Source organism: Odocoileus virginianus, unplaced genomic scaffold (assembly GCF_023699985.2).
Source record: "Odocoileus virginianus isolate 20LAN1187 ecotype Illinois unplaced genomic scaffold, Ovbor_1.2 Unplaced_Contig_11, whole genome shotgun sequence".
In the NCBI taxonomy this organism is placed as follows: domain Eukaryota; kingdom Metazoa; phylum Chordata; class Mammalia; order Artiodactyla; family Cervidae; genus Odocoileus; species Odocoileus virginianus.
Window position 1 is genome coordinate 96,146 of NW_027224328.1, and position 144,179 is coordinate 240,324.

The following is a 144,179-nucleotide window of genomic DNA, read 5'->3' on the forward strand; positions in this document are numbered from 1 at the left end:
TCCTTTTTTTGGCAGTGCCGTGCAGCATATGGGGCTCTAGTTCCCCTACCAGGGCTCAATTTCATGTCCACTGCAGTGAAAGCATGGGGTCTTAACCAATGGACAGCCATGGAAGTCCCTCTTTTCTTATTTTTAATATAGGTATTTAAAACTAGGCAATTTCCTCTAAGCAAAGCCTTTGCAGGCTCTCACAATTTTTAATATATTTTCTTTTCTTTATCATTTAATTCAAGATATTTCCTTAAAACGCTTGTGATATATTCTCTACTTTTGGATAATTTTTAAAGTATTTTTAAATTTCCTACTATTTATGGAATTTCTAAGTATGTAATTTTTTAAACTTGTTTTTTATTGATCCAAAATGCAAGAAGTAGCAAGCATTGGTGAGGATGTGGAGAAAGACAACCCTTATACACTGTTGTTGGGATTGTAAATTGGTGCAGCCACTTCGGAAAACAGAATGAAGATTCTTCAGAATTTGCTACACTGTTAGAGTGAAGGAGATGTCTGTTGACCCGGTAACTGAAACCAGCTTCAGTTCAGTTTGGAGACTTCGTTTCCATGGCAAAATACATATACCCTACCCATGGACATCACCAGATGGTCATCATCGAAATTGGATTGATTATATTCTTTGCAGCCAAAGATGGAGAAGCTATATACAGGCAGCAAAAACAAGATCGGGAGCTGACTGTGGCTCAGATCATGAACTCCTTATTGCCAAATTCAGACTTAAACTGAAGAAAGTAGGAAAAACCACTAGACCATTCAGGTATAACCTAAATCAAATCTCTTATGACTATACGGTGGAAGAGAGAAATAGATTTAAGGGACTAGATCTGATAGAGAGCCTGATGAATTATGGACAGATGTTTGTGACATTATACAGGAGACAGGGATCAAGACCATTCCCATGGAAAAGAAATGCAAAAAGGCAAAATGGTTGTCTGAGGAGGCCTTACAAATAGCTGAGAAAAGAAGAGAAGTGAAAAGCAAAGGAGAAAAGGAAAGATATTCCCATTTGAATGCAGAGTTCCAAAGAATAGCAAGGAGAGATAAGAAAGCCTTCCTCAGTGATCAGTGCAAAGAAATAGAGGAAAACAACAGAATGGGAAAGACTAGAGATCTCTTCAAGAAAATTAGAGATACCAAGGGAACATTTCACACAAAGATGGGTTCGATAAAGGACAGAAATGGTATGGACCTAACAGAAGCAGAAGATATTAAGAAAAGGTGGCAAGAATACACAGAAGAACGGTACAAAAAAGATCTTCACGACCCAGATGATCAGGATGCTGTGATCACTCACCTAGATCCAGACATCGTGGAATGTGAAGTCAAGTGGACCTTAGAAAGCATCACTACGAACAAAGCTAGTGGATGTGATGGAATTCCAGTTGAGCTATTTCAAATCCTAAAAGATGATCCTGTGAAAGTAGGGCACTCAATATGCCAGCAAATTTGGAAAACTCAGCAGTGGCCACAGGACTGGAAAAGGTCAGTTTTCATTCCAATCCCAAAGAAAGGCAATCCCAAAGAATGCTCAAACTACCACACAATTGCACTCATCTCACATGCTAGTAAAGTAATGCTCAAAATTCTCCAAGCCAGGCTTCAGCAATACGTGAACTGTGAACTTCCAGATGTTCAAACTGGTTTTAGAAAAGGCAGAGGAACCAGAGATCAAATTGCCAATATCTGCTGGATCATCAAAAAAACAAGAGAGTTCCAGAAACACATCTATTTCTGCTTTATTGACTATACCAAAGCCTTCGACTGTGTGGATGACAATAAACTGTGGAAAATTCTGAATGAGATGGGAATACCACACCACCTGACCTGCCTCTTGAGAAACCTGTATTCAGATCAGGAAGCAACAGTTAGCACTGGACATGGACCAACAGACTGGTTCCAAATAGGAAAAGGAGTATGTCAAGGCTGTATATTGTCACCCTGCTTATTTAACTTATATGCAGAGTACATCATGAGAAACGCTGGGCTGGAAGAAGCAGAAGTTGGAATCAAGATTGCTGGGAGACATATCAATAACCTCAGATATGCAGATGACACCACCCTTATGGCAGAAAGTGAAGAGGAACTAAAAAGCCTCTTGATGAACGTGAAAGAACAGAGTGAAAATGTTGGCTTAAAGCTTAACATTCAGAAAACTAAGATCATGGCATCTGGTCTCATCACCTCATGGGAAGTAGATGGGGAGACAGTGGAAACAGTGTCAGACTTTATTTTGGGGGGCTCCAAAATCACTGCAGATGGGGACTGCAGCCATGAAATTAAAAGATGCTTACTCCTGGGAAGGAAAGTTATGACCAACCTAGATAACATATTAAAAAGCAGAGACATTACTTTGCCAACAAAGGTCCATCTGGTCAAAGCTATGGTTTTTCCAGTGGTCATGTATGGATGTGAGAGTTGGACTGTGAAGAAAGATGAGCACCGAAAAATTGACACTTTTGAATATGGTGTTAGAGAAGACTCTTGAGAGTCCCTTGGACTGCAAGGAGATCCAACCAGTCCATCCTGAAGGAGATCAGTCCTGGGTGTTCACTGGAAGGACTGATGCTGAAGCTGAAACTCCAGTACTTTGGCCACCTCATGCGAAGAGTTGACTCATTGGAAAAGACCCTGATGCTGGGAGGGATTAGGGGCAGGAGGAGAAGGGGACGACAGAGGATGAGATGGCTGGATGTAATCACTGACTTGATGGACATGAGTTTGAGTAAACTCTGGGAGTTGGTGATGGACAGGGAGGCCTGGAGTGCTGCAATTCATAGGGTCGCAAAGAGTCAGACATGACTGAGCGACTGAACTGAACTGAACTGAAATCAATCACACAAATCAATTATCACTGTATGGTTACTCATGATATACCCAACAGTACGAATACACAGATCCAAGAATCAGTGGAAATTAGAATGATTATGCTTTCATTCTCAAGGTCCACATGAGGGATTTGGGCTTCCCATATTCCAAGTTTAGGCTTTATGGACTTAGCTCTGGTTCACAGAAGGAAAAGTGATTTCACCAGGAGACACACAGAGTAAGTGTCACCTTAAACTTTAAGCCATGACTGCTTCCCATTCATCCTAGGATATTCATGGTTTATTATCATCAAGCAAGTAAACAATAAGCTCTTTTCAACACTAGAATACCCTAAGCATTAGAAGGAGAATTGCTGCCTAACAGGTGTAGGCAAAAACCTATCTGAGGGGAGGAGCTAAGATGGCAGAGGAATAGGACAGGGAGACCACTTTCTCCCCTACAAATTCATCGAAAGAACATTTGAACACTGAGCAAACTCCACAAAACAACTTCTGATCACTAGCAGAGGACATCAGGCACCCAGAAAAGCAGGCCATTGTCTTCAAAAGGAGGTAGGACATAATATAAAAGATAAAAAGAGAGACAAAAGAGTTAGGGACGGAGATCCATCCTGGGAAGGGAGTCTTAATAGAGGAAGTTTCCAAACACCAGGAAACCCTCTCAGCGGCGGGTCTGGGGGAAGTTTTCAAATGTCGGAGGGCAACCTAACCAGGAGGAATAATAAATAAAACCCACAGACTACAAGCCTAAAAGCCACTCCCAGCAGAAAAATAACCCAGATGCTTGCATCCACACCAACAAGTGGGGGCTGAACGGAGAGGAGCGGGCACCATTACTTAGGGTAAGGACCGGGCCTGAATGCCCTGACGGCAACCTGAGGGAACTAACGTTGAGATAGCGACTTAAACTGTGGGATAGCAAGAGAGAGAAAATTAACCTGCAAAAAGTCCTAACCTAAGGCACAACTGGCCCATTCGCAGAACAAAGAACTGAGCCAATACCAGAGAAGAGCTAGCTGGCTGTGGACCAGCCCATCCCCCGTGGGAAGCAGGAGGGAGGTGGGCGCCAGGCCAGAAAGGGCAACCTCGGACCCAGAGACGGTGTTCCCTACCAAACTGCAAACAGGCTTCCAGTTTCTAACCAAAGACTTCCTGAGATTCTGGATGGTTGACATCTGCTGGGAGGGTCGCAGCCAGAGATCAGCTCCCCAGAAGAGACACAAGGCACACCGGATGGGGCGTGCCCGGAAACTGAGGCTGGGACAGGGAGGGGAGAAGTCACGCTGCACCTGAAGAGAGTGCGCTCGTCAAGCTCCTGGTTGCCTGAGCTGCTCGGACAGGGGAAGGCACAAAACGCAGGCCCAACTGAGTCTGCGCCTTTGTGGAGTACCCGAGAACCTGAACCTGAGCGGCTTAGGCCTGGGAAGTGCACGCAACTCAGGGCCCGCTCCCTGTAGAGCAACCTGGAGCCTGAGCAGTGTAGACAGGGAAAGCACACACGCCGTGAGCGGGGGCAAACCCAGTGTGGCCGGAACACTGCGAGTGCTCCCCACACAGGCCAGTGATATTTGTCTGCAGCGCCCCTCCCTCCCCACAGCACGACTGAACAAGCGAACCTAAACAAGAGACCACCTCCGCCCGCTTGTGTCAGGGCAGAAATTAGACACTGAAGAGACCAGCAAACAGAAGCCAAATAAACAAAGGGAACCACTTCAGAAGTGACTGGTGCAATAGACTAAAATCCCTGTAGTTAACACCGACTACACCCGAAGGGGCCTATAGATATCCAGAAGTGTAAGCTGGAACAAGGAGCTAACTGAGACTGAACCGAACCCACACTGCCCACAGCACCACCAGAGAAATTCCTAGATATATTTTTACTATTTTTTAATTAAAATTTTTTTTTCTTTTCTTTTTTTCTTTTTTTAAAATTTTTTCTTTTATTTTCTTTTAAAATTCCCTATTACTCCTCTATTACTCCTTAATTTTCATTTTATTTTATTTTATTTTAAAGTCCTCTATTACTCCTCTATTACTCTTTAATTTTTATTTTCATCTATTTTTACTATTTTTCAATTTAAAAATCTTTTTTCCTTTTTTTCTTTTTTTCTTTTATTTTCTTTTAAAGTCCTCTATTACTCCTCTATTACTCCTTAATTTTCATTTTCATTCTCATATATTTTTACTATTTTTTTAATTAAAAATTTTTTTTTCTTTTATTTTCTTTTAAAGTCCTCTATTACTCCTTAATTTTCATTTTCATTTCACTATAACCTTGCAAAAAAAAAAAAAAGACCCTATTTTTAAAGCGAACTTCATATATATTTCTTAAATTTTTTGTGTTTTTGTTTTTAATATTGTATTTTTAAGAGTCTAACCTCTACTCTAGATTTTTAATCTTTGTTTTTCAGTATTTGATATCAATTTTGGACATTTAAGAATCCAATATTCAGTATCCATTTTTACTCAGGAGTATGATGGTTACTCTCTCCCCCTTTTGACTCACCTTTTCCTCCCCCAGATCACCTTTATTTCCTCCCTCCCCCTTCTCTTCTCAATCCAATTCTGTGAATCTCTGTGGGTATTTTGGACTATGGAGAACACTTAGGGAACAGAGTACTGCATAGATCTGTCTCTCTCCACTTGAATCACCCCTTTTCTCCTCCTGTTTATCTCTATCTCCTTCCTCCCTCTCCTCTTCTTCATGTAACTCTGTGAACCTCTCTGGGTGTCCCTCACTGTGGAGAATCTTTTCACCATTAACCTAGAAGTTTTATTATCAGTGCTGTATAGTTGGAGAAGCCTTGAGGCTACTGGAAGAATAAGACTGAAATCCAGAGGCAGGAGACTTAAGCCCAAAACCTGAGAACACCAGAAAACTCCTGACTACAGGGAACATTAAGTAATAAGAGATCATCCAAAAGCCTCCATACCTACACTGAAACCAACCACCACCCAAGAGCCAATAAGTTCCAGAGCAAGACATACCACACAAATTCTCCAGCAACACAGGAACATAGCCCTGAGTGTCAACATACAGGCTGCCCAAAGTCACACCTAACACATAGACCCATCTCAAAACTCACTACTGGACACTCCATTGCACTCCAGAGAGAAGAAATCCAGTTCCACCCACCAGAACACCAACGCAACCTTCCCTAACCAGGAAACTTTGACAAGCCAATCGTCCAACCCACCCACTGGGTGAAACCTCCACATTAAAAAGGAACCACAGACCACCAGAACACAGAAAGCCCACTCCAGATACAGCAACTGAAACAAGATGAAAAGGCAGAGAAATACCCAACAGGTAAAGGAACATGAAAAATGCCCACCAGTCAAACAAAAGAGGAGGAGATAGGGAATCTACCTGAAAAATAATTTAGAATAATGATAATAAAAATGATCCAAAATCTTGAAAACAAAATGGAGTTACAGAAAAATAGTCTGGAGACAAGGATTGAGAAGTTGCAAGAAATGTTTAAGAAGGATCTAGAAGAAATAAAAAAGAGTCAATTAAAGATGAATAATGCAATAAATGAGATTAAAAACACTCTGGAGGGAACAAACAGTAGAGTAACACAGGCAGAAGATAGGATAAGTGAGGTAGAAGATTAAATGGTGGAAATAAATGAAGCAGAAAGGAGAAAAGAAAAAAGAATCAAAAGAAATGAGGACAACCTCAGGGACCTCTGGGACAATGTGAAACACCCCAACCTTCGAATCATAGGAGTCCCAGAAGAAGATGACAAAAATAAAGGCCATGAGAAAATACTTGAGAAGATAATAGCTGAAAACTTCCCCAATACCTGTCAATACCTATCAATAATTACCGTAAATGTAAATGGGTTGAATGCCCCAACCAAAAGACAAAGACTGGCTGAATGGATACAAAAATAAGACCTCTATATATGCTGTCTACAAGAGACCCACCTCAAAACAAGGGACACATACAGACTAAAAGTGAGGGGCTGGAAAAAAATATTTCAAGCAAAGGGAGACACAAGAAAGAAGGAGTAGCAATACTCATATCAGATAAAATAGACTTTAAAATAAAAGGCTGTGAAAAGAGACAAAGAAGGACACTACATAATGATCAAAGGATCAATCCAAGAAGAAGACATAACAATTATAAATATATATGCACCCAACATAGGAGCACCACAATATGTAAGGCAAATGCTAACGAGTATGAAAGAGGAAATTACTAGTAACACAATAAGAGTGGGAGACTTTAATACCCCACTCACACCTATGGATAGATCAACTAAACAGAAAATTAACAAAGAAACACAAACTTTAAATGACACAATGGATCAGATAGACCTAATTGATATCTATAGGACATTTCACCCCAAAACAATCAACTTCACCTTTTTCTCAAGTGCACATGGAACCTTCTCCAGAATAGATCACATCCTTGGCCATAAATCTAGCCTTGGTAAATTCAAAAAAATTGAAATCATTCCAGTCATCTTTTCTGACCACAGTGCAGTAAGATTAGATCTCAATTACAGGAAAAAAATTATTAAAAATTCAAACATATGGAGGCTAAATAACATGCTTCTGAATAACCAACAAATCATAGAAGAAATCAAAACATAAATTAAAATATGCATAGAAATGCATTATTCATTTTTAATTGACTCTTTTTTATTTCTTCTAGATCCTTATTAAACATTTCTTGCAACTTCTCAATCCTTGTCTCCAGACTATTTATCTGTAACTCCATTTTGCTTTCAAGATTTTGGATCATTTTTATTATCATTATTCTAAATTCTTTTTCAGGTAGATTCCCTATCTCCTCCTCTTTTGTTTGACTTGGTGGGCATTTTTCATGTTCCTTTACCTGTTGGGTATTTCTCTGCCTTTTCATCTTGTTTCAATTGCTGTATCTGGAGTGGGCTTTCTGTATTCTGGTGGTCTGTGGTTCCTTTTTAATGTGGAGGTTTCACCCAGTGGGTGGGGTTGGACGATTGGCTTGTCAAGGTTTCCTGGTTAGGGAAGCTTGCGTTGGTGTTCTGGTGGGTGGAACTGGATTTCTTCTCTCTGGAGTGCAATGGAGTGTCCAGTAGTGAGTTTTGAGATGGGTCTATGTGTTAGGTGTGACTTTGGGCAGCCTGTATGTTGACACTCAGGGCTATGTTCCTGTGTTGCTGGAGAATTTGTGTGGTATGTCTTGCTCTGGAACTTATTGGCTCTTGGGTGGTGGTTGGTTTCAGTGTAGGTATGGAGGCTTTTGGATGATCTCTTATTACTTAATGTTCCCTGTAGTCAGGAGTTTTCTGGTGTTCTCAGGTTTTGGGCTTAAGTCTCCTGCCTCTGGATTTCAGTCTTATTCTTCCAGTAGCCTCAAGGCTTCTCCAACTATACAGCACTGATAATAAAACTTCTAGGTTAATGGTGAAAAGATTCTCCACAGTGAGGGACACCCAGAGAGGTTCACAGAGTTACATGAAGAAGAGGAGAGGGAGGAGGGAGATAGAGATGAGCAGGAGGAGAAAAACGGGGACTCAAGAGGAGAGAGACGGATCTACGCAGTTCTCTGTTCCCAAAGTGTTCTCCGTAGCCCAGACACCCACAGAGATTCACAGAATTGGATTGGGAAGAGAGGGGAAGGGAGGAAATAGAGGTGTTTTGAGGTAGAAAACGGAGAGTCAAAAGTGGGAGAGAGTAATCAACACACTCCTGAGTAAAAATGGGTACGGAATATTGGATTCTTAAATGTCCAAAATTGATATCAAATATTGAAAAACAAAGATTAAAAATCTAGAGTAGAGGTTAGACTCTTACAAATACAATATTAAAAACAAAAACACAAAAAAAAATTAGAAATATATGTAAAGTTCGGTTTAAAAATATGGCTTCTCTTTTTTTTTTTTTTTTTTGCAAGGTTATAGTGAAATGAAAATGAAAATTAAGGAGTAATAGAAGAGTAATAGAGGACTTTAAAAGAAAATAAGAGAAAAAATAAAACAAGAAAAAAATTTTTTTCCTCCTTTCGAAGATGATGGGCTGCTTTTCTGGGTGCCTGATGTCTTCTGCTAACGGCCAGAAGTTGTTTTGTGAAGTTTGCTCAGTGTTCAAATGTTCTTTCGATGAATTTGTAGGGGAGAAAGTGGTCTCCCCATCCTATTCCTCTGCCATCTTTCCAATCACTGTAATCTTAAGCAACTGATCCAACCAGTGAATCCTAAAGGAAATCAGTCCTGAATATTCAATGGAAGGACTGATGCTGAAGCTGAAACTCCAATACTTTGGCCACCTGATGCAAAGAACTGACTCACTGGAAAAGACCCTGATGCTGGGAAAGATTGAGGGCAGGAGGAGAAGGGGATGACAAGAGGATAAGATGGTTAGATGGCATCACTGACTCAATGGACATGAGTTTGAGCAAGTTCCAAGAGTTAGTGAAGGACAGAGAAGCCTGGTATGCTGCAGTCCATGGGGTCACAAAGAGTCTGACACGACTTCAGCCATGGACTGAACTGAACTGAATATTAAGCAACTGAATTTCTGTTTGATTCATTTTTCTGTCTGGTTCCTTCTGTTATTCTCTTTGCCTCACTGAAAAGATTGAGGGATCTCAGTTCCTTACTGGGATTGAATCCAGACAACAGCAGTAAATACATCAAATCCTAACCACTAAAGCATCAGCAAACTCCCTGTTTCTAGCTCTGTAAAAAAAAAAAAAAAAAAAAAATCTAAATTTATTCTGCAGAGTAACCCACCCTAGCTCAACAATTACTAGGCCCAAGCTCTAGGATCCGCAAAACACAAATAAGAGGCAACCTGCTCCAACCCCTGAATCCTGGGTGCCTAGAGCCTGTTCTCTACAATAAGAGACACCCATGCATAGAGAAACCTGCTGTCCACAAATAAGAGTAGGGCCTGCTTGCTCCAACTAGAGAAAGCCCATGGGCAGCAACAAAGACCCAGTGCAGCCAAAAATTTAAAACAATAATAATGATGATGAGAAATATTTTTTAATTTTATTTTGTTCATATATTTTCTTCCTGAATTTGTTTAATAGTTTATGTGTGTTTTCTTGGAGTTCACTGAGCTTCTTGGTGTGTATGCTTTATTTCATCATATGTCATTTATTTCATCATTCCCAATGGTGAAGAGCCATGTGAGCTGCCCTGGGAGAAGCCCTGGGTGTCTTCCCATCCCCAAGCACAGCCTAGAACTATGAACCTGCAAGCATGAATGTAGTTTGGAGCCCTGGAAACCTTTCAGAGTCATCAACCAACTAACTGGGTGGGTCCAACTCACAACCAGCCCACCACTCTCAGGTCTTATGTGAGTTCAGCAGCTTCTCCACATGTCCACAATGGAATTGGTGGTGAGGGGTGCAGGGGGAGTGCTGTGTAAACACAATCTTTACTTGGCCACTTCTGCATGACAGCTCTCTCTACCCTGAGGAATCACAGCAGGATCACAATTACATTTTCAATAGTAACCAGATTAAAACAACTTTGAAACAATCTTGAAACATCTGAAAATAGACGTTTTCAAAGAAGCCCATTGGTCTGAAATTCTTCCTCTAAGCGATCAGTTATATCAGACCCCTCCGTCCACATCTCTGAAACATAAATAGCCAACTGTTCCTGATATTTCTATCTACATCCATTCTTCTCATCCCCTCTGCCTAGGTCTCCACTTTCTTGCCCTCTTGTCCCACCTGGATGCAGGGTGTGGTGAGCACCAATTTGCCCTCCATCAACTTAGAAAGATATATGAGCTGATATAATTCACTTAGAAGGAGAGATACTGGAGAGACAAGAAATAGCAGCATCCTGAAGAAATAGTAGGAAGAGATGGAGAGGAAAGGAAGGATTTATAAGGATTGGATAATCAACTAGACATGGGAGAAGAGCAAAGAGGTGTCTGTATCCATGTAAGGAATAAATGAGAGATGAAAAAGGAAGATGTAGCTGTGTACAGTTAGATTTTGAACTGGCCTGTGAACATTTAGGCAGGATAAGGAAAGTTGTATCCATTCTCTCCTGCCAGCCAACCTTCCACTTTGAACCTCAGACCTAGTCTTGTGCCCCAAGAACAGGTTACAAACAGGTGATATGACATCTTAGGGAGAGCATCCAGGAAAGTTCAGAATTGGGTTTTTTTTTCCCATGAGTTCATCTTGTTAGGAAGGAGTGTGTGAATGTAGACCAAGTTTACATCCTTTTCTAAATAAGAGTGACATGGAGCATTTGTGATCCAGGGCAAAATCATGCCCTCATTAGCCTCTAAGACAGGTGATAGAGCAGGTCAGCTCATCCATCTTGTATTTCCTGTAAGGAAAATGGTGTTTGAGGACCAATCTTCTAAAAGCATTTGTCGTGGAACTTGCTATATTACCAACACAGCAAAAAGTTACTTTATTCAGAATATTTCATTTTGAGCAATTTCCATATAACACAATTACAGGTCAGCATTACTCTATTGAAATACAGGCAATTAGAATATCTGAGGCTTCATCTCATATTTAACACAAGATCATGGGAATGTCACTGGGGGTGTTCCCAGGGCACTTAGTTCAACGTCATCATACTCAGGGTCCCCTTTCTTCCCCTGGAACAGCCAGGGACTCTCTTCTTCCCCAGGATCAGCCACCTCTCTGGAGAAGTTCAGAGAAGAGCCTGAAATAGTAAAGAGAAGTTTGATTAGAACTGAGACAAGGGGATGGGACAGAGCCCTATGGTGGAAGGGAACCAAGCAACTGGTGATGACAAAGCATCCCTGGGACCCAGGTGTGGGCAGGGAGGCTCAGGCTATTTCACGTCAGTTACAGTGAGGACGGATCCCAGCTGTCCTCTCAGATCCAGTCCATGTGGTCTCTGGGGCCTCAGCTCATGTGGAAACCCTGCATCGCAGGAGACCTGTGCTCATACAGGAGCTCTGGGAAGACCTGCTTCCAGGCTACACAGTACCAAGGAGATGCCCAACAACAGTACGAATCATAAAAAGGAATTTAAATGTTCTCCTTTCACAGGTGATAGATGCAAAATCACAATAAGAGGTAGTCTGGAGACAGGAACCATCTGAATTCCTCACTCACAAGTTTGCTCTTAGTTGACTTGACCTCTGATCCCAAATGTTCACAAATAGTATCACAGGTGCAGCCACAGATGGCCCCTCCCCAGAGACTACCCAGGCCCTCAAATGGAGAAATATTCTTTTCTAGTGAATGAGTGTCTTCTCCTGGCTACTGAAATAACTGGAGCAAATTAGAGCTTAACTGATCATAAATGCTGAGTCTATGATCCACCACCATGTTATAATGTTCAGGTCACCGTATATCATAGACTTTGTACTTGTTGATGTTAACAAGTAAACAGAGCTCATCTTAAATTATAAAAATGCTTCACCCAATTCAATACTGCAATATATTTTTTTAAAATCTCTATCTTTCATGTATCAGTTCAGTTCAGCCACTGAGTCATGTCTGACTCTTTGCCACTGAATGGACTGCAGCACTCCAGGCTTCCCTATCCATCACCAACTCCTGGAGCTTACTCAAACTCATGTCCATCAAGTCAGTGATGCCATCCAACAATCTCATTATCTGTCAGTGCCTTCTACTCCTTCCCTCAATCTTTCCCAGCATCAGGGTCTTTTCAAATGAGTCAGTTCTTCGCATCAGGTGGCCAAAATATTGGAGTTTCAGCTTCAGCATCAGTCCTTCCAATGAATATTCAGGACTGATTTCCTTTAGGATGGACTGGTTTGATCTCCTTGCAGTCCAACAGACTCTCAAGAGTCTTCTCCAACACCATAGTTCCAAAGCATCAATTCTTTGGCACCTACCTTTCTTTATAAATATGCTCAATTAATCAATAAGTTTCTCTTTTGGCCATGACACAATGCTTGTGGGATCTTAGTTCTTTGACCAGGATTGGACCTGCGCCCTAGCAGTGAAAGTGCAGAGTCCAAACCACTGGACCACCAGGAAATTCCATAATCTATAAATCTTAATGCAAGTATATCACATATAAAATGATAAGTTTATGTCACATTATGGAGACATAAATGCCAAAAGCAGAGTGATTCCTCACTCCTTACAAGGAGTCTAACAGCATTAGAGATGGCATACGGTCAAGATGATGCTATCAAATGTATGAGATTACTTATATTTCAAATATCTAGGGAGGATGGGCTTTGAGGAGCACAAATTCACCCTTCCCAGATAGAAAGATTGCAGGAAATCAGCTGACCCAACTCACCTTTCTGAGAAGACCTCACCCCATCCTCCTTCTCTGGGGGCACTTTCTCCTCTCTCCCCTGAGAGGCAGGAAGAGCCCCAGGCACTGGTACCTCTTCAGCATCATCGTAATTTTCAGCAGGGACATCAGTCCTCTGATCTGGGGGTTCCAAGAACAGACAAGGGGGTCTGATGAAACCACAAGTGGGTTGGTCTGGGAAATATTTAAGATCCCTTATGATCAAGAGATTCTGAGTTGCTAAATAGTCACTTCTTGTTTCAAAAGATTTTTTCTCTAAGACCATGTTTCATTTTGATGTACCCACAAACCAAAACATGATTTTTATATATCCTAACATTTCCTGATGGAAACTACATATCTCAAAGCAATTCTTACACCTTTGAATGTTACTAAAGTACTTTGACAAACTGTGCTTTACAGATGTTATTTTTAAAACATTGTGTTCTGTTGTGATTCTGGACACAGAGAGCCCAGCCCCAAATGTGAGACATCACAGAACAGCCAGAGAAGGAGAAGGCCGAACCCTATCTGGACACAAGGAATGCCTCTGGTCCATCAAAGGAAGACTGTTCCCCTTACATCTTGTCTCTATGAGGGAAACTCTCCTCCCCAAAGCCCAGCCAAGGTGGGTTCACCTCCATTACCTGGTGCAGATCTGTAGTCACTGTACTCCTCACCGTCCCTGGTGTAATATGGCAGCTTATTCACTGAGTCATCTGACAGGAAGCCTAATGTAGAGACAAACATCACACAACACACAGAATGACCCTCCCCATACCCATGGGACCAGTGTTGAGGCTGAGAAGGGACAGGCCTGGCTCCTGCAGTGTAGATGGAGACTGGGGGCTCACAGGGCTCAAGAGGCTATCCCACCATTTTGGAAGAGCTGCTTCTGTGAGCCTGGGGCACATGTGGGGTCTGTGGATGCTGAAAAGACCTACACAGCCAGTGAGTGGTGATGACCAGATGTCCCAGGAAGGCAGGCAGAGACACCCACCTGGGCTACCAAGAAGACCCTCCTTTCGAGTCACAAAGTCATCGAGCTCCTCATACACGGCTTCAGCAAGAGCATCTTCATAGCTGGATAAGGCTGAGAGATCCCCCAGTAGGTCAGAGATGCTACCCAGACACCCCCATCCAGCAGGCTGAGACCCCCAGCAGGTAAGAGATGCCACCCTAGACACCCCGATCCAGCTGGCCCACCCTTATTCTTCCCAATGCTCACACGGGGTTGCCAGGATCTCAGCATCATTTCCTACCCAATGAACTGTGTCAGCACCTTCTCCCCTCATCTGACCTGAACCCACAACTCAGCCCCAACTTGTCTGGTCTCAAAGGAGAGGCCATGACTTATGAGAGTTCACACCCTAGTCCGAAGAACCTCTGTCTATTCAGCCCTTAGAGCACAGCATGGAGCACATGGAGTTCTTCAGACTCAGAACAGAGACCTGGCCCAGGCTCCCCTCCTCACACCTGCCCCATCTCCTGCCTGCACACACGCTCCCTGGTCCCCAGGTATGCCTGCAGCCCACCTCTCCTCTCTGCTCTCCATCTGAGCACCTGAGCCACCAGAATGACAAGGACCAGGAAGAGAAGGGACCCCAGGATGAGGCAGAGGACCCCAGGCAGGGAGAAGATGCCAGGAAGAGGATTTGAGGCTGATCTGGTCCCTAAAGAGAACAAGGGAAGAGGGTTAGAATAGGTCCTGGGCACAGAGAAACCCCTGTACCAGAATTTCCAGGAGCTCCGGATGATGGCGTCCCAGCCTCAGACATTGACCAGCTCCCCAGGGTCTCGTCCTGAGATGAGTTAACTCCACTCCAGCCAGTGTTGCTCCAAGGCAGAGCTGGGGATTGTAGGGAGCTGCCCTGCTGAGCCTCTGACGACCCAGCTCATCCCTTCTCCTTGGGCTTCAGGAGACAGAGCATCAAACAGTTCTGGGATCTGCACCTCACTGATGAGGAGCAACACTGAGGGGCAGGTGGGAGATACTTAGATTCTGCAATATGGAAACCAAACCCACTTGGACCCCCAGGCATGAGAACATTTGACCCTGGGAACCAAGGCAGGGAATTTCCCCAAAGTAATACCCTGGCTCCTCCCCACCAGCCATGGGCTGGTCAGACTCTTTCCTCTCCTGAGTTGTCAGAAGGCCCACAGAACAGGTCCCCAGAATCTGAGTATTCTCCCCTGCCTGTAGATGGAGGCACAGTACCTGCTGTAGTCAGGGGCAATGTTGACCTTGCACCTAAAGAGAAAAACAGGAGTTTGGAGCAGGGTGATTGGCCAGATGCAGGGCATCCCATTTTCCCCTCCTGAGCCTGAAATCACCCCTCAGTCTCCACAATATCAGTCCAGTCCTCCCAGCTTCCCCGTCCTAGATTAGAGCCCCAGCACCAGGATGCTGTCTGGACACAAACTCCCCACCACGCCCGGCCCAGCCCACTGCCGCAGCGCTGCCCCAGCTCACCCAGGGAGGACCCGAGCCCCTCACTCACCAGGGCGGACCCGCACCCCTCACTCACCAGGGCGGACCCGCGCCCCTCACTCACCCAAGGCGGACCCGCGCCCCTCACTCACCCAGGACGGAACCGCGCCCCTCACTCACCCAAGGCGGACCCGCGCCCCTCACTCACCAGGGCGGACCCGCGCCCCTCACTCACCAGGGCGGACCCGCGCCCCTCACTCACCCAGGGCGGACCCGCGCCCCTCACTCACCAGGGCGGACCCGCGCCCCTCACTCACCAGGGCGGACCCGCGCCCCTCACTCACCAGAGCACCTCACCCCGGCGTCCTCCTCGTGCTTGCAGTCGCTCTGCCCCCAGGGCCCCGCGGCACAGTCCCACAGGGAGGACTCCCGGCCCCCGCACCGCACCTCGTCCAGCCAGATGCTCCCGTTTCCAGGGCCAAACGCCGCGGCCCGCACGGCTTCCAGGGCCGGGCCACAGCCCAGCTGCTGACACACCACCTCGGCCTCTGCCAGGCTCCAGGAGTCATCGCACACGGTGCCCCAGGAGCCGCTGTGCCAGACCTCCACCCGCCCTGAGCACTCGCTGTCTCCTCCCCTGAGCCGGAGCTTCTCTCTGTCTGAAAAGGCAGCAGCCCCTCCTGTGACTCCCCTGGTGGGAGGAAGGAGCCCCTGCGGCCCTGGGGAGGGGGCGGGCTGACGTACCTGTGCAGGGGGCAGCAGCTGGGCAGCTCTTGGGTCTTCTTCCTGCAAACAACAAACAAAAGACTGGAAAATATACATAAAAGAATTGAAGCTGACAGAAATAAATACAAATTCAAAACAACAACAACACACACACACACACACACACACACACACACACACACACAAAACCATAAGGGTAAATAGTACCTGTCATAAAGTATCAAAATTTGTATATTCTTTCCAGATCATCCTATCAAACCTCCTACCCACTCTTGGCAGAGAACCTCTGAGAAAATGATGGTGGGACCTTTGTGAGGGTGTTGCTCATTTTCATGGTCAAAGACTTTACCACCTCTCAGTTCACGGGGTTTAATTGTAGGGAAAATATCATCAGTAAAAGGTCTAACAGTTTAATGCCCTCTTTGGTCTTCAAATGGAAAAGACAAAGAGATGAACAAAGACAGGCAAGGAAGGGAGTGAGACTCTGCTTTGAAATATCTCTCGCCACATTCTTACCTGTGGGTTTGTGTATGTGGAGGGGGAGGGAAGGAGAGAAACAGAGAGAGAAATGTGGAAGGAAGTCAGGTGCTATGGTGTGACTATTTGTCACCCTCCTCAACATTTATTTGTTTCATTCAACATTTACTGTCAAAATCTCTATTCCCAATGTAACAGTATTTACTTGTGGAGCCTTCTCAAACTCTTCTGAAAACAGAAGAAAGAAACACTTCCAAATTCACTTTATGAGGCCAACATTATTCTGATACCAAAGCCAGATAAGGAAACCATGAGAAAAGAAAATTATGGACTAATACTCTGATAAACATAAGTGCAAAAATCTTCAACAAAATATTAGAAAACTGAATTTGACAATACGTTAAAAGAATCATACAGCATCATCAAGTGATATTTGTTCCAAGAATGCAAGGATAGTTCAACACTCACAAATTAATCAATGTGATACACCAAATAAGCAAAATGAAGATAAAAATCGTATTCAACAACCATTTATGGTAAAAATTCTTTTACAAAGTACGTATAGAAGGATTGCATATCAGCATAATTAAGGCCATGTGAGAAGTTCACAGCTACCATCATACTTGACTGTAAAAAAAAAAAGCTTTTCCTCTGAAATCAGACACAAGACAAAAATGTCTACTTTCACCACTTTTATTCAACTTAGTTTTTTTAGCCCTATCCAGATCCGTCACGCAATAAAAAGAAAATCAAGACATCCAAGTCTGAAAGGAAGAGGCAAAACTGACACTATTTCCAGATTGAAAAATGAAAGTGTTAGTCACTCATTCATGTCTGTCTCTTTGCTACCCCAAGGACTATAACCCACTAGGCTCCTCTATCCATGGGATTCTCCAGACAAGAATACTGCAGTGGGTTGCCATTTCCTCCTCCAGGGGATCTTTCCGACCCAGGAATTGAACCTGGGTCTCTTGCATTGCAGATGGATTCTTTACCATTCAAGTCATGAGGAAAGAAACTCCCTTACTTGATATTATATGTAGAAAACACTGAAGACTTCACCAAACATATGAGAACTAATATAATCAGTAAAGTTGTAGAATGAAAAATCTATATACAAAAATCAGTTGCATTTCTATACACTAACAACAAACTGCCATAAGGAGAAACTAAGAAAACAATTCCATTTGCATTTGCATGAAAAATGAATAAAAAGCCTAGGAATAAATTTAACCAAGGAGGTGAAAGACCTGTACACTGAAAACTATAAGACATTGATGAAAGAAATTGAAGAAGACACAAATAAATGGAAAGATATTCTGTGCTCATGGATTGGAAAATTAATATTATTAACATGCCCATACTACCCAAACCAATCTACAGATTCACTGCAATCCTTATCAAAATTTCAATGGAAATTTTCACGGATACAGAACAAACAATCCTAAAATTTACATGGAATTACAAAAGATGCTGAACACCAAAGCAATTTTGAGAATGAATAACAAAGCTAGAGGTGTCATGCTTCCTGATTTCAAACAGTATTACAAAACTATATTAATCAAAACAGTATGTTCTTGGTATAAAAATGGACACAGAGATCAATGGAACAGAATAGAGAGCCCATAAATAAACCCACATTTCTATGGCAAATTAACTTCTGACAAGGAAGCCAAGAATATACTGTGGGGAAAGGGCAGTGTTTTCAGTAAATGGCATGGGGAAAACTGGACAGCCACATGCAAAAGCATGAAATTGGACCACTATCTTACACCATTCACAGAAATTTACTCAAAGTAGATTAAAGACTTGATCACAAGTCTTGAAGTCATAAAATTTGTACAGAAAAAAACAGAAAATAAAATCCTTGATGTGATTCTTTGTGATAATTTTTTGGATTTGACACCAAAAGCAAAGGGAATGAGAGTGAAAAAAACCAGTTGTGATGACATAAGGCTAAAAAGCTTCTGCCCAATTAAGGAAACCATCAACAAAATGAAAAAGCAGCCTCTGGGATGGGAGAAAATATTTGCATATTATATTTCTGGTAAGGATTATTATCCAAAGTACACAAGGAACTTAAACAACTCAGTTGCAAAAAAAATCTGATTTTTAAAAAATGGGCAGAGAACCTGAATAGAAATTTTTTAAAGAATACATACAACTTGCCAATAGGTACATGAAAATGGGCTCAACACTACTAATCATCAGAAGATACAAATCAAAACCACAACAAGATATCACCTCATATCCTCTAGAAAGGCTTTTATCAAAAAGAAGAAATAACCGGAGTTGAGAATATGAAGAAACAGGAAAGCTTTTGCACAGTTAGAGGGAATGTAAGTTGATGCAGCCATTATGAAAACAGTTGAGGTACATCAAAAATTAAAAGCAGAACTGCCATATGATTTAATAATTTCAATTTGGGGTATTTATATGAAGGAAACAAAAACCCTAACTTGAAAACCCAATGTTCAGTGCAGCAATGTTCAGTTCAGTTGCTAGGCTGTGTCTGACTCTTTGCAACCCCATGGACTGCAGCACATCAGGTTCCTCTGTCCTTCACTATCTCCCAAAGTTTGCTCAAATTCATGTCCACTGAATTGGTGATGCTATCTAACTATCTCATCACCTGTAGCCACACGGGTGGCTCCTTCTTTTTCCTTCAGTCTTTCCCAGCAGCAAGGTCTTTTCCAATGAGTCAGCTCTTCTCATCAAGTGGCCAAAGTACTGGAGCTTCAGCTTCAGCATCAGTCCTTCCAAAGAATATTCAGGGTTGATTTCCTTTACGGTTGATTGGTTTGATCACCTTGCTGCCCAAAGGACTCTCAATTCAATTGTGGTGTCCAAGCATCACAATTCAAAATCATCAACTCTTTAGCATTCAGCTTCTTTATAGTCCAACTCTCACATCCATACATGACTAATGGAAAAACCATAGCTTTGACTATATGGACCTTTGTCAGCAAAGTGATGTCTCTGCTTTTAAATACTCTGTCTAGGTTTGTCATAACTTTCCTTCCAAGGAACAAGCCTCTTTTAATCTCATAGCTGAAAACAGCATTGGCAGTGATTTTGGAGCCCAAGAAAAGAAAATCTGTCACTGTTTCCACTTTTCCCCCTTTTATTTGCCATGAAGTGATGGGGCCATGATCTTAGTTTTTAGAATGTTGAGTTTTAATCCAGCTTTTTCACTCTCCTCTTTCACCCTCAACAAGAGGCTCTTCAATTCCTCTTCACTTTCTGCCATTAGGATGGTATCATCTGCGTATCTGAGGTTGTAGATATTTCTCACAGCAATCCAGATTCCATCTTGTGATTTTTCCAGCCAGGTATTTCCCATGATGTACTCTGCATATAAGTTAAATAAACAGGGTGACAATATACAGCCTTAATGTACTCCTTTCCCAATTTGGAACCAGTTGGTTGTTTCACGTCCAGTTCTAACTGCTGTTTCTTGACCTGCATCCAGATTTCTCAGGAGGCAGGTAAGGTGGTCTGATATTCTCATCTCTTTAAGAATTTTCCACAGTTCCTTGAGATCCACATGGTCAAAGACTTTAGTGTAGTCAGTGAAGCACATGTTTTCTGGAATTCTCTTGCTTTCTCTATGATCCAACAAATGTTGGCAATTTGACCTCTGGTTCCTCTGCCTTTTCGAAATCCAGCTTGTACATCTGGAAGTTCTCAGTTCACATACTGCTGAAGCCTAGCTTGAAAGATTTTGAGCATAACCTTGCTAGCATGTGAAATGAGCACAATTGTGGGGTAGTTTGAACATGTTTTGGCATTGCCCTTCTTTGAGATTGGGATGAAAACCCCCTCCCGTCCTGTGGCCACTGCTGAATTTTCCAAATTTGCTGACATATTGGCCGTAGCACTTTAACAGCATCATTTTTTAGTATTTTATAGCAATATATACAAGAGCCAAACAATGTAAGTCTTCACTGATGGATAAATGAATAAAGAAAATGTAATGCAGACATATATCCACCCACAAAAAAGAAGAAAATCTTGCCATTTTCAACAACATGGATGGACCTTGAGGGCATTATGCTAAGTGAAACAAATCAGACAGAGAAAGAAAAACAACATATGATCTCATTTATATGTGTAATCTTAAAGCAAAAAGCAAGTTCAGAGATGCTGAGTAGTTTGTGGCTGCCAGAGGTGGGGAATTTGGTGTGGGCAAAGGTAGTCAAAAGGTATAAATGTAAGTTATAAAATTAATAAGTGAAGATAGCATGGTGACCATAGTGAATACTGTATTGTCTATTTGAAAGATGGTGAGAAAATATATCTTAAACATTCTTATCATATAAGAAAAATGTTTAACTACATATATGGTGATGGATATAACTAGACTTACTGCAGTGATCATTTATCAATATACAAAAATACATAACCATTCTGTTGCAATGGCAAACAATATAAAGTTATGTCAATTATATCAAAATTTTTTAATAAAGCAAGTTTGAAACACATGGATCAAATTAGCTCCATCCAAACTTCATTTTATAATCTCAACTTAAACACATCACTTAGATTTTAAAATATCAAATCTCACTAATAACATCCTACAGGGTTTGGACAGACAGAAACAGACATAAGTCACCTGCACATGAGATGTAGGCTTCCTCCTTTGGAGAGCATGAACTGTATTTCCATGGGCCAGAAGGACACTGCCAGAGAGAGGTATCAGTTTTCCGACATTGGATTAAATCTACCCACTGGGGTCTAGAACCTTCCCTGAGACCAACAGAAGTGTTGAGACTTCCACTGTCCCCACAGCCAAGCTGTCTGCAGATGATGGACACGGTGATGTCGTCCATGGGGCTGCGGCAGACACTGCCCCAGGTCCCGTTGTAGAAAACTTCCAGCCACCCAGCACACTGCTGGTCCTCGCTCACCATCCTGAGGGCCAGGAACTCTAAGATCGAAATGGAAAAGACAGGACACAGTGAGCACTGCACTCAGTGCTCTGGGTTTTCCTCTCTCCCCAAAATTGTGAACACTCATCTGTGACCCAGCTGAGGAAGTAAATCCATTAGATGACCAGAGTGAAACTTGTCTCTTTTCTATCCGACTTTGTCCATTTGTGTCTGTCTTTCTAAATATTTCTACCACCATGATGTGGTGGATAAGAACTGGGAGGAAGACCAGCCTGGACACCTGCAGGGAGAGGGAGCTGACTCCTGCTTCCTGACAAAACATCTAAAGAGTGTATGAAAGGGATGTGATGTGGATAATGTGGAGGCAGATAGAATAATGGACCCACATATGTCTACGTGGAACCTATGTCTATGTTTCCTTATCTGGCAAAAGGGACTTTACATATGTGATTAAGGTAAGGACCTTGAGATTCACCTGAAATATGGTGGATTAACCACCTGAGCACAACCTAATCACATTCTCAGCCTCACTATCCTTTAAAGTGGAATACTTTTCCTCATTCTGGCTAGAGGGACATGTGAATATGAATAATGGTTAAAGTGGAGCGTTGCTGGTCTGATGATGAACAGAATGGGGTTTTAAGTGAAGGAAGGCAGGCGGTTTCTAGAAGCTTGAAAAGACACAAAACAGATTCTTTCCCAGAGGCTCAGAAGTGATGTGGCCCTGCTGAAACCTTGATCCCAGTCCAGTGAGATCCCTGCTGGATATCTAAGATACAGAAGTGTAAGGAAATAAATGTGTTGTTTAAAACCATTAACTATGTGGCAATTTGTTACAGAACAAACAAAAACTAGCACCATGGCTTTAAGACTTCTCTATCATATGTACCAGAAGGGTGAGCCCTGATTTCAAGAAAAACTGTGAGGAAAGGCTCTGCCAGGGAACACTATTGAGAAGAAAGGACCAGATCGTCACCTGCTGCAGGAGGAAATGAAAGCACCTCATCTTCTTGTCTGCTGGAGAGATGGGCTCCATGGGAGGAAGCCTCCTTCTCTTGTCCTTTCAGCATCTCTCCCTGGGGTTCAAATCCTCGTCCTCCAGAGTCCCACCCCTCCCCCAGCCTGTGGACAGTGTGCAGCACAGACCTGAGCAGATGACCCCCGCGTCCTCCTTGTGTCTGCAGTCGTGCCGCCCCCAGCCCCGGGAAGGGCACCTCCACACGTGGGACTCATTTCCAGTGCAGTTCAGGTCGTCCAGCCAGATGGGCCCTGATCCTGCCCCGAAGTGAGCAGACCTCGTGGCATTGAGGGCTTCTCCACAGCCCAGCTGCCTGCACACCACGCGGGCATCGTCCAGGTCCCAGCCGTCATCACAGATGGTGCCCCAGGAGCCCTGGTCAAAGATCTCCACTCTCCCGGCGCAGGGACCGCCCCCGTCCACCAGGCGGAGCTGTCTGCTGTCTGAGGAGAGAGAAATGGGACAATGGGGCGGTGACCTGGGGAATGAGAAGGGTCTTCTGTCCTGTGGGACCCTCACCTGAGCAGTAGGGGGCGCTCTCCTCTGAGGCTGCAGACCCTGCTGGTTCAGACACGGAGTCGTTGCACTGGGGCAGCACCTGGGTCTGGTTTCCTGAAGAAACAGCAATGATTAGAGGGTTGGGAAGGTTGAACAACAGGAAACTCAGTTAAACTAAATGATTTTTAGGAGGGGAGGGGAATTTGGGGGGAAATGGATACATGTATATGTATGGCTGTGTCCCTGGCTATTCACCTGAAACTATAGTTAACACTGTTAATCGGCTATACTCCAATACAAAGTAAAAATTTCAAGAGAAAAAAAATAAATGATGACCTAGCGATGGAGCTGTGATGAAAGCTGCAACATACCAGTAAAGTTATCATAATCTTAGTGCTTCCTTTCTCTATGAAGAGCCCTGGTACTGACAAGGCCACAATTCTTGTTTTAAGCCAAGCTTTGCCTTAAGAATGGGTTTAAATAAATTGGTCTGTCCTTAAATCTATGGCTTAAATAGAAGAAGCAAAACAAGATCCTTTCTGAAGGATTTGTACAATTTTTTATCTACAATGTTTGTGTTTTAAAAAATATGTCTGTAAAAGAGATCTCATGGAAAACCAAGAGGAAAAAGAAACATTAAAAAATTTCCCAGGGTATTTAGAGAATATATCTTATTTATTTTTGTTAATTTTTATTTGAGTATAATTGCTTTACAATGTTGTGGTAACTTCTGCTGTACAGCAAATTTAAAAAGTTATACATATACATATGGGCTTCCTAGATGACTCAATGGTAAAGAATCTACCTGCCAAACAGGAGACTGGGGTTCCACCCCTGGGTTGGGAAGATCCCCTGGAGAAAGAAATGGCAAGCCACTCCAGTATTCTTGCCTGGGAAATACTATGGACAAAGGAGCATAGCAGCTGCAGTCCAAGGGGTCACAAAAGAATTGGACACAACTCAGCAACTAAACAACAGCAACCACACACACACACACACACACACACACACACATGTATATCCCCCTCTTTCTTGGATTTACTTCCTATTAAGGTCACCACAGAACACTGAGTAGCGTTCCCTGTGCTATACAATATGTTATTATGTGTGCGTGTATGCTAAGTCACTTCAGTCGTGTCTGACTCTGTGACACTGTGGATTGTAGCCTGTCAGGCTCCATGTCTATGGGATTCTCCAAGCAATATCTATCTTATATTTAGTACCAATAGTGTAGGGTTTTTGAGTCTGGTGGCTCATGTGGTAAAGAATCCGCCTGCAATGCAAGAGACCTGAGTTTGATCCTTGGGTTGGGAAGATCCCCTGGAGAAGGGCATGGCAACCCACTCCAGTATGTTCTTGCCTGGAGAATCCCCATGGACAGAGGAGCCTGGAGGGCTATAGTCCATGGGGTCACAAAGAGTCGGACCTGACTGAGTGACTAAGCACAAAGCATAGCACATCAATAGTATGTATATGTCAATCTCAACGTCCCAATTCATCCCACTCTTCATTTCCCCTCTTAGTGTCCATATATTTGTTATCTTTGTGGCATTTCTATTTCTGCTTTGCATTAGGTTCATCTCTACCATTTTTCTAGATACCACATAGAGGTGATGTTATACAATATTTGTTTTTCTCTTTCTGACTTAACTTCACTCTACATGACAATCTCCAAGGCTATCCATGTCTCTGCAAATGACATAACTTTTTTTCCTTTTTATGGCTGAGTAATATTCCATTTTATATATGTATCACGTCTCCTCTATCCATTCCTCCTGTGAGGGACATTTAGGTTGCTTCTGTGTCCTGACTGTTGTAAATAGTGCTGCAGTGAACATCAGGATGAATGTGTCTTTTTGAATGATGATTTTCTCCAGGAAAATCATTATTATATTATATTATATATATTATATTATATATGGCCAGGAGTGGGATTGCTGAGTCATATGATAGTTTTATTTTTAGTTTTTTGAGGAACCTCCATACTGTTCTCCATAGTAGTTATACCAATTTACATACCCACAGTAGGAGGAGTCCCTTTTCTGCACATTCTCTCCAGCATTTATTGTTTGCAGATTTTTTAATGATAGACATTGACTGGTGTGAAGTAATACCTGACTGTAGTTTTGATTTGCATCTCTCTAATAATTAGTGATGTTGAACACCTTTTCATGCATTTGTTAGCCATCTGTATGTCTGGAAAAATGTCTATTTAGGTCTTTTTCCCATTTTTTCATTGGATTGTTTGGTTTGCCAATATTGAGTTGTTTGTATATTTTGGAGATTAATCCCTTGTCAGTTGCTTCATTTGCAAATATTTTCTCCCATTCTGAGGGTTGTCTTTTTTTTGTTTATGGTTTCCTTTGCTATGCAAAAACTTTTAAGTTTAATTAGGCCCTATTTGTTTATTTTGTTTTTATTTTCCTTACTCTAGGAGGTGGGTCAAAAAAGATCTTACTGCAATTAATGTCAAACAGTGTTCTACCTATGCTTTCCTCTAAGAGTTTTATAGTCTGACAGAGAATTAAAGTTCTCAAAGAATTAATTAACACAATGTGTATCTTGGCAGAGAAATGATAACAAAAACAAATGATAATTCTAGAGCTGTAAAAGTTAATAGCTGAATTAAGAACTAGAGAACGCATGTATCAGCACATTAGATCAACATAAAGTAGAAATAGTCAAATGCAAGATCAGAGGATAGATATTCCTCTATTTAGAAATGCTGGTCATATGGTAAGTGCCTGTTTAATAATACTGTATAACAAATTTTCCCCCAAACTTAGCAGTTGAAGGAATTTTTTTTTTAATTTTGCTCATGATTTCCTGGGTCAGTAATCTGGGAAAGATTCAACTTGGCAGTTCTACCTTTGGGGTTTCTCATGTGGTTACACTTAGATGTCATCTGGAGCCAACAGCTCTAAAAGTTTGACTGAACTGTGGTTATGTAAGGAAATTCCCTGAAGTATTTTGTTGTAGTTGTTGGGAGGGAGGGATAAAGGAGCATCATGTCTGCAACTTAACCCAGAAATATTTTACACACTCAGGGAAAAATGGGGCAGGGGGGACAAAGAAGGAGAGAGAGGGAAAGCTAGAGTGAAAGAGAGAGAGAGAGAGAGAGAAAATTAGAGTGAGGGAGAGAGAGGATAGAAAGAAAGAAGGATTAAAGGAAAATACTAACCTAACATTTGGGGAATCCAGGTAAAGTTCAGAGAGAATTTATTCCTAGAAATCCTTCACTAAAGAAAACACTAATAACATCAATAACATACTAATACTAACTAATACTAACACTAATATCATACTCCCCAGCTCTGTAGCTGCTCAATAGGCTACTGGAGATCAGTGGAGAAATAACTCCAGAAAGAATGAAGAGACGGAGCCAAAGAAAAAAAAAAAAAAAACACCCAGTTGTGGATGTGACTGGTGATGGAAGCAAGGGCTGACGCTATAGAGAACAATATTGCATAGGAATCTGGAATGTTAGGCCCGTGAGTCAGGCAAACTGGGAGCGGTCAAACAGGAGATGGCAAGAGTGAGCAACGACATTTTAGGGATCAGTGAACTAAAATGGACTAGAATGGGTGAATTTAACTCAGATGACCATTATCTACTACTGTGGGAAAGAATCCCTCACGAGAAACAGAGGAGCCATCATAGGCAACAAAAGAGTCTGATATGCAATACTTGGACGCAACTTCAAAAATGACAGAATGATCTCTGTTCATTCCAAGACAAACCATTCAATATCAAGGTATTCCAAGTTGATGCCCCAACCAGTAATGCTGAAGAAGCTGAAGTTGAATGGTTCTAGGAGGCACCTACAAGACTCTCTAGAACTAACACCCGAAAAAGATGTCCTTGTCTTTATAGGGGACTGGAATGCAAAAGTAAGAAGTCAAGAGACACGTGGAATAGTAGGTAAGTTTGGAGTACAACATGGAGTACAAAATGAACCAGGACAAAGGCTAACAGAGTTTTGCCAAGAGAACACACTGGTCATAGCAAACACCCTCTTCCAACAACACAGGTGACATGGACATCACCAGATGGTCAGTACCAAAATCAGATTGATTATATTCTTTGCAACCAAAGATGGAGAAGCTCTATACAGTCAACAAAAACAAGACCAGGAGTGGACTGTGGCTCAGATCATGGACTCCTTATGGCAAATTCAGACTTAAATTGAAGAAAGTAGGCAAAACCACTAGACCATTCAAGTATGACCTAGATCAAATCCTTTTCAATTATACAGTGGACGTGAGAAATAGCTTTAAGGGACTAGATCTGATAGATCTAGTGAGTGCCTGATGAACTATGGGCAGAGGTTCGTGACATTGTAAAGGAGGCAGTGAGAAAGACCATCCCCAAGAAAAAGAAATGCTAAAAAGCAAAATGGCTGTCTCAGGAGGCCTTACAAATAGCTGAGAAGAGAAGTGAAAAGCAAAGGAAAAAGGAAAGATATACCCATTTCAATGCAAGGAGAGATAAGAATAGCAAGGAGAGATAAGAAAGCCTTCCTCAGTGATCAGTGCAAAGAAACAGAGGAAAACAATAGAATGGGAAAGGCTAGAGATCTCTTCAAGAAAATTAGAGCTACCAAGGGAATGTTTCATGCAAAGATGGGCACAATAAAGGACAGAAATGGTATGGACCTAACAGAAGCAGAAGATTTTAAGAAGAGGTGGCAAGAATACCCAGAAGAACGGTACAAAAAAGATCTTCATGACCTAGATAATCTCGATGGTATGATCACTTACCTAGAGCCAGACATCTGGGAATGTGAAGTCAAGTGGGCCTTAGGAAGCATCACTATGAGCAAAGCTAGTGGAGGTGATGGAAGTCCAGTTGAGCTCTTTCAAATCCTAAAAGATGATGCTGTGAAAGTGCTGCACTTAATATGCCATAAATTTTGAAAATTCACCAGTGGCCACAGGACTGGAAAAGGTCAGTTTTCATTCAAAATCCAAAGAAAGGCAATGCCAAAGAATGCTCAGACTACCACACAATTGCACTCATCTCACACGCTAGCAAAGTAATGCTCAAAATTCTCCAAGCCAGGCTTCAACAGTACATGAACCGTGAACTTCCAGATGTTCAAGCTGCATTTAGAAAAGGCAGAGGAACCAGAGATCAAATTGGCAACATCCATTGCATTATCAAAAAAGCAAGAGAGTTCCAGAAACATGTCTATTTCTGCTTTACTGATTATGCCAAAGCCTTTGACTGTTTGGATCACAACAAACTATAGAAAATTCTTCAAGAGATGGAAATACCAGACCACCTGACCTGCCTCTTGAGAAATCTGTATGCAGGTCAGGAAGTAACAGTTAGAACTGGACATGGAACAACAGGCTGGTTCCAAATAGGAAAAGGAGTACATCAAGGCTGTGTTTTCTCACCATGCTTATTTAACTTATATGCAGAGTACATCATGCAAAATGCTGGGCTGGATGAAGCACAAGCTAGAATCAAGACTGCCAGGAGAAATATCAATAACCTCAGATATGCAGATGACACCACCCTTATGGCAGAAAGTGAAGAAGAACTAAAGAGCCTCTTGATGAAAGTGAAAGAGGAGAGTGAAATGGTTGGCTTAAAGCTCAACATTCAGAAAACTAAGATCATGGAGTCTGGTCCCATCACTTCATGGCAAATAGATGGAGAAACACTGGAAACAGTGTCTGACTTTATTTTGGGGGGCTTCAAAATCATTGCAGATGGTGATTGCAGCCATGAAATTAAAAGACACTTACTCCTTGGATGGAAAGTTATCACCAACTTAGACAGCATATTAAAAAGCAGAGACTTTATTTTGCCAACAAAGGTCCATCTAGTCAAGGTTTTTCCAGTAGATGTGTACGGATGTGAGAGTTGGGCTATAAAGAAAGCTGAGCACCAAAGAATTGATGCTTTTGAACTGTGGTGTTGGAGAAGACTCTTGAAAGATCCTTGGACTGCAAGGAAATCCAACCAGTCAATCCTAAATGAAATCAATCCTGAATATTTTTTGGAAAGACTGATGTTGAAGCTGAAACTCCAATACTTTGGCCACCTGATGCAAAGAACTGACTCATTGGAAAAGACCCTGATGCTGGGAAAGATTGAAGGCGGAGGAGAAGGGGACTACAGAAGACAGGATGGCTGCATGGCATCACTGACTTGATGGACGTGAGTTTGAGAGGACTCCAGGAGTTAGTGATGGACAGGGAGGCCTGGTGTGTTGCAGTCCATGGGGTCGCAAAGAGTCAGACATGATTGATCAACTGAACTGACTGACTGAATAGCATCAAACCCATAAAATGCCTATGAGAAAACCTAGTTAAAGATGTGCAAAACATTTGAGAGGAATTCAAGACCTAACTGAATGAAAGGATATATTTTGCCAATGAATTGGGAAACTCAGTGTTGTCAAAATAAATCATTCTCAAATTTATATACAGATTAAAGCTAACTGCAATCAAATTCCCTTATGCTTTTGTGTGTGTGAAACATGACAAGCTGATTCAAAATTTGTGTTATCATTGTTCAGTCACTCAGTCATGTGCAACTCTTTGCAACCCCATGGACTGCAGCACATCAGGACTCCCTGTCCATCACCAACTCCCAGAGTTTACTCAAACTCATGTTCATTGAGTCAGTGATGCCATCCAACCATCTCATCCTCTGTTGTCCCCTTCTCCTCCCATCTTCAATCTTTCCCAGCATCAGGATCTTTTCAAATGAGTCAGCTCTTCATACCAGGTGGTCAAAGTATTGGAGCAGCTCAAAAATGTATACAACATACAAAACCCAAGAATGACCTAAGCAGCTGGCAAGAGTAGCAACAACATAACTTCTTTAAATTAAAGTTATGGATGGGGAATACATGTAAATCCATGGCTAATTCATTTCAATGTATGACAAAAACTACTGTAATGATGTAAAGCAATTAGCCTCCAACTAATAAAAATAAATGCAAGGAAAAAAAATAAATAAATAAAGTTACCCAGGAATCAACATTGCTAGGAGAAATATCAATAACCTCAGATATGCAGATGACACCACCCTTATGGTAGAAAGCGAAGAAGAACTAAAGAGCCTCTTGATGAAAGTGAAAGAGGAGAGTGAAAAAGTTGGCTTAAAACTCAACATTCAGAAAACTAAGATCATGATATCCAGTCCCATCACTTCATGGCAAATAGATGCAGAAACAATGGAAACAGTGAGAGACTTTATTTTTGGGGGCTCCAAAATCACTGCAGATGGTGACTGCAGCCATGAAATTAAAAGATGCTTACTCCTTGGAAAGAAAAGCTATGACCAACTTAGACAGCATATTAAAAAGCAGAGACATTGCTTTGCCAACAAAAGTCTGTCTAGTCAAAGCTATGGTTTTTCCAGCCTGTAAGGATGTGAGAGTTGGGCTAATCTGAGCACTGAAGAATTGATGCTTTTGAACTGTAGTGTTGGATAAGACTCTTGAGAGTTCCTTGGACTGCAAGGAGATCCAACCAATCAATCCTAAATGAAATCAGCCCTTCATAATCTTTGGAAGGACTGATACTGAAGCTGAAACTATGATACTTTGGCCACCTGATGCAAAGAACTAACTTTTTGGAAAAGACTTTGATGCTGGGAAAGATTGAAGGCAGGAGGAGAAGGGAACAACAGAGGATAAGGTGGTTGGATGCATCACCGACTCAATGGACATGAGTTTGAGTAAACTCCAGGAGTTGGTGATGGACAGCGAGGCCTGGCATGCTGCAGTCCATGGGGTTGCAAAGAATCAAACATGACTGAGCGACTGAACTGAACTGAGACTTACTATGTGTGCTTAGTCACTCAGTCATGTCAAACTCTTTGTGACCAAACAGACTGAAGCCCACCAGGCTCCTCTGTCCATGGGATTTCTCCAGGCAAGAATACTGAAGTGGGTTGCCATGCCCTTCTCCAGGGGATGTTCCCAACCCAGGGATCAAATCCGGGTCTCCCATATTGCAGGCAGATCTTTACCATCAGAGTAACCAGTGAAGGTTCAAGACTTATTCAAGTTACAATAATTAAGAAAATGTGGTACAGGTGCAAGGATAGACAAATGACACAGTGGAACAGAATGGAGAGTCTAAAAGAAGTACTCAGACATATGTGCCCTGTCACTTATCACAAAGATGGCACTGCAGTGGGGAATAGTCTTTTCAGAAAAAAGATTCTGCTTCAACTGGATGCCCGTATGAAAACATGACACTTGACCCTATTCTACACAGATATCAATCCTAGAATCAGTGTACAATTTTATGCAAAAGAAAAATAATTACACTTCTGTGAGATATTCTCAGAGAACATTTTTTGTGATTTTGGAGTAGACAAAGTTCTTTTCAGAAGGGTAAAAAGCTCTGTGGAATGGAACAATGGACTTGTTCAAAACTGAGAAAGGAGTACTGCAAGGCTGTATATTGTCACTCTGCTTATTTAACTTATATGCAGAGTACATCATGTGAAATGCCAGGCTGGATGAAGCACAAGCTGGAATCAAGATTGCCAACAGAAATATCAATAATCTCAGATATGCAGATGACACCACCCTTATGGCAGAAAGTGAAGAGGAATTAAAGAGCTTCTTGATGTAAGTTAAAGAGGTGACTGAAAATGCTGGCTTAAAACTCAACATTCAAAAAAATGAAGAAAATGGCATTTGTTCCCATCACTTTATGGCAAATAGATGGGGAAACAGTGGAAACAGTGAGAGACTTTCTTTTCTTGGACTCCAAAATCACTGCAGATGATGACTGCAACCATGTAATTAAATAGACACTTGCTCCTTGTAAGAAAAGCTATGACCAACCTAGACAGCATATTAAAAAGTAGAGACATTACTTTGCAAACAAAGGTCCAAAAAAGCTTTGGTTTTTCCAGTAGTCATGTATGGATGTGAGAGTTGGATCATAAAGAAAGCTGAGCACCGAAGAACTGATGCTTTTGAACTGTGGTGTTGGAGAAGACTCTTGAGAGTCCCTTGGACTGCAAGGAGATCAAACCAGTCAGTCCTAAAGGAAATCAATCCTGAATATTCATTGGAAAGACTGATGCTGAAGCTGAAGCTCCAGTTCTTTGGCCACATGATAGGAAGAATTGACACTTTGGTAAAGACTCTGATGCTGGGAAAGATTGAAGGCAGGAGAGGAAGGGGGTGACAGAGGATGAGATAATTGGATGTTATCACTGACTCAATAGATATGAGCTTGAGCAAGCTCTGGGAGATGGTGAAGGACAAGGAACCTTGGCGTGCTGCAGTCCATGCGGTCAGAAAGAGTCAGACATGACTGAGTGACTGAACTGAACTGAACTGACTGACTGAAGGAGCACTACATGTACAGAGAAAAAGGTGATAAGTCAAACCTAAGATTAGTAACTTGGCTCATTGAAGTACAGCATACCATTAAGAAAATAAAAATATAAGACCAAGAATTAAACACACAAAAATCATAAAAAATATTTCTGCCAAAAGTCATCATCATGGTAATTTGCACATTTGTATTTGTAATAGTCAAGAACTGGAAATAAATTCAAATCTCTGCCATTACTTGAATGAATCAGTGCATGGTCATGTGATCATTCAAAGGAATACTATACAACAATAAAAATTAATAAAAAACATTGCCATAAACAACATCATGAGTGAATCTCAAACACAGTTTGGAGTCAAAGAAATTAGACTCAAAAGAAAACATACTGTATGGTTTTACATAAAGTTCACAAACTGACAATATATTCTATGGCAGTACAAGTCTTAGGTAAGCAGTCCTCCCAGGAGAGGAGGGGGACACAGCTATTGGGAGGCAATAGTGATTCTGTGATGCTGTGAATGTTCTCTTTGTAGATCTGGGTTGGGGAACATGACCTAGGTGTACACTTATTGTTTGTACTTTGTTCTCTATTACTATCCTTAAATAATAATGTTTCATAAAAAAATATTATTCATCTAGGCATTTCTTTCCCTGACATAGCACTTTTTGGCATTTCTGAGCACTTCTTTCCCATGAAAATATGAGTGAATGATGAGAATGTTATGGAGCAGGACCTTAGGGAGCCTTCTCAGGACAGACTACCCTCATGTCCTACACGTGGCTCTGTTTGTAGAAAAATCTAGCCAAAGAATAAATTTAATCACAGAAATGAAAAAAAAAATCAGAAAAAAAGGAAAATAGTCAAATAGGACAAAATAATAACAGTTTGAATGTGAAAGTGACATCGCTCAGTCGTTTCCAACTCTTTGTGACCCCATGGGCTGCAGCCTATCAGGCTCCTCCGTCCATGGGATTTTCCAGGCAAGAGTACTGGAGTGGGCTGCCATTTCCTTCTCCAGGGGATCTTCCCAACCGAGGGATCGAACCCAGGTCTCCTGCATTGCAGACAGATGCTTTACCATCTGAGCCACCAGCATTTCAGCTTGTGCTTGATCCAACCCTACATTTAGCATGATGTACTCTGTGTATAAGTTAAATAAGCAGGGTGACAATAGACAGCCTTTACATACTCCTTTCCCTATTTGGAAACCATCTGTTGTTCCATGTCCAGCTTTAACTGTTACTTTTTGACCTGTATACGGACTTCTCAAGAGGCTGATAAGGTGGTCTGGTATTCCCATCTCTTGAAGAATTTTCCAGTTTGTTGTGATCCAAACAGTCAAAGGCTTTGGCATAGTCAATAAGCAGAAGTAGATGTTTTTTCTGGAACTCTCTTGCTTTCTTGATGATCGAACGGATGTTGGCAATTTGAGCTCTGGTTCCTCCGCCTTTTCTAAATCCAGCTTGAACATCTGAAATTTCATGGTCCACTTACTGTTGAAGCCTAGCTTGGAGATTTTTGAGCATTACTGTACTAGTGTGTGAGATGAGTACAACTGTGCTGTAGTTTGAGCGTTTCTTTGGGATTGGAATGAAAACAGACATTTTCCAGTCCTGGGGCCACTGGTGAATTTTCAAAATTTGCTGACATATTAAGTGCAGCACTTTCACAGCATCATCTTTTAGGATTTGAAAGAGCTCAACTGGACTTCCATCACCTCCACTAGCTTTGCTCATAGTGATGCTTCCTAAGGCCCACTTGACTTCACATTCTCAGATGTCTGGCTCTAGGTAAGTGATCATACCATCGAGATTATCTAGGTCATGAAGATCTTTTTTGTACAGTTCTTCTGTGTATTCTTGCCACCTCTTCTTAAAATCTTCTGCTTCTGTTAGGTCCATACCATTTCTGTCCTTTATTGTGCCCATCTTTGCATGAAACATTCCCTTGGTAGCTCTAATTGTTCTTGAAGAGATCTCTAGCCTTTCCCATTCTATTGTTTTCCTCTGTTTCTTTGCACTGATCACTGAGGTAGGCTTTCTTATCTCTCCTTGCTATTCTTATCTCTCCTTGCATTGAAATGGGTATATCTTTCCTTTTTCCTTTGCTTTTCACTTCTCTTCTCAGCTATTTGTAAGGCCTCCTGAGACAGCCATTTTGCTTTTTAGCATTTCTTTTTCTTGGGGATGGTCTTTCTCACTGCCTCCTTTACAATGTCACGAACCTCTGCCCATAGTTCATCAGGCACTCACTAGATCTATCAGATCTAGTCCCTTAAAGCTATTTCTCACGTCCACTGTATAATTGAAAAGGATTTGATCTAGGTCATACTTGAATGGTCTAGTGGTTTTGCCTACTTTCTTCAATTTAAGTCTGAATTTGCCATAAGGAGTCCATGATCTGAGCCACAGTCCACTCCTGGTCTTGTTTTTGTTGACTGTATAGAGCTTCTCCATCTTTGGTTGCAAAGAATATAATCAATCTGATTTTGGTACTGACCATCTGGTGATGTCCATGTGTAGAGTCTTCTCTTGTGTTGTTGGAAGAGGGTGTTTGCTATGACCAGTGTGTTCTCTTGGCAAAACTCTGTTAGCCTTTGTCCTGCTTCATTTTGTACTCCATGTTGTACTCCAAACTTACCTACTATTCCACGTGTCTCTTGACTTCTTACTTTTGCATTCCAGTCCCCTATAATGAAAAGGACATCTTTTTTTGTTGTTGTTAGTTCTAGAGGGTCTCATAGGTGTTTCATAGATCCTTTTAACTTCAGTTTCTTCAGCATTACTGGTTGGGGCATCGACTTAGATTACCATGATACTGAATGGTTTGCCTTGGAAACAAACAGAGATCATTCTGTCACTTTTGAGATTGCATCCAAGTACTGTATTTAGGACTCTTTTGTTAACTATGGCTCCTCAGTTTCTTCTAAGGGATTCTTGCCTGCAGTAGTAGATATAATGGTCATCTGAGTTAAATTCACCCATTCCAGTCCATTTTAGTTCACTGATTCCTAAAATGTCGATGTTCACTCTTGCCATCTCCTGTTTGACCACTTCCAATTTACCTTGATTCATGGACCTAACATTCCAGGTTCCTATGCAATATTGCTCTTTACAGCATCAGACTTTACTTCCATCACCAGTCACATCCACAACTGGGTGTTGTTTTTGCTTTGGCTCCATCTCTTCATTCTTTCTGGAGTTATTTCTCCACCAATCTCCAGTAGCATATTGGGCACCTATTGACCTGGGGAGTTCATCTTTCAGTGTCCTATCTTTTTGCCTTTTCATACTGTTCATGGGACTCTCAAGGCAAGAATACTGAAATGGTTTGCGATTCCCTTCTCTAGTGAACCACATTTTGTCAGACCTGACAAAACCTCCACCTGTGCACTCCTGAAATTCCCATTTAAAAACTCTTGCCCCTGATCACCAAGGAGGAGCTGTTTCTTTGGTACATTAATCCTCTGTCTCCCCAGAACTGCTGCTTTCCTCAATAAAGCTGTCTTTAATTTTACCCCACCCTTTTCTCTCAGTATTGGATTCTTGAGTAATGAGCAGCTGAAACCTGAGTTCAGTAACAAGAATAAATATTTCACTACAGAATATCTTCCTTTTCAAGCCTGTTTTCCCTTAGTCTCTGCTCTGGGGACATTTCACTCCAGGAGCATCCTAAGTACAGTAGCCCTTCCCTGTCTTACCTGAGCAGATCACAGAGGCCGTGTTGCCATGGGAACAGTCAGGAACACCCAGGGCAGTCACAGGGCATTGCCACAGGAAGGACTCAGTCCCTGAGCAGTGGAATCGGGCTTTCCAGAGTTGATCACTTCCTTCTGCTCCGTCTGGGGTGGAGATGGCGACGCCACAGCCGAGCTGATGACAGACAACGTTGGCATTGGCCAGACTCCAGTGGGAGGCACAGAGAGCTCTCCATTGTCCAGAAATATTCATCTCCACCTGCCCCTCACACCTAGAGGTGCCGTTTTTCATGAGCCGGATGTCTGTGTACACTGATAGAAAAAGACAGGATTTCAGCAAAGTCTTATTTTTTTTAGCTGAACAGACTGTACATGGAGGTTAAGTCCTGCCACGCATCTCACCTGAACAGACAACCTGAGCAGCTCCACTGTGGTGACACCTGCCCCCTGGACAGGGCACTCTGGGGCAGACCCGGAGCTCAGGCTCCTCCCCCTCACACCTGAACTCTTCAGCCCAGACCCGGCCATCTGACTCTCTGAAGGGCACGTGTCCCAGGACAGACACAGCCTTGCCACATCCCAGCTCTGCACAGATGACCTGGGCAGTGGGGAGTGTGAAGTTCCCATCAGACACTGGGGTCCAGTCTTCTCCAGAATGCACTTCTACTCGCCCTGAGCAGGGTCCATCCCCTCCAGCCAGATGCACAAATCCTAAGAGAAACAAAGGACAAACCCAGTGAGTATTCATGAACCTGGCTTGACAATTGGAAACAACACCTCACAGGCAATCGTGTGAGAGCTTTTCTTTCCAACAATGGAATAAGAGGGGATAAGAAGAGAGAATTTGACTATCATTGTCAAAACGCATTTTCATGAGCAAGTTTCTGAAAAGATATCCAGAAGGATTGCAGGGTCAGTTTGGAATGGCTGAATCCCAAGAATATATATTGGATAGGAATGTTAATTCCTATCTGGGGCCTGGAAACTACAGTGCCCAAAGAAACTGCACAGTGGTAGACATTCAAATGGGTCCAGAGCTGGACTAACTGAGAGTGAAAAAAGACCATGGGATTCAAGAGGTGAGAGGCCTAAGAGCCAGAGAAGTTTAGAAGGTCGTCCTGAGATTTCTGGGGCTAGATTTTGGCTAGTTTTCTCTCGGAGCCAATATTCAAGTCACTGAGGACAGGGAACATCATGCAGTCTGGATCTGAGGGCAGGCACTAGGTCACAGTTAGGTAACCTAATTGTGAAAGAAGTTATTCACAGAAAAGTTTGGAAATGATGAAAGCTCAGAGAGTCATAGGAGAGGGAGGGAATGGTCCTAGCCATCTTTCTTAAAAACCTAGGATTTATGAACACACCTGAGAGAAAGTGAAGTCTCAGTGGGATTATGCAAGACAACTGAGTTAGTTGATTACTTCAGACTAGACATGAGATACTTAGCAAATGTGGAGGAGTAATGATAATTTAGTGTATTCTAACTCTATCTATATGGCGACTGCATATTCCTTTTCTATTTGGATTTCTGAGATAAGAAGCCAGCAAGCTATAAAAAAGGAGAGTGAGAGGAAGAGAGCAGAGAGCAAGCAAGCCATATATATTTTAGTGATTTCTAAATTGCAAAAGACTCAATAGGGATGAAACATAGATTTGGAAACCAAATACTTTACAAGATTTTAACACCTTTTATCCCTGTGCTTCTCACATTTTCCACCTAACACTGCTACCCTTTCCCATTTCCCCCAATGCAGAAATGAAGAAACAATCTTAAGAGCTACAAATAGGTGGAAAGGAGACTCCAAAAGGAAAGAACTTCTGTAGCGAGTGAGGTGGGGTGAGTTAAATGGGGAGTGGATGGAGTATGAAAGAGAGACCAAAAAAAAGACTCATGTTCATGATTTCATCCTTCAGGGACCCTATTTGGATAGAGAAAAGGTACTCCAATGAGAAACAATCCCTGCACATCATAAAGAACAATTTTTTAAATAATTTGCGTGGTTTCTGAGTTTGCTCATGGTTATTTACGTACATGGTGGAATTTCTCCTGGTAAAGGAATCTGGTTGCATAAGTATGTGAACTTTGAAGTCTCAAAAACAATGATGTAACAGAATGAAAATCTACTTTAGAGAGCAGGAGAGAACAGAAAAGACACCACAGAAATTAAAGAATTGAAGGATTAGCTTGACCACTCATACAAGAATGAATGATGAGAGAGAGGATGATCTGCTTGCCTTTTATTATTTATCCATTTCCATCTCCCCAGAGAGGCCCGGGTTAGGACCTCTAGTCTCCTCTGGCTGGGAACTTGGTCACAGGCTACACATTCTAATTAAAGCATTTTTATTTAACTGGTTGTTTTTGTTGCTCAGTCACTCAGTTGTGTCCAACTTTTTGTGACCCCATGGACTGCAGTACACCAGGCTTCCCTGTTCCTTCACTATCTCCCTGAGTTTGCTCAAACTCATGTCCATTGAGTCAATGATGCCATCCAACCATCTCATCCTTTGTTGTCCCCTTCTCCTCTGATCTTCAACATTTCCTAGCCTCAGGGTCTTTTCCAATGAGTCAGTTCTTCTTACCATGTGGCTAAAGTATTGGAGTTTCAGCTTTAGCATCCATTCTTCCAATGAGTTATTCAGGGTTGAGATTTCCTTTAGGATTGACTGATTTGATCTTCTTGCTGTCCAAGGGACTCTCAAGAGTCTTCTCCAGCACCACAGTTCAAAAGCATCAATTCTTCAGCGCTCAGCCCTCTTTATGATCCAACTCTCATGTCCATACATAACTACCAGAAAAAAAAAAACAACTTTGGCTATATGGACCTTTGTCACAAAGGAATGTCTCTGCTTTTTAATATGCTATCTAGGTTTGTCATAGCTTTTCTTCCAAGGAGCAAGCATCTTTTAATTTCATGACTGCAGTCACTGTCCACAGTGATTTTGGAGCCCAAGAAAATAAAGTCTGTCACTGTTTCCATTTTTTCCCCATCTATTTGCCATGAAGTGATTGGACTGGATGCCATGATATTAGTTTTTTGAATGTGGAGTTTCAAGCCAGCTTTTCACTCTTCTCTTTCACTTTCATCAAGGGGCTCTCCTCTGTTCCTCTTTACTTTCAGCCATTAGGTTGGTGTCATCTGCATATCTGAGGTTATTGATATTATTAATTAATTCCCTGAGATTAAAAATTTAGAAAGAACAAGAAAGAAGTATTTCTTGTATTCTGGTTTATATACCCTGATACATGTGAAATATTCAAATATATGCTGAATAATCAATAAAGTCTTATATATATATATATATATATATATATATATCAGGATAGAGACTTCTGAGATATAGTATATCTTTTTTATTTTCTACTTGATTTTAAAATTTACAGGGAAGAATAAGTGTGTGACAATTCCAAGAAAACTAATAAATAGAAGGCTGATGTGAGTAAAGGTATTACATATAATAAAGATATATCCTTGTCTAGTCTCTTGCTGTGTACACACCTGTGTCCTTAGACACACATAGCAACCTCCATACAACACCCAGCCCCTCAGTGCTGCTCAGAGAACCTCACAGTTGCCTTCATCAGCTCCCATTGCCATTCTCCTTCCTCCCAGCTACTATAAAACCTTTTCCACCTTCTTCAAAATTTATATTTGTCCACTTACTCCAAATAAGCCCCCAAACACAATTCTCTTGTATCATTGAAGTCATCAAGTATAAACTATATAATCTTTTATCATAAAATAAAGAAATTCAAATGTTATTACCTCCACCTTTGACTTGTCAGCACATGGCTAACTGTTCCTCCAAAGACTCATTTATACAGATATCTTAAAGGAAAAATTGGAGAGAGAGACTTTTCTAGTAACAATGAAAGAATATATGACTCAGAGCACTTCATTCACAGCTCTCTAGTTCTACCATCAAAGAACTATGAACAGTTACATCTAAATATGCAAAGGAAACTTGAAATCTGGCACAAATCCATAAGAATCTTTGATTTGTTAAATGATATCCTCTTTAGGGATACCCTCTATATAAGTAAATTATATTCTCCTATAGTAGGAGTAGCCTCCACTCATACTAACCTAGTGCAAAATAATGTCCCACACTCTGTATAGAAACAACTCCACCCAGGAAAGTACATCTTCATTTTTGACCCTTTCTCTCATAGCCTTCCTGTGCAAAGGGACTGTGTATGGGGCAGTTAGCAAATGTTTCACTCTTACAGAACGTGAATTGTGAAATAAGTTATGAGGATTTATTTTAACTGGGAGAATAAATAAAGCTATTTTAGTTTCAGGTAAGGCCACTGGAGAAGAAAAGAATAGCAGAGACTTGTAAGAGGAAAGTATATGAAGCTCCTAGCTCACAGCTACAGTGCACTCAGGGAGGATGGGTAGTTGTCTCAGTCCTCTCTAGCCCACGCATCCCATATTGTCCCTCTGATCAGACATCAGCTTTCTTGGAACTTTCCATTCTCCCAGCTGGTGGGCAATGAACTGATCATACCTGAGCAGATGACTCCTGCATCCTGGCTATGATCACAGTAGTGCTTCCCCCAGCCCCAGGAAGGGCATTTCCACACATGGGACTCCTTTCCTGTGCACCTCACGTAATCCAGCCAAATGCGCCCAGATCCTGCCCCAAAGGAGGAAGAGACAGTGGCATCAAGGGCTTCTCCACAGCCCAGCTGCCTGCACACCACGCGGGCATCGTTCAGGTCCCAACGGTAATCACAGATGGTGCCCCAGGAGCCGTGGTCAAGGATCTCCACTCTCCCGGCGCAGGGACCGCCTCCGTCCACCAGGCGGAGCTGTCTGCTACCTGAGGAGAGAGAAATGGGACAATGGGGGCGTTGACCTGGGGAATGAGAAGGGTCTTCTGTCCTGTGGGACCCTCACCCGGGCAGTAAGGGGCGCCCTCCTCTTAGGCTGCAGACCCTGCTGATTCTGAAATGGAGTCATTGCATTGGGGCAGCAGCGGGGTCTGGTTTCTTATAGCAGTGGCAAGAGAATTAATAAGGTTGAAAAATAGAAGGAAAAAAAAAAAAACAGGAAATACTAAGTTGAAAACACTCTAAAGAGTAGCCTGAGACAGAAGGTGTTACAAGGTCATATAAGAGTTAACATTCTGATCTGTAGAGTTCTGCACAGCATCTGAGAAAGATTTACAGGAAATGTTGGTCTCTCTTCCCAGAGCAGTTAAATCAGTTCAGAGTCACAGGAATGAGCTGGCAGCTGGATGGATTCCTTAAAAACCACACACACTTTGATGCCATTTACTTAAGAGTTAAAGGGGTTGATTAAAGGGAGTGGAGTCAGGAACTGGCCTCATCGGATGCCTCAGATAGCAGTCATGAATCATCTACTATTAGAATCCTTTCCTTGGTACAGTCATTCAGAACTGAAAAACAAATTGATTCTGAGATGTCTTGGTTTACCCCAGAATATATCACTTTTGGTTCTAAGCTTCAGACTTCAGATCTGGAAACTCAGCTTCAAAAAATGTGATCTTTTTGAGTGGATTAAACAATTTGTATGAGAGATGATGTCAGGTAACATTGATTGACATTGGCCAGATTCCACTGAGAATCAGAGAATGTTCTTCTTCTCCCCCAAACATACAATCCCTCCTTGGACTTTGGTTCAAGAATCTCTGTTATTCAAATTTTGGAGGTATGTGATCTTGAGGAGGAAATAGTGTATATGTGTGCTTAGTTGCTCCAGTCATGTTCAACTCTTTAAGACTCTATGAACTGTACCTCACCAGGATTCTCCACCCATGGGATTCTCCAGGCAAGAATAGTGGAGTGGGTTGCCATGCCCTCCTCCAGGGGATCTTCCTGACCCAGGGATTGAACCAGTGTCTCCTGCATTGCAGGTGGATTCTTTACCACTGAGCCACTGGTGAAGCCCTTCTGGTTCTATCACTGAGCAGAAATAAGTTATATTGCTGCTCTGAAAGCCCTTGAACTAATAACATTAACAGAATCACTGTATTCTTCTCTCTTTTTATACATAAAAGTGACATAAAGAAAGGTTAAATAATGTCTATCAGTGCTGCACTTTAAGTAAATAATGAAGTAGAGAATTAAACCTAAAATTTTCCACTTCCAGGGAGAATGGAGGAGTTCACAGCAGGCCAATTTGTCTTGCTGGGTCTTGCTGGATACAACATTAAAAGCTTGAAAATGTTTTTTAAAAAACAGTAAATGTATTTGACATTTGCTAACACAACATGGACTAAATATGCTAAAATTCTAAAGAGTGGAGATTATTTCAATGTTAGTCCAGGATCTATAGCTTCTTTTTCTCTGGGAATTTGCCGATTCATTGCATAATTCAATGATTCAGAATCTGGGCTTGGGCAAGCAGAGGACTACAGTTGTGACAGGGAACCAGCATAATTTGGGAGTTACCTGGTGCTGGAGTGACAAAATTAGAGTCTTGAGAGCCTCTCTCACACAGCACGTTTTCTCCTCAAAGATCTGCCCAGTATATAAGCTGTGAAGGGCAGGAAGCTAAAGAACTACATAAAAAGACTTGGAAAGCAGAGTCTTTCTCATTCTCTTGGGTACTGAGCTACCAAAGAATCTAGGCTCTGAACTGAAATCTCTAAAAGTCCATGTCACAGGGATAGAGAAATCAGAAGTGGACTGAGTGTTACCAGAACTGCAACCCACACTTGTTACAGTTCAATTTTAGGTTATATTTAGATGTTTGAATGTCATTTACCCCTTCCCCCTACCTGTCTAGCAAAACAAAGGGTAAATCTTTACAGGCGTTAAAAAATGTATTGGGAATAGCTTACTTCTTCATATATAATTTATAGTACTCAATAAAAAATAACATGACATTTGACAAGCTAAGATAACATGACAAATGATCAAAGTGAAAACAGAAAATAAGAGAATGCAAAGACACACATAATAGAAATGTTGGATTTGGCAGATAAGGATTTTAACTATGATTAATGTATTTAGGGGAAAAGAGAGGCGAGAATAAACATGTAAAAAGATGAAGAAAATACCAAATAATCATTAATAAATAAAAATATCAAAGGAACCATTGCCAACCATAAAAAGTGAATGAATAAGTTAAAAGAATTTTAGATAGAACTCGGAATATAGTGACTTAGAGGAGTCCTAATGTGTTCCCTGGTGGCTCAGATGGTAAAAGCATCTGCCTACAATGCAGGAGACCCGGGTTTGATCCTTGGGTCAGGAAGATCCTCTGGAGAAGGAAATGGCAACCCACTCCAGTACTCTTTACCTGGAAAATCCCATGGATGGAGAAGCCTGGTAGGCTACAATACATGGGTTCACAAAGAGTCAGACAAGACTGAATGACTTCACTTTCACCTCTTTCAGAGGAGTCCTAAAGATGAGCAATGAGAAGCAGAAGAAAGAGGAGGAGGAGAGGGAAAAGAGATCTAGAGACAGAGAGACAGAACTACAGAAGTAATATATGAAGGTATAATGATAGATAATTTAAAAAAAAAATAAATGGAAGAGTATGAAAACCTAGTAAAGCTGCTGAAAGCCAAAAGGAAAAAGGGAAATCTGAAATAATAACAGATTTAAATAATACTAAAGGAAAAAAAAGGAGTGAAAAGGGAACATAAAGCAGGTGGATCAATTAAGAAAACAGAAAAAGAGAAATTAAGGGAGAAATCCATTCACCATTGCAATGAAAAGAATAAAATACTTAGGAATAAATCTACCTAAAGAAACAAAAGACATATATATATATATATATATATATAGTTTTCTCTATATTGAAAACTATAAAACACTGATGAAAGAAATCAAAGATGACACAAATAGATGGAGAAATATACCATGTTCATTGATTGGAAGAATCAATATAGTGAAAATGATATACTACCCAAAGCAATCTATACATTCAATGCAATCCCTATCAAGCTACCAATGGTATTGGTAGAACAAATAATTTCACAGTGTATAATATGGAAATACAAAAAACCTTGAATAGACAAAGCAATCCTCAGAAAGAAGAATGGAACTGGAGGAATCAACCTGCCTGACTTTACTATACCACAAAGCTATGGACAGAGGTTCATGACACTGTACAGGAGACAGGGATCAAGACCATCCCCAAGAAAAAGAAATGGAAAAAAGCAAAATGGCTGTCTGAGAAGGCCTTACAAATAGCTGAGAAAAGAAGAGAAGAAAAAAGCAAAGGAGAAAAGGAAAGATATACCCATTTGAATACAGAGTTCCAAAGAATAGCAAGGAGAGATAAGAAAGCCCTTCCTCAGTGATCAATGCAAAGAAATAGAGGAAAACAACAGAATGGAAAAGACTAGAGATCTCTTCAAGAAAATTAGAGATACTAAGGGAACATTTCATGCAAAGATGGGCTCAATAAAGGACAGAAATGGTATGGACCTAACAGAAGCAGAAGATATTAAGAAGAGGTGGCAAGAATACTCAGAAGAATGGTACAAAAAAAGATCTTCATGACCCAGATAATCACAAATGTGATCACTCACCTAGAGCCAGACATTCTGGAATGTGAAGTCAAGTGGGCCTTAGGAAGCATCACTATGAACAAAGCTAGTGGAGGTGATAGAATTCCAGTTGAGCTATTTCAAATCCTAAAAGATGATGCTGTGAAAGTGCTGCACTCAATATGTCACAAATTTAGAAAACTCAGTAGTGGCCACAGGACTGGAAAGAGTCAGTTTTCATTCCAATCCCAAAGAAAGGCAATGCCAAAGAATGCTCATACTACTGCACAATTGCACTCATTTCACACACTAGTAAAGTAATGCCCAAAATTCTCCAAGCCAGGCTTCAACAGTACATGGACCATGAAATTTCAGATGTTCAAGTTGCATTTAGAAAAGGCAGAGGAACCAGACATCAAATTGCCAACATCTGCTGGATCATTGAAAAAGCAAGAGTTCCAGAAAAACATCTATTTCTGCTTTATTGACTATGCCAAAGCCTTTGAATGTGTGGATCACAATAAACTGTGGAAAATTCTGAAAGAGATGGGAATACCAGACCATCTGACCTGCCTGTTGAGACACCTGTATGCAGGTCAGAAAGCAACAGTTAGAACTGGACATGGTTAGCAAGACTCATTAAGAAACAAAGGGAGAAGAACCAAATTAACAAAATTAGAAACGAAAATGGAGAGATCACAACAGACAACACTGAAATACAAAGGATCATAAGAGACTACTACCAGCAGCTCTATGCCAATAAAATGGACAACTTGGAAGAAATGGACAAGTTCTTAGAGAAGTATAACTTTCCAAAACTGAACCAGGAAGAAATAGAAGATCTTAACAAACCCATCACAAGCAAGGAAATCGAAACTGTAATCAGAAATCTTCCAGCAAACAAAAGCCCAGGACCAGATGGCTTCACAGCTGAATTCTACCAAAAATTTAGAGAAGAGCTAACACCTATCTTACTCAAACTCTTCAGAAAATTGCAGAAGAAGGTAAACTTCCAAACTCATTCTATGAGGCCACCATCACCCTAATTCCAAAACCAGACAAAGATGCCACAAAAAAAGAAAACTACAGGCCAATATCACTGATGAACATAGATGCAAAAATCCTTAACAAAATTCTAGCAAACAGAATCTAACAACATATTAAAAAAATCATACACCATGACCAAGTGGGCTTTATCCCAGGAATGCAAGGATTCTTTAATATCCGCAAATCAATCAATGTAATACACCACATTAACAAATTGAAAGATAAAAACCATATGATTATCTCAATAGATGCAGAAAAAGCCTTTGACAAAATTCAACATCCATTTATGATTAAAACTCTCCAGAAAGCAGGAATAGAAGGAACATACCTCAACATAATAAAAGCTATATATGACAAACCCACAGCAAGCATCACCCTCAATGGTGAAAAATTGAAAGCATTTCCCCTGAAATCAGGAACAAGACAAGGGTGCCCACTCTCACCACTACTATTCAACATAGTTTTGGAAGTGTTGGCCACAGCAATCAGGGCAGAAAAAGAAGTAAAAGGAATCCAGATAGGAAAAGAAGTGAAACTCTCTCTGTTTGCAGATGACATGATCCTCTACATAGAAAACCCTAAAGACTCTACCAGAAAATCACCAGAGCTAATCAATGAATACAGTAAAGTTGCAGGATATAAAATTAACACAGAGAAATCTCTTGCATTCCTATACACTAACAATGAGAAAACAGAAAGAGAAATTAAGGAAACAATACCATTCACCATTGCAACAAAAAGAATAAAAGTACTTAGGAGTATATCTACCTAAAGAAAAAAAAACCTATACATAGAAAACTATAAAACACTGATGAAAGAAATCAAAGAGGACACAAACAGATGGAGAAACATACTGTGTTCATGGATTGGAAGAATCAATATTGTCAAAATGGCTATACTACCCAAAGCAATCTATAGATTCAATGCAATCCCTATCAAACTACCAACGGTATTTTTCACAGAACTAGAACATATAATTTCACAATTTGTATGGAAATACAAAAAACCTCGAATAGCCAAAGTAATCTTGAGAAAGAAGAATGGAACTGGAGGAATCGACCTGCCTGACTTCAGAGTATACTACAAAGCCACAGTCATCAAGACAGTATGGTACTGGCACAAAGACAGAAATATAGATCAATGGAACCGAATAGAAAGCCCAGAGATAAATCCACGAACCTATGGTCACCTTATCTTCGACAAAGGAGGCAAGGATATACAATGGAAAAAAGACAACCTCTTTAACAAGTGGTGCTGGGAAAACTGGTCAACCACCTGTAAAAGAATGAAACTAGAACACTTTCTAACACCATACACAAAAATTAACTCAAAATGGATTAAAGATCTAAATGTAAGACCAGAAACTATAAAACTCCTAGAGGAGAACATAGGCAAAACACTCTCTAACATAGATCACAGCAGGATCCTCTATGACCCACATCCCAGAATTTTAGAAACAAAAGCAAAAATAAATAAATGGGACCTAATGAAACTTAAAAGCTTTTGCACAACAAAGGAAACTATAAGCAAGGTGAAAAGACAGCCCTCAGATTGGGAGAAAATAATAGCAAATGAAGCAATAGACAAAGGATTAATCTCAAAAATATACAAGCAACTCCTCCAGCTCAATTCCAGAAAAATAAATGACCCAATCAAAAAATGGGCCAAAGAACTAAACAGACATTTCTCCAAGGAAGACATACGGATGGCAAAAAGACACATGAAAAGATGCTCAACATCACTCATTATCAGAGAAATGCAAATCAAAACCACAATAAGGTACCATTACATGCCAGTCAGGATGGCTGCTATCCAAAAGTCTATAAGCAATAAATGCTGGAGAGGGTGTGGAGAAAAGGGAACCCTCTTACACTGTTGGTGGGAATGCAAATTAGTACAGCCACTATGGAAAACAGTGTGGAGATTCCTTAAAAAGCTGGAAATAGATCTGCCATATGACCCAGCAATCCCACTTCTAGGCATACACACTGAGGAAACCAGATCCGAAAGAGACACGTGCACCCCAATGTTCATCGTAGCACTGTTTACAATAGCCAGGACATGGAAGCAACCCAGATGCCCATCAGCAGATGAATGGATAAGGAAGCTGTGGTACATATACACCATGGAATATTACTCAGGCATTAAAAAGAATTCATTTGAATCAGTTCTAATGAGATGGATGAAACTGGAGCCCATTATACAGAGCGAAGTAAGCCAGAAAGATAAAGACCATTACAGTATACTAACACATATATATGGAATTTAGAAAGATGGTAACAATAACCCTATATGCAAAACAGAAAAAGAGACTCAGATGTATAGAACAGACTTGTGGACTCTGTGGGAGAAGGCGAGGGTGGGATGTTTCAAGAGAACAGCATCGAAACATGTATATCTAGGGTGAAACAGATCACCAGCCCAGGTTGGATGCATGAGACAAGTGCTTGGGCCTGGTGCACTGGGAAGACCCAGAGGGATGGGGTGGAGAGGGAGGTGGGAGGGGGGACTGGGATGGGGAATACATGTAAATCCATGGCTAATTCATTTCAATGTATGACAAAAACCACTGCAATGCTGTAAAGTAATTAGCCTCCAACTAATAAAAATAAATGGAGAAAAAAAGAAAATATTGTTAGCCATCCCTATTTGGGGAAATTCAGCAACACCCTTCCAAAAAAACACCTGAATCTGGGAATAAATTTACAACTTACAAAATATTGTGAAATAATGATAATAAAGATTGATAATAATGATAATAAACACAAAATAATGATATGATAATAAATTCTCCTAATGAAATCCAAGTAGTCCTTAAGGGAAATTTACACCCAAGATTTAGAGAAAAGGAAAGAGTGAAAAAAATGTAACCTTCCAATTAAGAAACTAGGAGATGAGAAAGTTTAAAGGATGTAGAATGTTGGGGTTAATTTAAAAAGGAATAAAAATTAATGGAAAAGAAGGTAAGCATAAGATAGAAAACATAGAAGAAAGCACTTTAAACATGGCTCATTGAAAATTGATGAACACTGAGCAATACTTAAGAAGAGCAGAGAGAAAATGAAGTTAACAATCCCAAGAATGAAAAGGGACATCACTCTGAATCATACAGATTTTTTGGCCATGGTAAAATAAATTCAAAATAAGGTTTTGAATAGTGTTTAGTGAAACTGCAAAATTATTTGCATGGAATAAAACTTAATTCAATCTTGTTTTGAGATGAAGAATGGCATTTGAAAATATTAATGTACAACAAATAGGATTAGATAAATAAGTTATGATTCAATGACATGGGATAACTGAAATACTGGCAACCATACAAATGGCATAGAAGATATTTTAATGAACAAAAAGAAATTTAAAATATATTATTTTGAAAGTGGATATAAAATGGTATTGGGAAAAAAAGCTATGACCAACCTAGAGAGCATATTAAAATGCAGAGACATTACTTTGCCAACAAAGGTCTGTCTAGTCAAGGCTACGGTTTTTCCAGTAGTCATGTATGGATGTGAGAGTTGGACTATAAACAAAACTGAGCACCAAAGAACTGAGGCTTTTGAACTGTGGTGTTGGAGAAGACTCTTGAGAGTCCCTTGGACTGCAAGGAGATCCAACCAGTCCATCCTAAAGGAAATCAGTCCTGACTATTCATTGGAAGGACTGATGCTGAAGCTGAAGCTCCAGTACTTTGGCCACCTGATGGGAAGAACTGACTCATTGGAAAAGACCCTGATGCTGGGAAAGATTGAAGGTGGGAGGAGAAGGGGATGACAGAGGATGAGATGGTTGGATGGCATCACTGACTCAATGGACATGAGTTTGAGTAAGCTCCGGGAGTTGGTGATGGACAGGGAAGCTTGTGTGCTGCAGTCCATGGGGTCGCAAAGAGTCAGACACGACTGAGTGACTGAACTGAACTGATGATCCAGTCCTGTGTGTATGTGTGTGTGTGTGTGTGTGTGTGTGTGTGTGTGTGTGTAGGGACTGAGATTTAATGCAGAGATTGTATTCCGAAAGAATGTAAAGGGAGCTGGTATATCCTGCCTTGAACTTTAGAGACAAGTGTAAACTCAGAAGATATTTAATGCTCTTTGGAACGATCATACCAAAGTTGAAACTGACAAGTATATGGGGGCAAACTCATGTGAACTGAGTTTCTTAGTACGTGAATATGTGCCTTAATAATATGATTCTACAGAGCATTCTCTCTGAGGAAACATGCTTGTTTGAGTGAACTGTGATTTCTCCTTAGCCTAATGAGAAATTCCTTCATTGTGCTCGTAGCTGGAGAGGCCAAAATGGAATCAGAGAGCCAACTTTATATTTCACTCAGAGAGTCTAACTCTATTCTTAACAGCCTACAAAGCCTGAAAAAATGACAACCACCATTATAATATGTCCCAAACCCAAGGAACCGGAAGTTTTGTTTTGGGGGTTTTTTAAAGATTTTTTTTGACGTGGATCTATTACAATATTCCTGTTCTTATATTCTGGTTTTTGTTTGTTTGTTTGTTTGTTTGTTTGTTGGCTGTGAGGTATGTGAGATCTTAACTCCCCAACTGGGGATCGAACCTGCACTCCTTACATTAGAAGATGAAATCTTAACCCCTGGGATGATGAAATCTTAACACCAGGGATGTCCCCAACTAGAATTTGAAAGAAATATAGCAAGGGAGTGAAGAACAGAACTTCTTGTTCCTTTGGGGAGGAGTGGAGTTTCCCAAGGAAGAGAGACAGAGACTTCTGACAGCACTGGGGGGAGGGGGGTGGCTTGAAATAAAGAGGGAATGTGGGATCAGGAAGGGTTGGAGAGATGGGCTTTACTAAAGCAGCCAGGAGCAAGGGCTAACCTGGAAAAGCTGACTTTCCAGGCATGTGACTAGCTCATTCTAACTTCAGGAACTCAAAGCAGGTGTCTTGGACTCTCCTGATTTAAGGGCACAGTGAAGACCAACATTCATACAGCGTCTGTGGGAACAACAAGTGAGAATATTCACCACAGGGACATTCACAAACACAGAGTTCTTGCTAAATATCTGATCCATTAAGATGTCACAGAACAAGCTTGTGCTCTCCACTGAGACAGGGAAAAATTGACCTGCCTCAGTGGGGAACATCATCAAGTCTCTTAAGACTAAATCCCTCTTCTGCCTTCAATGCATCAGTCCATTGATGGCACCTACATTTGGTGTTAGTTTTTTTCCTTTGCATAGCGGGGTTGGAGGACCACTGATCCAAGAGGTAGGAAGGGAAAATATTACAGGCAGGAAGACAGAGTCCTGCCGAATCCTATGCTTGGGAAAGACTACAGAAAAGCAGAAACATGTCTGAGCTGTGGGTTGTTTGTGGGGAAGAGAAAGAAACTCAGAGTTCGAATGCAAATGCAGGGTTATCCAGAGGTGTGATTACAGTTTCTACTGAGAGGGCTTTACTCATAGAAAGGAAGATTTCCATATTTGCCCTCACCATATATACATACACACATATCATCACCACCATTACCATTGCTACCACTAAATCCAGCAGTCTAGCATAGAGAGTGTGAGTTCTATGGAAAGTGAAGTGAAAGAGTTAGTCATTTAGTCATGTCCAACTCTTTGCGACCCCATGGACTGTAGCCCACCATAGAATTCTCCAGGCAAGAAAATTGGAGTGGGTTGCCATTTCCTACTCCAGGGGATCTTCCCCTCACAGGGATCAAACCCAGGTCTCCTGCACTACAAGCAGATTCTTTACCATCTGAGCCACCAGGGAAGTTCTATAGCCTCCTCTCTAAAAAGTCAACTTCCACTGGGCAGATTTATTTCTGTTCACACATTTAGTCTATAAATACTCTTCCAATTCACCTTTACCCAGTCCCTTATCCCACATATACAGACACACACACATGCACACACATATGTATGTTGTTGTTTAGTCATTAAGTCGTGTCTGACTCTTTGTGACCCCATGAACTATAGCCCACCAGGCTCCTCTGTCCATGGATTTCCCAGGCAAGAACACTGGAGTGAGTAGCCATTCCCTTCTCCAGGGGATCTTCCTGACCCAGGGATCAAACCTGCATCTCCTGCATTGGCAGGCAGATTCTTTATCACTGAGCCACCGGGAAGTCCACACATACGTATGCATACACTCAAAGCATACATACATAAACACACATGTGCACACACACACACATGTCCAGTCTAAAAGATCTGAAATACTGAACTGGTGGGGAGAGGTGTAAGATAAAGTATGAGAAAGACAGATCAGAGACCCAGACAGAGGCAGTCCCTCAGCCATAATCCATTAGAGGAAAACTGAGAAGTGGTCAGACATTTTCTGAGCTGTTAGGTGTACTTGGGGAGGGTTAAAAACACAAAGTTAGGTCTGTGAATAGAATTTATATCTCTGCAGCATATTGCTGCTTAACTTGAAAAACTGAGCCCCGAGGGAGAAAAATCAGCACTCACTGTCACTAAGGATCACATTTGGTCAAAACCGAATGGTCAACAAATAGAAAGGTATTGTCCTTACAGTCCCATGGATCATTCCCCTAGAATCTTATGGCTAATCCAGCAAGTCTGCTGAATTTAAGAACACTTACCTTGAGCACGCGATAGGATGCTAAAGAGCAGACAGACAAGACCCTGGAGAAAGCAGTGGCCGTTCATGGTTCTCTGATCCTCTTGTCTTTGGGTTACAGCTTCAGTTTCCCCAAACTACATGAGGGGTCCTCTTGGCCCTTAATGGAGGCTCTCACAGCAGGAAGGGGTTCATATAATCCCATCCCCTGACACTGCCATCTTCCGAGCCAATAGAAACGCTTCTTAACATCTTCCCTGCCATCAGACGCTATATAAAAGGAAACTTTCTGAAGTTCAAACACCAATTAGATGCTGAATCTTGAATATCTCCTTATATGAGATGCAAGGTTATCTGACGTCAGGTGTCATTCTGTTCGTTAAGGTGATGCAGAAAAGCTATGTTAAAAAAAAAATATATATGTAGCTTTCTTTTTCTCCATGCCAGGTGTCCGGCTCAATGGCTGGTTCAGCTCAGCTGGTGGTATCAGCCAGAAACACGGTTTCTGGGTCAGTTCTACTTCCTCTACCTCCTCAGAACCCTTGGAAAGATGAGTTTTGTTTCATTGGGCGGGAGGTCTGCAGTGTCAAGTGACTGACATATTGTGGCTGCAAAGAAAATAAGTAACTAATGGAGAAAATGAAAGGTCATGTGAGCACAAATTGGGATAAGAAAGGTGAAAAATCTTAAGTAAACAAAAAAAAAAAGTGAGATGAACATGAAGGGGACCAGATTACTGGCTTCATAGGGTGAGTCTTCCCCCACTTCCATTTCTACTTGGTGAATGGAAGCCTCATAAAGATCCAGGTCTCCAGAGACTCCTGAACAGGCCTGCCCTTTTCCTGAAAACCAGTATGCCTTTCCTGTTCTCCATCTAAAGGATAGTCTTCTCTTCTCTGCATTGAATTAGTTGTGACCTCATTTCATCCTAAAGAATCAACTTCAGCCCCCAGTCTCCCCAAAAGGCCTGCTTACAACTATCTTCTTGGAGCCTGGCAAAGCTTGCCCTGCTCCTAAGACAAAATTTCTTCAATAAATGTAGGGTTAATTTTCTTCTTGATTTTGTTTTTATATTTTTTTTAAGAAATTTATCCACTTTATCTAAACTGTTTATTAGTATATAATTGTTCATAGTATATTTTCATTATCATTATAAGGTCTGTTGTATCTGAATGATTATTTTCATTTTTAATTTTGATCTTTTGTTTCCTCTTTAAAAATTATTTTTCCTATGATTTGGTCAATTTTACTAATTTTTGAAAACCCAACTTTTACTTTGCTAATGTTTTCTTTTATTTTTTCTAGACATTTACCTCATTTTTTGTTTCTTTCTACTTCTTTTGGTTTCAGTTTGCTTAACCATGGTGCTGGAGAATACTCTTCAGAGTTCCTTGACTGCAAGATCAAACCAATCAATCCTAAGGGAATAGAATATCACTTACATTGTTCCTGGAGACCCCAGTCCTCAGGAAAGGTTAAAAAGGCTAATGACATCATCAAAAGACATCTGTGCAAATTAATTCAAGAGATGTAGGACAACTGAATTAAAGTCCTACCCATAGCTTTAATGAGGGCTCAAACTGCCCCCCCAAAAAGAGGGACTGTCCCCCTTTGAATATATTTATGAAAGACTTTTCTTACACACAGACAATGTTATAGACCCTGAAGTCTTGGAATTAACTAGTTATGTAACTCAGCTCTCAGCTTTTCAACAGGCATTAACAGAACTCTGGGAGATGACTCCTGACCCAGCCTCTGAGTCAAACAAGCCTCTATTTGAGCCAGGAACCGAGGTCCTCATATAAACATTGGGGTCTGTGGGCCCATCCCTTGAGCCCCTCTGGGAAGGCCGTTACTAGGTTATTCTTTCTTCTCCCATAGCTGTTAAAGTGCCAGGAATTGATTTGTGGGTACATCACACTCGAGTTAAGAGGTGGCACCCTGACCAGAACTAAGTGACTTCATTTTATGTCTTTACTTTCTATGCTCTGACTTTGTACTTTTCAGATGGGCCTGATAATCTATGTGAGCCTACTTCTGCTGACTCCAAAGATCCTGAGTCTGCCATTTGATCCTCAAGACAATGCCTTCCTGTCCTGGGCTCACTCCTACGCTGCATTCCACAATTGGTCTAACTGCTCAGTCTGAGGAACTCTCCCCTCTTCATCAGTAAAAAGATTCCCATGGTGGACATCTCCACTTCAAGAAAAAGACTTTCTCCACGTCTGCGAATACCTTCAACAACAATCATATGTGATGCCTCTTCTTCATCTGATGACATTTAACAACCCTAAAATGGACTGGTGCAAAACTTTGTATCTTACTATGGACATAATGTGACTTTTAATTTTGATTATACATTGTCTTGGTTTAATGACTATTTTGCTACACATAAGAAAATAGGTCTAGATCTGATGGTTTTTTACCTGACATTTATCAAATATGGGATGAGGTCATATGGCTAACTCCTGAAAAAGGACGTCTAATACTGCCCTTATATGCTGGGAACAAACAGAGCCATCCCCAAAAGTTAGCCAACAACTTAATTACAAATATTGGAAACAATTGGGATTTTTGCCTCAGGAAATATGCAACGTAATCATTCCCGTGTTTTCCAACCCCAGTTCAGGTCCTCCCTTTGTCTGGCCAGGCACTGATTGGGACTGGATATCTCAGTCACGCTGGCTTGCTCCAAATGGGACTTATTGGATATGTGGCTCTTACCTATGGGCTTGGCTTCCCCCTGGTTGGATAGGGAGATGCACCCTGGGTCTAGTCTTTACTCACGGCTTTATATTTTCAGAGCTTCCAGAAAAGCCTGCTAATTTACCCCACATTAAAACTCAGTGGACAAGGTCTATATTTCACTGGTATGATTATTTGGCTGCAGTGTTTGTTCCCTCTTTGGGAACTACAGATGTTATGCTATGAGTGGATGCTTTGACTAATTTTACTCAACAGGCATTACAAGATTCTCAAAAAGCTATTTCAGCTCTTAATGCTGAACAAGCACAAATTAGAAAGGTGGTTTTACAAAACAGATTGGCTTTAGATATTCTGACAGCTGCACAAGGAGGAACTTGTGCCATCATTCATACCCAGTGCTATACATATATACCTGATATGAACACTAATGTTACTCATTTTACTAAACACATGAACAAAATGATTGGGACTATAGATACTCCTGAAGCCTCAATTGCCTCACTTTGAGAGATGTTAACTAGCTCCCCATGGTGGAAAACTATCTTAATCATAATAATTCTGATTGTTTTGTTTTTGCTGTTTGCTCCCTGCATCTGTAACTGTGTAACTAGATTTGTTTCTAGTCACATAAAAGCTTTTAAGTTACAAATGGTTGCTCAAACTCTTGCTACTGCTGCAGCTTCTTCCAACTACTACTTGGGGCCCCTAGATCAGAAATCCTCAGTATGAGGGTTAGGAAAATATGTTGCCTCACCAATTTAGGGACAATGCCCCTTGTCAGCTCAGAAGCAGTTATAGAATGAGAATGACACCCCCTTTCCCTAGGCAACATAATTCTCCTAAAAGAAAAGGGGGGAATGAGAGGGTAACAGGCAGGAAGGCCAGGGGTCTCCAAATGGAGGAAATAGGCTGCAAGTGTCAGACATTTTTATCTCTCTTAAGCAGCAGGAGGAAACAAACTAGCGATATTTTTTTCCCTTCTCTATACAAATTTAAAAGGAGGTTTCTCTTAAAATACTGTGTTGCCATAATGACACCTGGTTTCACCTGAAGCTAACTATTCTCAAACCTTGAGTTAACCAATACATTTTTCTTATGGAAATGTTTGTCTTAAGCTATGTTAATGTGCTATGCATTTACCCCAGACTCTGTCTTCAAGTCGGTTCTGCCTAATGGCTCAGAACCTACTTGACAAACCAGTATGTTATACTCAGATATTGTTCCCCTAATCTATGTAAATGAAACTATTTGTATGGTAATCTGCCCTTCTACAAGATTCAAGTCAATCGTTTTATGGCCTGGGATGAATCATCTGGTGCCAAGATTATCCCAAAATGCATCTTATGGATGAGGGGCCTGGTGCCATTCTGAGTTTTAAGACATTCCTTTCTTTTCTTTAACAGACTGCTAGTGGAGAAGGAAATAGCAACCCACTCCAGTGTTCTTGCCTGGAGAATTCCAGGGATGGGGGAGCCTGGTGGGCTGCCATCTATGGGGTCACACAGAGTCGGACACGACTGAAGTGACTTAGCAGTAGCAGCAGCAGTGACTATATAACATCCAGCTGAAGACTAGCAGGGGGGCACTCTTTCTGCCCCCTTCTGATGCCTATGTCAGAAGCTTTCTCTATCTCCTTTATACTTTAATAAAACTTTATTACACAAAAGCTCTGAGCGATCCAGCCTCGTCTCTGGCCCCGGATTGAATTCGTCTCCTCCGGAGGCCAAGAATCCCGGCGTCTTATCGTTCAGCAACAACCTTTCAGAAATCAACCTTGAATATCCATTGGAAGGACTGATGCTGAAGCTGAAACTCCAGTACTTTGGCCACCTGATGCAAAGAGCTGACTCATTGGAAAAGACCCTGATGCTGGGAAAGATTGAAGGCAGAAGGAGAAGGGGTGACAGAGGATGAGATGGTTGGATGGCATCACCAACTCAATGGACATGAGTTTGAGCAAGCTCCGGGAGATGGTGATGGACAGGGAGACCTGGTGTGCTACAGTCCATAGGGTCACAAAGATTCAGACACGACTGAGTGACTGAAGAACAACAGCTTCCTAAAGTTAATCATTAATATTTTAATCTTTTCTTATTTCCTTTTTTGGCCATGCCATGCAGCTTACCGGGTTTTAGTTCCCCTACCAGGGCTCCAATTCATGTCCTCTGCAGTGAAAGCATGGAGTCTTAACCACTGGACAGCCATGGAAGTCCCTCTTTTTTTTTTTAATATAGGTATTTAAAACTAGGCAATTTCCTCTAAGCAAAGCTTTAGCAGGCTCTCACAATTTTTAATATATTTTCTTTTCACTATCATTTAATTCAAGATATTTCCTAAAAATGCTGATATATTCATTACTTTTGGAAAACTTTTTAAACTATTTTTAAATTTCCTACTATTTATGCAATTGCTAAGCATATAATTTTTTAACCTTGTTTTTTATTGACCAAAAATGCAAGTAGCAAGCATTGGTGAGGATGTGGAGAAAAGACAACCCTCATACATTGTTGGTGGGAATGTAAATTAGTGCAGTACTTTGGAAACCAGAATGGAGAGTCTTCAGAATTTGCTGCCCTGTCAGAATGATGGAGATGCCTGTTGACCTGGTAGCTGAAACCAACTTGGACATGATACTCTGCAAAGATGAGACTTCCTTTCCATGGCAAAATACATATACCCTAAATCAATCACACAAGTCAGTTATCATTGTATGGTTACCCATGATATACCCAACAGTAAGAATATACAGATCCAAGAATCAGTGGAAACTGAAATGGTTATGCTTTTATTCTCAAGGTCCACTTGAGAAATTTGCACTTCCCATATTCCAAGTCTAGGCTTTATGGATTTAGCTCTGGTTCACAGAAGGAAAAGTGATTTTACCAAGGGACACAGTAAGTGTCACCTTAAACTTTAAGCCATGACTGCTTCCCAGTCACCCTGAGATTTTCATGGCAAATTACCAACAAGCAAATAAACAATAAACTAGTTTCAAAGCTAGATTACCCTAAATATCAGAAGGAGAATTGCTGCATGACAGGTGTAGGCAAAAACCTATCTGAAACCCAGGCAAACTATTTGGGATCTCTTGGCACTCCATTGCCCCATTCTGATAATAAATATAAGAGTGCATCAGCCACAGCATGGCAAGTGTATAGTGGCCAGGATTTCAGACCTCTCAGGGTGAGGGTGTGGACCACTCTACCAAGTGAGTTGCCTAGACCAGCAGAGGTGCTAATAGATGGTGAAGGAAATCTAGAATGTGGTAAATGAGGGAAATGATGATTTATTGCTATGGACGCAACATCCAACCACAGTGGTGGGATCTGTACCTTGTCTTAACTAACCTTCCTCTTGCAAGTTATCCTGGAAAAAGAAGAAGTATATAAAAATCCAACAAGAATAAACTCTCAGAATTTCATGTAAAATATATACTTAACTTGGGCTTCCCAGGTGGCGCAGTGGTAAAGAATCCACCTGCCAATGCAGGAGATGCAGGAGGTGAAGAGGAAATGACAACCCACTCCAGTATTCTTGCTTGGGAAATCCCATGGACAGAGGAGCCTGGCAGGCTCTGGGGAGTTGCAAAGAGTTAGATACTACTGAGTACACTCACACAACATACTTAAGTTAAATAATGAAGTAAATGAATTAAAGGTACAAAAATGAATGAGCAGTAGGAAAGGATAGATGCTATGGTATGAACCTCTGTCTGGCTGAAGCACTTGCTTCCCAGGAGCTATGAGTGATGGTGGCTATTCTTTTCGTGGGGAGCATCCTCATTCAATGACACTTTAGTACACAGATATATAAATTCCACCCCTTTCCCTCCACTTAGGACAAATATAAAGGACCACTCCAGCTCACCATGGGGTTAACTGAGCCTTTGTGTGAACTGCAGGATAGTTCAACTTCTCCCTCTGTTCAGCCTGCCTCCTTTAGTTTCTGTGTCAGGGCAGAGAGTCCTCCCCAGAGGCCAGCACTTGTTACTGTAAGAAGACAACAAAGGAAAAAAGGATGCTACAGTGAAATGTAGTTGAGAGGTCTGAGCTCTGGCTTGAAACTCTGTACAGGAGAATTAGTTTTGAAAGCTTGGAGGATGAGGTATGTACTGGGTTGAATAGTGGCTCCCCCACCCCCATTCATGTCCAATCAGAACTTTTGAATGTAACATTATTTAGAAATAGTGTCTTTGTAGATGTAATCTCAAAGGAGATCAAGCCAGTCAATCCTAAAGGAAATCAACCCTGAATATTCATTGGAAGGACTGATGCTGAAGCTCCAGTACTTTGACCACCTGATGTGAAGAGCCAACTCATTGGAAAAGACCCTGATGCTGGGAAAGATTGAGGGCAGAAGAGAAGGGGGCAACAGAGGATGAGATGGTTGGATGGCATCACCGACTCAATGGACATGAATTTGAGCAAACTCTGGGAGATGGTGAAAGACAGGGAAGCCTGGTGTGCTGTAGTCCATGGGGTCGCAAAGAGTCCAACACAATTTAGAGACTGAACAACAAGATGAAATCAAGTTCAGATGAGGTTTTACTGGATTAGTGTGGATCTTAACCCAATGACTAACGTGCTTACAATAAAAGGGACATTTAGACACAGACATAGAGAGAAGACACAAAGTGAAAACAAGAAACACAGGAGAAAACTCCATGTGATGATGGAGGCAGAGACTGAAGCATAGCATCTGTGAACCAAGGAATGTCAAGGATTGTTGATAACACCAGAGACTGGAAGAGGCAAGGAAAGAAACCTCCATGAAAAGCTCCAGAAGTAGCAAAACCTTGTTTACACCCTGACTTTGGTTTTCTAGCCTCCAGATTCTCCAGATCTGTGAGAAAATAAATTTCTGTTTAAAGTTATTAATTTCTTACAGTAACTTTAGGAAACAGGGTAACAATGCAAAAAGTCATGGTTTTTTTTATTCTAAGAACTGTTTCAGGAGGTTCTCTGGTGGCTCAGTAGTAAAGAATCCACCTTCCAATGCAGGAGACATGGGTTCAATCCCTGGTCTGGGAAGATCCCACATGCCATGGAGCAGCTAAGCCCATGTGCCACAACTGTTGAGCCTGTGCTCCAGAGTCTGGGAGCTGCAACTACTGAAGCTTGAGCACCTTAGAGCCTGTGCTCTGCAACAACAGAAGCCACCTCAAAGAGAAGCCTGCACACCACAAGGAAGAGTAGACACCACACTCCACAACTAGAGAAATGCCCAAGCAGCAACGTAGACCCAGGACAGCCAAAATAAAAAAAATAAAATTTTTAACTAAGAAGTATTTCTGTGTACTATAAATGTTCTTACACTAGATGGGACTATGGCATGAATTTCTGGGTTTCTCCAGGCACTTTTGGAGGGGTACCTAGAATCTCCAAGGAATATGGGGTGAGGGAGTCAGGGTTCATGCATATCCTGGTGATGTTTGGACATTCTGAGGTTCTTTGACGTCCAGACCATAGGAAAAATTTGCCTTTTATTTTAACAGATACAGTGTTCCATTCCTTCTGTCTTATGTGACAGGAGAGTTAGTCAAGATTCTTTCTGGTGCACACATTTCAGAGGGGACTGAATGTGCCCTGAGGGGACATTCAGAAAGGGATCAGGAGTCTCTGCTCAGGGAAATTTTCCCTCCCTTGGTTTCACTTGGGGCAAAAAGTTGGAGAAAGAGATCCCTAGCCATATATATGGGTGCCTTTCCCTTTGAGGATGTTCTTATCCTGAACAGGGGTGCCCTGAACTTTCTCTCTGCTCTGATGCGGGCAAGCTCTCTCCCTGGAAAGGAACTGGGTGTGATGCTTCTGAACTATGAGTCTGTGGCTGTTGCAAAGCTTCCTGATATCCCTTAGCATTCTCTCATTTTATTCTTTATTGGATATAGTTGCTTTACTCTGCTATACAGCAAAGTGAACCAACCATACATATACATATATCCCCTCCATTCTGGATTCCTTTCCCATTTAGGTCACCAAAGAGAGCTGAATAGTACCGCTGTGCTACACAGTAGGTTCTCATTAGTTATCTGTTTGCCGCACTGTTTACAATAGCCAGGACATGGAAGAAACCTAAATGTCCATCAACAGAGGAATGGATAAAGAAGATGTGGCACATATATACAATGGAATATTACTCAGCCATAAAAAGGAATGAAACTGTGCCATTTGCAGAGACATGGATGGACCTAGAGAGTGTCATACAGAGTTTTGTAAATTGGAAAGAGAAAAATATCATATATCATATAATATATTAATATGTATACATTGAATCTAGAAAAATGGTGCAGATAAACCTATCTGAAGTAGAAATAGAGATCAATATGGAGGACAAACATGAACACCAAGGAGGGAAAGGGGGATGGGATGAATTGGGGGGATTGGAACTGACATCCTTAGTATTCTCTTGTGTAACTCCTCAGAAAAGTATAGGATGGGGCTGAGATCCCCAGAGGACAGAGCCTGAGTCAGTCTCTACCAGGCTCTCACAATCTCCCATTGTGTCTGAAGCTGTGACTTCATCACCCTGAGCACTCAGAAGGTGCCAGTGAGGGGCAGGATTCTCCCATGTCCCTTCCCACCTTGAGAACATGTTTTTTTTAGGGAACCACTCAAGCTCCCACCCTGGCCCTGGGATCTTCTTTGTGACAGGCATCCTTGGCTGTGCCTTGGGACCCTGCATGTTCCTTTTTTTCGTTTTCCTGGCGATTCAAAAGTGCAGACAGAAAATAAAGTGTGAAGGTATACTCTAAAATGGAGACGATGATGAGGAGAGCTTGTGGGCAGTGGGCGAGAAGGGCCACACTGTGATGTGGGATACTGAATCTGCATCTTGTCCTCACTACATTTTCTGGGAAATGATACTTGTGTTTCTCTGGACTCAGCCTCGGTGAACTTCAACTAGGCATGCCAAGGAAGCATGATGTTGTACATCACAGCAGTAAGTTTAGTATCAAGTACAGGGACACAGGTTAGGACTGGGTCAGGAATTCTGAGTATGCCCATAAGACATGAGATTAACGGCTCTGATGAACTGAGTGCAGTCCCAGAGATGTCATAGATAGCACTCTATAAAGGTGTTTCAAGATGTGAGTTTCTGACTCAGAATCTTTATATCAATCTTGTCCTCATGTAAATATTATCTATGGGAGCCTAAGCCTGGGGAGGAAAGACAGATGGAGTCAGGTGGAGAAGTCCCTCGTGTATTCTTCTAGGCATAAACGATGGTTTGGGGTGATTCATAGCATCACCTGTGGCCGCGGCATCCACATACGAGATCCCTGTGTCCCACTTTGGACCTATAGCTCTCTCCCTGCTCTGAAGACACCACCAGTTATCCCCAGTGAATACTGTCTTCTCTCTGGGATGCCTGGGGTTCTGTTCTGACCCCTTATCTAGTTTTTACACACGTGGATTTTTCTTTTCATGTCTTTTCTTGGATTGTTTCTTACCTGTTAGATGATTCTGTGGCAGAGTTGCCCAGGAATGAAAACAAAGTTGATTCTGGACATGTCCTACACAAGGCAGGGCCTTCTGCTCTTGAAAATGGGGATGAGGGTAGGAACGTATTGTGTGGAAGAGATGCTGAAAAGAGTTTTGGGAGATGGAAACCTCAGTTCTCTAGAAGGGAGGGTCTGTCTTCCTGAGGACCATGCTCTGAGGAAAAGAATGACTGTTTCTCCAGCAGGTTTAAACTCATCTTTTTATGACACCTCAGTTACTGTCTCATGACCTCAGAGAGGAAGAAATAGATTGAGTTCTCTGTCTGTATAGATGCTTTAAGAGTTTCCAATATGTTGGGACTTCCCTGGTGGTCCAGTGCTTAAGACTTTGCTTTTCAATGCAGGGAGTATGGTTTCGATTCTTAATTGGGGAGGTAAGATCCCATGTGCCTTGAAGCCAAAAAGCCAAACCATGAAACAGAAGTCATATTGTAACAATTTCATTAAAGGCTTTAAAAATGGCCCACATAAAAAAATCTTTAAAAAAATAATTTCTGATGTGTGGACATGTATGGATAATGTGAATGCATTTCCCAAACCAAGATGTCTGGTTTGATAAAACATCATAAATGTTCAGAGCAAGAGACAATTGAGAAATATTATTGAAAGATGTTACTGAAAGATATTGCATTTGGTGAACATTTTGATGTTTTGTGGGGAAAATGCTAACAGGATTTTGAAGCTGATATATCCACCAATTATCCAGAATGTCTTTAATTGTAGATTCTAGGATTATCTGTTCTTGAAGGGATCATAAGGATTGTATAGTCAAACACTACTCCACAAATATAGTAACAAAGCAGATAGTGTGTGACTTTCTCAAGGTTACATAAGAAGTCACTGTTAGATCCAGGATGACACTATGCTGATTCCTAGGGATGGGATCACTCCACCTACATTTGTTGTTCAGTCACTAAGTCATGTCTAACTCTTTGTGACCCCATGGACTATAGCCTGCTAGGCTCCTCTGTCTTCCAGTGTCTCCTGGAGTTCTGTCAAACTCATGTCCATTGAGTCGGTGATACTATCTCACCATCACATCTTCTGCTGCATGTGTGAGTGCTTAGTTGCTTCAGTCGTGTCTGACTCTTTGAACCACATAGACTGTAGCCCACCAGGCTTCTCTGTCCATGGGATTCTCCCAGGCAAGAATACTGGAGTGGGTTGCCATGCCCTTCTCCAGGGGATCTTCCCAACTCAGGGATCGAACCCAAGTCTCCTACATTGCAGGCAGATTCTTTACCATCTGAGTCACCAGGGAAGTCCCATCATCTGCTCCACCTTTCTTTGCCTTCAATCTTCCCAGCATCAGGGTCTTTTCCAATGAGTCAGCTCTTCACATCAGTTGGCCAAAGTACAGGAGCTTCAGTTTCAGCATCAGTCCTTCCAGTGAATATTCAGGGTTGATTTCCTTTAGAATTGACTGGTTTGATCTCCTTGCAGTCCAAGGGACTCTCAAGACTCCACCTGCATGCTTAAGGACAGAAGAGAAGTGGTCTAAAATTCAATGAGAAAAATAAAGGCTTCTATGCCCGAAATTCTTCCTGAGATCTATTATCTCTTTATGGATGAGATGACCATCCCAGTGTCCACCTTCATGGGAATGTGATCTCTGCAGTGGCACAGGCTGCCACATTAAGAATGAACTTGAACTTGGTTTATCACTTTCCTGTTGCCATCTTGAAATGTTTAATAGTTTTTGTATAAGGAGATCTGCATGTTGGATAATAAGGTCCCCAAAATTCTATATCCCAGAAAATATTCCCTGAGAAGCAAGTAAAAGAGAAGTCTGATCTCTTATAGTTATAGTCTTATTTCCTGGGAAGATGCGTTTGAACCCTTAAAAACCAATCCTTCCTGGAAAGACAAAATTTAAGTGAGCCCATATTTAGTTATTTCTGTGTATTTTTAGGAAGTCTGGAATTAAATCAGATTTCACAGTGGCTACCTTCCTGCAGTTACAACCAGGCATGTATTTTTTTTGATGCTGTGATCTTATTTTCTTAATCACAACAATCTCATAGATTATCAAAATATTTAGGTGGTTAATCCAAGATGTGACAAAGTGAGAAATACAGTTAAAATGGCAAAATGTTGATATTAAGATATATTTTGATACTCTATAGCTGCTAAAATGTCAAGATTACTGTGATACCTGTTTTCGTGGAGGCGGTTTTGGATGAAAGGTGAGAATCCTTTCATCTTTCTTTAAGACCCATGGTAGGACTAATTTCATAATTTTCAGATTCCAATGCAAAATGAAAGTGTGGATTTCCATGTTCAAAAATTATTAAGACATTGAAGTTGGTGACAGTAGAGCTTTAAACCAAGCCCAGGGCCCTTCTGAGCATAGGTTGCTGTTCGTGATTTGCCCAGATCCACAGAATTTCAGAGCTGGAGGGCCCAATAAACTGTCTTTACCACAGCAATGTGAAGGTGGTGGGGTTCCTTGGGAGAAGAAAAACTGTGGAAACTGAAGCAGCTTTAGCCATTGAAGACTTTCAGAAAAGGCTAGGGTTATCCTTGTAGACCCTTGGGAAGTTGGGATCCGGTCCTTAAGTGGTCCTCATGGGGTAGATAATAATGGAGTTGTATCTTCTTCTCACCAGTTCCTCTGATTTAGTACTGAGAAAAGTCGAATGCTCAAAATTCCTTTCTCCAGTTTCAGGTTCCTACCATCTGTATAGACTGAAAGTTAGAGTTCACAGAAGTTTTTAAGTCTCTGTTACAGATACTTCCTGGACATGGTCTGAGATCAACAATCTATATATTTAAAATGCTTTTCCTGATGTGTTTTATATCATGCAGAAATGATCTCGATCTGAGTTACCAAGAATGCTGTGTGTTCACTTTTTCCTCCATTCTGATGCCTCTAGAGGGCTCTGTTTCATCTGAGTCATAAACATAACCAGGCCCTAAATTTGCTATTGCAGGCTGGTTTTCACGTTCCTCAAAGAAAGAAGATCTGGGAGAGGAGAAACTCCTGACCAAAGAGTGTGAGTTTGGAAATGAGGATGCTGCACTTGGAAGCTGTGGAATTCCATTTGAAGAACAAATATGTGTCTATTGAAGCTCCTGTTACATTTTGGTCCAAACTAGAAGTACAGAAAATATCACTTCATATGTCAAAAAAAGGGTAACACTGACTTGTGTCCCATTTTTACATACATTGTCCAACAATAAATACTTTGGTCCTTCCGTATCAGTTATTGGGAAATTTTTGTGAACATCTAGAGACTTTAACACAAACAGCTTTTACAATATTCATCCCCTCACAACTTTCGTCCAAACATATATATTTTCTTCTCTGGAGTTAAGCCCTAGGTGAGTGATCCATGGTCAGACTGAGAGAGATGCTGAATCCAGATCCAGACTCAGGGTTCTTCTTCTCCCAAGATGACCTCATAGTAACAGCACTTGAATATTCCAGAAATGCTCTATCCTAATTACATCATCTCTTCTTACTTAAGTTGGGTCCCCTCCCAGGAAATTGATTTCATGGAGTTAGATATAGGTTTGGCAGAATCTTCTTAGTAAAACTGAATCTAAAAACTTCTCAGAAGCGTAACTGAAATAAGAAAGTACAGAAGTCATTTAGAAGTAGAATGTTTTTATGTTAACTTTGTAATTTTGGTTGTGAAGATTCTTAGGCTTCAGCTTTATTTTTCAAACACAATTTTGTCTTTTTATGATTGAGTTACTAGTTATAGGACATAATGTGTGCTACCTGGTTAATTTAAATGAAGATTATTTCTTTTTTGGCATTTTTAAAATTTATTTTTAATTGGTTAATTGCTATACAAGACAGCATATTAAAAAACAGAGACATTACTTTGTCCACAAAGGTCCATCTAGTCAAGGCTATGGTTTTTCCAGTGGTCATGTACGGATGTGAGAGTTGGACTATAAAGAAAGCTGAGCTCAGAAGAATTGATGCTTTTGAACTGTGGTGTTGGAGAAGACTCTCTTGAGAGTCCCTTGGACTGCAAGGAGATCCAACCAGTCCATCCTAAAGGAGATCAGTCCTGGGTATTCATTGGAAGGACTGATATTGAAGCTGAAGGCCACTTGATATGAAGAACTGACTCATTTGAAAAGACCCTGATGCTAGGAAAGATTGAGGGCAGGAGAAGAAGGGGATGACAGAGGACAAGACAGTTGGATGGCATCACCGACTCAATGGACATGGGTTTGGGTGGACTCCGGGAGTTGGTGATGGACAGGGAGGCCTGGTGTGCTGTGGTTCATGGGGTTGCAAAGAGTCGGACATGACTGAGTGACTGAACTGAACTGAACTGTACAGTGTGTGCTGGCTTCTGTGATACGACAGCGTGAATCAGCTATATGTATACATATATCCCTTCCCTGTCGAGTCTTCCTCCCACCCCTCCAGGTCATCACAGAGCTGAGCTCCCTGTGCTATACATCGGCTTCCCACTATCTATCTATTTTACACATGGTAGTGTATTTATGTCAGTTATACTCTCTCAGTTCGTCCCACTCTCCCCATCCCCTGCTATGTTCACAAGTCCGTCCTGTACATCTGCATTTCTATTCCTGCCCTGAATATTGGTGCCTCTGTACCATGTTTTTTAGATTCCATATGTATGTATTAATAAATTATTTAAATGAAGATTATTTCTCATGTCCTCAAGTATAGTGACTGTTTACAATGTAAATCAATTCAAGTTACCCCATAGTACAGTTAGATTTTAGTTGGGAAAACAACTTTCAGTTCCTTGTTCTCACTTCCTCTAGCTAAAGAAAAAGATCAGAAATGATGAGTCTCTTGGTGGATAAGAAAAGAACTGGGAGCTGGATTACCGTCAGGTTTAGTGATGATTCACTAGGAACTGGACCTTTCTTGTTCCCTCAGCTTGCTAGTCATGGTGAACGTGGATAGTCTTTTCAGCTCTCAGCTCATATCCTAGAAGATACTGGTACATGACACTTTGGGAAATAGTCGTTATAAGCAGCTGTACTCTCTCTATGGGCTTCCCAGGTGGTGCTAGTGGTAAAGAACCCATCTGCCAGTGCAGGAGACATGAGATATGGGTTCAATCCCTGGGTCAGGAAGATTCCCTGGAGGAGGGCCTGGCAACCCATTCCAATATTCTTGCCTGGAGAATCCCAAGGACAGAGGAGACTGGTGGGCTACAGTCCATGGGGTTGCAAAGAGTCGGACACAACTGAATGACTAATATTTTAGATTCAAGCTGTTGTTCAGTCACTCAGTCATGTCTGACTCTTTGCGACCCCATGGACTACAGCACACCAGGCTTCCCTGTCCTTCACCAACTCCCGGAGCTTGCTCAAACTCATGTCCATCAAGTCAGTGATGCCATCCAACCATCTCATCTTCTGTCATCCCCTTCTCCTCCTGCTTTCAATCTTTCCCAGAACCAGGGTCAGCTCTTCTCATCAGGAGGCCTAAGTAATGGAGCTTCAGTCTTAGCATCAGGTCTCAAGCTAGGAGTACAGATAAATCAAAAGATGAGCTCTTACAAGAAAAAAGTACCTGCTTTCATCCCCAAATTCCATTCTAATGTGTACCTGTCAGTGGAAAGTGGAGAGAATAAGGTCCTTAATTTCTCACTTGCTGTAGAATATGTAATCCTATACAGAATAGGGTCAGACTTGCTCATCTTCTGAGCTTCCTGGAAAAATCATTAGAGTTCACACATCTGCTGAGGACAAATATACCATCTACATAAAACACGTTCAAGTTCTCAAGTCCTTTGACTAATAAGAAATAAAGTGGTTTGAATCATTAGCTTTGTATACTGTACTTAATACTTCTTTTTTTTTTTTCTTTTTTTTCCATTTATTTTTATTAGTTGGAGGCTAATTACTTTACAACATTGCAGTGGTTTTTGTCATACATTGAAATGAATTAGCCATGGATTTACATGTATTCCCCATCCTGGTCCCCCCCCCCCCCTCCCACCTCCCACTCCACCCCATCCCTCTGGGTCTTGCCAGTGCACCAGGCCTGAGCACTTGTCTCATGCATCCAACCTGGGCTGGTGATCTGTTTCACCCTAGATATACATGTTTCGATGCTGTTCTCTTGAAACATCCCACCCTCGCCTTCTCCCACAGAGTCCACAAGTCTGTTCTATGCATCTGAGTCTCTTTTTCTTTTTTTGCATATAGGGTTATCATTACCATCTTTCTAAATTCCATATATATGTGTTAGTATACTGTAATAGTCTTTATCTTTCTGGCTTACTTCGCTCTGTATAATGGGCTCCAGTTTCACCCATCTCATTAGAACTGATTCAAATGAATTCTTTTTAATGGCTGAGTAATATTCCATGGTGTATATGTACCACAGCTTCCGAAGCAACAGACAAAGGATTAATCTCAAAAATATACAAGCAACTCCTCCAGCTCAATTCCAGAAAAATAAATGACCCAATCAAAAAATGGGCCAAAGAACTAAACAGACATTTCTCCAAGGAAGACATACGGATGGCAAAAAAAACACATGAAAAGATGCTCAACATCACTCATTATCAGAGAAATGCAAATCAAAACCACAATGAGGTACTTAATACTTCTTTTTTTTTTTTAATTCAGCTCAGAGTTTTGATGAATTTATTGTTCCTAAAGTGTAGCCAGGTAAAAAGTAAATGATATACACCAATGAAGTACATTGTCCTGTTGACTTTTATATAAAAAGATGGCCTGCTGTTTTTGGAGTGATGAAAGAGCACTGTTGGACAAACCAGGAAACATCACAGAAGGTCTCAATTTCTTCCTCAAATTACACTTTCTTATTCCAGGACACAGCTTTCACTCTGTAAAACTTTGTCCCCAAAGGAACTTTAAATCTGTTTTGTGCCTTTTTGGCCTGGCAGTACTCCTTTTCCATCACTTTTCCAAGGACCCACGGTCTTCGAGATGCACCTGAAGCGCCCTCTCCCGGCCTGAGGTCCAGGGCGGGCAGGGACTCCGCGTGCAGGAAGTAGAGGGTGGGGCTCACGGTGAAGAGCACGTAGTTGTCGTGGCGCTCGTCCAGGATGATGAGCACCAGGTCGCCCACCTGGAAATCTCTAATGGCTATCTTCTCAGAATGCCTCGAGGATACGGAAGACATGCTCTGAGACATCAGTCTCTGATTTAACCGCTTGTTTTCTTCTTCTTTCAACTGTAGTGTTCGTTCCAACAGCATTATCCGCTGTCTTTCTTCAGAGAGCACGTGGACGTTTTCTTGGACAGACATCGTGCTAGTCTCCATGGCTGAGTCTGGCCTCCCCTCACCAAGGGTGTCCAGGGCCTCCACCGGGGGCTCAGGAGCACAGGCCCCGTACAACTCTGGGGCTGCGGCCATGCCCGGGGAGGGCACAAAGGCACCGCCCCGCAGCCGGCTAACCTCCTCTTCCAGTCGCTTCTTCTCTTCCAGCAGACGCGCACGGTCCTCAGACAGGGACTCGATCAGATCTTTGTCCCGCTCCTGCTGCTGCATTGTGCTCTTGAGCTTATCACTGAGATCATTGATTATGTTTTCTTTCCTCATTTTCTCTCTTGTTAAAACGGTGTTAAAATTGGTCTGCTGCTCAGCAATCTGCTCAGCGATCAAAGATGTTCTAACATTCTGCATCTCCTCATTCTTCCTTTTCTCCTGCTCTTCAAGTTGTTCTAGAAACTTAGCTTTTTCTTCCTGGAGCTTTTCTTGAAGTTCAGCAACTAGGCTTGAAGAATCTTCTCTGGCAGATTCCATGGCATGACTTTTTGCTAATTGACTCTCAAGATGTTTAACTTTCTCTAACAAGTCTTTCTCAACAGCTTCTCTTTCCAAGTGCATTTCTTTTCTGGCAGTCTCAATAGCAGCTTCTCTTTCACAATTAAGCCTCTGAACTAGCTGATCTCGGTCCCGTTCCTGTCTCATGACAAATTCTTCTTTGTCTTTCTCTAGCTTCTGGATAATAGCTTTGTACATATCCTCTTGCTGGGATACTTAAGTACTTAATACTTCTTAAAAAAAAAAAAAAGAAAGAAAGAAAGAAAACCTTTTTGTACTGGGATATAGCCAATTAACAAATAATGCTGTGATAGTTTCAAGTGAACAGCGAAGGGACACAGCCATACATATGTGTGTATCCATTCTCCCCCAAACTCTCCTCCCACTCAGGCTGCCCCATAACATTGAGCAGAATTCCCCATGCTATACAGCAGGTCCTTGTTGATTATCTATTTTTAAAAAAGCAGTATTGTACTAGTGTTTCTAATAGCACTTGAGTGTTTTGGGGCTATCATACTTCTAACCATGACTTCCTGAAAGTGTTTCTGTTAAAATTTAAATCTTTTTTTTTCTTCTATGCCTCCGATCTTCTCTCTTCCCCGTTTCACCTAATGTGTAGATATTTTGCCTCTTCTTTCTCATCCAAAACATTGGTATGAAGAGCTTATTTTAGAGTTCCCTAGTTGCCTAGATTTTAGGATTCTGGACTTTCACTGCTATGGCCCGGGTTCTATCTCTGGTGGGAAACTGAGATCCTGCAAGTCGTAAAGTGTGGCCAAAACAGGGGGGAAAAAAAAAAAGAAGCTTACTTTATGTGGTCAACATCTACTAAAGCTTAAAGTTAGAGGAGGGAGAGTAGGGGATATAGCCTGGTGCAGAATGTAAATAAATGACAATTTTGAACTAATCTTAACATCCCAGCATTGTTCTCCCCCATTCTCTCTGCTCGAGGGATTTCTCTTGGTTTTTGTTTCTGTTTTTCTTGGGCGCTAATAGTAAAGAACCTGCCTGCCTGCCAGTGCATGAGACATAAAAGACATGGGTTCAGTCTCTGAGTTAGGAAGATCCCCTGGAGGAGGGCATGGCAACCCACTCCAGTATTCTTGCCTGGAGAATTCCATGGACAAAGGCTGGGGGACTACAGTCCAATGGGTGGCAAAGAGCCGGACACTACTGAAGCGACTTAGCTTCTTTACTTATTATGCACTCTCTCTTTTATTGACTTTTCCTAATTTCTTTTTCTTACATGTTTTGAAATGCTTCCCTGAAGTGTTTTGAAAACTGACCCTCCTGCCTCAGGTAAACAGAGGTACTAGAAAAGTTGACCCCAAAAGTCCTCCTTCCAACAAAGACAAAGAAGAATAACTATGTCCTCTTCAGACTGTATAATTGATTCCTGGACAGGAGATCAGAGAATCAGTTTATCCTTTCAGCTGTCACCAGCTGTCACTGTCTGGCCAGCTTTTGGTTCCCTGATTCTCATATTTAAGGTATCTTTGAGCACAGTTTGATTCCACTAAATAGCATTTGCACATTCTGCCTATTTGGAGGTTAGGCCAGCTTTGTGTTTTGGTCTGGCAGGACTGTCTACCTTTCTGTAAAGGAAGCTGGCAGAATTTAATTAATAGCATAGGAACAGATTAGTTAGAAGGTATACCCAGGAACCTTGTCCATGGAGCAGACTTGCTATAAGGAATGTACTTTCAGTTATAGTATGTGGATATTGACACCAATGTACAAATAAATGGATAATAAAATACACACATAGAGTGTTAACTTTTACTATTACCAGGTTGCATAGTGGTAAAGAATTCACCTGCCAATGCAGGAGGTCCAAGAGACACACATTCAATCCCTGAGTTGGAAAGATCCCCTGGAAAAGGAAATGGCTACTCACTCCAGTATTCTTGCCTGGGAAATCTCATGGACAGAAGAGCCTGGCAGGCTACAGTCCCTGGGGTTGCAGAGTCATATGCTACTGAGTTCACATACATACTATTACCCACAACCCACATCCTTCTAAATGCAAAAGCAACTGCTGTTCTTTCTTTTGATACAGCAAACTTTGCTTCCTGTTAAATAACACTGTGGTTATAATCACAAATGGGCTTAATGATGAACAGAAAAACATCCTGCACCTTTAGTAATATCTGATTAACAGCAGTGCGAGAGGCCCTGCTGGTCTCTACTTGGCAGACATGTGTGGTACACTCTCTGTATGTCTTTCATTGCTGTGAAAGAGCTATAGTATCTACAGAATCTGCTAAACTGGCAGCCTTACCATGGATCATTCATAGAGATAAAAGGGTAATTATGATTTTATAAATTTGAACTCTATACCTTACTGATCATATTCCATTTAGTTTGGCTGAAAAAAAGACACATATGTGCCCTGGGTTCTCAAATATTTCTTCTTCAATGGCATCATTTCTTTTATAGGCCACAATGCCCTATTCCTGCCAAAATGTTCAACTAACAGAGGTTGCTAACTTCCAAAATCAACTCTGATTTCCAGAATCAATCCAGGAGAAATGACAGAGACAAAAGGGAAATAAGTATCCAAAGAACTGACCACATAAGGAACTTCCCTGGTGGTCCTATGGTTGAGAATCTGCCTTTCAATCAGGGCACAGAGGTTCAATCCCCTATCAGGGAACTAAGATCCCATAAGCTGTGGAGGTAATTAAGCCTGGTGTGCTGCAACTGCTGAGCCCACGCACCCACGCTGCAACAAAAACTCAGTGTAGCCAAAAAAAAAAAAAAAAAGAATTAACCATCCCCTGTGTACACTGAACTCAGACTGAACTGGTGAGTGGAGAGAGGAGGACCAGGTAGAGGCTGGTGGGTGGCTGCAGTGTGGGAAGAAAGCTGTATGTGGAGACCAGAGGAAAGCTCTGATCTTGCATTTCCCCCAATTCATTTTATCACTTGTTTTATAGCCACAGAAACCTGTGGTAGCAACTGAAGCTACTCACCGTGTCTGTGACGAATATCGGGCTAGCAAAAAAGTGCCACTCAGCTGGGAAGTTAAAAAATACAATTAAGAAATAAGTAGGATGAACCTGGATGAAGAACAAGTGGGTAAGTTGGAATATCAGTTTGAGTGATTTTCCAAGAAGAGAAAGACATAAAGAAGTAGAAAATAAAACTAAAATTGTAAGTGATAACAGAGGACAGGAGAAAAGCATCATCATATAGTTAAGGAGGGCTTCACAGTGGGCACCAGTGGTAAAGAACCTGCCTGCTAATGCAGGAGACACAAGAGACGCAGGTTCAATCCCTGGGTGGGGAAGATTCCCTGGAGGAGGGCATGGCAACCTATTCCAGTATTCTTGCCTGGAGAATCCCATGGACAGAGGGGCCTGGCGGGCTACAGTCCATGGGGCTACAAAGAGTCAGATGTGACTGAAGAGATTTAGCATACATACCTAAGAGGATCCCAGAAAAAAAAATTAAAAAAAAATAAAACTAGAGAGAAGGAATTTGAAAAATCAATAGATATAAATTGTACAGAATTTTTAAAAATAGGTAAAGTCTCATTTTCAAAGTATTTGTAGATTACCAGTGAAATAAGGAAAATATTCACACCCACACTACATAGAAATTTTTTTAAATAGCAAAGTAAAATTTCCAGAAAAAAGCAGTACACCATCTGCTCAGAAGAATCAGATTGACTCTGAAGTTATCGGTAGTAATATCATGTACAAGACAATAAAGCAATATCTTAAAAAGGATAAGAGCATTGAATCAGAAATTGTATGTACAGCTAAAAGTATCATTCCTAAGTAAGAGAAATATGTAAGTCCACAATTGTATCAAACACATACATGTATATAATTCTGCCATTAACACAAGAAGAAAGAGTAAAATTGAATTCTATAATAAATATAATGGAACTGAAATGCTTTTCAAAGATCAGTTTTCTCAACAAAACTTACAGGCTTAGATGGTTTTACTAGCACATTTCATCAAACTCTTAAGCAATAATTCTTATTTAAATTTTAAAATTAGAAGTGGCAGAAAATAGGGGAAAAAAACCCAGCTCCTTTAAAAAGCCTTGAACAATATTAACTTTATCTTTAATGGAGTTAACTTATTGAAAGCAAATTTCACAAATAATAAGTGTACAACTAAAGAACTGATACATAACTATATACCTATACATTGATTTAGTAGATAAAGAATATTTTCTATACCAGGGAAGACACTCTCTTGTCTACTTTCCCTGCACACCACTATACTGACCTCTTATCATCACTGATTTGTTTTTTCTGCAGTGGAGCCATTTGAACAGTGAAAATTTCTTTTGGCCTGCCTTTTTTTGCAAGATAGTATGTCAGTGAAATTCAAGTATGTTACTACATTTAGCAGTATTTTTTAATTGCTAATATTCTAATGCAAGTCTCTACCAGAATTTATTAGTGTTTTCAATACTGAATTATTTCTAGTTTTTGGCTATTATAAGTGAATCTGATGTGAGAATTGTATAATAGAAAGGAAAAAATGAGTTAATCTCTCTATGAAAACATATATATAAGGATATTCATATCAGCCACTATTACTCAAAATTGATGAAAGCTTTCTTCAGGAATATACTCAGAAAAGAAACTGCTGGGTTATACGGTATAGTAGGTGTATATTTTGTAAATCTTAGAAAGTGATTTTTTTAAGTGACTTACAAATTTCTACACCTACTGGCATGCTATTGTTGGGCCATTTATGTTCATTCTATTGGAAATATGTTCTCTTACAAGTGTTCAGCTAATCTTCCACAAGAGTACTATGAACACTCAATTAGGAAGCAATTGTCTGTTCAATAAATGGTGTTGGTGGGACTTCTCTGGTGGTCCAGTGGTTAATGCAGGGGTACAGGTTCAATCCCTGGTCATGGAGCTAAGATCCCACATGCCTCTAGGCAAAAAAAAAAAAAAAAAAAAAACAGAAGCAGCATTGCAATAGATTCAGTAAATATTTTTTAAATGGTCCACATCAAAAAAATCTTTTAAAAATGGTGTTGGTAAAACTTGATATTCACAAGCAAATGAATAGAACAAGAATCCTTTACTATACACCTATGCTAAAATTAACTAAAAATGGATTAAAGGCTCAAATGTATGACCTGAAACTGTAAAAATCCTTGAGAAGAACATGTATAAAATGATCATAGACTTTGGCCTTGACCTGACGCAATAAATAAATGTATTTTAAAAAAACTATATATATATATATATATATATATATATGTATATGTACCAAAGCATCATGTTGTATATCTTAAACTTACACATGCCATATGTTAATTATATCTCAACAAATCTGGGGTGGGGGGGCAGATTTCTGAAGAAAATAAAACAGGAAGATATTTTAGTGAGCCAATTTTTGGTTCTATACTATTTTCCTATACAATTTCAATTTCTTTGTTCCTTTATTGTTCTCCTTTAATTACTTATATTTATATTTTGAATCATTAAATAAAACATCAGATTTAAAAACCCCTGTTTGTAAAAAGGATAAGGCAAATGCTATATTGTTTTTTAAAAAGCCTCCTCATTTATGACAACTTAAATTGTCTTTTTCCTGATTTTTTCCTACATAAGGGGCTATAAACAGACTTTATATGAAAAATGATGAAAAACTACAGAGTTGTGCGTAAGGAAGAAAGAACTTTATTAGGAGGAGAAAGCTGTACTTGAGTCAATGAGTGTTATTTTAGCCTAAATTGTTAATCTTTCTGTGTGAAGATGTCAACACAACACAACCATGTAGACTTTATCCTAGTGCAGTTCTTAGGAATGATGAGAGTGAAAAAACATGAACAAATATTGTTTCAGATTTTAAACATAAATTCTTATCTTGATAAGTTGTTTCTTTTTTAACTTAGGTTGGAGAATTTTAATATCTGATACTCAGCCAAAAATTAAGCCAGTAAAGGCACATAGGCATTTTGGCTTCCTGTTTACATGCCTCAGAATCAGGAAGTCGATTTGATTTTCAATAGATAATTTCCTTTCACTTGTACTTGCTTGTTATTTTTTCTCTCTAATGTTTTGTAAAGTACTCCCTGACTATCATAGTCCATAATGACCCTTGCCTTTTCTGTCTGGGTTTTATTTCCTCAGTTGGATGAGCAGCAGATTTTAGAACTCATTTTTCTTGTCCAATTCAACACTGGCCACACATTTTGGTTTTGTATTCTTAGGTAGTTGATGTCTTTTCTGTTCTGGTTGAGAAATAAAGGTTTTGTGGAGCTTGAGAGAAAATATACATTCATGGCAAATGGAGGTGAGGCATGAAGACTCTTGGAGGTGGTATGTTACAAACAGTCTTGGGAGCTGGCAAAGACTGGAACCACATGAACATCTTGCCAGTGGGTCTCCACTGGTCAGTCACCTTAGAGAAGTCTGAGTTCAGACCAGGAATTGAGATCATTGTGTGTATGGGGGAGCAGTGGTGGGACAATGTTCCCTGTGGCAGGGAAAACCTGTCTTTTATTTGGTCTTTTAACTTAGACATTATTCTGCTGAATAAGACTGGCTCTAGGGCTGCGAAGTCTAAAGAAATCAGTTTCTTCATTTTGTGACTGGATATGTCTCCAATTCTGTGAAAGGCACATTCTGAATATGCATAATGAAAATCTACCTTCTCACCGGTCTAACCTGATCATCTAGTATTTTTGATCCACTGGAGGTGTGATGGAAGTGAAGCTCCCTAAGTTTGCCTGTTTCTTTCTAGCAGCTATGGGATGAGGCTTAGCCAATCCACATCCTTGTCTTCATCTCCCATTGTGCCTAAAGCTGTGATGTCATCATCTTCGTCACCTAGGAGGAGAGAGAGCTGAGGCCCAGGATTCCATGTCCTCAGACCTCGATGGAGGAAGCTGCACACGAGGCCAGTTTATCCCTAAATGGTGTTCCTTGGCTCTATGCCCTGTTTTGTATGCTCTTTATCTTTTTTCTCTTTGTCATGTTTTCTCCCTTTTCACTTGAGATAGACCAACATGTAAAGAAATGTAAGTGCCACAGTGGGCTCTAGGGCACGGGAAAATTATAGTGAGAGAATGTGTGTATGGGGAGAGGAGAAGTTATATATTATAATGTGGGGAACATGAGGGAAAATATTTACTCTTCTCTAATCTCCAAGGCCTCAATGACCCTGGGCTAAAGATCTTAGAATTACAATCTTCTATGTGATAGAAATACTTGCAGAACATGGGTCAGGACCAGGCTAAGCAGTCCATCAGGAATGTGAAAGATGAAGTATCTGGGGCCATGCTTGAGTTTACATAATGCCCAGGTTTAAGGATACAAGGAACCCTGTGGAACTGGGAATATATGAAGGAATTTCCAGATGATGTGGTCTGACCCAGCATGCTTTGTCTTAGTCTTGCTCAAATGCAGGTTTACTCTGCACAATATTGTCCGTAAAGATAAAGAAAATGATGACATGAAGATAGACCACCTAGGAAGACCAGGTAAGAATCCTTTGCCCTTCACCTTTGAGTTCATATGGCCATAGGCTGGCAGTCTAGTTACTTCCGTGGTCCAGGTACTAGACAGCCTAGAACACCAAACTCAAATCTGGCCTCAGTGAGACAGCCGCCTCATGTTCTACTAGCCCAAGACATCTGAGTCCTCTCTGGGGAGAACATTCTTCCACGGATGTCCAGTTCTGAACTCTTGCTAACTTCTCATTAACTTCATAACAAATATAAATTTTTTTTAAGTTTTTTTCTGATGTGGACCATTTTTAAAGTTCTTATTCAATTTGTTACAATATTACTTCTGTTTCACATTTTGGTTTTTTGGCTCTGAGGTATGTGAAATCTTAACTCCCAGACCAGGGATCAAACCCATACCCTCTGCCTTAAAACGTGAAGTCTTAAACTACTGGACCACCAGGGAAGTCCCAAAATAGGCTTATCATTTAGGAGCTCCTGTAGGTGAAAAGATTTCTGTTTTCTTATCGACATTTGGGATGTTCCTCATCTTATCAAGGTTCCCTCTCAAGTGACTCAGTGACTAAGCTACCTTTGTTTGTTTGTTTGTGTTTTATGCTAGACAATGAAAAACAAAGTTCCTCATCTCCAGGCACTTGTTATAAAGTTGTCTTTGTGGTAAAGATAAGTGGTAAGATAGATCATCATATGAACACCCTCGGGAGACTGAAAGTCCATTTTTCTAGGAGACATTCTGACCACCTGTTGACCATAATTCCTGCAGCTTGTGTATGTCATGTGACCTGCCTCTCCAGAAAAGTTTCTGCTTTATGGCTCCCTTGTGACATCATTGAGAGATGACATCCTGGATTCTTGGGTTCCCTGAATCCACCATGTCACTCCCTCAACATTAATGTCACATGTCCTACAGATACTCTGACCAGGTTTCCCTCACACAATATTTAAATGCCTAGTCTGTAAAAGGCTATTGAGTTGCTTTGAGGTAAAATAAAGTAGATCATGGTTTTTAATTGTCAACAACCAGAATGTCTAGCTCAACACTGCCATTATGTAACTTGAGAATATATAATTAATTATTGTAGTTGGACATGTTTGGGCTTCCCAGGTGGCTCAGTGGTAAAGAGTCCACCTGCCAATGCAGGAGACGCAGGAGATGTGGGTTTGATCCCTGGGTTGGGAAGATCCCCTGGAGGAGGAAATGGCAGCTCACTCCAGTACTCTTGCCTGGAAAATTCCATAGACAGATGAGCCTAGCGGGCTACAGTCCATGAGGTCCCAAAGAGTTAGACATGATTGCGCCATACTGAGCACACACACAGTTGGAAAAGTTTAAGTGAATTGCCCCAAACGTCACATGAAGTCACTGTAACACAGTCATCTGTACAAATGTCTCCACTTCCCTAATCCGTGATCCACTTCACCACTGCCACTGTCCTTGAGACCCTTGTCTGCCTTTAGAGTCCAAAGTCAGCACACAAAATTCCCTAAGTGATGTCGAATGAGCAGCTTTGTCTGACATGGTTCCTTTTCCATCTCTGAGTGAAGGAGTGTCTCTCTCATGGAGGGGTACAGGTTTGTCAGCTAAGGCTCTCTAAGGGACTGAGGAAAGTACAGCTATCTTTTCTGATGTTAGAAAATCTGAGTGGGCTTCTATCTCTCTCATACATCAAGTCTGCCCTTTTAAAAACATTTCTGTCATTTCCATGTCCTCATAGAGGCTGGGTAGATCTTGTGTTCTGTGGTTACAACCCCCTTCCGCCTCCATTCTCAGGCACTGATGCATGCATGCTGACCATATTTCTCAGACATGTATGACCATATTTCTCAGACTTGAATATTAGTTCCATGGACTGTCCATCAATTTTTGCATTAATTCTGAATGGAAAATCGGTGTGATGCCACAATATGAACATTTTTGTGACATTTCTTACTTTATGACAACTATTGCCCCTAATATACTAGGTTGACCTCCCTTACAAATATATAGTTTCTTGGATTAGATGGGGAAGAAATTAATGCAGATTTCTTTAGAGGCTCATAGAGCCTTATGAGAAATGAGGTAGCAAATATCAGCTATAATTAGCAGATTATAAATTAATTTATAGCAGATTTTAATTAGCAGATTAGAAAGCACTGGGAAGACCCAGAGGGATCAGGTGGAGAGGGATGTGGGAGGGGGGTCGGGATGTAAATCCATGTCTGATTCATGTCAATGTATGACAAAAACCACTACAGTATTGTAAAGTAATTAGCCTCCAACTAATAAAAATAGATGGGGAAAAAAAAGGAAGTTGTTGCTTTTGCTGTGTAAGGTGAAAATTTGCTAGCCTTCTGGTGAAGACTGACTTTTTATAGCTCACATGGCAACTATTATATAACAATTATTATAAAGTTTGGGATTATCTGCAAATATTCTTTTGGGATATTTAAAGAATTGGGACAAGTCACAAGGAAATGGTCAGTCTGTCACTGAGGAATGACTATGACAGTTTTAGAGTTATGCTTTCCTCTCTCCCATTTCTGGTATATTCACCTTGAGAAATAATCCTTTCTTGTGACAACTTTTCCCCAGACTCTGGGCCAAGAGTCATAAAGTCCTGTCCTGATATTAATTTCTCAATTAAATGCTTTCTTCTCTACAGTCACCCTCTGTGTTTTTTCAGTCTTCTAATTTTATTGAGGGTTTCAATGGCTAAATCAAAGATTTCTCTTGGTAAATGTCACATTGCACTTGAAAATATGTGGGTTATTTTCAAATATCTTTTGATATTGATTTCTAACATAATTCCACAGTGATAAGAGAACAGACTCTGTATGATTTCAATACCTTTAGACCATGAAATTTTTGCACCTTGTTTTATGTCCCTGGATATGTTCCAGTGTCTCCTAGTTTATAGTCTATGGGAACTTGAATAGAATTTACAGCCTTGTGTTGTGTGAAAATTGTATAAATCTTAATTATGTTGAATTGTTCATAGTGCTTCTCAGGTCTACTATATCTTTCTACTTCTCTGTATATTCTTTCTATTAGCTTTTGAGAGTTAGATATTGAAACTCCAACTAAAAAATCTTAATTTATCTACTTAAAGTTATGTCCTGACAGAATGGTTCTGAGTGTTTTGATGTAGAGAAATTTTTACAGTCTGCATCTCTTCCATTGTTCCTGCTCTCTAAAACGGATGTTATCATTCTTCTGGGTCACAGGCATGATCAAGCAATTTTCTTCTTGTTTCAGGCTGTCCCCTGGAGTCACCAAGGACAGAAGTTCTTGGAGGGAAGGAAGATGAGATGAGAGGAGATCCCCCACTGTTTGTGAGGATAGCAAAAGAGCCCAGGGATTCCGAGACTGAGATCTGTTCCCCTGGGCCATCCGTTTGATGAGAGAGGCTAAGGTTGTAAGGAGTCCTGTGACATCATATCCCAGAGGGAGAGGTCTTCAGAGACCCTCATTGCCTGTGTTTATACTGGAAAAAAAAAAGATAATAAATATTGTGAGACTCTCAGAAAAGTTCTGTGCTACCAGGAATTTTTTGTTGAACTTATTCCTTCTTTTTCTCAATCACTTTTATTCAACTTAAATCTCAAGCAAATTTCCTGTTTCCAGGGAAAAATCCTAGGTGGATTACTTATGTTGTCTTATTCTCCTAAAGCAACATATACAGTAATTCTCACAGGGGCAGAAAAGCTCGTGGTCCCTGTGAGACTCAGCAGTCACTTAATCCAGGAGAACAGTTGAGACTTTTCTCTCTCCATCTAAGATAATCACACTGCAAACTTATCTGAACTTTCTGAAATGTTCTGTCCATGTTGCATTTTTTTTCTTGTATCACTGGTATGCTCCTCACCCATCTGAGCATGGAACACAATTTCACTTAGATGCAGAGAAGGAATTTCTATAGATTTTCTTTTTCTACTGGAAGCCTTATGACCCCCAAACATGTCATCATTGTTATCAAGTGAAACTAATTTTTCTCTCTTCTCCCACATTAGGTTTTCTTTTCATGTAAGTTCCTACACATAATTTTCCTCATCTTTACATATCATGTTTACCCCTCTGTTCTTAACCAAATGAAATATGTTTGTTCTAATGAGTCATTAAGGCATCCACTAGGAATCTCTAGTTGGAAAAGCATATAAGGAACTGGAAGAGGGTGGGGACAAGAGGGTTGGAGAGAGACAGAGACAGAGAGACATGGAAGGAGAGAAAGGATGAGGCAGATGTGGACAAAAGGAGGAGGAGGAGGAAGAGATGGAGGAAGGAGACAGAGAAAGAGGGAGGAGTTGAAGGAGGGGAGATTAGAGGAGTGGAAGGGAGAAGAGGAGAGAGATATCTGAACTGAAGACATGGAAAAGGTTGTTTTGAGATTATAGAAACAATAAGTAGAAATATTAACGAAAAATCTGGTGCTGCCTTTCAGAACAGTTAGGTGAGAAATTTCTACATCGAATGGAAAGTTAAAATAGTCTGGAAAAGTACCTTCATTGTCTAATAATTACAATAATTTGTGATAAGGAGTTGCTGAAATCACTATTCACTTTGGTGTTTGTAAAACTGTATGGATGTCTATTAAGATGACATTCAAAATGTCCGTGGGATGTTGGTCTTTTCTGTCTGCATCTGTATTTCGGGTGGTGTGTGTCACTTCCTATGTCTGAATATTCTTTCCCTTCATAGGTGCTTCTGCAGTTTCTGGGAACACATTTCTTCTTTTTTTATTTTCCATTTTATTTTTATTGTTTTCTTTTTAATAAGTTATTTATTAATTTGATTGATTTTTCTTAACAGCTTGTTTTTTAAAGTTTTAAATAATTTTTGTTTGCTTTATCTCTAGGCCTGTGCATGTCTTTTCTAGTTCTGTTTCCAAAGTTTCTGATAATTTCTTAGTATAATTTCTTTTGGGCTTTCCTCACGAGTCAGTGGTAAAGAACCCATCTGCCAATTCAGGAGACATGGGTTCAGTCCCTGGGTTGGGAAGATCCCCTGGAGTAGGAAATGGCAACCCACTCTAGTATTCTTGCCTGGGAAATCCCATGGACAGAAGAGCCTGGTGGGCTACAGTTCATGCAGTCACAAAAGAGTCAGACATGACATATCAACTAAACATTAGGTTAATTTCTTTCTCTCTCTCTTTCTCATTGATCTATAAGCCCAACAAATTCCTTCCAAGTGTTTTATTTTATTCCTTGTTGTTTTATTATTCATGATTCAATATTTTGGAATGAGAGGATACAACTCTAAAACCTGGTTGCCTGCTCCTGAAATGTAATTCTTCTAAGAGTTAAGTGAATTCAAGGAGACCCAAGGTTCTAAAATCAGATAGCCCTGTAAGTATTTAGTGCAGGAAATGGTTACTACAGGAAATCATGTGCTTACAAAATCCTCATCAGGAAGCTTCAAAAAAAAAAACCCAGGAAACCACTTCTAAAGGATGCTGCAACACCAAGGTTAACAATTTTCAGGCAAATGCAAACACTCCTGCAAAACTAAATCTCCCCTAAATGGGAGAATCTATCATCGGTGGAATTTAGCTCAGCTTCCTCCTGTAAGAGATTATGAGAAATGTAGTTCTCAGTCTTCCAGCCCCGGCCATTTAGAGCATCTAAAGAGCCAGAAACCATAACCAACTGATAAGAAGAAATGCAGCTCTGATGCCTGTATAGTGCAAAGGGGAGCTCTCTGCTTACCTTCAGCAGAAAATCTAATCATCACAGCACAGGATTCCTCTGCTGCTGCTGCTGCTGCTGCTATCCTCTAGCTACTCCTATTTGTTTTCTTCACAGGGATTCTTCAGAGTGCTGGGGCAAGAAGGCTAAACACATCACATACTATCCTGAGAGTTCATCCTTTTAGAAGATAATTCCAAGAATGGAAACCAACCTCTTGTCTTTCTAAAACATACTACAATTGCAATAGTTTTCCATGTTTTCTCCAAATCTTGTTTACTTAAAATTCCATATCTTCATGTGTGGGGAACCAACATTCTAAACTTAATTTTATTCCCAGGAAGTTATTGCATTTCAAAGATGCTCCCTGGCAAGGAATATGCCTGATATATTTATTTAAAAATACGCATTTTTACCCAGTCTCTGGGACCTAAATTTCGGGTCCACAATCCGTGCCCTAGATAGTTAAAAACATCAAACATTATGCACAAAGGTAACCCCAGTGGAACCACTTTCTCATGTTATGCACGGGACTTCCCTTTCCTCTCAGCCAAGCCTGAGCCTTCTCTTTGGGAAGCACATTTATCAAGTTTATGGTTCATTCTGAGCTCTCATGAGTTCCTGTAAGCGGAAATGTTTCTCCTTTTTGTCCGTTTCTGTGATGTTCCTCTTTCTACTAAAAGTGCCTTTCAACTGACTCTGATAAAATCTTCATATTACATGCTAAACAGTAAAAGGAAAGGGACAATGAATCTTTTCCAGTCAGTGGTTATGAATTTGATTTTGAAATAGGAATATGGATAAAAGGACCCAAGCATTTGTAGAGAAGAGATAAGCAATACACGTTTAGTAGAAACTGTACTTCCAATTTTGGCTTTTGATTTTTTCCTGGGCTGGTGATATGCTCTCAGTTACTCTTGTGGTGCTGGATAGTGGCAGGAGTGAGACACATCCTCCAGTCAGTCACACCATCACAAAGGTGAACAACCATTCTGCACCCAGCCAATCACTCCAATTTTTTGTTCTCAAGTGCAGCGTTCAGTGAATTATGTGAGATATTCAGCACTATAAAACAGACTTTGGGTTAGATGATTTTGCCGAACTGTAGGCTAATATAAGTGTTCTGTGAACATTTAAAGAAAGCTAGGCTAAACCACCATGTTCAGAGGTTAGGAGTATTAAATGCACTTCTGTTCAGGACAATTTCAATTTACCGATGGGTTTATCAGGAGGTTAAGCCATTGAAGGGCTTCCCAGGTGGCTCAGTGGTACAGAATCCACCTGTGCCAATGCAGGAGATGCAGGAGACAAGGGGCTCGATCCCTGAGTCAGCAAGATCCCCTGGAGAAGGAAATGGCAACCCACTCCAGCATTCTTGCCTGGAAAATCCCATGGACAGAGGAGCCTGGTGGGCTGCAGTCCATGGGTTCACAGAGTCAGACACGACTGAGCAACTGAGCACATGCGCACACACACACACACACACACACACACACACACACACACACACTCAAGGCCATTGAAAGCTGAGGAAGATGTGCCTTTGAAATTGAAAAAAGATACAAGAGAAATGGAAAATGAGCCAAATGTCATGATTTTACAAGATAGTTGCTTTGAAGCCCTAAGTGCTAGAAAAGGGTGCATGCAGTACTCAAATAAAATCAAATTGCATCTAACACTTGGTTATTCAAGTTAATAGACTCTGAACAGCCTTGAATCACTATCAGCTCCGTTCAGTCATTCAGTCATGTCCAACTCTTTGCGACCCCATGGACTGCAGCATGCCAGGCTTCCCTGTCCATCACCAACTTCTGGAGCTTGCTCAAACTCATGTCCATCGAGTCAGTGATGCCATCCAACCATCTTGTCCTCTGTCGTCCCCTTCTCTTCCTGCCTTCAATCTTTCCCAGCATCAGGGTCTTTTCCAATGAGTCAGTTCTTCACATCAGGTGGCCAAAGTATTGGAGCTTCAGCTTCAGCATCAGTCCTTCCAATGAATATTCAGGACTGATTTCCTTTAGGATTGACTGGTTGGATCTCCTTGCAGTCCAAGGGACTCTCAAGAGTCTTCTCCAATACCACAGTTCAAAAGCATCAATTCTAGTCTTTCTTTACATGTTATCCTTTCCTTATGTTAGTATGTTACATGGGCAAGTGATTTTTAGTAAAATATAAACTTTCATTATAAGGTGTATATATATATATATACATATATATGTGTGTGTGGGTGTGTGTATATATATACATATATATATATGTGTGTATGTATGTATATATATATGACATAATTGATGCATTCATTTCAGCTTAGTTATGCTGCCCTAAAAAATGAGATTTTGTACCCCTACCAGGATTTCCTGTGCAATTTTTGTCAGTGACCAGAATTACAGTGACAGAAAGCAATGAAAGAACTCATGAGAGTCATGTGTTGTAAACATAACCATATGTTATTAACAAACCCTTCAATAATCACTCTTTCCTTTCCCTGAAAAGTTTTCCAGGTGGCTCAGTGGTAAAGAATCTGCCTGCAGTGCAGGAGACACAGGAGACATGGGTTCAATCCCTGGGTCAGGAAGATCCCCTGGAGAAGGAAATGGCAACCCACTCCAGTATTCTTGCCTGAAGAATCCCACGGACAGAGAGCCTGGCAGGCTTACAGTCATAGGGTCACAAAGAGTCGGACACAACTAAAGCGATTTAGCACACAGCACAGTAAGAAGAAAATTACTTTTTAAACCAGAAAAAGATATATGTAAATAAGAACACTGTCAGATGAAAAAACATCATATTGTATTTATGAAACTCTAAAGTCAGAAAGCTCATTCAGAAATTCTTAGAATCAAAAATAAGGAGTCAAGACAAATTCAAATCAGCAATATTCTTTTTTTACTTAATACCCTTGAAAATCTTATCTACAACTTTTTAGTCATCACATTCACCAAATTAATTTTTTAAAATTCAGCAGCAGTCTTTTGAATATCAGGAGATAAAGGACTGTATTGTGATCTTCAGTGTTGATCCTTGCTCACTTAACAGTCCAGGTCTTCGTCAAGCTGGCTGAACTAAAGACACAAATAGAATAATGTTACTTTTCTCTTCATATGCACATGCACACATGTAGAAGAATTACATTATCATTTAATATAATGTATTATATTACACCTGTCCCTCTCTCACACACACACACACTCATTTGCTTACTTATTCACGTATATTAAAAAACCATACTACTTTCCCAAACAGAAAACTTAAATGCAATGATCTTCAAACTTCAGTGTGCTTAAGAATTATTTCTACTCCAGAGAACTACAATACAGAAAGGCCATTTTAAAATGCACCCTAGTGTGATTCTGAAGCAGTGACTTAGTAGCGATTACTCTTTAAGGAAAAAGTAGTTTGTTATCTATTATTTATTTATTATTTGTTATTATTTATTTATGAGATAAATATCATTTATCAGAATAATACTCATATGTTTGACATTACTAACCAAAAGTCATTCATAGGCCTCAGTTTACAATCTGTTAGAATTTTTAATTGTTTCTTTACTTGTACACACACGATAGTTTTATAAATGCAAACATTATGTTTAGTTGTACTCAGTAACATGAACACAAAAGTGGAATGATGTTATTAAATTTTGAGCACGATTTTTTCTTTTTTAGCTGGCTGCACCATAATTTTTCCAGCCACTACTACCCCACTGATGCATTCACTTTGTTTCTAGCTCTGGGGCGGTACTAAAGAGGCTGCTAAAGGGAATTCTTGTATATTTGTTCTTATATATTAAAAGCTTTATCTATATGAAAGAAATTTTTAGGGGTAGAATTGTTGGGTCAAAAGATCTGGGAAGCATGTTTTTTTTTCAAATTAATAAAAGTTTCTAAGTTTCTCTCATAAGGCTACTACACCTTTTGTTTCCAACAGCAACATTTGAAATTACATTTTTCTCTGTATTCCCACCAACAAGAAACATTGGTGCTGCTTTAAGTTTTTGTTGGTCTGATTTATATAAAGAATAGCTCATTGTTAATCATACTTTGAATTGCCCAGACATATTGTGAGCATTTTAAAATTATTTAATAGTCATTTAAAATTCACTTTGTGAGAACTGCTTTTATCATACCTTTGCCCAATCATTTATTACATGCTTTGTCTTAACAATTGCTTTTTATATATGCTGCTGCTTAGTTGCTAAGTTGTGTCCGACTCTTGTGACCCCATGGACTGTAGCCTGCCATGCTCCTCTGTCCATGGGATTTCCCAGGCAAGAATACTGGAATGGGTTGCCATTTCCTTCTCCAGGGTATCTTCCCGACCCAGGGATTAACTCGAGTCTCCTGCTTAGCAGGTGGATTCTCTACTACTGAGCCACCTGAGAAGCCTTTTATATACATATATATATTATGATACTATATACATATTGTATACATATATTAACACTTTATCCTGTATACAGTTTATAACAACTCTATGTTTATGTATCTATAAGCATGATATTAACATTTTACATTTACATACTTTTAAGAAGTCTAACTTTTATTCTTAATCTCACTCTGTATTTCTCATATGCCATATAAAATATCTCTATAAAAACCCATACTTCTGCTATATATCATTCCAGAGGAATAGTCCTCCCAAAATTGTTTAACAAGATAGAAAATGTACCCACTAATTCATTTTACCATCTTTTCTTTTTTATGTATAACAACAAATTTCTTGCCTTATTCACTTTTTTCTTTTGTTACATTTTTCTTATGAAAACAAATTATAAAAGCAAATCTGATTATATCTTGCCCAAACTTAATCTTCCAAAGCCCACCACCTCCCCAACAGTCCCTGAAATAAAATATGAATAGGAAACACAACAGATAAGACCATTTGTTATTGGGCTCTATGCAGCCTTTCCTGTCTAGACACTCATCACATCCCTCCCCTGACACGGCCTCTCTGTACACCCACACAGAAACTGTGAGATCTTTCATCAAATAGCCATGTCTTTGTCAATAGTATATTTTATCTCTGCATCTTCAGTGCTCAGGACACCACTTGTCACCAAACGTATTTTCAATGTTTTTGAATGAAAAGCTTACCACTCCCCAAAGGTGTGATTCTCTTCTATGCCACATTTTAAAATTTATTTTTATTGGAGTATAGTTGTTTACAATGTTGTGTTTGTTTCTATCGTACAGTGAATCAGCTTTACATATACACATATCCCCACTTTTTTTTTTTTGATTTCTTTCCCATTTAGGTCACCACAGAGCACTGAGCAGAGTTCCCTGTGCTACACAGTCAGTTCTCATTATCCACTTTATACATGGTATCAATAGTATATATCAGTCAATCCCAATTTCCCAATTCATCCCACCCTCCTTTCCCTGCTCCGCACCCCCATGCCACACTTTGTACATGCCATGTCCTTTCCCTAGAATGGCCCATCTTTCAGTCACCAGATGTTAAACTTGATCATCACATCTTCACAATCTCTCCAAACTCTTGGGCAAGTTTCTATATGCCTATAGTATCTTTTACTATCTTTATCCTAGCATGCATTATACACCTGTAGACACATCTTGTCTCTTTTCTGAAATGACTCCTATAATATTTTTAGAAGAGTTATTCATATTTACTTCCCCAGCTTCTCCTTAGCAACATAATAAACCACTGTTATTGCTTAAGATATAGGTAACTAAGGAACAGACAAGAGTCATTTATAAAAATTTGTTTCAGGGACTTCCGTGGTGGCATAGTGGATAAGAATCCGCCTGCCAATGCAGGGGACATGGGTTCCATCCCTGATCTGGGAAGATCCCACATGCATGGAGCAGCTAAGCCCACAAGTCACAACCACTGATCCCGCATGCTGCAACTAATGAAGCCTGTGCATCCTAGAGCCTGTGCTCTGCAACAAGAGAAACCACCACAGTGAGAAGCTGTGTACTGCAATGAAGAGTAGCCCCCACTTCCGGCAACTAGAGAAAGCCTGAGCAAAGCAACGAAGACTTGGCACAGCCAAAAATAAATGAATAAATAAAATTAATTTCTTAAAAAACTGTTGCATATTCTGAATATACATATAAACATAAACATATATGGACATACATGTGTATATACACTCTTTCTTCTTAATACCAGAGGCATTCTCAAAAGGAATGTAACTATTTTGAACAACGATGAATAAATTCTTCTTACCTCACCAGGTTACAATTCCCTTTTTCTTCTTTCATTGTACGTCAAAGTGATCTTTTTCATCCAAAAATAGAAAGAGATTTAGACACAGAAATTAGTCCAGCAACATTAAAACCATCTTACCCACTAGAATTTTCTGAAAGGAAAAAATAATTACTAGGAAATGTCAGACCTCCCCTCATGTGCCTCGGAAGCCCTTTGAACATTTAAAAACACTGTTCACAATTAGGAAGGCAAACAGTGTCAATTAAGAGGCACAGAAAGTCTTTCCCATGTCTTATATATATTTCTTTGAGTTAGTTTTGGCAAATACCAATTCCTTTGCACTGAAAAAGTGAGGCAGATCGCTCTCAGATGGTAAGGAATATTGAGAAGGCATTGAGTCTTCATAAAGTGGATATTGGGCTTTTGTAAGATGTTTATTATTATTGTATCATATTGTATTGCATTGTAATTTTTAGCCACAGGGCATGCAGGATATTAGTTCTGGGATCCAACGCATGCCCCCTGCTGTGAAAGCACAGAGTCTTAACCACTGGACCACCAGGGAAGTCCTTGGGATATTTTTTGCAACCCAGCATAGTTATGCTTCCTAGAGGCAGAATTGGTGCTCTGGTGCTAAACAGAAGCCAGAGAATAAAGAAAGAAGCTTTATGTAATGGGAAATTAGGCTAGTCCCATGAGTAGGAATGGCTTCTGATGGGATAAAGACATAGAAAACTTAAACTTTCAGAAAAATGTAAGTTAGAGAAAGGAACGTAACAGAAAGTGAAAATGGAAGAAATTATGAAAGAGATATGAAATGTTTCATCTTTCAAAGGTTAGTTTCTGTTTTAATATAAAAATGTGCAAGTCATAATATTCTACAACGAAGATCCTCTGTCAGAAATCATCATGGACCTCTTAGCCAGAGGTCTTCATGATTGCAATTTCTATCAATAATGAATATTTATTCATTATTAAATATTCAGTAATGAATATTTCTAAGAATAATGTTTAGTTCATTCCTGCCTTTCTTCCTTTTGTGCATCACAGGCTTCCTATTATGTTTGAGATTTCTTTCCACTACTACATGAAGTAGAATGCCTCTCAGCCTCAGCTGCAGTTACCAGTCTGAACCCCAGGGCTATGGACCCTCTAGGAACCCACAGACCTGAGGAATTATATAGATTCAGATCATCTGCTTTCAGGCAAGAATTCATCTCCCGGTATTGAATTTCGTGGACAGAGTTCTCTCCTCTTGAGGAAACTGACAAAAGAGGTCATAGGTTAGGAGTCAGGGGGGCATAATAAAATTTTCCCTCCCTATGTGTGCTTTTTCCCAGCAGTGCAAACACACCCAATCATCACCTAAGCCCTTGCCCTGTTTCCATTCTATTCTACTGTCAAGCTTCACCCTCGTGATGCCACAAACACAAATGCAATAGCGATGAAACTAAACCAGTTATCCAACTGCCATCTTATTACAACCCAGTTTCCTCTCCCAAGGCAGCCAGCATTCTTCCATAATTCACTGGAGATTTGTCTAAAATCTTTATAAAACTTATCCTTTCCTGTTCATTCTCACTATAAAGTCTTTTTCATCTTTCATCTCAACTATTTCAAAATCCTATCTTTGTCAATAATGTGGTTCTCTTTCACCCCTCAGATGTCCAAACAGAACTTTCTAAGAGCCTGCCTGAGTACTCTGTCCACTATACCATACTTTAATGACTGTTAATCTTCTTACCGGGCAATACAGAACTTCACTACTTTTTCTTCCCCTTTCTTCAGCCTCATCAGGAACTTCTGTCCTTGAACTCACCTTTTACTTACCCCCACCAAAACACCAAATGTGCCATATTTTAAGCTTCTCTACACTTGTAAATATTTTTTTCTCTCCCTGAAATATACCTCACTAAGTTCTTTGCTCTATATCTTCAAAATTTGTCTCAAAATCTACTAGAAGCCTCAGATACTCCCTTTTCAGTTAATTAATTTATTCTCTGGGCCTCCTTTGTTCTTCATTCATGTTACTATATAATAATACATTGCAATTTATTTGCTTACATATATCTCTCTTTGGCTAGACTGCAAATTACATAAAGATAAGAACATTGGATTATCCATGTCGGAATCATCTTCAGAACCTAGCATGTTGCTTAACAGAACAGTAAATTTAGTAATAAGTATAGAGTAAGAGCAAATAAATGTTTGGGCAATAAAGGATTCATCCAGAACCACACAAGCATACTCATTCTAAACGATCGATTCTATAATGTCCCAATTAAAGATATAGATAGACTATTTGTTGTTGTTTTTAGTTGCTAAGTCGTACCTGACTCTCTTGCAACTCCATGGACTACAGCCTGCTAGGCTCCTCTGTCCATTGAAATTTCCAGGCAAGAATCCTGGAGTGGATTGCTGTTTCCTTCTCCAGGGGGTCTTCCTGACCCAGGGATTGAACCCTCGTCTCCTGCATTGGCAGGCGTATTCTTTACCACTGAGCCACCAGGGAAGCCCATAGTTACATTATAATAATCATCAATACGAGCAGTGCCCCTTTTCTTCTCTGAACTTTTGTTTCTAAATCTCTTCTAGGTTTCCTCTTTCTGGCCATTTGATACTTGAATCTAATTTTTTTATTGTTGTATTATTCCAAGAAACTTCTTATGCCATGAAACATTAGAGACACGATAATTTGGCTCAGACCTGCAAGACGCTGTCTCTGTCTTCGCCTCTGAATCCACAGGAGGGCTGCGATGAGAAAGGCCAACAGAATGACCCCAAGGACTCCAAGTGCAACAGTGGAGGAGTGGCCTGAGCACAGGGAAACATCAAAAGAGGTAATAACATCTTCGCTAAAAGACCTGGGTCCCCAGTTACTATCCCTTTTCTAGGTCAATACAGGATTGCTGAAGTGAATTTCAGCTTCTTAGAGCTTCTGACCCAGAAAATCTTAATAAGAGGGATTCTAAATAATGCAGACAATCGGCCCATGCTCAGAAACCCCTTGATATACCTGCGGCCTTTAGTGATCCTTTGCTCTCTGCAATTTCTGTAGGAGAAAAGAGGAGAGACTCAATTCTGGGAGTTACATACAGAACAGTTGTGTCTGTTTCCTGTCTGGGGATTTAGCCTCTCAACCAAATAAACTACTTCTTCCCACCCAAAACTAGAGACCCCTAGTTTTTCCTCCCTCTGCACACGGATACATGTAAGCTAAATGCTTTTCCTCAGTGAAAGTCGCTCAGGCGTGTCTGACTCTTTGCGAGCCCAGGGACTGTAGACCGCCAGGCTCCTCTGTCCAAGGAATTCTCCAGGCAGGAATACTGGAGTGGGTTGCCCTTCCCAACCCGGGGATCGAATCCAGGTGTCCTACATTGCAGGCGGATTCCTTACCGTCTGAAGACCAGTGTATAACAACACGCACGATTCTTTCCCCACCAGGTCCCTGGGACGGTACTTCCGGTCCTTACACAATGCCCCTCCCTGCCCACCCTCTCCGAGCTGCAGGAGATTCCAGACCCCTTGGGCTCACCTGAGCACTTCACAGAGGCATCCTCCTTGTGCCCACAGTCACTGTGTCCCCAGTTTTTGGCAGGACAATCCCACAGGGAGGACTCATTGCCCTTGCATTTCACTTCATTGAGCCATATGGGCCCGGTTCCCTGGCCGAACGCTGCCTCTTTTCCTGCCTCCAGAGCTAAGCCACATCCCAGCTGGCGACACACCACCTGGGCATCGTTAAGGTCCCAGGAGTCGTCACACACTGTGCCCCAGGAGCCTCCGTGCCAGACCTCCACGCGTCCAGAACAATTAGTGGTTCCTTCCTCAAGCCTTATTTTATCTGAAAAATCAGAGACACCTTGATCATTTCTGAGAAGATAAAAGCTCCTAGAAGGTCACCGGAGAAAAGAAAAATTTGAAACTCTTTTTTAAAAATCTGTTTTAAAACTTTGCTTATTGAATGTGCATTTGGAATTTTACAACATTCATCTTTCATGGAAGTGCATGTCCTTCCAACAAACTGGGTGTATTAAATATTTCATCCTGGACATTAGAACGTTAGTGTGATTTAGTAAATGTCAATGAGATAAAGTTAGCATCGTAAATGTATTAGGTTGGTCAAAAATTTTGTTCCATAATTATAGACAAATGAACTTTTTGGCCAACTCAGTATAAATCCTCTCAAACTACTAGATAAATAGAAATCTTCTTCCAGTTTAAGAAGGTGTAGAACAGGGAAATAATTCAGGATTGATCTTTCTGACTGCTTCTCTCCTTACATTGAGTGTAACAAGATATTATTTGAAAGAAAAATGGAGTAACTCAATAGTCAAATACTGAATTATATATTCTCTGATCCTAATTTGTTCACAGAGAAAGCACAACTGAATAAAACTTTTGAGAAGACCATCAGAGTATGATCATCTTTGAGAAAATAGTCACTGATCCCGAGTATCCAAAGGCCAAATTAAATAAAACCATTTACCTCATCCAGGTAGAATAAGGGTTAACCAAACGTTATTCATTCTCACTGAGTTAGATCAGGAGATGAGAGTGGAACAACAGAATGAGATTGTCATACCGGCCCACGGATACTCACCAGCACATGTGATCCAGGTCTCCTCTGAGGGGCTGGCCAGCCTCCTCTTCCACGGAGATGATGGGCACTGCCATAAGGTTTCAGGTCCCTTAGGACACCGGACGTTGTCCACCCACATGTGCCTTTTCTCCACCTTGTCTGAAGGCGCTGGTCTGATACTCCCTTTGTCCGCACAGCCCAGCTGCCTGCATACCACCCCCACTGTGGTTGCAGACATGTCACTCTTGCCCACGCTGCCCCAAGCTCCGTTGTAAAAAACTTCCAGGCGCCCTGCACAGGTCTCGCTGCTGGTGTCGCTGATGAGTCTGAGAGACATGAACTCTGGAGTGAAATAAATGGCAGTTTTGCATCTTTCCTGAAGATCCAGAGGACTCTCTTCATTTACTTTGATGTGAGCACGTTTTTCAAAATAAGTCAGCCTGCTTCCCTGGTGGCTCAGACGGTAAAGAATCTGCCTGTAGTGCAGGAGACTGGGGTTCGATCCCTGGGTTGGGAAGATCCCCTGGAGAAGGAAATGGCTATCTTTTCCCAGAGAATTCCATGGACAGAGGAGCCTGGCTGGGTACAGTCCATGGGCAAAGAGGTGGGCATTACTGAACAAGTAACACTAACATGATCTAACAGGATATGCCATTATTAGAAATTCTTTGGTAACTTCATGATGATTTGGTAGATTTTCTTAAAATATTTGTTCTATAAATACTTTCTGGGTTTTTTTGGTCTTGGATTTTGTAATTAGGGACCTCTGCTTCCCTTGTAGCTCAGATGGTAAAGCGTCTGCCTACAATGCAGGAGACCCGGGTTCGATCCCTGGGTCAGGAAGATCCACTGGAGAAGGAAATGGCAACCCACTCCAGTACTCTTGCCTGGAAAATCCCATGGACGGAGGAGCCCGGTAGGCTACAGTTCATGGAGTCACAAACACTCGGACACGACAGCGACTTCACTTCAAAATGCCAACAGTGACTCTAAGTTGACATCTAAATCTCAATCAAAAGCTTACTCAGAGCCTTTTATGAACTACACAGTTTGGGTTTTTTCTCTCTAAATTACTGTAATTTTGACTTTGTAACCCTGTTCTGTTCAATTTTGGACAATTGTCCTTGACAGTTAAAATTTAGTGAGATACTCAGACACTAAAACCAATGTTTTGTATACATTACCTTAAAATACAATAGTTCCTTTCTGACACTTCAAAAAGTGAAAGTGAAAGTCACCCAGTTGTGTCTGACTCTGTGTGACCCTAAAGACTATACAGACCAGAATACTGAGGTTAGCCTATCCCTTCTCCAGGGGATCTTCCTGGCCCAGGAATCAAACCGGGGTCTCCTGCACTACAAATGGATTCTTTACCAGCTGAGATCGTTTTGTTTTGTATGTCCTCTACCAGATTTATGTTATTAAATGTGAGAGCAAAATCACATCCTGCATATAGAATTTTTCACTTTGCTAAGTCATAGCACCATTTTTTCCCCCAATACATTACAATTGAGTACATTTTTCTAGTTCACAATGCTTTCTAATATTTAATCGTGTATACAAAACAAGAGCAGTGTTTCATTGTGATTCTTTGTCATGAAAAATTACTTGGGGGCATGGTGGTCTTTTTATCTGTAGAATGTGTTACCAAATGTATTTATTTTTCTCCTTTAAAAAAAAAAAAGGTTTTTTTATTTTTGGCTATCCTGAGTCTTTATTGCTGCACATGGGCTTCATGTAGTTGCAATGAGCTGGGGCTACTCTCTAGTTGCAGTGTGTGAGCTTCTAATTTTGGTGGCTTCTCTTTCTGACGGGCATGGGCTCTAGAGGGTGGGCTCAGTAGTTGTGGTACATGGGCTTAGTTGCCCTGTGGCATGTGGAATCTTCCCAGACCAGAGATCAAACCCGTGTCTCCTGTACTGGCAGGCATATTTTCAACCACTGGACCACCAGGGAAGTCCTTGTCTTATCCTTTTTAATCTACTTCATTAATACAGTGATCATCATGCGGTACACTGAATCCTTAACCAACATCCAGCACCCTTTATGTTTATAAAAGAATTTCTCATTATCACTTTTACTGTCATTTTCATGACATACAACCTCATTTCTGAACTTTCCTCTTTCTGATATCATACTACATACTACCTTGCACATGTGTGTCTGTGTGCTTGGTTACTTGGTCATGTTTGACTCTTTGCGACTCATGGACTGTAGCCCACCAGCCTCCTCTGTCCATGAGATTCTTCAGGCAAGAATATTGGAGTGGGTAGACATTCCCTTCTCCAGGGGAACTTACCCACCCAGGGACCAAACCCAGGTCTCCTGCATCTTTACTCACTGAGCCACCAGCATAGCCCACCTTGCACATGAGGTAGTACTAATGCATCAGATCCACACTTCTGGCAACCTGAATCTCACAAGTGTTCCCTCTGAACCTGTAGTCCAAGGAGTTTACTCACATTAATATTCTCCCTACCCACCACTCCACCTCAGCCATTTCTTCCATAACTGTAACCAGTTGTAATTTTGCAGAACTCACCTGAGCAGATAACTCCTGCATCCTCTTTATGCCTGCAGTTCTGCCGTCCCCAACCATGAGAACGGCACTGAGAAATGCGAGATTCCTTTCCGTTACAGTTCACCTCATCCAGCCAGATGGGCCCTGATCCTTCCCCAAAATGAGCAGAACCCGTGGCATTAATGGCCACACCGCAGCCCAGCTGCCTGCACACCACGTGGGCATCATCCAGGTCCCAGCTGTCATCACAGATGGTGCCCCAGAAGCCCTCATGATAGACCTCTATTCTCCCGGCACAACGCCCACCTCCATTTACCAGGCGGAGCTGTCCACTCCCTGAAAGAGCAAATGAAACAGTGATAAATGCATTTCTGATGATTTGGAGATCATTTTCATAGATCAGTCACTGATTCTCACCTATGCAAGGAACACCATTTTCTTCCAAAACAACAGAGCTTTTCGGATCCAAAGATGTTGAATTGCATGGATATAGTGTCTGACTCCGGTTTCCTGCAAGCACCAAACATTACCCATCACAAGAGATACAAAATGATGGAATGAAGAGAGGAGGTCAGTTGGTGTGCTAGATGGATGAACTCAGGACAAACATAGCTTTAGAGAAAGATGTCTGGGTCAACAAGGCTAAGAATGAATCAGATCCTCTGAGAAAGCACATGTGTGCCTGTGCTAAGTTACTTTAGTCATGACTGACTCTCTGCAACCCCGTGGGTTGTGCCCACTAGGCTCCTCATCCATGGGATTCTCCAGGCAAGAACAGTGGAGTGGATTGCCATGCCTTCCTCCAGGGGATCTTCCTGACCCAGGGAAAACCTGTGTCTCTTATGTCTCCTGCACTGGCATCTGGGTTCTTCACCACTGGCAGCACCTGGGAAGCCTAAATTACATGGTAAGTCCTAAATGGTCTTCCCTGATGGCTCAGATGGTAATGAATCTGCCTGCAAGGCAGGAGACCTGGGTTCAGTCCCTGGGTCAGGAAGGTCCTCTGGAGAATGGAATGGCTACCCACTCCAGTATTCTTGTCTGGAGATTCTCATGGACAAAGGAGCCTGGTGGACAGAGTCCATGGAGTTGCAGAGTCAGACACGACTGAATGACTGACCCACACACATAAGCTTTATTAACTATGAGGTCCATGAAAATCAAGCTTCCTTTCCCACTAAAAAGACAAATGAAGTTAATATTCTGGTACACGTCTCATAATCTCTCAAAGTAGATCATTTCCTTTTACTCCCATTCTTTACTATAGGTACACCCACTCCTTTTTGGAAGTATAGTTGATCAACAATGTTGTTAATTCTTGTTAATTCAGCAAAGTGATTTGGTTATACATATATACATACATATATATATATATATTCTTTTTTTAATATTCTTTTCCATCATGGTTTATCATAGGATATTTTTTATTGGAGCACAATTGTTTTTTAATGTTGTGTTAGTTGTTAGTTTCTGCTGTACAATAACATGAATCAGCTGTAAGTATACATATATCCCCTCCCTCTTGAGTCTCCCTCCCCCACAACCCCCATCCCACCCCTCTAGGTCATCACAGAGCAACGAGCTGAGCTCCCTGTGTTAACCAGTATCTTCCCACTAGCTATCTCTTTTACACATGGTAGTGTATATACATCAATGCTGCTTTCTTAGTTATCCCACTCTCTCCTTCCCCCCCTTATACCCACTCTTAAGGCACACCACCATGGGAGAGGCTCCTCATTGGCTGCCCTTTATTCTCTTACCTGAGCAGATTACAGAGGCCACTTGCCCTTCAGGACACAGTGATGCACCCAGAGCAGTTACAGGACAATCACCTATGTGCTGTTCTGTCCCAGTACAGTGGAACATGTGTCTCCAGGGCTGTCCACTTCCTTTCCCAAAAGGTGCTCTTCCTGGGATAGAAGTAGCAACTCCACATTTAAGCTGCTGGCACAAAACGTGAGCATCTTCCATGTCCCAGTGAGAGTTGCAGAGAGATCCCCAGGTCCCAAGAATCTTGACCTCCACTCTTCCTTCACACAGGGTATTACCACCCACCAAGCGAACTTCTGTGTATCCTGGAAGGAGACAGGGCTTTAACAAGATGTCTGTGACTACCTTACCCTACCCTCTTCACAATATGGGGACAAAATGAACATGTTGTCTGGGTCTCACTTGAGCAGACTACTCCAATGTCCCTGCTGTGGCTACACGTCCCATCTGGGCGGGGTGCAATGGGGCAGAGTGAAAGATGGGACTCGTCGCCCTCACACTGGAATTCTTCAGCCCAGATCTGTCCGTTTCCTTCTCCAAAGTGAGCTCCCCCCAAGATGGAAACAACGGTGCCGCACTTTAATTCCCTGCACAGCACGTTGGCCGATTCCAGAGAGAAGTCAGAATCACAGATGGTGCCCCAAGTGTCGCCATGTTTCACTTCAACACGACCGGAGCAGGGAATGTCCCCTCCGACTAGTCTGGGTTCCCTGTGGGCTGAAAAATAATATTTTGGTGAGAAAGAACACGATTCCAAGATCTTCCCTCCTGATGGGAGTGAGGCAAGGAGTCAAAAGTGAGAAAGGGAAGCCATTCATTCCTCTTGGATTGTCTGCCTGGAGTTGGGCTTAACAATTTCCAGACCTCCCCATCCTTCACTGGATTACCCTGTCAGATAATTCTGGAACTTTGCCTCCTAGAACCCATAATTTCTGGAGCATGATTAATCTATCCTTTCAGTATTTTTCCTGTATTATCCATCACATTGGAGCCCACAGATAATGTGTGTTCATTCTCTCTACAGTTTAGCACTATATGCACCCACTGCAATCTGGAGTCTGCCCCAACCATTTCAAGTGATTCTAGGTAAGGACTATTAATATATCTACTTCTTATTTCCAAAATGAAAAACAGACCTCTTCTTTGATATCTGTCACACTTGATACATGAGATACTCTTTTTCCCCTGTTTTCTCCTCCTTTCTGCCTGACAGTACTTTATCAGAACGTGTCACCTGTTCCCCAATCAAAGTTCTGTCCTCAGCTTTCTCATCTCCTCAGTGGACATTTTCTCTCAGCTGCCAGTAAATATGTTCTCATCTATACATTTCTCTTTAAATTTATACTCATAAGCAGATCTATTTGGACATCTGGAACTTAAGGTGTTCCAAATTGAATGAATTATGCTCTGACAAGACCACCATAGTCTTTATTCAATTAATGGTATGCAGGACCAAATTAGAATCACCTGAAATTGAACCCCTGTGTTTATCTCCTCAGAAATAATGGTAATAATGATAGCAATGAAGACTAAGATTAAGTATTATATATGTATATTTGTATGTGGCATTTTGGGCTTCCCTGGAGGCTCAGTGGTAAAGAAACTGCCTGGAGACCCAGCAGCAGACTCAGGTTCAATCCCTGGGTCGGGGAGGTTCCCTGGAAAAGGAAATGGCAAGCCACTCCAGTATTCTGCCTGGGAAATCCCATGGACAGAGGAGTCTAGCAGGCTACAGTCCATAGGGTCGCAAAGAGTTAGACACAACTTAGCAACTAAACAACAACAACAAATATGGCATCTTAGTATTTATTTAGCAATCGTTATTTCATCCTTATTATTGCCTTAGGGTATAATTATTACAGACAAGGAAACTAAAATGCACAGAAGTGAAGTAATTTGCTAAGGTCACACAGCAGGTTAATGAAGGGACAGGGTTTGAAGCCAGGCAGTATACTATAGAGCCTTTACTCTCGACCCTCACAACACACTGCACATGTGGAAGTCATCTGTACCTGTTGACTGACTCTCCAGCATATTTTTCTCCATACTTACTGCCACTACTTTGATGTAATTTGTCACCATATGTCATGTAGACTTTTGCAATAGCTTCCAAAGTGGTCTCTTTGCTTCTAACTCCTCTTCCTAATAAATTTATGTCATGATGACAAATATTAAATTTCAAATATTTTCACATAATTTCTGTCTTCAAGAGAAGTCAATGTTTCTTTACTATGTATACAATAATTCATCTTTTCAACAAATATTATTAAGCACTTACAATGTTTTAAGCATTTGGATGGGCTAAAAAATCTATCACAGAGTTCAGTCTGTCAGTAAGGGTAGATAATTCTACTACTAATAATAATAATCATAACCATAGTAGCTAACATACATTGATCACTTGCTGTGCAATTCCCATGAAGGAGTAGATATTATTACCACCACTTTTTTTTTTTTTTAAGAAACTGTAGCAGAAAACTTTGGCAGCTTCCCCAATAGCACTCATCTATTCAAATTACGGAGACATAATAAGCATTATTTTAGCATACTGGAAAAAACTCTATGATGTCACTTTAAAAGCCTTAACATCTATTACTCTGCCAATCATACTTGTTACCCCAGCCTAAAGATGCTTTTTCAAACTTCTATGTCTCTGCAGACACATTTTGCTCTACTTATATTTCCCAAATTTATGTTTGGGGGACAAAGTTACTTCTTTTCAAGGATGTTCAATTTTTCACTGATTTCTCTCTCCTTCAAGAACACATAATTTAGTAGAAGATATACATGTTCAATAATGAGTCCAAACCTAGATACATGTTTTAGATACAAAACTAAGGAAGGAGTTATCAGTTCTATTTTGGCCTTTGTAAGAAAACTATAAAGAGTACCATAAATCTGAACTGAGTTTTGAAAAAAAGATGATAAGTTTGCCAAGTAAATGACATGTGATATGGCATTCAAAGAATACAATCATGAGACAGGATGATCTAATTGAAGGATTGTGAATAATTTAGTATGGCTGGATTTTAAAAGGTAAAGAAAAGACACACCAGCTATGAAGCTGAAGAAATGGAGCTCAGGTTTTAAGACCATGCTTCACTAGGTTGAGAGCCAATCATCAAGATAAGTAAGAGCTTCTTTCAACATTTGTTGTTCAGTCGCTAAGTTGTGTCTGACTCTTAGCAACTCAGAGGTAATTCAAGTTACGCAGAAGATACAAAGTATTTCCTTTAATTCATCTTAAAAGAGAGGAAAGAAAGAAGAGGCATATGGAATTGGGCTTCCTAAAAGGCATAAGTCTTTTAGAGATGCCTGCTGTCAAATATGACTAATTCTATTTTTTAATATCACTAATTCTTAAGATCCCCTGACATTACTATCAGCATGACACAGATATACCATCAGCCATCGCCAATTTCCTAAAATGTTCCAGATCTTAGGATATTCTCTATTATAGCAGTATAGAATAACTCAACCGTGCAAAAATGTCACCACTTATCCATTCAATATGTTTGAAGCAAGTTCGATCCAAATTTGAGTTGAATAACACATTGCTTTCTAAACAGAGCTAAGACTTTAGAGCAAATAATGCCTCTACAACACAGTGACTAGAGTTGAGTTTAATCTTGTTGAATCATTAGTTGAGCATGAAATTACTCTAAGATATCATTAACTCGTAATCATATGATGATCCTATTCCACTTTTGAACAGACCTAAATCTTTGGATAAAAGCAGTTTCTTAGATTTTTTTCTGTTAACCTCTTGCTCTCTCTAGACTGATCTCGAGCAAATAAAACACAACCAGTGTAAAACAACTTCCCCCTCAAAAAAGAAAAGCAAATAGATATCCTCTTATTTCCTTTGTCCTAAAATAACTGAGAAAGGCAAAAGAGAAATCCTTCTTCCAGAAATGACTTGGAGACTCCATCCTCAGCTTTATTTCATAAGTCTGCTAGTAACACATTAGTCTATACCACAGAATGGCTTCCAATACCATTTAGTCTGAGTACATGATTAGAATATTGATAATTTACTCCTTTAAGGGATTTTTTTTTCCCTGTTAAGCCTATGACTGCATTTTTTAAAGTTTATTTTTTAACTGGAGTATAATTACTTTACAATGTTGTGTTAGTTTCTGCTGTACACAACATGAATCAGCTACAAATATATATACATAAATATCCCCTCCTTCTTGAAACTTCCTCCCACCCCACCCCCCATCCCACCCCTCCAGGTCATCACAGAGCACTGGGCTGAGCTCCCTGCACTATACAGCAGCTTCCCACTAGCTATCTATTTTACACATGGTAGTATATACATGTTAATGCTACTCTCTCAATTCATCCCACCCTCTCCTTCCCCCCTGTGTCCACAAGTCCATTCTCCACATCTGTGCTATGACTGCATTTTAACATAAAAGCTTTTAACTGAATTTTTGTGCCTGGATTTAGCCCTTTTAACCAATAAATTAAACTTTTCCTGACACCAGTAACTGAATCTATATTTATTTCTTTCTGAAGAAATGAAGAACAAATATAAGAAATAATTAGAGGTATTTCCTTTTGTTTGGTAATAGATACAATACAGTTTAAAGAAGCACTAATGCATTTTCATCATTTATTCCTTTCCAGACTCTGAAAAAGTATAGCTCATTCTAATCTCAAAATTATCTTTCAGATTTTAGTAATATAAAACAAAACTCAAATGAGCCATTTATTACATTCAGAAGTCCTCTACAGCACCTATACAGTCCTCACAAGCAAAATATCTGGGATTCAAACCAATTTTGTGCCCAAAACTCTTAGACTTCTTTGTAGCTAGCTTGTCTAAACTATAAGTCAGGAGTAAACACTTGCTTTGTCTTTCTAGTCTTCCTGCTTTACTGAATTTTTCTGGCCCCCATCAACCACAATGCCTTATGGTTTATAAAAGTCTAAGAATTTAAACAGACTATGGAATTCATAGTTTGAACTTGACAGACAGAGAGATGGTATTTCCATAATTTCTTTCCTGAACATCTTCTGAAAGAATCAAGTAAATCAAGAAATAAAATTACAAACTCTATTTCTAGAAAAACAAGGGCAGAGCTAAAGTCTTGGCCCCAAAATTAGTAGAAGGGTTTCCAAATGCTGCAGAAATATAACAAGAGAGTTTACAAAAGAAAGCAAAGTGCCCATATGGCAGATAGCAAACAAAAATATGATTCTGTAAAGGGAGGGAACCCATGCTAAGTTCCAAATTTATGCTATTTGTGATTTTTATTATATACAGCTAAATAGAACTGGGCTTCCCTGGTGGCTCAGACAGTAAAGAATCTGCCTGCAATGCAGGAGACCTAGGTTTGATCCCTGGATCAGGAAGATCCACTGGAGAAGGAAATGGCAACCCACTCCAATATTCTTGCCTGGGAAAGCCCATGGACAAAGGAGCTTGGCAAGCTACAGTCCATTGAGTCGCAAAAGTCAGACATGACCTAGCAACTAAACCATCATTAGAATCCTATATAACTCAGAATGGGTTATCACAAATAAGGTACTCTGGTAATAAAACCTAAATTTTGGATGTGGTTGGATGAAATTCATGGGTGTAATATGCTAATGATGTAGATATTATAGACTGGAAGGCTAATAAGTATTGTTATCCATGGTAAAGTATCTGGACAAATGCCACACTGAAAAGAAAATCATATGCTCACTAAAGATGAAAAATGGATAACATATTGGGAAAAGTGTAAAAAAGAGAAAATATATTAAAAAAGAAAAAAAATCAGAGGATTGACATGGCATGAATCCTCCTTGCCACTTTTAACATAGAGAGAGATGAGCTCAGACTAGAAGCCAGTAAACTACAAGAAGAAATGGAAGGAAAAATACTAATTCTGTGAGGGAGACATTCTCTGCCTGCAGCTACTGCATGCATGCTAAGTCACATCAGTTGTGTCTGACTCCATAACCCCATGGACCATAATCCTCCAGGCTCCTCTGTCCATGGGATTCTCCAGGCAAGAATACTGGAGATGGTTGCCAAGCCCTCCTCCAGAGGATCTTCTGGACCCAGGGATAGAACCTGAGTTTCCTGCATCTCCTGCATTGCAAGCTGATTATTTACTGCTGAGCCACCAGGAAAGCTGCCTACAGATATTAGATATAGCTAATTGAGAGTCCTATAATTAGAAACTTACAGAATTGGGGGGAAAAAAAACAACCTTAAGTATCCTGTCCCCTAAATCAAGGTGGTGATAAGACTTCAGATTTAGCAGACAATAAGATTGATGTTCTGCATATAAAGACAATGAGCCTACCAGCAAAGACAGGATTTAGGTCTCGCCTTCCCTCTCAAACCCATGGTTTCAAATGACCTTAGGGAAGTAGCTAATAAACTGAGAGGAAGGGTCTGATCACAGGATAGATCAAAACATGTAATTTATTCTTTGATGGTGGTTACTTTCACATGACATTGGGTTAAAGCAAATAGGCTAGAAATCTACTAAGTTTGAAGAGAATATTTTGCTGAATTTGAGGGTGACTGATATCAGTTAATGAATACTTAACCCTAAAGCAACCCAAGGGTCCCTAAATCAGCATCAGCATGTAGTGGGTTGTGAAAGATGTGCAGCCTCTGGGTGGATATACTCTCGAAACTGAACACAGAAGTGATGAAGAGAACAACGCACTAGGAAGTACTGTTCTGAGAAGAGCACCTGGGCACATGAAGCACGGAGCACAGAGGGCAGCGTCTCAGAGGCAGAACCTGGTCCATCAGACGGGCTCACCAACACACTCCCTCACCTGCGGGGCAACTCATCGTTCTTGTCCAGTTGTTGTTTAGTCGTTAAATCATGTCTGATTCCTTGTGACCCCATGGACTGTAGCCATCAGGCTCCTCTGTCCATGGGATTTCCCAGGCAAGAATACCAGAGTGGGTTGCCATTTCCTTCTCCAGGGGATCGTCCCAACCCAGGGATTGAACCTCTGCATCCTGCATTTGTAGGCAGATTCTTTACCTACCACTGAGCCACCAGGAAAGGCCTCTTGTCCAGTAGGATATGATAATTACTTTGGAAGAACAGCTCTAGGTGTTTCTTGGTGAATGCCTTGTTGTTTTTTAGGCATCACTTATCAACAAGTGATTAACATAAAATGCGAGGGATTGTCCACAAGATTAGCCAATCACAGACCACTTTTGAGTTTTTTAAAGAGCTTGCACGAAATACACAAAAATGTTCAGAGGGCACAGCCAAGATGGCAGAGGAGGAAGATCCTGAGTCATCTCTTCATGTGAGCACACCAAAGTAACAGCTGCTTATGAGAAAGACCAAAATCTAGCAGAGAAGATCTTCTACAACTAAAGGTATAAAGAAAGAACCTCAAGACAAGCAGGAGGGGCAGGGCACAGTATAGTCAAGACCCATAGACCCAGGTACACGACCACCAAATAAGAAGATAATTGCAGTTGCATAGGTTCTCCCCAAGGATCAAGGAATTCCCCAACCAGTGGTCCTGCACCAGGAAGATTATCTCCCAGGGCATTTGACTTTGAAAGCCAGCAGGGCTTACTTTTGAGAGAGCCAGAGGGCTGTGGGGAATAGAGACTCCACTCTTAAAAGACACACACAAAATCCCACCCACTCTGGGACCCAGGGCATAAGCAGTCAGTTTGAAAGAGGCCTGGGCCAGACCCACCTGCTTGGAAAGCCTTCTGGAGAGGTGGGATGTGATGGAACTCACCCTGGGGACCCAGATACTGGCAGCAGCCATTTTGGGGAGCTTCTTCTACCATGAGGACACCGGTGTTAGAAAAAGTCATTTTGGAATCCTCCCTTTAGCTTATTAGCACCAAGACCCAGACCTAGTCACCAGCCTGTCAGTACCAGAAGTGGGACACCTGAGGCCAAGAAACTTAACAGGCAGGTACGCACACCCCTACTGCTGTCCCCTATCAGCTGCCTTGAGACTCCCTGAGCCCACAGACACCCTGGGACATGGGCCTGCCCACTAGAGGGCCAGGACTCAGCCCCACATACCAGGAAACTGGCACTAGCACAGGGGCCCCCCGGGACCTACCTGCAGCCAGAGCCCCAGCTTCACCCCCTCCCCATACCCCAGTGAGCTGACACGAGCCTAGGGACACCCTGGGCATTGACCCTGCCCACCAGCTGAACAATTTAAGCTCCAGAACCCTGGGCTCTGCAGCCAGAGATCCCAGGACCCAGCTCTACCCAGCACAGGGCTAGTGCTAGCCCTGGGACAAGTCTTATCCCCCAGAGATCCCAGCCCCAGGACCAATGCAACCCTACAACCAGCATTCCCTGGGCCCTGGCCCTGTCCATCAGCAGGCCAACGCCAGCTCTGGGATTCCTGGGCCGTGCCGCAGGGGACCCCAGGAGCTGACCCTGTCTGCCACTGGACTGGCACTAGCCCCAGGACATGGCTTCACTCACCAGTAGGTGAACACCAACCCTAAGATCCCTTGGGCATTGGCCCTACCAACAAGCAGATGGACACCAACTCGGAGACATGTTGGACCTCTCTGCCAGCTGCCCCAGGAACCAGCTCTGCTCACCAGCAGGCTTTCACTAGATCTGGGAAAACTGGCTCCCCCACACTCACTGTAGAACCTGGTTCAAACCACAAGTAGAACAGCACTAACTCTGAGACACCTCTGGTCTCTGCAACCAGCTACACCATGACCCAGTCCCACAAAGCAGTGACTGGCAGCTTTTGCACAAGGCAGGGTCTAGCAACAACCAGACTAGGGGCCAGTCATGCCTACCAGACCACTGACCATAGTCAGCCAACCACAATAGAAGAACTTGTGCTGTCAACGTATGGGGCAAACTAGAGCATATAGCTATGGTAACCAGAGGGGAGTATACTGCTGGGAGCATAGAACATTTCCCATAGAAGGCAATTTCTCCAAAGTTGGGAAATTTCACCAACCTACCAGCTACATAGAACTGAAAACAGCAAATCAGGCAAAATGAGGCAACAGAGGAACATGTTCCAAACAAGGAACAAGACAAAACCCCAGAATAAGAACTAGTGAAGTGCAGATAGGCAATCTCAGTTCAGTTCAGTTTAGCCACTCAGTCATGTCTGACTCTTTGCAAGCCCATGGACTGCAGCACACCAGGCTTCCCTGTCCATCACCAACTCCTGGAGCTTGCTCAAACTCATGTCCATTCAGTTGGTGATGCCATCCAACCATCTCATCCTCTTCTCCTCCTGCCTTCAATCTTTCCCAGCATCAGGGTCTTTTCAAATGAGTCAGTTCTTTGGCCATCAGGTGGCCAAAATATTGGAGTTTCAGCTTCAGCATCAGTCCTTCCAATGAATATTCAGGACTGATTTGCTTTAGGATGAACTGGTCAGATCTCCTTGCAGTCCAAGGGACTCTCAAGAGTCTTCTCCCAACACCACAGTTGAAAAGTATCAATTCTTCAGTGCTCGGCTTTCTTTATAGTCCAACTCTCACATCCATACATGACTGCTGGAAAAATCATAGCCTTGACTAGACAGACCTTTGTTGGCAAAGTAATGTCTCTGCTTTTTAATATGCTGTCTAGGTTGGTCATGACTTTTCTTCCAAGGAGCAAGTGTCTTTTAATTTAGTGGCTGCAGTCACCATCTGCAATGATTTTGGAGTCCAAGAAATGAAAGTCTCTCACTGTTTCCACTGTTTCCCCATCTATTTGCCATGAAGTGATGGGACCAGATGCCATGATCTTAGTTTTTTGAATGTTGAGTTTTAAGCCAGCCTTTTCACTCTCCTCTTTTCATCAAGAGGCTCTTTAGTTCCTCTTCACTTTCTGCCATAAGGGTGGTATCATCTGCGTATCTGAGGTTATTGATATTTCTCCCAGCAATCTTGATTCCAGCTTGTGCTTCATCCAGTCCAGCATTTTGCATGATGTACTCTGCATATAAGTTAAATAAGCAGGGTGACAATGTACAGCCTTGATGTACTCCTTTCCCAATTCAGAACCAGTCTGTTGTTCCATGTCCAGTTCTAACTGTTGCTTCTTGACCTGCATACAGATTTCTCAGGAGGCAGGTAAGGTGGTCTGGTATTCCCATCTCTTGAAGAATTTTCCAGTTTGTTGTGATCCACACAGTCAAAGGCTTTGGCATAATCAATAAAGCAGAAGTAGATATTTTTCTGGAATTCTCTTGCTTTTTCTATGATTCAACAGATGTTGGCAATTTGATCTCTGGTTCCTCTACCTTTTCTAAATCCAGCTTGAACATCTGGAAGTTCACGGTTCACGTACTGTTGAAGTCTGGCTTGGAGAATTTTGAGCATTACTTTGCTAGTGTGTGAGATGAGTGCAATTGTGTGGTAGTTTGAACATTCTTTAGCATTGCCCTTCTTTGGAATTGAAATGAAAACTGAACTTTTTCCAGTCCTGTGGCCACTGTTGAGTTTTCCAAATTTGCTGGAATATTGAGTGCAGCACTTTCACAGCATCATCTTTTAGGATTTGAAAGAGCTCAACTGGAATTCCATCACCTCCACTAGCTTTGTTTGTAGCGATGCTTCCTAAGGCCCACTTGACTTCACTTTCCAGGATGTTTGGCTCTAGGTGAGCGATCACACCATCAGGGTTAACTGGATCATGAAGATCTTTTTTGTATAGTTTTTCTGTGTATTCTTGCCACCTCTTTTTAATATCTTCTGCTTCTGTTAGGTCTATACCATTTCTGTCTTTATTGTGCCCATCTTTGAAAGAAATATTCCATTGGTATCTCTAGTTTTCTTGAAGAGATCTCTAGTCTTTCCCATTCTATTGCTTATATAGATTTTATAATATCTTTATACATATATATATATATATATGTAGACGTAGATTGTACATAGGCAATTTACCTGATATCATATGCAATGGTGAAAAAGCTGAATGAATTTTCTCTAAGATCAGGAACAAGGCAAGGATGACCACTCTTGCCATTTTTATTTGACATAATATCTAAAGTTCTGTCCACAGCAATTTAGACAAGGGAAAGAAATAGAAGGAATCCAAACTGGAAAGGAAGAAGTAATGCTGTCACTGTTTGCAGTCGAGATGACACTGTGCATAGAAACTCCTAAAGTCACTACCAAAAAATTACTAGAGTTCTTCAGTGAATTTGGTAAAGTTGCAGGATACAAAATGAATATACAGAAATCTGTTGTCTTTCTATACACTAACAATGAGTTATCAGAAAGAGAAATTAAGGAAACAGTTCCATTTACTATCACATCAAAAGGGCTTCCCAGGTGGCGCTAGTCAAAAAGAATCCGCCTGCCAATGCAAGATACACAAGAGGCACAGTTTTGATCTTGGATCAGGAAGATCCCCTGGAGTAGGAAATGGCAACCCACTACAGTATTCTTGCCTGGAAAATTCCATGGACAGAGGAGCCTGGCAGGCTACAGTCCATGGGGCCACAAAGAATCAGACATGACTGAGCAACTGAGCATATACATACATACATACATACATACATACATACATACAAAAAGAATAACATACCTAGGAATAAACCTACCTAAGGAGGCAAGAGCCCTGTACTCTGAAAACTATGACACTGATGAAAGAAATTGAAGATGACTCAAATAGATGGAAAGGTATACTTTGCTCTTAGACTGGAAGAATCAATTCAGTTAAATATGGTTAAAATGACCATACTCCCAAGGCAATCTACAGATTCAATGCAATCTCTATCAAATTACTGATGGCATTTTTTACAGAATTAAGCAATAAATTTTAAATTTGTATGGAAGCACAACAGATCCCAAATTGCCAAAACAAGCTTGAGAAAGAAGAATAGAGCTGGAAGAATTGGGCTGTCTAACTTCAGACTATACTACAAAGCTACAGTAATCAAAACAGCATGGTACTGGCACAAAAGCAGACACAGAGATCAATGGAAGAGGATACAAAGTCCAGAAATAAACCCACACATTTATGGCCAACTAATCTATGACAAAGGAGACAAGAATATACAATGAAGAAAAGATAGTCTCTTAGATAAGTAGTACTGGGAAACTGAACAGCTCTATGTAAAAGAATGAAATTGGAATGCAGCTTCTTTACAGGTTGATTGAAAGTCTTACCTGAGCAAGTAACTTTGGCTTCATCATAGTGTTCACAGCTAAGCCCACCCCATTGCCAGTTCTTGCAGTCCCAGATAGAAGTTTCATTTCCATTGCAGTTGCTTAAAAACAGCCATGTGTTTGTTGCCTGAATTTTGGAATAAACTTGATAGGATGTTTTGAGTGCAGATCCACATCCCAGCTGCTTGCAAACCACATCAGCTTCTTTCAGTCCCCAGCCTCTGTCACACACTTTCCCTATCAGTTTCTGAATTTCCACCTCCACTGTCCCAGCACAGCGGCTACCTCCACCTTTGAGTCTCAGTTCGAGATCTGATCCATCTGCAAAAGAAACATACACTTAGACCATAGCTACATATGGAGGTTAGCTACCATAGGGTATTTTTTCAATCTTGTTCCTTCTCAGATACTGAGACACTATAAATTCTGGCTTACCTACTTCCTGGCTTTTAGAAGAGCAGCATAGACCATGAATTTGGTTAGAAATGGGGCTATAGTTTCAAAACTTGTAGATTTATAATTTGAAGTGTGGTCCCTAATAGCAGTTGAAACAATTTTTATAGAAAATAGAGACAGACAACCCTCCAAACTAGTCAAAAAAAGAATGTGTTAAAGATTCCTCATACCTGAAAAGAATTCCTAACAAGGAAATCATTAGCTAGTTCTCTCTCACCTCTTACATCTATTCTTACTCCTAAAGAACACAGAGCCTTCCTTCTCTGTTTTTCTTGATTTAACTTACCAGAACAGGTCACACCAGCATCTTCATTATGATTGCAGTAATGCTTTCCCCATTCATGATGTCTGCACTGCCAGATAGCAGATTCATGTCCTTGGCAGGAAACACTGTCAAGCCAAATGTTTCCAGTTCCCTCACTGGCATTGACTCTACCGATGGCAGTGACGGCAGTCGGACATCCCAATTGCTGACACGCTACAGCAGCATCATCGCTGTCCCAGCCATCATCACACACTGTCCCCCATTCTCCTTTGAATCTCACTTCTAATCTTCCTGAACACTTGGTGACTCCATCTACCAGTCTCAGGCTCAGGTCAGCTCCCTCTGTAAGAGGGAAACAAAACCAGTCAGTGATAAAGAAACAAGCATGAGGATGCTCCAAACAGCTCTACCTGAGATGAGATAAGGAAAAGGGGGGGGGGCATAAGCAGAGACAGAGAAAATAATGATATATTCCCACTGTAAATCATTAAAGATGGAAGTAGAAGATCAGGCAAGAAGACAGTGTTAGTGGGAACCTTGGGTACAGCACAGGAGCTCAAATCAGTGCTCTATGATGATCTGGAGGGCTGGGATGAAGATGAGGGTGGGAGGGAGGCTGTAGAGGGAGGGGGTATATATACACATACAGCTGATTCACTTTGTTGTGCAGCAGAAACTACACAACATTGTAAAACAATTATACTCCAGTTTAAAAACAAGAAGATAGGATTTTTTATAAATTAGGAGTTTGGGATTAGCAGATGCAAACCATTTTATATCAAATGGATAAATAGCAAGGTCTTATTGTATAGCACAGAGAACTATATTCAGATCATAACAGAAAAAATCAATCAATCAATTAAGAAAAAAGAAGACAGGACTTTTCACTGTGGAGAGCATGCATTACAGGAAGAGTTTCTAACAGGAGGCCAAGGAACTGAAATTTATCTAGAGATCTGCTTGTTTAAACACCATAGATGTTTTTGTTGGATTGTTTCTTTCCCCCTGTTAAATATATACTTGGAGATGCCTAGGTGCTTATATATATATATATATATATTTGCTGCAATACTTAACACTCACTTCTGGCTCTGACTGCATTACCTACCCAGACTATTTGGTTTGTATTACCATGCTTGACCCCTTTCTGATCATGTCCATAGTTTAAAAGCAATGCAAAAAAAATTAAAAATAAAATAAAAACAACGCAAAGAGAGAAGGGACTTCATCATTACTCCTTTCACTTTCCCCCAATCAACACTCCTCAAAGACTAGCACTTGATTCTGAGTAATATCCTATAATAAATAAATTGGGTTTTTCCTCTGTCACTTTTAATTTTTTTTTGTCACAGTGCTGTTTATTTTGATTCCTCAGCACATATCAAACACACTGAGAAGAAACATGCTGATTGGAGACCTGAGTAAAGGAAACCGGAAGGTACATACTGTATTTTCTCTACCCCAAATCACTTTCACTTTCTTCAGCTAACAGAACTCATCTTTTCTGTAGGAATCCCATTCTTTGTGGTTCAGACTGTACATGATCACATTGTTCAACACGGAAAAAGCCAACTTGGGAATTCCCTGGTCGTCCAGTGGTTAGGACTGTGAGCTTCCACTACATGGGGCCTAGGTTTTATCCTTGGTCAGAGAACTAAGATCCCCACAAGACACACAGCATGGTTTAAAAAAAGAAAGAAATTCAAGAAATAAGAGCCAGAACCTTGATGACATTGTTTAAGTGCTGAATCTAGTCATGGATGGAGCCAACGGTACCTCCTGGATTTCCCAGTTTTCTGAGTCAGTATTCCCTTATTTTAAAGCTAGTTTGAACTGAATTCCCTTCATTTGAAAAAAAAAAACTGGTGAATACAAGAACATTTTTACCCTGGTTATAATTTCCTAAATATCCCCTGGGGTTCAAGACTTACTAGGTCTTCAAACGAGGCATTCAATTGAAGAAAGGAGAGTGACATTTTTGTACACACAAAACCATGTCCCAGACCTTAATCAAGGATGGAACGTGAAAGTCCCTAGATAGACACAATGCCTGCTTATGGTATAGTATTAGCATAAATGAGGTTTTAATAGACAACCAGCTTTTTAAATCATTTGATTCTGTGAATTTGAACTAATAGTTTGGGAAAAGGTGGGTCAATGTGGCTAAAGAGGAGGCTTTTATAGGTAGAGAATAATAATAGGGGTAACTTTCTTCTAAAACATCCAGAAAGTAACATTTTCTAGTTAACCTGGTTTCTTTTCCTTTCTTTTTTTGGAGGGGTGAGGGAGTAGACTATTCTCTGAATACTTTCTTCTATCCTCATAACTTGGATCTCAATTTCATGGCTCATCCTTCCTCCCTAAACTATTTATCCTAATTTCAGTGAATGGTAAAAAAAAAAAAAAAAAATTTCTTCACGGGCTTCCCCATGGCTCAGCAGTAAAGAATTTACAGGAGACTCAGGTTCCATCTCTGGGTTTGAAGATCCCCTGGAGAAGAAAATGACAGCCCACTCCAGTATTCTTGCCTGAAGAATTCAATGAACTGAGGAGTCTTGTGGGCTACAGTCCATGGAGGTACAAAAGAGTCGGACACATACACACACAAAAAAGAGTCGGCCACAACTAAGTGACTGAACAATAACAACAACAACAAAAAAAAAAAAAAAAACAAAAACACAAGTATCAGAACTGCATCCTGAAATTGTTATTAATGAGGCAATAAAAGAAGAAGACTTTCCTCATCGTAGTTTTCATTTGCATTTCTCTAATAATTAGTGATATTGAGCATCTTTTCATGTACTTCTTGGTCATCTGTATGTTGTACAGCAGAAATAACACAACATTGTAAAGCAACTATACTCCAATAAAAAAAATTTTTTTTAATAGTGAGAGAAGGAAAAGAAGCACACTTCATTATGTTTTTAAGAGTTCAAGCCTTTGAGACTTTTACCCCCATTTTTGTCCTCTCAGAGAGAACAGAACAAACCCAGAGCAGTCCTTACCTAAGCAAATCACTCCAGCATCTTCAGCATGATCACAGTTGTGCTTTCCCCATCCTTCGTGTCTGCAGTTCCAGAGAGCTGACTCATTTCCATGGCATACCAGATCATCAAACCAGATTGGCCCAGATCCTTCTCCAAAATGAGCTGAGCCAGAGAAACTGATAGCACTTCCACATCCAAGCTGTTTACAAACCACAGAAGCGTGATCCAAATTGAAGTTATCATCACACACTGTTCCCCACTGGCCCTGGAATTTTATCTCTATTCTTCCTGAGCACCGGTTTCCTCCATTCATCAGCCTCATCTCCAAATCAGATCCATCTAGAGAAGAGAAAAGGCCAGAATTCAGAAGTGATATTTATTCTGAAGTGATCTTAGAGAATAGTATTCCTCTGGTCTCTTGAGACTTGCTGCTCTCCTTAAAAATGATGCCTCGTTGTGCATGCTGCTCCCGTTCACATATTGAAAGATTTTAATCTTTGAAAACTAACAAATGATTAGGACTTTCATCTGTATCAACTGACCCCCCAAAAAAATCTTTCATGGATTAGAATTACTTTGTGTTTTTTTTCCCTCTCTTACTAAGACATAGTAAACTTGTCTATGTAGAAATAAAGAAAATAGTAGAAGGACAATGTAAAGAAAAAAAAACAGTCTAGTATCAAAGTCTACCCTCTTTACTATTATGCATGTGATCATAATAGAATTTCCAAGAAGCAGATGCTCTGAGAATTGAGCATTGATCAGGGTGGAGAATCTCAGAAATATGGACTCTGAAATCTTAAAAATATGAACTTGGAAATCTCATGAAACTCGTGAGTCCCTGACTACTCATCCCTTTCTATTATTATGCACCAGTTGAAGCTTTAGGTGTACAAAGTTCAAAAACTAAATTTGATTGACATCATCTTTATATAAAGGATCCTTATGCAAAAGATATGAAAAACAGAACACAGGAGGTTAAAGCACTACACTGAGGTCTTAGCTTAAATAGTCAACACCATCAACAGCAATAATTATAGTAAGATCCTGGCAAGATTTATTATGATTTTTAACTTCACTGTAGATGCTTGATGTAGCTTTTACAATTATTATTTCTTATCTTTCCCTGCAAAATGATTAACAATGAAAGACAACAATAAAAGAAAGAAGAGGAAGGAAGAGGAGGAGAACAGAGAAAGAGAAGGAAGAAGAAAGAGAAATGAGTGTGAGCCATGAGGAAACCAATGCTAATTTTTAGCACCTATGACCTACCTGTCATTGTACCAGTAGCTTTACATGTGTTATATTACTGACTACTCAGAAGCTGAAGTTTAGAAAGATTTACAACTTACTCAAAATAATAGCATTAAGGAGTAGTTGAGAAGTTTTCTAGAAACTAGTTACTCCCATGACACCACAGCGCCTGGGTAAAGATTGTTGTTGTTGTTCAGTCACTAGGTTGTGTCTGACTCTTTATGACCCCATGGACTGTAGCCCCAGACTTCTCTGTCCATGTGATTTCCCAGGCAAGAATACTGTAGTGGGTTGCCATTTCTTTCTCCAGGGGGACTTCCCAAGGGATCAAATCCATGTCTCTTGCATTGGCAGGCAGCTTCTTTACCACTAAGCCACCAGAGAAGCCTGGATAGAGATTAATCCTTTCTGAAATCAGTCCTATGGAGGAGATGGTCTCTAACAGAAAGGCTGGGTGGTGAGAAGATTGCCTAAATTTCAATGACATGAGCAAAGAGAAATTGGAAGCCCAGGAATCTGAACTGGGTCAGAAACATGACCTTGGGTTTTGTCTGCAGAAATGTCTGAGTTATCATAATAGCAAGTGAGATGAAACTTATGAAATATTTTATAAATTAAAACTACCATGCAAATGAAATGAATAGCATTTCACGGTGGAAAAAGCAATTCCACTTTGCAAAATATTCTTCCTCCAACAAAACAGATTAGTGCTAGGAGTATTTACTTCTTGACTTGGTAAATTGATTATCAGTTAATGGGCAAAAGGGTCATGTTTTATGAGCCAATACATGAAAGCAGCATTTTATGGGGTAAGGGGACAAGGAATCAAATTAGATATGATTTAGGAAATGGCAACCCACTCCAGTATTCTTTCCTAGAAAATTCCATGGACAGAGGAGCCTGGCAGGCTGCAGTCCATGAGGTCACAAAGAGTCAGACATGATTAAGCAACTGAGCACAGAATGTTACAGTAGGATTACTTAATATAAAATTGAAGCTAATCTCTTCCTCATTGACTGTAGTATTCAGAATCTCTTTTGATTTTTTTTTTTAACATGGGTCTTGTCATACATTTTCTGGTCTTTAACAATGAATTGGGTCCTTTTCATACCTGAATTATTTTATACCTAGATTACTTAGAGAAAACTGGCCTTTTCATTTTTAACCCATCTATAAGATTTTTTCCCACCAAGCATTCATGTCAAGGTTTGACTTACACAAGTCTTACCTGAGCAGGTGACTCCTACATCCTGTTGGTGAGTACAGTTATGCTTTCCCCACCCCTCATGTTTGCAGTCCCAGAGAGCTGATTCATTGCCTCGACAAGACACATGATCCATCCAAATGCGCCCAGTGCCTGCACTGGAATTGGTCCATCCTGTGGCTTTGATGACAGTCGGACATCCCAGCTGCTTACAAACCACGGAGACAGCAGCCAAGTCCCAGCCGTTGTTGCACACAGTTCCCCACTCTTCCTGGACTTTCACCTCCACTCTCCCAGAACACTTGGTTGTACCAGCCGCCAGCCTCAGCTCCTTGTCTGTTCCCCCTGGAACAACAGGTAAAGGTAGCAATTGGTCAAGATCCCAAAGCAAGTAAAATGATTATTCCTTAGATTACTTATCTATTTTTCAAACCCAGCTTTGAGAAACATTTCTGAACCTATGTATGGTACAGTAGGAGACTGTCATTTCATAGGAATTCAAAATCAAACAGCAGTGTCACAGGTTTCAAAGGAAGCCATGACACAGAAACAGTAAATCTGGGTAATTCAATACTATATGGTGTCTTTATTTTATGGCTGAGATTCTTTATAACATCAATGTATATAAACCTATGGATAGTTTACTATAAAAATATTACAAAATTTTATAGGGATAAGCTATATAAGTTTCTCCAAAATCCTAAGATCAGTGGAAAGAAGGCTAGTAGTGAAAACGAAAGACTGATTTTTGGGAATTCAGTACCTATTTCACACACATATTCAAAAGGCCATGAATTTTTTTTTAATTTTTTAATTTTAACTGGAGGCTAATTATTTTACACTATTGTGGTCATTTTTGCTGTACATCGACATGAATCAGCCACGGGTGTACATGTGTCCCCCATCCTGAACTCCCTCCCACCTCCCTCCCCACCCCATCCCTCTGGGTTGTCCCAGAGCACCGCTTTGAGTGCCCTGCTTCATGCATCAAACTTGCACTGGTCATCTATTTTACATACAGAAATACCATAAATTCTTAAAATGCTAGTTGAAATCTAACTGAACGTAGCTACCCAAATGGAAATTGAAATGGAGATATTTTCCTAGTATCTTCTACCATAAAAAATCCCCTCTCCCCTACTCCTCCCAAGGGTCTTCGCTACTGCCTTGTGATTATTTTAGCTAACATAGGAATCTGTGCTTCCTGATATATACCTGGCTTCCCTGAATACATTTTAAGATAAATTTTGGCATTGGAATTTTCAAAATGTTCCTAAAATTCCCTCATCCTAACAGTTCTGACATTTCTCCTCCTCTGTATTGTTCCCTATTTTTTAGTTAGACATTACTTCAGATCTTTAAGAAATATGCATTTTTCCAGTAAGCATTTATTTTAAAAAAAAAAAAAAGCTATACTAACATTTTGGGCCAGTGGGGTCACATCATTAGGTACTCATTTTGTGCTTTTAATATCCTGATCCTTCAAAACACCATGAAGCTTGCTTTTAGATGCTATTTAGCCTTCAGGAGAATGATTTGCTTGTCAGTGATTCTCAACACAGTGGGCAAAGATTATGAGTAAATTTGACAAAGTACTCACCAAGAGCGTTGGTGACCAAACAGGCATAGAGAACTGAGACCACAGCAAAAGTGAAGGGACCGAAATGAACAGAACACCTTTTAAAGCCTGTGGAAAGAAAAAAAAAGAAGGTAAAAGTATAGTCTTTCCAACCAAATAGGCTTTAGAGCAAGCAGGTGGTTTCAGAGGTTTGAAATTAACAAAAAAGTCAAACCAAGGCAGAAAACCTTTCTCCTAAATGGCAAGGCAGGCAGGCAGGAAAAATTCATATCCAGGATCATACAGGAACAGTGAAGTAGCTTTGAAAATGTCCATGGTTACAGGCAACCTAGAAGTGAGGGATTAGGAGAGTTGGAGATGCAAAAAGAATGGCAAGAGTGAGTCTTAGCACCTGGAAAACAGAAAAGGCGTTGATGAAACTTAGAAGTGGGCACTTCTCCCGTTGGACACAGAACAATATTCAACCCCTGATATTCTCATCTCCAAGCCTACCTGATCCACATTATTCATTGGAAAGTTCCATGAGTAAATAAATTATACCTATAATGTTCATCAGCTTTACCAGTACCTGGCACAGTGCCTGCTAAATTCTAATTGAACACTACACTGGAGGAAACACTGACAAAGATTATATTTGAAAGTCCCCACTATTGGACCTTGTGGGCTTCCCAGGTGATGCAGTTACAAAGGATCTGCCTGCCAATGCAGAAGACACGGGTTTGATCCCTGGATCGGGAAGATCCCCTGGAGAAGGAAATGGCAACCCACTCCAGTATTCCTGCCTGGAAAATCCCATGGACAGAGGAGCCTGGAGGGCTACAGTCCATGGGGTCACAAAGAATCGGATACCGCTGAGCGACCAAGCATGCACACACACACCATTGGAATTTATCTCCAAAAAGAGCCTAAAATGCCCTATCACTCTCACTTCTCCTTCTTACTCTCATCCTACAGTAATTTTAAAGTAAAAATGCTATGACACAGAACTGTGGACTTATTACCCATGCTTTCATGTGGTATGCTTTCAAGTTTAAAAGCTTGAAAAAAAAAAGTAAGAATGCTAAATGAATTTAATGCATCCACATAAATCATGAGGTAGATTTTAACACTCAGGGGTGTCATTCTAAATGCCCTCTAGGGAATCAACTTTTCATCAATATGCATTCCTACTTGTTCTATCCTTTCTAACAACTATTCGTTTTATACTCAATACAATTCAGTTAATTTTAGTTCCTTACGTAGCTGTTCCTCAGTGGTTTTACAGAGTTGATGCCAAATCTAATCCTTATTTCATACCTTAAATTTCGAACCTATGGAAGATACAGGTACTTCTTAATAGGCTTCTTGCTCTTTCCCATAACTTACCCTCCTGATGCCCATCATTATTAAATCAGATCCACTGACTGTCAGAATTTTACTATACTCCATTAGAGAGTAGACAGAACAAATGATAAGCTTTACCAGCAGATCCAGAGTTGTCATGTAGCACCATTCTGAGTTTGTCCATTCCAAAGTTTTATGATGCTTAAATCTTCTTGTATTATTCCCTTGGAATGGTCCCTTGAAGAAGAGGACCACTACAAATTCTAAAAATCATTTCACTTCCACACACACACACGCAAAAGAAGGATTTCATAATGGAGGTGGAGTCAACCAGAAAAGGGAAGTAATTAAAAGAGAGAGGTTCCTTTTTGTCCTCAAGTTTTCTTCCATTTGGGACATGAAACAAAGAAAACTGAGAAATATTCACTACAGATTTACAAAAATTAAAGGGGAAATATTAACTCAAATATGGTTGTCTTTGAACACAAAATTTCTACACTCTGTTTTGGATGACTACATTAGAAACAAAAATAATAATTGTTATGAGATGAAATTATGTCAAAAAAAAACTAAGGTAAGGGACTTCCCTGGTGGCCCAGTGGTTAAGAGTCCACCTGCCAATGCAGGGGTCGTAGGTTCAATCCCTGGTCAGGGAAGACACCACATGCCTCGGAGCAACGAAGCCTGTGCACCCCAACTACTGAGCCTGAGCTCGAGAGCCCACGAGCCATAACTACTGAAGCCTGTGCTCCACAACAAGAGAAGCCACCATAATGAGAAGCCGGCTCATCACAACAGAGTAGCCTCCTCTTGCCGCAACTAGAGAAAGCCCACACACAGCAATGAAGACCCAGCGCAGTCAAAAATAAATAAATAAATAAGAATAAAACACTTAGAAATGAATTTTTTTTAAAAAAAAAAAAAAAGTAAAATGGGCAAAACATAGTTAAATCACTAAAGCTTGATTGTATAGTCACTTTTATTATTTCTATAATCAAAGGTGTCTCATGAATAATTATGTGCAGATTATCCATAGACAGCACTTGAATTTCTTTTCTTTTTTAAAAAGTTTTATTGGAGTACAGATTTATAATGTTATGTTAATTTCTTCTGTATAGCAAAGTGAATCAGTTATACACACATATTTATATATATGCCCACTCTTTTTTGGATTCTTTTCTCATGTAAGTCATTGGAGAGTAGTGAGATGAGTTCCCTGTGCTATACAGCAGGTCCTCATTATTATCTGTTCTGTATATAGTAGGGTGTATAGTCAACACAAATTTACCAATTTATCTCTCCCTGCACCTCCTCTTTCTAACCATAAGTTAGTTTTCTACATCTGGAACTCTATTTCTGTTTTGTAAAGAAGTTCATTTGTACCAGTTTTTTTAGAGTTCACATATAAGTGATATCATGTATTTGTCTTTCTGTGTCTGACTTAACTTCACTCAGTATGACAGTATATATGCATTAAACTTCCTAAAAATCTTTCCACAATGAATATTCCAAGCCCCATTGGCTTCACTGTTAAATTCTAACAAATAGTTTAAGGGAAAAAAAGTAATACCAATTCTAAACAAACATTTCCAGAAAACAAAGAGTAGTGACTACTTTCCAACATGTTCTATGAAGCCAATATAACTTCATATCAAAACCAGAAAAAGACATTATAAGGAAGGAAAATTACATATGAATATCTCTCACAAACATGTGCAAAACTCTGGACAAAATATTAGCAAATAAATCTAGCAATATATAAAATAATAATATATCATGACCAAGCAGGGTTCATCCCAAAGATATAAGGATAGTTTAACATTCAAAAATTAAAATTGTATATAACTCATTATATAAGAGTCTTAACAGAAAAATCATTCAATCAACTTGATAGATGTAAAAAAGCCTTTCACAAAATGTAACACCAGTTCCCAGTAAAAACTTAGTGAACTAGGTGTGTAAAGGGCACCCATGAAGAGCCTACAGCTAAAATCATATTTAATACTCAAAGACTGAATGCCTTCTCCTTAAGATCAAAAGACCAAAATGTTAATTTTAATCATTTCTATTTGACATGGTACTGGAGATACTATCCAGGACAATCAGGCAAGATTAAGAAATAAAAAACATTCATGTTGAAAAGAAAGTAAAACAGTCTTTTTTTTTTAACAGATGACATTGTCATCTGTGTAGGACGTATAATAAAATCTACAAAAAACTACTAGAACTAATAATTGAGTTAAGCAAGTTTGCAGGATACATGATCAATATACAAAAATCACACAACAAAAAAAATCAGAAGTTAAAATTTAAAAGTAAATTCCATTTGTAGTAGTATCAATATTATACAAAATATTGAGTAAATTTGACCAAAAATGTGAAAATCCTATATACTCCAAACTACACAATATTCTTGAAAGAAATTAAAGAAGATTTAAATAATTGGGTTGATTTAAATAATTCTTGGGTTAGAAGACTTTATTGTTAAGATTTCAGTGCTTCACAATTTGAATTCCAAGTTCAGCATAACCAAAATCAATATCCTAGTGGGCATTTTTTCATAAAAACTGGCAAATTGATTTTAAATTTTATTTAGAAATGCAAAGAGTCTAAAATAGACATAACAAATTTGGAAGTGATGAATATGTTGGAAGACTAACAGTAGCCTATTTCAAGATTTTTTTTTTATAAAACTGCCATAATGAAAACGGTGTTGTATTAACATAATCAACACATATATGAATGATTGATTTTTGACAAATTGTGATATTTTCAACAAATATGCTGAACAGTTAGCTATTCATATTGCAGCTAGATGAATTTCAATCCTTACACCATATACAAAAAGGGATCATAGACATAAATATAAAACCTAAAATTTTTTAAATATTAAACACCTCAAAGGTTTTAGTTAAGATAAGAGAACTGGTAACACATGTTCATTTAGTGATTTGTACATGAATGTTTAAGTGAGTTTTATTTGTAAGGGACAAAAACTAGAAACAAAAAAATGTCCTTCAACTGGTAAATGGGAAAACAAGCAGTGGAATTAATACTCAGCATCACAAAGGAATGAATTGTTGACACATGTGACAACAGGAATCAGTCTTCTACTTTGTGAACTCATTTAGAATTCTGGGAAATGCAAACTAACCTTTTGTGACTGAAGGAGTGGTTTGCTCAAGTCGTTTTTATACTGGGGGTAAAACTTTTGAGGGATAATTGATATGTTCATTGTCTTGATTGCTTTGATGGTTTCACAGGTACACACCTGTTTATCAAAACTAAAAAACTGAACACTTTAAGTATGTGAGCTTAGTATCTATCAATTATACCTCAATAAAACTGTTTAGAAAATCTTGATGAACACTTTTTGCTGTAAGATAAAGAAAAGAAAAAACTCTGACATTAGCCCATCTTTCAGGTTTACAACAATACATGGTGCAAGGCGAATCCTTGATAGGAACCAGGTTTGAGGAAAACTGAAGATGTGAAAAAACTTTGAATGGACCTGAAAGGTAGAAGATAATTTCATAGGAAAACTTTGATATTTTATATGAGCTTCTGCATGGCAAACAGAAGAAGGAAGAGGAATAGAAACAGAAGTAGTACCTGTTAGAACCACCTAGTGTTTCTATAACTAAATAAACTTCTGTATTGCTCTTTTAAAAATTCTCTACATATAAATGCGGATAGTATTATTATATAAGTCATGGAACAAACCCATGCTTTACTCAGCCTTTACCACCCAACTGTTGAGAATATCTGTGTTCTCTTCCTAATTTGCCTGAGTTACAGTTTCTTTGCAATGCTGAGCAAGGTCAACTTTTTCTTATGTTCTACCAATCAGTGAATAAACAGTCCATTGATTATCTAGTCTTTGTTTGCAGTTCATGGTGAATGATTATCCAGACCTAATTATCCTTTGTGATAGAGTGACAGGACTCTCTTGGTTTCGAACTCTTCAACTGCTATTTTTCAGTTTTTCTGAAAAGTTCTTTGTCCCACATATCTGATTTTTTCCTCAAAACCCCAGACCATAATGTCTTCTGACTTCTTTGTGTTCTGTATCTTAATTAACTCAATATTGTCCTTTATCTCAGATTGCTTTTCTTAATATTCTAGCATGTTGAGTACAAATTTAAGCTTCAAGCTAGCAAACTCATCATTTACATTAAACATATAAAATATGGCTGTTGGCATAATGTGATACTTGCTGTGTACAAATAATAGCTCATTGCAGGCTGCATATTGACCAACAGTTGGCTTTGATTCCATCATACTCTGATATTTTTTTCCCTAAATTTAGTCATTGGACTTCTGCTTTTGTTTGTGCCTTGTGAAAGATTTTGTCTTGCACCAATTCCAGTAATTTGTACCAGATGACCCACTTATGCTTCACTTTATATCTTGGCTTCTTCTCCAAATCACGAAGTGCTTCAGGACTGGGGGTCCTGTCTTTTAACAGATATTTCTGAGATGGAAGCAAGATGTTGTCTTTATACCATTTGATCACCAGCCAGAGACTGGATATCTTTCTTTTTACTTCATCCAAAAATTGCTATGGCTAACCTACATAACTGGAGAAGGAAATGGCTACCCACTCCAGTATTCTTGCCTGGAGAATCCCATGGATGGAGTAGCCTAGCGGGCTACAGTCCATGGGACCGCAAGAGGCAGATATGACTTAGCGATTAAACCACCACCACAACCTACATAAAATCACAATTTTATGGCTTAAAACTGGCCTAGATTACTCCCATATTGAATATAAATTATTTTCCTCTACCAAGTAACATTATGAATGCCTGTACATTTTATGGTCCCCCTGAAAATTATCATTTGTTTAGCCTTTCATTTGCTCTTTTTAAGCTAGTCAGCACAACTACACTCTTTGTACACAGATACTGAATACAATACGGATAACTCAACACTAATCTTTCTTCTTGTTCTCAGTCTTTTCTTTCTCTTTCTCAAAATTTCCTATAATATAAGCTCTTTGCTTTAACTCTAGACTCTAATCTATTCCTGGTAGCCGAGATTTCACGTTAGTGCTTGACATCCTCAACATTTGATATTTGAGTTTCCTGATATTTTTCAGCAAAGACTTGTAATTCCAGTTTTTTCCTATTAAAAGTTCTTTGTGAGAATGCAGTTTTTGTCCACAATTTGCTTTTCCTTTCACTCAACTAAACTCAATACAATATGGTTTCCACTCCATATTTTATATTTTTGCACTTAATAAGTAAATATATTTAAATGTCTACTTGTATTAAATATTCTGTTAGTTTCTTGGGATACATTAGGAGTTAATTCACTCCAGGCATCTAATTTCATTGAACATATAGTCTAGGAGGGATAATAGACATAAACATAAGCAAATGAAGTGTTCTATGCGATATAGAGGGCAAGAACAGAGCAAGTGGACATAATCTCTTACAACCAAGTCTAGAGGGTTTGTATTACATCCAGGCAGAAGTGTCCTATGAACTGAGCTCTGAAGGATAAGTTAGCTAGCTATGGTAAGAGAGTCGAAGATGCCCCAGGCAGAAGGGAAAGTGTGTTTCTAGTTCATCAGGTATGAAATAGAGTGTGGCACTGAAAAAGTCACAAATCCAGTATGATTGTAACACAGAAACTGAAGATGAAATTGGCATTTGATGAGCTTAGAGGCAGGGCAGGAAGAGATCTCACAGACCAAAGCCATGATAAAATTTTTTTCTTAAGGGCGTATAGAAGATCCTGAGTGGTAGCCAACAAGACAGTAAAATAGTAAAATTTCTCTTTTCAACAGTTACTCTATTGTTATTCATTCACTAAGCCATGTCCAAATCTTTGCCACCCATTGGACTGCAGCACTCCAGCCTCCTCTGTTCTTCACTGTCTTCCAGTGGATGCATGTTAAGTCACTTCAGTTGTGTCTGACTCTTTGCAACCTCATGGACCATAGCCCCAGGCTCCTCTGTCCATGAGATTCTCCAGGCAAAAATACTGGAGTGAGTTGCCATGTCCTCTTCCAGGGGATCTTCCTGATCCAGGGATCAAACCCACATCTCTTTTGTCTCCTGCATTGGCAAGCAGGTTCTTTTACCACCAGCACCACCTGGGATGCCCCTTCGCTATCTCCTAGAGTTTGCTCAAACTTATGTCCATTGAGTCAGTGATGTTGTCTAACCATCTCATCCTCTGCCACCGGCTTCTCTTTTGCCTACAAAAGCTTTCCCAGCATCAGAGTCTTTTCCAATGAGTCAGCTCTTCGCATCAGGTGGCCAAAGTATTGGAGCTTCAACTTCAGCATCAGTCCTTCCAATGAGTATTCAGGGTTGACTTCCTTTAGGATTGACTGGCTTGATCTCCCTGCAGTCCAAGGGACTCTCAAAAATCATCACCAGCACCACAACTCGAAAGCATCAATTCCTCAACTCTCAGCCTTCTTTATGGTCCAACTCTCATATCTGTACATGACTACTGGGAAAACCATAGCTTATTCTGGCTACATTATAAAAAAAAGACTAGCAAAAGGCCAAAAGCAGATGTAATAATGCAAGATAGGAGACTTTATTGGAGCTCAGTAATATATGACATATGGTATGGGTGTTGGGATGTAGTGGTGGATTCAACCATGTTTATTTATTTCTAGAAGTAAACACCTGACTAAATAAGATGTGCACATGCACCAATAATGACAATGTGCCATGGCAAAAGGATAACAGTGATTCTTTTATGTCTGCTGAGATCCAAGAATAGAGGAAGAAAAAAAAACAAGTGGATATGGGCAAAATGCATTCTAGTAGCCTAGAATATAAACTTCAAGACTGATGGTGAAAAAAAAAAAAAAAGACTGATGGTGAGAGGATGAAAGAATTCAAGACTAGATTTGAACAACTGATAAGGTTATCATTAGCTATGATAAAGACACTAAATGAAGAAAAGGCAGATTTGGAATGAAAGGTAGTAAGTTCAAAATAAGCCACATGACATTTAAAATCTCTTTGAAACATCCAAGAGGATGCAATGAGCAAAAAATACATATGCAATTAAGAATCATGAAAGAGAAATCTTGACTGGAGATGTAAGTTTGGGAGAATGCAGGTGGAATTTGAAGACACAGAAATCAAAGAGATTACTTACCACTGGTAATGACACACATCTGAGAAACCCTATGGAGTGTTTAAATAAATAAAACAGAAAAAGTTCTCCAAAAAAGAGAGAGGAGAAATGCTCAGACATACATGAAAAAGTCCTAGAAAATGACACATAATAGTCAAGAAAACAAAGCATTAGGAACAAACAAACAAAAAGATAATAATCCATGTGTCAAATAATGTTGGCATATCAAATAAGATGAGGACTGGCAAGAGTTTTTTGACTTGTGATGTAGATCCAGGTTAAAATGAATTTAGTGAAACCTCCCTGTCTGAGTCTTATTTTAGGGGCCAGAATACCTGTGAAGAGGGTGCTGAATGCCCCAGAAGAAACATAAATAACTCTGCCTCAATATGTATCCTATGAAAGTAAGTGAAAGTGAAGTTTCTCAGTCGTGTCCGACTCTTTGCGACCCCATGAACTGCAGCCTACCAGGCTCCTCCGTCCATGGGATTCTCCAGGCAAGAATATTGGAGTGGGTTGCCATTTCCTTCTCCAGGGGATCTTCCCAACCCAGGGATCGAACCCGGTCTCCCGCATTGGAGGCAGACGCTTTAACCTCTGAGCCACATCCTATAGACAATCTATTTTTAGGTAACTATGGTCGTGACCGCAGGTGAGACGAGACCAGGTCTTCCTTCCCTGACCTGATCACCCCAACAATAGCTCATATGAGCAAACACTCTCCTTCCCTCACTTCTTAATTGTAGATCCTTAACCAGGACACTGCATGTGTTTACCATATATGCTTATTTTTGTTAAATAATAAATAACTTTATACCTAGTGGCTTAAAGCAATAAAAATAATAGGCTATGGGGCTGAAAGTAGAGCCCATTGTAGCCACTAGGCAAGAATGCAGAAGGGAGGGTACTTATTTTGGTTTATTAAAATTTGCTGGTGCACAAAACAGCACCAGCAAATGGCACAGGACTGCCAGTGTGAGAAGGTTACAAGCTAAGACATCCAGAAGAGAAAACATATATTTCTTTTCCACAGAATCGTAAGGTCTGGGAAATGGGTATTAACATTGGAAAGAATTAAACCTTTTTTTGGTGTGATGAATTAGGAGATGAGGACTGACATATATACACTAACATGTGTAACATAGTTAGCTAGTAGGAATCTACTATAAAGCCCAGGGAGCTCAGCTGGGTGCTCTGTGATGACCTAGAGGGTGGGATTGGAAGTGAGGATGGGGGTGGGAGGGAGGCTCAAGAGGGAGAGAGGATATATGTATGCATATGGCTGATTCACTTCATTGTACAGCAGAGACTAACACAAGGTTGTAAAGCAATTATACTCCAGTAAAAATAAATAAATAAAATTAAGGATAAGTTACTCTAAAAATCAGATATTGAACATGAGGAAGGGAAATGCCTTCCCAGGGACAAAGTGGAATAGTAAATACTGAATTCTGACATGGAAAGAACAAAGAGAAGGAAACCAAAACTTTTGAGAAAGGCAAGCCAATCTCATCTCCTAAAAATTGCAGATGACTCATTCCTTCAGTTCAGTTCAGTTCAGTCGCTCAGTCATATCCAGCTCTTTGCGACCCCATGGACTGCAACACGCCAGGCTTACCTGTCCTTCACCAACTCCCGGAGCTTGCTCAAACTCATGTTCATTGAGTCAGTGATGCCATTCAACCATCTCATCCTCTGTCGCCCCCTTTTCCTCCTGCCTTCAATCTTTCCCAGCATCAGGGTCTTTTCAAATGAGTCAGTTCTTCACATCAGGTGGCCATCAAGCTAGCTGGAGCTTCAGCTTCAGCATCAGTCCTTTCAGTGAATATTCAGGGTTGATTTCCTTTAGAATTGACTGGTTTGATCTCCTTGCTGGAGACTCAAGAGTCTTCTCCAACACCGCAGTTCAAAAGAGTCAGTTCTTTGGTGCTCAGCTTTCTTTATGGTCCAACTCTCACATCCATACATGACTACTGGAAAAATCATAGCCTTGACTAGACAGACTTTTGTTGGCAAAGTAATGTCTCTGCTTTTTAATATGCTGTTTATGTTGGTCATAACTTTTCTTCCAAGGAGCAAATGTCTTTTAATGGCTGCAATCACCATCTGCAGTGATTTTGGAGCTCAAGAAAATAAAAGTCTCTCACGGTTTCCACTGTTTCCCCATCTGTTTGCCAAGAAGTGATGGGACAAGATGCCATGATCTCAGTTTCCTGAATGTTGAGCTTTAAGCCAACTTTTTCACTCTCCTCTTTCACTTTCATCAACAGGCTCTTTAGTTTCTCTTCTCTTTCTGCCATAAGGATGGTGTCATCTGCATATCTGAGATTATTGATATTTCTCCCGGCAATCTTGATTCCAGCTTGTGCTTCATCTAGCCCAGCATTTTGCATGATGTACTCTGCATATAAGTTAAATAAGCAGGGTGACAATATACAGCCTTGACGTACTCCTTTCCCAATTTGGAACCAGTCTGTTGTTCCATGTCAGTTCTAACTGTTACTTCTTGACCTGCATACAGATTTCTCAGGAGGCAGGTAAAGTGGTCTGGTATTCCTGTCTCTTTAAGAATTTTCCACAGTTTGTTGTGATCCACACAGTCAAAGGCTTTGGTGTAGTCAGTAAAGCCACACAGTCAAAAATTCATTCTTTACTCAGGTAATGTGCTGTATTTTTTATTTTCTCTTTCCTGCTACCTTGTGAAATAATGAATAACTTTTTTATTTTGCAGATGAGAATGCCGAGACTTAAATAAGTTAAGTGGCTTACCCAACATGGCTTATTATGAAGAAGAACAAAGATCAATACTGTGATGTTCTGACTGCATGCCCATTTTCCTTTCCGTTTAAGTATATCTAGAGTTAGAAAGAGATTCCAGAAATTAAGGGAAAGCAAATTACACAATGCCTTTCTATCGTGAAGAACATAATCCCAAGAACCAGAAATACGCATTTCAGATGAAGAAATTGGAAAGCAAGGAACATTTGAACTTCAAGCAAAGCTAAAATCCTTAGAAAAGTGCTGATACAAATGGGCAAATCCAATTTGGTGGACTTCTGAGATATTTGTATATTTTATTTTTGTTAATGCTCCCTGTGTAAGGATTTTTTCATTTACAGTAAAAAAAGAATATTTCTCTTATTCTTTCTAGAAAAAAGAAGAGTAGTAAGAATTAGGTCACTATGAAACAGATTCTTCCTATTGGCTTCCAAAAGTTGTGTGTGAACTACTTGTTCATTCTTGTGAAATTATATATTGTCAGCAGAGAGAGGAATGCTTTCATAAAAGGACTCTTCTCAGAAAAATTCTATGTTCTTCCCTTTTTGATCACAGCTGTTGGCTAAAACCAGGAACATCACACCCAGTTACTTGCAGAAAACCTCAGTCATATTCGTAAGAAGGGTACAAAATGTACACAGTATAGACTTTCCTCTTTTGTTTAGTATTAAACCCCTAAGTCCATGATATTTGAGAACTCACTCATAGGCATAGAACCAGAAGAAATAAGTGGACAAGTATGCAAATATAAATATGCATAGTTATTTAGAAATAGTGAAAGTTTTTAAATAAGTGTATGTCTAATAAGAGACAAACATCAGTAAAATTTAGAACATCCATTCAATGGAATAGTATTCAACTGTTCAAAAATAATAATGTCACTTTCTATGTACTGACTAGAAACATCCAGGCTATAAGTGAGAAGCAGGAATATTACATACAATACAATATGATAACATTTTACAAATATCTGCAAATATTTGTGTTAGTATGCATATGTCTATGTATATACTTAAAATTCTGAATCAAAAAATGGAATTGTCTTTAATTTATGATGGATTGACACAAAATATTTTCTTTTTATACTAAAAGCAAAGGAGTAGAGACTTCCCTGGGGTTCCAGTGGCTGAAACTCAGTGCTCCCAACACAAGGGACCCAGGTTCGATCCCTGGTCAGGGAACTAGATCCTACATGCTGCAACCAAGTTCACATGCTGCAACTAAGACCTGGCACAGCCAAATAAATTTAAATACTTTAAGTAAAAGAGTATTTTTATAATGTTATGTTAATCCCAATTATTATAGTTTATTTTTTTGATTACTTAGGAAATATTTACTGAACACACAGTAGAAGCTATAATCTGGGATAGATGATATGCATTCATAGATGAACACCATAAACAAGAAGATCAACAGCTACAACAGTCTGGCATGGATTTTGATGGCAGTGTACATGAGCTGCCATCATGTACCATGGTGCCAACAGCACCATGGATAGGTGCTGTTCAGTCATTCAATCATGTCTGACTTTTTGCGACCCCATGAGCTGCAGCACGCCAGGCTTCCTTGTCCTTCACCATCTCCCAGCACTTGCTCAAATTCATATCTATTGAGTCGGTGATGCAATCTAACCAGTTCATCCTCTTCTCTTCCTGCCTTCAATTTTTCCCAGCATCAGAGTTTTTTCCAGTGAGTCAGCTCTTTGCATCAGGTGGCCAAAGTGTTGGAGCTTCAGCTTCAGCATCAGTCCTTCCAATGAATATTCAGAATTGATTTCCTTTAGGATTGACTGGTTTTGATCTCCTTGCTGTCTGAGGGACTGTTAAGAGTCGTCACCAACACCAAGTTCAAAAGCGTCAATCCTTTGGCACTCAGCCTTCTTTATGGTCCAACTCTCATGGATGAGTATGTCCTAACTTGACATAAAGGGGGTCAAGAAAGCTCTTTCTTGGGCTAAATCTGAAAATGCATCAATAATCATCATTTAGAAAAGAGGAAATACTTGTATAATAGATATAATTAGTGTAAAGGCTTTGAATTGTGTGAAAATATGACACTAAGGAACCTAGAATTTGGATGAATAAGATGCAAGTTATCTAAAGGTGTGGAAGGAGTTATATCTGGAAGCTAAGGAGAAAAGGACAAGCAAGCAGTTTTGACTTTACATGGAAGACAGTGGGGATTTAATGAAAGAGTTTAGCCAGAGAAATATGGCTTTATATGAAAGATAGAATGATCACACAGAAAGAGAATGAAGAACAATATTGAAAGCAGGCTGTGTATTCCAAGTGGGCACAAAATACCCACACATCTAAAGTCAACTTTCCTTTCCATACTCAATGTACTAAGTTGCTTCAGTCGTGTCCGACTCTTTTGCGACCCCATGGACTGTAGCCCAAAAGCTCCTCTGTCCATATGATTTTCCAGGCATCTTTACCACCAGCACCACCTGGGAAGTCCCCATTCATACTCACTATACTCAAACGTCTATAATTTGAGCCTCTACCCTGTGATCCATCTAGGAATTCAGTCTAGATAACTGGAATTTCTCAAACTCTTTGCTGGATGTTTACATGTTTTGATTACTTCTCAGTCTACCTCTCCTCCTTCTATATCTCTGTTCTCTTGTACATGTTTCTTCCTAATATTACTGCTAATTGTTCTTAACAAAGATTTCAAGAAGTCATTAGGAAAACAAAACTGAAAACTTAAAATTGAGTATCAGATATGCTTTCCTTTGTGTCTATTAAGCTTGTCCTGTCCCAGGGCTTCTCCCAACATCCTGCCAGGTTTCTCTGTCTATGGGATTCTCCAGGAAAGAATACTGGAGTGGATTGTCATTTCCTTCTCCAGAGGATCTTCCTGACCCAGGGATTGAACCCTGGTCTCCTGTATTGTAGGCAGATTCTTTACCATTTGAGCTACATGGGAGTCCTAACATCCTATCATGTTTCTGCAACTTGTTTCTACTCAAATCAGAGATGTGTCTCTAATACCACTTCTTTACCAGGTCCCAGGGCTTCTAAGAGTAAGAAAAATAAAAATAGTGATAATCCATCTTTATTTAACAAAAATAATCTTGACACACATTGAGGATAATTATTTTGCTTTATTTGCAGAGCTTTTCCTACTAGTTTTAGCTAAGTCTTTAGCTTTTATTATCAGAGGCTCATTAATGGGTTTTTTCAAACAAATGAGCCCCTACAATGACTTCTGCAACTCCTAGAATGTTGAAGAAACTATAGACATCTTTGAAATCAGTAAAGTTTGCTGTATTTGCTGAACAAGTAATTTGAGAAAGAAATGTTAAAAGGGAGTTTAAAGCAGAAGTGGTGCACAATGAGAGGACACTGTAGCTAACATATATTAGAACAAAGAAGAAAATAGATTCGTTGATGGATGAGGCTGCTAACAAGCTTCCCAGGTGGAACTAGTGTTAAACCATCTGCCAATGCAGGAGATATAAGATTTGATCCCTGGGTCAGGAAGATCCCTTGGAGGAGAGTGTGGCAACCCACTCCAGTATTCTTGCCTGAAGAATCCCATGGACAGAGGAGCCTGGCAGGCTAGAGTCCATAGTGTCTCAAAGAGATGAATCCAACTGAAGCCATTTAGCACCCAAGCATGCATGCACTAGGGTGCTAATGGAGTTGTGTAGATGACTTCTAAACCATGAACTTCCAGATGTTCAAGCTAGATTTAGAAAAGGCAGAGGAACCAGAGATCAAATTGCCAACATCCGTTGGATCATCAAAAAAGCAAGAGAGTTCCAGAAAAACATCTACTTCTGCTTTATTGATTATGCCAAAGCCTTTGACTGTGTGGATCACAACAAACTGTGGAAAATTCTTCAAGAGATGAGAATACCAGACCACCTGATCTGACTCCTGAGAAATCTGTATGCAGGCCAAGAAGCAACAGTTAGAACTGAACATGGAACAACAGACTGGTTCCAAATAGGGAAAGGAGTACATCAAGACTGTATATTGTCACCCTGCTTATTTAACTTGTATGCAGAGTACATCATGAGAAATGCTGGGCTGGAGGAAGCACAAGCTGGAATCAAGATTGCTGGGAGGAATATCAATAACCTCAGATATTCAGATGACACCATCCTTATGGCAGAAAGGGAAGAAGACCTAAAGAGCCTGTTGATGAAAGTTAAAGAGGAGAGTGAAAAAGTTGGCTTAAACCTCAACATTAAAAAAACTAAGATCATGGCATCTGGTCCCATCACTTCTTGACAAATAGATGGGGAAACAATGGAAACAGTGGCTGACTTTATTTTGGGGAGCTCCAAAATCACTGCAGATGGTGATTGCAGCCATGAAATTAAAAGATGCTTACTCCTTGGAAGGAAAGTTATGACCAACCTAGATAATGTATTAAAAAGCAGAGATATTACTTTGCCAACAAAGGTCCATCTAGCCAAAGCTATGGCTTTTCCAGTAGTCATGTATGGATGTGAGAGTTGGACTACAAAGAAAGCTGAACACCGAAGAATTGATGCTTTTGAACGTGGTGTTGGAGAAGACTCTTGAGAGTCCCTTGGACTGCAAGGAGATCCAATCAGTCCATCCTAAAGGAGATCAGTCCTGGGTGTCCATTGGAAGGACTGATGTTGAAGCTGAAACTCCAATACTTCAGCCACCTGATGAGAAGAGCTGACTCATTTGAAAAGACCCTGATGCTGGGAAAGATTGAAGACAGGAGGAGAAGGAGATGACAGAGGATGAGATGGTTGGATGGCATCACCGACTCAATGGACATGAGTTTTGGTATACTCTGGGAGTTGGCGATGGACAGGGAGGCCTGGCATGCTGTGGTCTATGGGGTCATAAAGAGTCAGATACAACTGAGCGACTGAACTGAACTGAACTACTACTATGTAATAAATAGATAGACAAGGACCTACTGTATGGCACAGGAAACTATTCAATATTTTGTAACAACCTAAAATGAAAAATAATCTGAAAAAGAATATGTATAACTGAATTACTGTGCTGTATACCTTAATCTAACACAAAATTTTAAATCAACCATACTTCAACAAGGAAACAAGAAAACTACTTGGTACATTTTCTGAGTAGCCTAACGAGATTCAACTGCAGCTTTTTCTTTATTTAAACTTTTAATCTTATGTTGTAGCATAGCTGACATTCAATTATAACTTTTTTCTTAATAGGTTAGTGGTAAATATTCTGATTAGTATCATTCATAACAGTCTGCCCATTATACAGAACATCCAATGCCCGTTATACAGAACAACTGTCTCATTTAATCTACAAACTTTAACTAAGTTTTGCTAATTTTCTCAATATTTCTGTTTCTTTGATTACTTGGTATTAACACTGGGTTGGGAATGCTGGGGAAATCCATGTAACACTGTACTCCACTTTTGGAACATTATTAAATTTCATTATTAGTAGTATTCTTTGGACATTCAAAAGTATTTATCTAGAGATGTCATCACTAACTGAGACATTCAGATCCTGTGCCTTTGTAGGAATTGTACTCTACATAGTTAATAAACATTTCACTGATGGATAAAGTATAAAGTAAATTTAAAAAATTATTTCTGTGAGGATGAAGCATCCGAGAAAAGTGAGTGGTAAAAGAGGTGTTATTGGATTTAATGTGAATAGGAATTGAAAAAGATTAGCCAAACAGCTAAAATTTTACACAGACCCTATGTAAAGATTGCTCAAAAAATTGTGTTTAAGTTCTGAGTCTATTTGAAGGAATCTAAAATTGATTACCTTAGATAATGCTCTATAGATGTAAGATTACTCAAGAACCTTATTCTTGAGTTCTATAACTGAATCACTGGCAGAACTACAGCCAGTGAAATTAATCAAAAAGGAATAGCTTTGCCCTTATATTTTAAAAAAAAATTGAAGAATGAATGTACATGTTTCAATTGGTTATATAAGTTCTCACACATTTAATTTCTCAGTCATCTGAAAGTTTAGTTGGAAACATGTCCATTTTCTCTTAAATATCTACATAAAACAAAAGTATTTCCCATTTTTTATTGTTGGTGTTTTCTAAAAGTAATGACATTCTCTTTCACAACCACACTGCTTTTATGAAAATCAGGAGAAGTTTACAAAATCAGGAGATTAACATGGGTACAAATAACAAGTCTCTTATTTGAAGTACAGGTCTTAATCATATTTTGCTAATTTTCTCTACAATATCTTCTGTAGACAAAGAAAATCCCGGATCATGTGTTGCTTTGATTATTTCGTTAAGTGATGTCTACCAACTTTGTCCACTATGTACTTTAGCAACTTGTGGAAAGATACTTTGAAAGTGAAAGCATGGACTATACAGTCCTTGGAGTTCTCCAGGCCAGAGTACTGGGGTGGGTAGCCTTTCCCTTCTCCTGGGAATCTTCCTGACCCAGGAACTGAACTGGGGTCTCCTGCATTGCAAGCGAATTCTTTACCAACTGAGCTATGAGGGAACTTCAGTAATTTGTGAAAAGATGCTTTGAGAATGTGTAAATATCCTCTTCTCCCACCCCAACTACCACTGAGCCTATTACACAGTGTCATTTTATTTAGTTTCAATGTTTCCTTTAATCTGAAGTAGTTCTGCAATCTTTATTTGAGTATTCTATTTTTGAAGTTATTTTGTAAAACAGTTATTTGCAATCATTTTGTAAAATACTGTAAAACATTTACAGAATTGTAAATCAACTATAACAGATAAGTAACAGATTATTATCTGTTAATATTAGATAAATATCTGTTAATAGATAATATCTGTTAATATCTGTTAATATTACATAAATAAAAAGATATATATAATATTACTATAATCCAACTAGTAATAATAAATTTTTTTACTTTTTGGAGTATAGCTGATTTACAATGTTGTGTTAGCTTCAGATGTACAGCAAAGTGATTCAGTTATACACATATATGTACCTATTCATTTCCATATTCTTTTCACGTATAGGTTGTTATAAGGTATTGAGTAGAGTTCCCTGTGCTATATAGCAGGTCCTTGCTGATTATATATTTTATATATAGTACTGTGTATATGTTAGGCTTCCCAGGTGGCCCAGTGGTAAAGAATCCACCTCTAATACAGGGAATGCAAAAGATGAGGGTTCAATCTCTGGATTGGGAACATCCCCTGGAAAATGAAATGGCAATCCACCCCAGTATTCTTGCTCAGAAATTCCCATGGACAGAGGAGCCTGGTGGGCTACAGTCCATGGGGTTGCAAAGAGTCAGAAGCAACTTTACTTCTGACTGAAGCAACTTTACTAAGAAAACATAATTTTTGTCAGAACTTATTTAAAGAGGGCTAGCTATATAAGGTTTTGTTAGTAGTGAATTAGCCTGAGCTCACATCAATTGTCTCGTCTTCTGCTGCAGTTCATGGAGACCTAAATATCATTTGTGAAAGACTGCCAGAACTCCTTTGGTTTCATATTCAACTATTACTTTTTAGCTTTTCTGTGAAGCTCTTTGTCCTAAAATCTGTTTCCCCCCCCCAAAACCCCAGAGTGCAATGTCTTCTGTTTCTTTTTGCACTACATCTTAATTAACTCAATATTGTCCTTTTTCTCAGATTATCTTGCCTAATGTTTTAGCACTGTTGCTGTTCAGTCGCCCAGTCATGTCCAACTCTTTGCGACCCCATGGACTGCAGCATGCCAGGCCTCCCTGTCCCTCACCATCTCCCAAAGTTTGCCCAAGTTCATGTCCATTGCATCGGTGATGCCATCCAACCTCTGTTGTCCCCTCCTCTTCCTGCCTTCAATCTTTCCCAGCATCAGGGACTTTTCCAATGAGTCGATGCTTTGCATCAGATGACTTGGCATAGAACTGAATGTTCTAGCATATTGAATACAAATTTTAAGCTTCACACTAGCAAATTTATCATTTACATGGACATATAAAGTGTGGATCTTGGCATAATGTGATGCCCACTGTGTACAAATAGTTCATTGCAGACTACTTATTGATCAACAGTTGGCTTTTATTTCATCATACTCTGATATTTTTTTCCCTAACTTTGGTAATTGGACTTCTGCTTTTGTTCACGTCTTGTGAAAGTTTTTGTTATGCACCAATTCCAGTAACTTGTCCCAGATGATCCATTTATGCTTCACTTCCTATCTTGACTTCTTCTTCAAATCACCAAGTGCTTCAGGACTGGGGGTCTTGCCTTCCAACAGATATTTCTTAGACAGAAACAACATGTTGTCTTTGTACCATTTTATCACCAGCCAGAGACTGGGTATCTTTCTCCATACTGTATCAACTAATTGCTATGGTTAACTTACATAATCCCTAGTGACACATTGGTAAATAATCCATCTGCCAATGTAGGAGAGACAGGTTCTATTCCTCAGTCAGAAACATTCCTTGGAGTAGGAAATAGCAACTGACTCCAGTATTCTTGCTTGGAAAATTCCATGGACAGAGGAGCCTGTTGGATACAGTTGATAGTGTCACAAAGAGTCAGACACGACTGAGCACACACATGAGCAACCTACATAATATCACAATTTCATACTTTACAGCTGGCCTAGATTACTGCCATGTTGAGTATAAATTGTTTTACTCTTGTAATTACTGTTTAGTTGATAGTTGTGTCCAACTCTTTGTGACCCCATGAACTGCAGCACACAAGTCTCTCTTGTCCTTCGCTATCTCCCAGAGTTCACTCAAACTTATGTCCATTGATTCGGGGATGCCATCCAACCATATCATCCTCCTCCACCCGCTTCTCCTTTTGCCTTCAATCTTTCCCAGCTTTAGTGTCTTTTCCAAGCAGTCAGCTCTTTGCATCAGGTGGCCAAAATGGTGACTTCAGCATCCATTCTTCCAATGAAAATTCAGGATTGATTTCCTTTAGGATTGACTGGTTTGATCTCTTTGAAGTCCAAGGGACTCTCAAGAGTCTTCTCCAGCTCCACAATTAGAAAACATCAATTCTTCATTGCTCAACCTTCTTTATGGTAACTCTATGGATGCCCCTAGACTTCCCTGGTAGCTCAGATGGTAAAGAATCCGCCTGCAATATTGGAAGACCTGGGCTTGATCCCTGAGCTGGGAAAATCCCCCAGAGGAGGGCATGGAAACCCATTCCAGTATTCTTGCCTAGAGAATCCCATGGACAGAGGAGCCTGGCGGGCTACAGTCAATAGTGTCAGAGAACACGATTGAGAGACTAAGCACAGTATACATGGATGCCCCTACGTGTATATGGTCCCCCTGAAAATTATAATATCATTTGATTAGCCTTTCATTCACTGTTTAAGCTAGTCAAGCACAACTACACTCTATGTACACAACAACTATTGAATACTTTATGGATAATCCAACACTGAGCGTTATTCTCAATCTTTTGTTGCTCTTTCTCCACATTTTCTGTAATATAAACTCTGCTCTAAATCTGGAATCCAATTTTATCCCTGGTAGTTAAGATTTCACGTTAACACTTGATATCTATTGCATTGATATTTGTTTTCCAATATTTTTCAGCAAAGACTTGCAATTCAAGCTTTTCCCTGTTAGGAATTCTTTGTGAGAAAGTAGTTTATGTTCACAATTTGCTTTTCCTTTCATCCAACCAAACTCAATACAGTTGTGACTCCATATTGTGTGTTTTTGTATTTAATTAACAATGACTTACTTTTGATGGTGTCTGAAAGAACTAGAAAAAAAGTGTATAAACACCATACATTTATGATCTCATAATGTTCAGTTCAGTTCAGTTCAGTCTCTCAGTCGTGTCCAACTCTTTGCAACCCCATGAATCGCAGCACACCAGACCTCCCTGTCCATCACCAACTCCTGGAGTTCACCCAAACTCATGTGCATCGAGTCAGTGTTGCCATCCAGCCATCTCATCCTCTGTCGTCCCCTTCTCCTCCTGTCCCCAATCTTTCCCACAATCATGATATTTTCCAATGAGTTAACTCTTTGCATGAGATGGCCAGAGTATTGGAGTTTCAGCTTCAGCATCAGTCCTTCCAATGAATATTCAGGACTGATTTCCTTTAGGATGAACTGGTTGGATCTCCTTGCTGTCCAAGGGACTCTCAAGAGTCTTCTCCAACACCACAGTTCAAAAGCATCAATTCTTTGGTGCTCAGCTTTCTTCACAGTCCAACTCTCACATCCATACCTGACCACTGGAAAAACCATAGCCTTGACTAGACAGACTTTGTTGGCAAGTAATATCTCTGTTTTTTAATATGCTTTCTAGGTTGGTCATAATTTTCCTTCCAAGGGTGAGCGTCTTTTAATTTCATGGCTGCAATCCCATCTACAGTGATTTTGGAGCCCAGAAGAATAAAGTCAGCCACTGTTTCCACTGTTTGCCCATGTATTTGCCATGAAGTGATGGGACCAGAAGCCATGATCTTAATTTTCTCAATGTTGAGCTTTAAGCCAACTTTTTCACTCTCCTCTTACTTTCATCAAGAGGCTCTTTAGTTCTTCTTCACTTTCTGCCAATAACCTCAGATATTGATATTTCTCCCAACAATCTTGATTCCAGCTTGTGCTTCCTCCAGCCCAGCATTTCTCATGATGTGCTCTGCATATAAGTTAAATAAGCAGGGTGACAATATATAGCCTTGACATACTCCTTTTCCTATTTGGAACCAGTCTGTTACTCCATGTCCAGTTCTAACTGTTGCTTCCTGACCTGCATAGAGGCTTATCAGAAAGCAGGTCAGGTGGTCTGGTATTCCCATCTCTTGAAGAATTTCCCACAGTTTATTGTGATCCACAGTCAAAGGCTTTGGCACAGTCAGTAAAGCAGAAATAGATGTGTTTCTGGAACTCTCTTGCTTTGTCAGTGATCCAGCGGATGTTGGCAATTTGATCTCTGGTTCCTCTGCCTTTTCTAAAACCAGCTTGAACATTTGGAAGTTCATGGTTCACGTGTTGCTGAAGTCTGGCTTGGAGAATTTTGAGCATTACTTTACTAGCGTGTGAGATGAGTACAATTGTGCAGTAGTTTGAGCATTCTTTGGCATTGTCTTTCTTTGGGATTGGAATGAAAACTGACCTTTTCCAGTCCTGTGACTACTGCTGAGTTTTCCAAATTTGCTGACAAATTGAGTGTGGCATTTTCACAGCATCATCTTTCAGGATTTGAAATAGCTCAACTGGAATTCCATCACCTCCACTAGCTTTGCTCATAGTGATGTTTCCTAAGGCCCACTTGACTTCACATTCCAGGATGTCTGGCTCTAGGTGAGTGATCACACCATCATGATTATCTGGGTCGTGAAGATCTTTTTTGTACAGTTCTTCTGTGTGTTCTTGCCACCTCTTCTTAATATCTTCTGCTTCATTTAGGTCCCTACCATTTCTGTCCTTTATTGTGCCCATCTTTGCTTGAAATGTTCCCTTGGTATCTCTAATTTTCTTGAAGAAATCTCTAGTCTTTCCCATTCTGTTGTTTTCCTCTATTTCTTTGCATTGATCACTTGAGGAAGGCTTTTTTATCTCTCTTTGCTATTCTTTGGAACTCTACATTCAAATGGGAATATCTTTTTTTTTCTCCTTTGCTTTTTGCTTCTCTTCTTTTCACAGATATTTGTAAGGTCTCCTCAGACAGCCATTTTGCTTTTTTGCATTTCTTTTTCTTGGGGATGGTCTTGATCACTGTCTCCTGTACAATGTCACAAACTTCTGTCCATAGTTCATCAGGCACTCTGTCTATCAGATCTAGTCCCTTAAATCTATTTCTCACTTCCACTGTATAATCATAAGGGATTTGATTTAGATCATACCTGAATGGTCTAGGGGTTTTCCTTACTTTCTTCAACTTAAGTCTGAATTTGTCAATAAGGAGTTCATGATCTGAGCCACAGTCAGCTCCCAGTCTTGTTTTTGCTGACTCTATAGAGCTTCTCCATCTTTGGCTGCAAAGAATATAATCAATCTGATTTTGATGTTGGCCATCTGATGATGTCCATGCGTAGAATCTTCTCTTGTGTTGTTGGAAGAGGGGTGTTTGCTATGATCAGTGCGTTCTCTTGGCAGAACTCTTTTAGCCTTTGCCCTGCTCCAAGGCCAAATTTGCTTGTTACTCCAGGTGTTTCCTGACTTCCTACTTTTGCATTCCAGTCCCCTGCAATGAAAAGGATATCTTTTGGGGGCGTTAGCTCTAAAAGGTCTTCTAGGTCTTCTAGGTCTTCATAGAACCATTCATAATGTTAGGACTGCCCAGATTGATCCAGAACCAGTAAGTATATTTCCAGTCCCATAAGCTATCAAGAGCCCATAAGAATAAAAAAACAGTCATGAACAATATGCCTAAGATCAAACATGTTAATCCATGTAAGAGTGACATAGTCAGCCTCCTCCCTTTTCTCCTAATAACATTTCTGCTCTTTGTCTGGTGACAGGCAGTGAAATGAACTAGGAATAAAGGAAGGATTTAATAGCATGTGACTAATGGTCAAAGAAATTTACTCACAAGAGAATTTTTCAAGATTAACTGTTCAGTAATGAATTTCAGCTGAAATAAGATTAATTGCCATCGTGATGCTTCTAATTACTTATCAGGAGTAGAAAATTAATTAGGGTATGGTCACATCCCTGTGAATGATGGGATAGTATTGTAATTTTCTAAGTATTCTATAAGTTGAATATGCCAAAAATCAAGACAGATACATATGACACCATTCTATGTAAATTCTGAGAAGAAAAATAGCTAACCTATCATCTAAAGGAGTAAAGCAACACTGGACTCAGATTTACCTTCTGCAACAGATGACAATAGCTACAGAATAAGGACTTGTTGAAAGAAAGTGTTTAAGTCCCACTAATTCTACTCAAGCAAGCCATTTGTCACATGTGAAGACTGCAGAATGTTTTAGTTATGTAACATTTTAGAATATGTACATCCACTTACAATGCCCAAGATTATTTTATAAAGAAGAAACATAAGTGACTGATTAAGAAAGATCTGGGAAGCAGAACAGGGAAAAGCATAAGGGGACAGAAGAAATGTATGTCAGCAGGACTAGTGGCTAAGACCTTCTGTAATCAGCAAAACTCAGCTTGGGAGGAAATGCTGAGTTTATTATTCAGGAGAATTTGTGGTTGAATTTTTCACCTCTTACCATGCTCTTCTTCCTTCCCCAGCCCTCCTTCCTTGGCTACTGTCTCTAGGGTTCGCCAGGGAAGGAGAAAGTTGGCGTGAAGAGGAAGTCAGTATGAAAAGAATGAGGAAATGGAGTTAATGCGAGGGCTATGACCTCTTCCTAAACAGAGAAAGGAAGTAAAAACGTGCAATTCTGAGTTACAACAATTAAAAAGAGGGCTGTGATTTGGGATGTAAGGACGATTAACCTTCCATGCCAGTTTTTGCTTTTAAGCCTAAGTTGTTTAGTCACTGAGTCGTGTCTGACTCTTTGTGACCCCATAGACTGTAGCCTGCCAGTCTCCTCTGTCCATGGGATTTCTCAGGCAAGAATACTGGAGTGGGTTGCCATTTCCTTCCCTACCCAAGGGATCGAACCTGTGTTTCCTGCATTACAGGTGAATTCTTTACCAATGAGCCACCAGGGAAGCCCCAAGCCTATTTAGTTAACTTGAGTTAAAAATGACTGGTTCTTGGGACTTCCCTGGTGGCCCAGAGGTTAAGATTCTGAGCTCCCAGTGCAGGGGGTCTGAGTTCAATCTCTGGTCAGGGAACTAGATCCCACCTGCTATGACCAATAGTTTTTATGCTGAAACCAAGGGTTCGCATGCTGCAACCAAGAGTTTGCATGCCACAAATAGGAACTGGCACAGCCAAATAAGTAAATAGTTTTTGAAAAATTACTGATTTTTACCCAACATGGGAGATAGAAAATGAATGGCAGCAAGAGTTGAACACAGGACCAAATTGAGACTTTCAGATTGTTCTAAGATCTGAAGACACTATGGTGCTCTTTCATACACATAATTCAAAACAAAAAATATACTGAACATTCCAACATGAATAAGGAATTTCAAAAAAATTCTGTATTCTTGTCTAACAATTACTCCTTCAAAGGTCTGTTTTCATTTAAAACATGAAAAAGTTTTCTTCAATTATAATTGTATGGAAAACTTTGTATGTGTGTTGTGTCTGTGTGCAAATCTGTATATTTCTTCTTGATTCCCATCAGTGAAATTCACACAGCCTCAGCTGCTTCATAACTTGCCTTGCTCCCAGATTTTCTCATCCTTTCCCTTAGGTTATGCCTTTATGTTCTTATTTGATGCACCCTCTCCTCTTAGAAAGTGAAATTGTCAGTCACTCAGTCGTGTCCGACTCTTTGCGAAACCATAGACTGTAACCCACCAGGCTCCTCTGTCCATGGGATTCTCCAGACAAGAATACTGGAGTGGGTTGCCATTCCCTTCTCCAGGGGATCTTCCCAACCCAGGGATCGAACCCACATCTCCAGCATTGCAGGTGGATCCTTTGCCATCTGAGCTTTCTCCGTCTGTTCTTTCCCAAATGTCGTACTCCTGTCAGTTAATAACACATCTTGAACGTATTCTTTACAGCCTGTTTACCTCTTTCTTCAGTCTCCTAGACCTACAAAGCCTTGATTTAGCAATGAAGGTAGCTCCTTTCCTGACTCCTTCTGCTCTAGCCTTAGACTGTTCCATGTCTGTGTCTCAATGAGACAGGTGACAATGAATATGCCTTGTCCTACCTTTGTGCTCCTTCAAATTATCCCTGCTGTTTACAAGTACTGTTAATATTAAATGAGGCAATGGTTATAAAGTGCTTACTATACTGTCTGAGAAAGAT

General features: G+C 40.3%; 2 protein-coding genes and 3 long non-coding RNA genes across 8 annotated transcripts; 3 read left to right on the forward strand and 2 right to left on the reverse strand.

The window, feature by feature from the left end:
- Positions 1–11,196: 11,196 nt before the first annotated feature.
- LOC110139307 (antigen WC1.1-like) lies at positions 11,197–53,878 on the reverse strand. Its single transcript, XM_070464014.1, has 15 exons — positions 52,241–53,878; positions 40,642–40,956; positions 36,535–36,843; positions 36,136–36,444; positions 23,130–23,222; positions 22,739–23,053; positions 21,316–21,630; positions 16,242–16,283; positions 15,842–16,156; positions 15,285–15,317; positions 14,602–14,739; positions 14,067–14,159; positions 13,714–13,797; positions 13,070–13,207; positions 11,197–11,485 (listed from the first exon to the last, which is right to left on the reverse strand). The coding sequence occupies exons 1-15, from the start codon at positions 52,305–52,307 to the stop codon at positions 11,343–11,345; spliced, it is 2,709 nt and encodes a 902-aa protein (XP_070320115.1). The 5' UTR covers positions 52,308–53,878; the 3' UTR covers positions 11,197–11,342.
- Positions 13,584–23,764, forward strand: LOC139033949 (uncharacterized). The gene is made up of 2 exons (XR_011486426.1): positions 13,584–13,694; positions 22,432–23,764. It is a non-coding gene; the product is annotated as an uncharacterized lncRNA (long non-coding RNA).
- A 7,584-nt stretch (positions 53,879–61,462) lies between the features above and the next one.
- LOC110139306 (uncharacterized) lies at positions 61,463–65,627 on the forward strand. The gene is made up of 2 exons (XR_002314458.2): positions 61,463–61,664; positions 65,359–65,627. It is a non-coding gene; the product is annotated as an uncharacterized lncRNA (long non-coding RNA).
- Positions 65,628–72,382: 6,755 nt separating this feature from the next.
- On the forward strand, positions 72,383–81,136 carry LOC110139305 (uncharacterized). 4 transcript variants are annotated; one of them, XR_011486422.1, is made up of 5 exons: positions 72,383–72,479; positions 73,112–73,253; positions 76,905–77,181; positions 77,554–77,643; positions 80,864–81,136. It is a non-coding gene; the product is annotated as an uncharacterized lncRNA (long non-coding RNA). The 4 variants fall into 4 exon arrangements; XR_011486421.1 differs by having other exon boundaries at positions 72,384–72,479; positions 76,908–77,181; XR_011486424.1 differs by lacking the exons at positions 72,383–72,479; positions 73,112–73,253 and adding an exon at positions 76,162–76,454.
- Positions 81,137–86,155: 5,019 nt separating this feature from the next.
- Positions 86,156–119,797, reverse strand: LOC110139304 (scavenger receptor cysteine-rich type 1 protein M130). Its single transcript, XM_020897004.2, has 17 exons — positions 119,649–119,797; positions 118,209–118,295; positions 116,633–116,953; positions 114,169–114,489; positions 111,185–111,505; positions 110,443–110,763; positions 98,745–99,059; positions 98,333–98,647; positions 96,990–97,082; positions 96,594–96,908; positions 94,073–94,393; positions 93,005–93,313; positions 92,486–92,521; positions 92,176–92,283; positions 90,638–90,733; positions 89,488–89,538; positions 86,156–86,354 (listed from the first exon to the last, which is right to left on the reverse strand). The coding sequence occupies exons 1-16, from the start codon at positions 119,692–119,694 to the stop codon at positions 89,519–89,521; spliced, it is 3,345 nt and encodes a 1,114-aa protein (XP_020752663.2). The 5' UTR covers positions 119,695–119,797; the 3' UTR covers positions 86,156–86,354; positions 89,488–89,518.
- Positions 119,798–144,179: the final 24,382 nt, after the last annotated feature.

Excerpts from the sequence above, each read along its gene's own strand:
- LOC110139304 (XM_020897004.2), bottom strand. The coding sequence starts at position 119,694 with ATGGACAAACTCAGAATGGTGCTACATGACAACTCTGGATCTGCTG. Across the intron at positions 116,954-118,208 it reads TTTGGTCACCAACGCTCTTG|GGGGAACAGACAAGGAGCTG; the intron begins GTGAGTACTTTG and ends CTGTTGTTCCAG. Across the intron at positions 96,909-96,989 it reads AAATGGTGTTCCTTGCATAG|GGAGTGGACAGCTCCGCCTG; the intron begins GTGAGAATCAGT and ends TTGCTCTTTCAG.
- LOC110139307 (XM_070464014.1), bottom strand. The coding sequence starts at position 52,307 with ATGAACGGCCACTGCTTTCTCCAGGGTCTTGTCTGTCTGCTCTTTAGC. Across the intron at positions 23,054-23,129 it reads GAGCGCCCCCTACTGCTCAG|ACAGCAGACAGCTCCGCCTG; the intron begins GTGAGGGTCCCA and ends CTCTCTCCTCAG. Across the intron at positions 13,208-13,713 it reads TGACTACAGATCTGCACCAG|ATCAGAGGACTGATGTCCCT; the intron begins GTAATGGAGGTG and ends TGGAACCCCCAG.